Source organism: Salmo trutta, chromosome 16 (genome assembly GCF_901001165.1).
Source record: "Salmo trutta chromosome 16, fSalTru1.1, whole genome shotgun sequence".
Lineage (NCBI taxonomy): Eukaryota > Metazoa > Chordata > Actinopteri > Salmoniformes > Salmonidae > Salmo > Salmo trutta.
In genome coordinates, this window is record NC_042972.1 from 13,035,787 (window position 1) to 13,179,965 (window position 144,179).

The 144,179-nt window shown below is 41.2% G+C and overlaps 1 protein-coding gene and 1 pseudogene across 1 annotated transcript; one reads left to right on the forward strand and one right to left on the reverse strand.

The window, feature by feature from the left end:
• The first annotated feature begins 299 nt into the window (after positions 1 to 299).
• LOC115150114 (alpha-1-syntrophin) lies at positions 300 to 63,932 on the forward strand. Its single transcript, XM_029693055.1, has 8 exons — positions 300 to 685; positions 19,273 to 19,458; positions 52,228 to 52,420; positions 56,181 to 56,370; positions 59,014 to 59,144; positions 60,672 to 60,868; positions 62,091 to 62,278; positions 62,996 to 63,932. Exons 1-8 carry the CDS (start codon positions 403 to 405, stop codon positions 63,086 to 63,088), a joined length of 1,461 nt encoding a protein of 486 aa, XP_029548915.1. The 5' UTR covers positions 300 to 402; the 3' UTR covers positions 63,089 to 63,932.
• A 43,540-nt stretch (positions 63,933 to 107,472) lies between these two features.
• Positions 107,473 to 144,179, reverse strand: part of LOC115150115 (thymocyte selection-associated high mobility group box protein TOX-like) — a 163,543-nt pseudogene continuing 126,836 nt past the window's right edge.

Below are 144,179 nucleotides of genomic sequence, written 5' to 3' on the forward strand. Positions count from 1 at the left end.
GTCAATAATATTAAAACATAAGATAACATTTTTTAACCCATCAAAAACATCGTTAGGAGTAGTTTGATTTGGTAGGCTACTGCAGCCTTTGATTCATGTTAAATCGGGATGTCTGTCAGTAGAAGGATTTCTAACACTTTATTGTGGTTTTTATGAAGAAATATGAAAGTCCAGCACAATTAACTATTTTCATCGACAAAAAACATGTTGACCACACTGCATCAAATTTGTTCATTAATGAAAAGAATTGTGCTCACTTAACTTTCGAGTATGATATTGCAAAACATCTTGGAATAGGAGAGAGAGAGGGAGTTGGAGGCGGGGGCTGGGTCTCCTGCCTTACCCCTATCTCTTTACACGACTGCCACCCGTCTATAGAGTTATTCCAGGAATGTGTTGAACATGGCTGCCACGATGAAGGCACAGAAAACTGGACTGTTGGAACTTCGAGTTACCGTGGACCGTTGGATCCGGGTATTAGCCACACTTACGGAGGAGACTTTAACCGTGAGCCCCGGAGAGGTCGCCGAAGAACCAGTGAAACCCAACCCAACTCCCGCCGGTGACATTAATGGAGACCCAGCCAACCTCAGCTCCTTTCCCGTCCCAGAAACGATCACCAACGTTAAGCGCACGGTGAGAGTTACAAAGCAAGATGTGGGAGGACTTGGAATTAGTATTAAAGGTAAGTCCAACATGGTGCGCTATTAAACAACACTCTAAAACATGTATTTGGTCCCTTTCCTAAATGTAACTATGTAAACTACCCGACACTTGGATTAGAATTACCTAAAAGTAAATGCTGAAAGTAGCCTACTAAAATTATCCCTCACCGAACCTTCAACTCTTCAAAGGTCAGTCATTGGGTTGAAGGTTTTCTTGCTGTATGTATTGCACTAGATAGACTCCGCCTATTGATCTAAATTTTAACAGCGGAAAACCTATTGAAAGAACACATCACAAACTATTCTCACCAAGACCAGCCATATCAGTTCATCATGAAAGTATCCCAATAACCCGTGCAACGTTGCAAGCAACTGTATTTATTTAGACATTTTATTTTGATGCCCTGACTCTCTCTCTAAACACGTTATATGACAGGGTAAAGATAGTCTACCAGGAAAGTTCGAAGTTGGTAAGGCTGCATGGTAACTTTTAGTGAAAGCTGCCATGCAATAATGGCATGCAGTAAACTCTTCATATAGAAATAAAAGCTGATGTTATTCAAGCACCACTGTGAAATAGTTACATGATGTCATGGGAGTGAAATGTTGTCTAATGTAGTCCCATGGGGATTTGGAGCCAGAGTCTGAAATCCATACCAAAAGCTGACATTTAAGATGATATGGCAGTCTACTACATCAAACAAGTAGGCTAAGGTCCATATGTCGTATTGAATTAGAAAATCTATTTATTACATGATTTTTCTTTCAAATACTGTGTTTACAAATTATTATTCCCAACATCAAAATGTCTCCGATTTGTCCATGGACTTTTTGGAGTATTCCTCAATCAAAGTTATGGCTCAAACTTGTGATTGGGAAGCAATGATCTATCTGCTTATTGCGTCATCGAAATCGAAAGCAAGTCAACAAAACCCCTTTGAGACACACCCTTTTCATCTAGGCTACTGGATTATCTAATGTACACCACTCAGGGCACCATTGAAAATGAGACCCTGGTCTCAATTGGGCTCCCCTGATGAAATAAAAGTTAATAAAACATTTGTTTGTATATATAAATACTCATATATATATATATATATATATATATATATAACTGTAGCGTGCACATGCAATCAGACACAGTGATGAAACATGCTTGTAGGAAGAGCAAGACTTTTGAGGTCTCAAGCAGAAAATACAGTATTTCTGAGAATACTATCCTACTCCTGTTTGAGCTTGAGAAGGTGTGTGTGTGTGTGTGTGTGTGTGTGTGAGTGAGAGCAGGGGGTGAGGGGAGTTCAACCCCTTCAAAATCACTTCTAGAGAATAACATTCCTGTGCTCAGTAATGTTTAGTAGCTCCCAGGCTGATAAAAAAACTATTTTCCTCCACAAGCTTCTGCCCACCTGCAAGAACAGGCAGCTGCCACTCAGATCTCCCAACATGGTGTCTCAGATCTCCCAACATGGTGTCGCAGATCTCCCAACATGGTGTCGCAGATCTCCCAACATGGTGTCGCAGATCTCTCAACATGGTGTCTCAGATCTCCCAACATGGTGTCGCAGATCTCCCAACATGGTGTCTCAGATCTCCCAACATGGTGTCTCAGATCTCCCAACATGGTGTCTCAGATCTCCCAACATGGTGTCTCAGATCTCCCAACATGGTGTCTCAGATCTCCCAACATGGTGCAGTGGGCTATAGTCTCAGCAGGTCACTCAGATCTCTCAACATGGTGTAGTGGCCTATAGCCTCGCGTTCCTTTTGATGTTTAAAACAGCAGCAGAGCTGGTTAGGAAAATACCTCTCAGTATAGTCAATAACACACACACACAATAACATATGCACTATACACACACATACACATGGATTTAGTACTGTAGATATGTGGTAGTGGTGGAGTAGGGGCCTGAGGGCACACAGTGTGTTGTGAAATCTGCGAATGTATTGTAATGTTTTTAAAATTGTATAAACTGCCTTAATGTTGCTGGAGCCCAGGAAGAGTAGCTGCTGCCTTGCCTTGGCCTCAGATAATGTGGATCCATAATAAATACAAATAGAATCCAGTCAGAACTTCTATCATATAAAAGAAGGCACCATCATCAAACATCAATGGCTGTGTTTATCATGGCTGTTGTGAATAATGCTTATCATGGAGAGACTAAAGGGCTATGGCAGGGAGCTAGGCGATATGCGCAAAAATCCATATTGCGATAAATTACCTGAATTGATGCGATAACTATAAATAGAAGGATAAGTTTATAACATTAATTTGCACCACAGTTTATTTTATATATTTTTTTATTATTCTTTAAACTACTACTGCCATCCAGGACCTCTATCAGGTGGTGTAATTTGTAAGTCACTCTGGATAAGAGCGTCTGCTAAATGACTTAAATGTAAATGTGTCAGAGGAAGAGACAAAAAATTGCCAAAGACTGCAGCCATCCAATCCATAGACTGTTCGCTCTGCTACCGTCTCGCAAACGGTACCAGAGCATTGGCTCTTGGACCAGCAGGCTCCGAGACAGCTTCTACCCCTAAGCCATAAGACAGCTAAATAACCAGACTGCTAAGTAGTCAATTAATGGTACTGGAACGATCTGCACTGACTCTGTCTTGCACTGACCCTTACACACACTCACTAGACTATATATAGACACTAAATTGACACTATCCAAAATACTTTAAAATGGCTTTCTAACAATGATCAACAACCAACTTGACAGAGCTTGAAGAATCTTTTTAAAGAATAATGGGAAAATATTGTACAATCCAGGTGTGGAAGGCTCTTAGAGATTTACCCAGAAAGAGTCACAGCTGTAATCGCTGCCGAAGGTGATTTTAACATGTATTGATTCAGGGGGTTGAATACTTCTCTAATCAAGATACTGTGTATTAGTGGGGGTTTTTCCATTAATAAATAAAACATGTTAGAATTTTACTTACACTTTGACAGAGTATTTTGTGTAGATCATTGACAAAAAACCCAACAATTAAATCAGTTTTAATCCCACTTAGTAACACAACAAAATGTGGAAAAAGTAAAGCGGTGTGAATACTTTCTGAAGGCACGGTACATACAGTTGAAGTTTACATACACGTTAGCCAAATACATTTAAATTCAATTTTTCACAATTCCTGACATTTAATCCGAGTAGAAATTCCCTGTTTTAGGTCAGTTAGGATCACCACTTTATTTTAAGAATGTGAAATGTCAGAATTATCACATTCCCAGTGTTTCAGAAGTTTACATACAATCAAATAGTATTTGGTAGCATTGCCTTTAAATTGTTTAACTTGGATCAAACGTTTCGGGTAGCCTTCCACAAGCTTCCCACAATACTTTGGGTGAGAGGACATTTGTCCAAAAAGTATAATCTTTGTCACCATTTGCAGTTGCAAACCGTAGTCTGGCTTTTTTATGGCGGTTTTGGAGCAGTGGCTTCTTCCTTGCTGAGCAGCCTTTCAGGTTATGTCGATATAGGACTCATTTTACTGTGGATATAGATACTTTTGTACCTGCTTCCTCCAGCATCTTCACAAGGTCCCTTGCTGATGTTCTGGGATTGATTTGCACTTTTCGCACCAAAGTACGTTCATCTCTAGGAGACAGAACGCTTCTCCTTCCTGAGCGGTATGATAGCTGCGTGGTCACATGGTGTTTATACTTGCATACTATTGTTTGTATAGATGAACGTGGTACCTTTAATTGCTCCCAAGGATGAACCAGACTTGTGGAGATCTACAATTTTTTTTCTGAGGTCTTAGCTGATTTCATTTGATTTTCCCATGATGCCAAGCAAAGAGGCACTGAGTTTGAAGGTAGGCCTTGAAATGCATCCACAGGTACACCTCCAATTGACTCAAATGATGTCAATTGACTCAAATGATGTCAATTAGCCTATCAGAAGCTTTTAAAGCCATGACATCATTTTCTGGAATTTTCCAAGCTGTTTAAAGGCACAGTCAACTTAGTGTATGTAAACTTCTGCCCCACTGGAATTGTGATACAGTGAATTATAAGTGAAATAATGTGTCTGTCGACAATTGTTGGAAAATTTACTTGTGTCATGCACAAAGTAGATGTCCTAACCGACTTGCCAAAACTATAGTTTGTTAACAAGAAATTTGTGGAGTGGTTGAAAAATGAGTTTTAATGACTCTAACCTAAGTGTATGCAAACTTCCGACTTCAACTGTATCTACCTCAAATACTTTGTACTTCTGCACATTTATCTGGTACTAGTACTCCCTATACAGTGTATTCGCAAGGTTTTCAGACCCCTTGACTTTTCCACATTTTGTTATGTTACAGCCTTATTCTAAACTGGATTAAATCGTTTTTTTCCCCCTCATCAATCTACATACAATACCCAATAATGACAAAGCAAAACCCGGTCTTAGAAATGTTTGCAAATGTGTTAAAAAAACAACTGAAATGTCACAATTCCATAGGTTTTCAGACCCTTTACTCAGTACTTTGTTGAAGCACCTTTGGCAGTGATTACAGCCTCAAATCTTCTTGGGTATGACACTACAAGATTGGCACACCTGTATTTGGGGAGTTTCTCCCATTCTTCTCTGCAGATCCTCTCAAGCTCTGTCAGGTTGGATGGGGAGTGTCGCTGCACAGCTATTTTCAGGTCTCTCCAGAGATGTTCGATCGGGTTAAGTCCAGGCTCTTCCTGGGCCACTCAAGGACATTGAGACTTGTCCCGAAGCCTCTTCTGCGTTGTCTTGGCTGTGCTTAGGGTCATTGTCCTGTTGAAAGGTGAACCTTCACCCCCAGTCTGAGGTCCTGAGCACTCTGGAGCAGGTTTTCATCAAGGCTCTCTCTATACTTTGCTCCGTTAATCTTTCCCTGGATTCTGACTAGTCTCCCAGTCCCTGCCGCTGAAAAACATTCCCACAGCATGACGCTGCCACCACCATGCTTCACCGTAGGGATGGTGCCAGGTTTCCTCCAGATGTGACGCTTGGCATTCAGGCCAAAGAGTTTAATCTTGGTTTCATCAGACCAGAGAATCTTTTGGCAAACACCAAGCGAGCTGTCATGTGCCTTTTGCTGAGGAGTGGATTCCTGTCTGGCCACTCTACCGTAAAGACCTGATTGGTGGAGTGCTGCAGAGATGGTGATCCTTCTGAAGGTTCTCCCATCTCCACAGAGGAACTTTGGAGCTCTGTCACAGTGACCATTGGGTTCTTGGTCACCTACCTGACCAAGGCCCTTCTCCCCCGATTGCTCAGTTTGGCCGGGTGGCCAGCTCTAGGAAGAGTCTTGGTGGTGTGTGTAAAGATAGGTAGAGGGCACCAGAGAGGGAGAGCGGGAGCAGGCGTGATACAAAGAGCACTCTCGGCGGCTCTCGCAAAGCTACATTTAAGGCCGGCTAGGCTTGAGCTCTAAAGTTTGAGTTGACACCATATGCTGTGGGTAGAAGTAGACCAGTGTGTAGAAATTTGTGCACAACTCAGATGTTCAGCTCATGCAAAAATTAATATGTTAAATAGTCAATAAGCTTTAATAAGGGGTGGCAGGTAGCCTAGTGGTTAGAGCATTGGGCCAGTAACCGAAAGGTTGCTAGATTGAATCCCCGAGCTGACAAGGTAAAAATCCTTCGTTCTGCCCGTGAACAGGGCAGTTAACCCACTGTTCCTAGGCCGTCATTGTAACGAAGAATTTGTTCATAACTGACTTTCCTGGTTAAATATATATTTTTTAAATAAGCATTGGTTGTATCCCTCAGGGGAGACAGTGAATCATGTCAATTATAAATCTTCTTAGAGATTCTAGTCCTCATTGAATTGTTAGTCAAACCGTCTATTCACACTGTGGGAACAAAGGAGTCCTGAAAGGTTGTAGTTTGCCCAGATACAGGGACAAGACTCTGTAGCTGACTTAAGGGAAATTCTGAAGAGCACTCTTCTCGTGGTTTATACTGTACTATGCAGATGATATAGTATGTTAGCGCGTCCGTCCAGGGGTTTTGGCAGCCGACCCAGCCAGTTAAGCATTGTATGGGTGAAAGTGTACTGACCAGGTCCTGGGGTGATTATTGGCATCCAATGGCTTGTATTTGCACTGTCCTGGGGGCGGGGTAAGAGGTCCGGAGTGTTTTGTGTAATACAGTGAAAGAAGCTTACATGATAATTGGCTATAGTTTCTCTGGTACAAATGCTCAATGAAAAAGCTTAAGACACTATTTTAAGATTCACGGTGTGGGCCCTTGGACCTTTGAGGCTTATACGGTTAAGAGGTGGCTCAAGTCTGTGCATAAAATATTCAGAGACACTTATTGTCCTCTAGACTCTCACATGCAAGCTTTTCGAAAGATCTATGTTAATGTAGGCCTCAGCATTACAAAAGATCTGAGTTAATGTAGGCCTCAGGAGCCGAATTCCTAACAAAGGCTGAATTCCAAACATCAAACACATCAAGTCCTGCTCCAGGTGTTTGAAACAAGAATCAATAGTATATATGTGAGATGTAATTCAAAAAACATGTAAGACGTCCTTTTAAGTGTGATTCATTTCCCTTATAACTAATATGACGCATGGTGAAATAGCGTGGACATAATAATGTTAAAATCAGAAAAATAACATCTGATTATATTTCTTTGGTGAAAATCACATTCAATAAACTCATTGGGGTATGAATGCTTACTATTTAAATATTGCGCAATATTCAGTGTGATTTCTTTGTTTAGAATTTCACATTCCACTTGATTGCCAAGAATGTAGTCAATGAAATATTGCCCCAAAAGCATATTGCTTATGATTGGTTCATGATCTAATCTAAAAGTCTATTTGGAGTTTGTTCCTTGGTGATTTCGATTTGATCACCTGGTGATATTACAGTCTGGATACATTTTTTTCTGCAATTTCTGTTTTTATCAGTTGAATCACTGAGGATATTTTTTTCCTCTGTCTCTCGCCTCATATGCCTCTCACACAATTCATCAGAGCGCAGAATCTCAACTTGGTGGGCATTATTTCTGCACCTCAATCACCGAACAAACAAACATCAAATGTCACTCTAGCGTGCACCGCTAGACCTAGACAGACATAAAAGGCATAGATCATGTTGACAGCGGAGGGAGTCGCCGTCTGCGCCGATGCCACTGGGATTGAGATGCATGGGCGAGGTGTATCAACCCCAGCATTTTTTATTGAAGGCACCTGGCTCTAGTCTCAGAAAGACGATGCACGATGTAAATCTGTGCAATCGCCCGTATGAGCCAACCTGTGAAAGATATATTCTGAATTCATTTGATTTAATCCTCTTTCTGGACATTTCTCAGCCGCTTTAAGGCCGAGACCGAACTGGCAGTTGACATTATTGACAATATTTACCAAGAATGGGCCCTGTGGAAGTAGCAGATTCATCAGTCTATGAACTGAGCTTCATTATCCTGTTAGAGAGAAGAGACTGCAGCAGGGCAATGTAGATGACTGGTGTCCTCGTATGTTCTACAACTGCAGTTTTAATGGGAAACTTATCCCTTGCTCAGCTTTTCGGAAAAACTGCTTGAGCACTGCTTTGCCTTCAAAGTATTCAAACCCCTTGACTTAAGCCACATTTTGTTATGTTACAGCCTGAATTCAAAATGGATTAAATATACTTTTTGCCCACCCATCTACACACAATACCCCATAATGACAAAGTGAAAACATGTTTTAAAAATGTTTGCAAATGTATTATCTCATTTACATAAGTATTCCCACCCCTGAGTCAATACTTTGTAGAAGCACCTTCAGCAGCGATTACAGCTGTGAGTTTTTCTGGATATGTCTCTAAGAGCTTTCCACACCTGGATTGTGCAACATTTTCCCATTATTCTTTTCAAAACTCTTCAATCTCTGTCAAATTGGTTGTTGATCATTGCTAGCCTCTCTAGGGTAGGTGGGACGAATTCGTCCCACCTACGTAACAGCCAGTTGAATCCTGTGGCGCGATATTCAAATACCTTAGAAATGCTATTACTTCAATTTCTCAAACATATGACTATTTTACACCATTTTAAAGACAAGACTCTCGTTAATCTAACCACACTGTCCGATTTCAAAAAGGCTTTACAACGAAAGCAAAACATTAGATTATGTCAGCAGAGTACCCAGCCAGAAATAATCAGACACCCATTTTTCAAGCTAGCATATAATGTCACATAAACCCAAACCACAGCTAAATGCAGCACTAACCTTTGATGATCTTCATCAGATGACAATCCTAGGACATTATGTTATACAATACATGCATGTTTTGTTCAATCAAGTTCATATTTATATCAAAAAACAGCTTTTTACATTAGCATGTGACGTTCAGAACTAGCATACCCACCGCAAACTTCCGGTGAATTTACTAAATTACTCACGATAAACGTTCACAAAAAACATAACAATTATTTTAAGAATAATAGATACAGAACTCCTTTATGCACTCGCTATGTCCGATTTTAAAATAGCTTTTCGGTGAAAGCACATTTTGCAATATTCTGAGTAGATAGCCCGGCATCACAGGGCTAGCTATTTAGACACCCACCAAGTTTAGCCCTCACCAAAGTCAGATTTACTATAAGAAAAATGTTATTACCTTTGCTGTTCTTCGTCAGAATGCACTCCCAGGACTTCTACTTCAATAACAAATGTTGGTTTGGTTCAAAATAATCCATAGTTATGTTCAAATATCCTCTGTTTTGTTCGTGCGTTCAAGACACTATCCGAAGTGTAAAGAAGGGTGACGCGCCCGACGCGTTTCGTGACAAAAAATGTCTAAATATTCCATTACCGTACTTCGAAGCATGTCAACCGCTGTTTAAAATCAATTTTTATGCCATTTTTCTCGTAAAAAAGCGATAATATTCCGACCGGGAAACCGTGTTTTAGTTCAAAGACAGAGAAAATAAAAACATGGGGTCGCCTCGTGCACGCGCCTCAGTCTCATTGTACTCTGATAGACCACTTACCAAAGGCGCTAATGTTTTTCAGCCAGCGGCTGGAATTACATCATTCAGCTTTTTCCCGGGTTCTGAGAGCCTATGGGAGCCGTAGGAAGTGTCACGTTACAGCAAAGATCCAAAGTTTTCGATAAAGAGAGTCAAGAAACCCAAGGAATGGTCAGAGAGGGTACTTCCTGTACAGAATCTTCTCAGGTTTTTGCCTGCCATATGAGTTCTGTTATACTCACAGACACCATTCAATCTGTTTTAGAAACTTTAGGGTATTTTCTATCCAAAGCCAATAATTATATGCATATTCTAGTTTCTGGGCAGTAGTAATAACCAGATTAAATCGGGTACGTTTTTTATCCGGCCGTGTAAATACTGCCCCCTATCCCTAACAGGCTAGACAACCATTTTCATATCTTGCCATAGATTTTCAAGCAGTCAATGAGCAAAAGCGCCCTCTTTGGCCTTGTGGGTGGAATGTTATTCATATTTTTCCGAATTTAATCATTAATAAAGATTATTTAGAAAACCTGACGAAATTGTGGTATTTCTATGTCAAACAGTTTTGTTATATTTTAGTCTTCTGTGATGTATATAAAGTGTAATATTGGGAAGACAAACTCAAAATTGAATAAATTTCAACTCAATATGTTTGTTCCTCTCTGGCAACTGAGTTAGGAAGGACGCCTGTATCTTTGTAGTGACTTGGGTGTATTGATACACCATCCAAAGTGTCATTAATAACTTCACAATGCTCAAAGGGATATTCAATGTCTGTTAATTAAAATTTTTACCCATCTACCCATCTACCCATCTACCCTTTAGGTGCCCTTCTTTGCGAGGCATTGGAAAACCACCCTGGTCTTTGTGGTTGGATCTGTGTTTGAAATTCACTGCTCCATTGAGGGACCTTACAATTATCTATATGTGTGAGGTACAGAGATGAGGTAGTCATTCAAAAATCATGTTAAACACTATTATTGTACACAGAGTGAGTCAATGCAACTTATGTGACTTGTTAAGCACATTATTTTCTCCTGAACTTATTTAGGCTTGCTATAACAAAGGGGTTGAATACTTGACTCAAGACATTTCAGCTTTTCATTTTTAATTAATTTGTGAGGATTTAGAAAAACATAATTCCCCTTTGACATTATGGGGTATTGGGTATAGGCCAGTAACACAACATCTCTATTTAATCCATTTTAAATTCAGGCTGTAACACAACAAACTGTGGAATAAGTCAAAGGGTGTGAATAGTTTCTGAAGTGCCCACCTGAATTATTGGCACCCTAGGTAAATATTAACAAAAAAGGCTGTGAAAAATGTCATTGTTGTTTCTCAGCTTGATCTGACTCTCCAAATATAACATGACTTTAACATTTTAAGTTAAAATTGTTAAAATAAAATACAATTGTCATCAATAAATAATTATTTAGTTCAAAAACATGCATGTCACAATTATTGGCACCCCTGCATTTAGTACTCTGTGCCCCCCCCCCCCCCCCCCCCCCCCCCCTTGGCCAAGATAACAGCTCTGAGTCGTCTCATATAATGTTTGATGAGGTGGGAGAACACACCCTCCCTTTTCCAAGATAACAGCTCTGAGTCGTCTCCTATAATGCTTGATGAGGTGGGAGAACACACCCTCCCTTTTCCAAGATAACAGCTCTGAGTCGTCTCCTATAATTTTTGATGAGGTGGGAGAACACATAGAAAGAGATTTGAGACCATCCTCCATACAGAAACTCTAGATCCTTCAGAGTCCTTGGTACTCCTTGGTACCGCCGAAATTGTTGCAACCCCTATTACTAGCCTGTTCAATCTCTCTTTCGTGTCATCTGAGATCCCCAAAGATTGGAAAGCTGCCACGGTCATCCCCCTCTTCAAAGGGGGAGACACTCTAGACCCAAACTGCTACAGACCTACAGTTGAAGTCGGAAGTTTAAATACACCTCAGCCAAATATATTTAAACTCAGTTTTTCACAATTCCTGACATTTAATCCTAGTAAAAATTCCCTGTTTTAGGTCAGTTAGGATCACCACTTTATTTTAAGAATGTGAAATGTCAGAATAATAGTAGAGAGAATGATTTATTTCAGCTTTTATTTCTTTCATCACATTCCCAGTGGGTCAGAAGTTTACATACACTCAATTAGTATTTGGTAGCATTGCCTTTAAATTGTTTAACTTGGGTCAAATGTTTCGGGAAGCCTTCCACAAGCTCCCACAATAAGTTGGGTGAATTTTGGCCCATTCCTCCTGACAGAGCTTGTATAACTGAGTCAGGTTTGTAGACCTCCTTGCTCGCAGACACTTTTTCAGTTCTACCCACACATTTTCTATGGGATTGAGGTCAGGGCTTTGTGACGGCCACTCCAATACCTTGACTTTGTTGTCCTTAAGACATTTTGCCACAGCTTTGGAAATATGCTTGGGGTCATTGTCCATTTGGAAGACCCATTTGCGACCAAGCTTTAACTTCCTGACTGATGTCTTGAGATGTTGCTTCAATATATCCACATAATATTCCTCCTCATGATGTCATCTATTTTGGGAAATGCATCAGTCCCTCCTGCAGCAAAGCATCCCCACAACATGATGCTGCCACCCCCGTGCTTTATGGTTGGGATAGTGTTTTTCGGCTTGCAAGCCTCCCCCTTTTTCCTCCAAACATAACGATGGTCATTATGGCCAAACAGATCTATTTTTGTTTCATCAGACCAGAGGACATTTCTCCAAAAAGTACGATCTTTGTCCCCATGTGCAGTTGCAAACCGTAGTCTGGCTTTTTTATGGCGCTTTTGGAGCAGTGGCTTCTTCCTTGCTGAGCGGCCTTTCAGGTTATGTCGATATAGGACTTGTTTTACTGTGGATATAGATACTTTTGTACCTGCTTCCTCCAGCAACTTCACAAGGTCCATTGCTGATGTTCTGGGATTGATTTGCACTTTTCGCACCAAAGTACATTAATCTCTAGGAGACAGAACGCCTCTCCTTCCTGAGCGGTATGATGGCTGCGTGGTCCCATGGTGTTTATACTTGCATACTATTGTTTGTACAGATGAACGTGGTACCTTCAGGCATTTGGAAATTGCTCCCAAGAATGAACCAGACTTGTGGAGGTCTACAATGTTTTTCTGAGGTTGGCTGATTTCTTTTGATTTTCCCATGATGTCAAGCAAAGAGGCACTGAGTTTGAAGGTAGGCCTTGAAATACATCCACAGGTACACCTCCAATGTCAATTAGCCTCTTAGAAGCTTCTAAAGCCATGACATAATTTTCCGGAATTTTCCAAGCTGTTTAAAGGCACAGTCAACTTAGTGTATGTAAACTTCTGACCTCCTGGAATTGTTATAAAGTGAATTATAAGTGAAATAATCTGTCTGTAAACAATTGTTGGAAAAATTACTTGTGTCATGCACAAAGTAGATGTCCTAACCGACTTGCCAAAACTCTAGTTTGTTAACATGAAATTTGTGGAGTGGTTGAAAAACGAGTTTTAATGACTCCAACCTAAGTGTATGTTAACTTCCGACTTCAACTGTATATCTATCCTACCCTGCATTTATAAGGTTTTCGAAAGCCAAGTTAACAAACAGATCACCGACCATTTCGAATCCCACCGTACCTTCTCCGCTATGCAATCTGGTTTTTGAGCTGGTCATTGGTGCACCTCAGCCACGCTCAAGGTCCTAAACGATATCATAACTTCCATCGAAAAGAGACAATACTGTGCAGCTGTATTCATCGACCTGGCCAAGGCTTTCGACTCTATCAATCACCACATTCTTATCAGCAGACTCAACAGCCTTGCTTTCTCAAATGACTGCCTCTCCTGGTTCACCAAATACTTCTCTGATAGAGTTCAGTGTGTCAAATCGGAGGGCCTGTTGTCCGGACCTCTGGCAGTCTCTATGGGGGTGCCACAGGGTTCAATTCTCGGGCCGACTCTCTTCTCTGTATACATCAATGATGTCGCTCTTGCTGCTGGTGATTCTCTGATCCACCTCTACCCAGATGACACCATTCTGTATACTTCTGTCCCTTCTTTGGACACTGTGTTAACTAACCTCCAGACGAGCTTCAATACCATACAACTCTCCTTCCGTGGCCTCCAACTGCTCTTAAATGCAAGTAAAACTAAATGCATGCTCTTCAACCGATCGCTGCCCACTCCTGCCTGGCCGTCCAGCATCACTACTCTGGACAGTTCTGACTTAGAATATGTGGACAACTACAAATACCTAGGTGTCTGGTTAGACTGTAAACTCTCCTTCCAGAGTCACATTAAGCAGCTCCAATCCAAAATTAAATCTAGAATCGGCTTCCTATTTCGCAACAAAGCATCGTTCATTCATGCTGCCAAACATACCCTCGTAAAACTGACTATCCTACCGGTCCTTGACTTCGGCGATGTAATTCACAAAATAGCCTCCAACACTCTACTCAGCAAATTGGATGCAGTCTATCACAGTGCCACCTGTTTTGTCACCAAAGCCCCATATACTACCCACTACTGCGACCCGAATGCTCTCGTTGAGTGGCCCTCGCTTCATATTCGTCGCCAAACCCACTGGCTCCAGGTCATCTATAAGTCTTTTCTAGGTAAAGCCCCGCCTTATCTTAGCTCACTGGTCACCATAGCAGCACCCACCCGTAGCACGAACTCCAGCAGGTATATCTCATTGGTCACCCCCAAAGCCAATTCCTCTTTTGGCTGCCTTTCCTTCCAGTTCTCTGCTGCCAATGACTGGAACAAACTACAAAAATCACTGAAGCTGGAGTCTTATATCTCCCTCACTAACTTTAAGCACCAGCTGTCAGAGCAGCTCACAGATCACTGCACCTGTACATAGCTCATCTGTAAACAGCCCATTCAACTACCTCATCCCCATACTGTTATTTATTTTGCTCCTTTGCACCCCAGTATCTCTGCTTGCACATTCATCTTCTGCACATCTATCACTCTATTGTTTAATTGCTATATTGTAATTATTCCGCCACTATGGCCTATTTATTGTCTTACCTCCCTTATCCTACCTCATTTGCACACACTGTATATAGACTTTTTCTATTGTGTTATTGGCTGTATGTTTGTTTATTCCATGTGTAACTCTGTGTTGTTGTTTGTGACGCATTACTTTGCTTTATCTTTGCCAGGTCGCAGTTGTAAATGAGAACTTGTTCTCAACTAACCTACCTGGTTAAATAAAGGTGAAAAAAAAAATATACTCACTTGTGGACTCTCCTCTTAATAAGCTTACCCCACACATTTTCAATGGGGTTTAGGTCAGGGGACTGGGATGGCCATTGCAAAAGCTAGATTATAGGGTCAGTAGTAGAGGTTGACCGATTATGATTTTTTTCAACGCCGATTATTGGAGGGCCCCCCCCAAAAAAAGCCGATACCGATTAATCGGCCAATTTTTATTTTATTTATTTATTTGTAATAATGACAATTACAGGAATACTGAATGAACACTTATTTTAACTTAATATAATACATCAATAAAATCAATTTAGCCTCAAAAAAATTATGAAACATGTTCAATCTGGTTTAAATAATGCAAAAACAAAGTGTTGGAGAAGAAAGTAAAAGTGCAATATGTGCCATGTAAGAAAGCTAACGTTTAAGTTCCTTGCTCAGAACATGAGAACATATGAAAGCCGGTGGTTCCTTTTAACATGAGTCTTCAATATTCCCAGGTAAGAAGTTTTAGGTTCTAGTTATAATAGGAATTATAGGACTATTTCTCTCTATACGATTTGTATTTCATATACCTTTTGACTATTTGATGTTCTTATAGGCACTTTAGTATTGCCAGTGTAACAATATGGCTTCCGTCCCTCTCCTCGCTCCTACCTGGGCTCGAACCAGGAACACATCGACAACAGCCACCCTCGAAGCGGCGTTCCCCATGCAGAGCAAGGGATGTTTGTAACTCTATTAGCGCGCACCCCGCTAACTAGCTAGCCATTTCACATGGGTTACACCAGCCTAATCTCGGGAGTTGATAGGCTTGAAGTCATAAACAGCGCAATGCTTGAAGCATTGCTAAGAGCTGCTGGCAAAACACACAAGTGCTGTTTGAATGAATGCTTACGAGCCTGCTGGTGCCTACCATCGCTCAGTCAGACTGCTCTATCAAATCATAGACTTAATTATAACATAATAACACACAGAAATACGAGCCTTAGGTCATTAATATGGTCGAATCCGGAAACTATCATTTCGAAAACAAAAATTTATTATTTCAGTGAAATACAGAACAGTTCTGTATTTTATCTAACGGGTGGCATCCATAAGTCTAAATATTCCTGTTACATTGCACAACCTTCAATGTTATGTCATAATTACGTAAAATTGTGGCAAATTAGTTCGCAACGAGCCAGGCGGCCCAAACTGTTGCATATACCCTGACTCTGCGTGCAATGAACGCAAGAGAAGTGACACAATTTCAGCTGGTTAATATTGCCTGCTAACCTGGATTTTTTTTAGCTTTATATGCAGGCTTAAAAATATATACTTCTGTGTATTGATTTTAAGAAAGGCATTGATGTTTATGGTTAGGTACATTCGTGCAACGATTGTGGTTTTTCGCAAATGCCCGTTTGTTAAATCATCCCCCGTTTGGCGAAGTCGGCTGTCTTTGTTAGGAAGAATTAGTCTTCACACAGTTCGCAACGAGCCAGGCGGCCCAAACTGCTTCATATACCCTGACTCTGTTGCAAGAGAAGTGACACATTTTCCCTAGTTAAAAGAAATTCATGTTAGCGGGCAATATTAACTAAATATGCAGGTTTAAAATATATACTTGTGTATTGATTTTAAGAAAGGCATTGATGTTTATGGTTAGGTACACGTTGGAGCAACGTGTACCTAAGCGATTATATGGAACGCAGGACAGGCTAGATAAACTAGTAATATCATCAACCATGTGTAGTTAACTAGTGATTATGATTGATTGATTGTTTTTTATAAGATAAGTTTAATGCTAGCTAGCAACTTACCTTGGCTTCTTACTGCATTCGCGTAACAAGCAGGCTCCTCGTGGAGTGCAATGTAAAGCAGGTGGTTAGAGCATTGGACTAGTTAACCGTAAGGTTGCAAGATTGAATCCCCAAGCTGACAAGGTCAAAATCTGTCGTTCTGCCCCTGAACAAGGCAGTTAACCCACCGTTCCTAGGCCGTCATTGATAATAAGAATGTGTTCTTAACTGACTTGCCTAGTTAAATAAAGGTATAAAAAAAAATACAAAATTTGGCCAAATTGGTGTCCAAAAATACCGATTTCCGATTGTTATGAAAACTTGAAATCGGCCCTAATTAATCGGCCATTCCGATTATTCGGTCGACCTCTAGTCAGTAGTTTTGGAGACTTGGTGACCCCAAGATGTAATCAACTTATGCAATTCTCCAACTGTGATCCTTGAAGAATTATTTTTGCCACTTGAACCATCCTTCTCATTGTGCGTGGAGGCAAAATACACTCGCTTCATCACAGCCCCAGTTGTTTTAAATATCTTAATTATTGCCCTAATAGTGGAGATGGGTATTTTCAGGCGTGTTGCTATCTCTATATAGCCATTGCCTGATTTGTGAAGGTCAACAACATTTTGTCTCATTTCACTTGTGTGTTCTCAGGCCTTTCCCATGTTGATGGATTACTAAGGGAGTTTAGTGTGTCACCTCATATTTATACCCCAGTGAATAAGGAAGTCATGGATTACCACTTAAGAGTTCCTAAAGACTCAGATGAACTTTAAAAAGTAAAATATTAATCAGAATATACATCAATTAGATTTTGTTCATAAGAATTTCTAGGGTGCCAATAATTTATTTTAACAATTTGGAAGATTACATTTTGTTCACAGCCTTTTTTGTTCATACTGTATTTACCTATGGTGCCAAAAATTCAGGAGGGCACAGTATATATTGTTAGTATGTATGTGTTGGGCTTTATAAATAGTTTTATTTGTATGTGTTGGGCTTTATAAATAGTTTTATTTGTATGTGTTGGGCTTCATAAATAGTTTTAATTGTATGTGTTGGGCTTTATAAATAGTTTTATTTGTATGTGTTGGGCTTCATAAATAGTTTTAATTGTATGTGTTGGGCTTTATAAATAGTTTTATTTGTATGTGTTGGGCTTCATAAATTGTTTATTTGTATGTGTTGGGCTTTATAAATAGTTTTATTTGTATGTGTTGGGCTTCATAAATAGTTTTATTTGTATGTGTTGGGCTTCATAAATAGTTTTATTTGTATGTGTTGGGCTTTATAAATAGTTTTATTTGTATGTGTTGGGCTTTAGCTGAGATTATTCTTTACACAGTCAAGTGTATTTGTCCAGGCTTTAATTGTTCCTAGACTAGCACCATTTATTCTCACTGTGGATAATTCTAATGGTATAACTTCTAACAGGAACTGGATCCACTGGAGTATTGGGAGAGAGTGAGGTGACCCAATTTTTTTTTTTGCACGGTGCTGCCAGTAATAATCATCATTAAATAACATAGTAGATGCAAAGCATTGAATATTTACTTCCATGCACGTTGAAATTAATTTTGAACACTTTGTCCTAGAAACATTTAACTGCAGGGCATCCCACATCATATGAAGGAATGTGCCTACCTAATTTAGGAGACACAGTCAACAGTTGGGAGTTGGGGCCAATTTAATTGTAAAACGTTTTCTTGCTGTTAAATACAGTCTGTGAACAAACTTAAAACGCATAGGTTGATGGTTCGAATTACAGGATGCCAAGGTCATATTTTTCCATATTCTGTTCCATAACTTAGATCTGTGGACCATCCTTTTTTTAATGGCTAGCTTGTTTTTATATATATATATATATATATAGATCAGTCCTTTTTGGGAGCCCAGATAATTTATTTATAAATCCCATCATTGGATGGTTCGGTACATATGAAAAGCATTTTCTCAATCACAAATATTCATACCACTTTGAACATTCCATAAATAAAGATCCCTGTAAACAGTAGTGTTGTTTCAAGCAATTTATTATAGTTAGGAGAACAGCGTCTTATCTTCTCATTCTGCAGCATAAATCCGACTGACCACCGACTGTCACAGTGCAGCACAAGTGAAAAATGAAAACTACTTTGAAATCCTGGCACTGGGTTTTTTTCCTGACTGGAATAGCTGGATCAAATATAAAATGGGAAATAGAGTTCTTATTGTTGTCCACTGTACAATATCGAGCATGTGAGCTCAGAGATGTGAAATTGTGCACTAAAATCAAATTATGGAATTTTCACAATGCCCTCAAATGGCATAATTTCCAAGCATTCCAAAGGAGCGTGTTGACTGGTTTCCTCCTTTAGTGTTATATCAAGGATACAAAATCTAACCTTACCAAAATATTATTGCAGATCATTTGATGATGTATTTAGCTGTTGTATAATGAAAGGTTTGGAAAAACAGGAAAAAACCTTTGCATGTCACCTTTAAGCCCTAGGAAAAAGCGTATGTACGGTGTTCCTGTAGACCACCATATTTCATATTCACATCCCTTCTCCATTAAGAGAGGGGCACACACTTAGACCGGTAACCGTCTGGTTTATACTTTGTATGCGAAGCGAACCGTGTTCCTTTAAGATGAACTGAACCGATGCCATATGCTTTACTTTGCAGGTGGGAAAGAGAATAAAATGCCTATTCTCATCTCGAAGATCTTCAAAGGGTTGGCTGCTGACCAGACGGAGGCCCTGTACGTGGGCGACGCCATCCTTTCGGTCAATGGCTCTGACCTCCGGGAGGCCACACACGATGACGCCGTGCAGGCTCTGAAGAAGACGGGCAAGGAGGTCATCCTAGAGGGTGAGCACCACCAGGAAGTTTGCCAGGCCGGGGTTCCAAGAAATGTTCTAGCATGACCAAGTCGATTATCGACCGAAAGGTCGCTGGTGTAGAGGTTCAAACCCAGCATTGCATGCCATGAGGTAGATTGCTTCTCCTTCAGTGGATTAGCAGCAAGATGAACTGTGAGTAAGTGAACAGTAAGTAACTTTGGATAGAAGTTGCGAACAACTTCCAAGAAATAGAAATGTCTCACCTCGAGGAAAAGCCTCTTAGCACACTGAGATAGAGCCGGGCTGTAGAGGGGGGGTTACGGATGTAGGATCTTCATTTGATCACTCTGTTTGTTGCAGGATAACTTGTAGTGTTACATTTTGTAGTGTATTTGAGGTTTAAAAAGGCTTCTGAAGTTTGTAAATGTCATATTTATCAACCCCTAGAAAAATGTCCATTAATTATAATCCACATAATAATTCACATTTTCTGTTGCTGCAGGATTAATTTCCTGCTGCAGCAAAATGGCTCAAATTAAAATCCTACATTTGTATCAGAGTCGATCCTATTGAACCAAAAATAATGGCTGCTGCAAATCCCATCAGAACCCATCAAATGCCCCATTGAAACTAGCTAAAATGAGAACTTCTGGGCTGCCGGTCGGCACTGCAAGGGATCAATGTGCAGAAAGTCCTGGAGGTGGTCATGTAGGTGGTCACTGCTCTCTGTCTGTCAGCCAGGCCAGGCAGCTCCAGCAGCAGGCGAAGGGAAACGGACAGTGTTGAATTGGAGATAAGGTCTTTAACTGAGATCAATAGAAGGCTTGCATGTTGTCCATTGATTGCATCACAGGTGTTCTGTGACTCCCAATATTTTATGTGCGTAATGAATGTGCACATCATTGGACAGGTCTGTTATTCTACCCTCTACAAAAGGGACTTATGCTGTGCTCTAGAAGGAAGCACAATATCAACAGTGAATTTCTGTAGTGTTAAGTTAGGCTGTTGACCACCAACTTCTCCAGTACTGTCCAGATGGCCCTCTGAGACACGCATACAGTAGACGGATACACCAGTTTATTAATGTGAGGCGGGTTAGCTTGCTGGCACACAACTCCACAGCGCTCCACAGCCAGCTAGGCAGGGGAAATCCCTCTAAATCCCTCTGCCCTGTCAACACCGGAGCAGAAAAGGATCAGGCAGCTCATCCAACAGACCTGTGATCCATAATGTCAGAAATCATTTCATGGGTTACTCACCCTGAGGAGCGGATTTGGCAGGAAACAAGTCGAGAGGCTTTGGGACTTTGCTGAGGGTGAGGTTATTGAGAGGCTTCTGTTGTGTCTAGGAGTGCCCCGGCATTCTCCAACAGTTTCTAAACAACAGCGCTAAGCCTGAGGTAGTTTGGTTGTCTGATCTCAAGGCAACATGGCATTGTATTGACTACTTTGTCCATAGTTACACCTGTGATAACCTTATGACTTCCAGAACATGGACAAGAGAAGTACTCTCACACTGTCTCTGTTCTCCTGTCTTAACAACTTAGTTGAAGATGTGTGAGTATTTCTTTATTTTCTATTGAAAATTGATTGCATTTTGAAACTTGATATGTGTTGACTTCCATTACGCCCCTTCGTCGGTGATTGGCCAACAGTAGGGGTGGGAAATATGGACGGGATACTTCAATGAAGTGTTTGCTGTCATTCAACGAGAAAGACGAGAGTGCAGCCAATGATTTATATAAAGACGAGAGTGCAGCTAATGATGTATATAAACCCTGGATTGTTGATGTTATGTATTGAGACGCTTTGAAGCCACCAGTCAGCCATATTGGCACTCCTCAGAAAAGCAGTCTTCCATAGGAATTAATGGAATTCTACAGTATTTTATTGAAATGTTTGAAGGACAAAATGACATGTAATTAAGTATTTTTTGATTGTAGTGGGCACAGTAACATTAGTACTTTCTAATATAAATATAAATATATATATACAGTTGAAGTCGGAAGTTTACATACACCTTAGCCAAATACATTTAAACTCAGTTTTTCACAATTCATGACATTTAATTCTAGTAAAAATTCCCTATCTTTGGTCAGTTAGGATCACCACTTTATTTTAAGAATGTGAAATGTCAGAATAATAGTAGAGAGAATGATTTATTTCAGCTTTTATTTCTTTCATCACATTCCCAGTGGGTCAGAAGTTTACATACACTTAATTTGTATTTGGTAGCATTGCCTTTAAATTGTTTAACTTGGGTCAAACGATTCAGGTAGCCTTCCACAAGCTTCCCACAATAAGTTGGGTGAATTTTGGCCCATTCCTCCTGACAGAGCTGGTGTAACTGAGTCAGGTTTGTAGACCTTGCTCGCAGACACTTTTTCAGTTCTACCCACACATTTTCTATAGGATTGAGGTCAGGGCTTTGTGATAGCCACTCCAATACCTTGACTTTGTTGTCCTTAAGCCATTTTGCAACAACTTTGGAAGTATGCTTGGGGTCATTGTCCATTTGGAAGACCCATTTGCGACCAAGCTTTAACTTCCTGACTGATGTCTTGAGATGTTGCTTCAATATATCCACATCATTTTCCTCCTCATGATGACATCTATTTTGTGAAGTGCACCAGTCCCTCCTGGGGCAAAGCACCCCCACAACATGATGCTGCCATCCCCGTGCTTCACGGATGGGATGGTGTTTTTCGGCTTGCAAGCCTCCCTTTTTTTCCTCCAAACATGACGATGGTCATTATGGCCAAACAGTTCTATTTTTGTTTCATCAGACCAGAGGACATTTCTCCAAAAAGTACCATCTTTGTCCCCATGTGCAGTTGCAAACCGTAGTCTGGCTTCTTTATGGTGGTTTTGGAGCAGTGGCTTCTTCCTTGCTGAGCGGCCTTTCAGGTTATGTTGATATAGGACTTGTTTTACTGTGGATAAAGATACTTTTGTACCTGTTTCCTCCAGCATCTTCACAAGGTCCTTTGCTGTTGTTCTGGGATTGAGTTGCACTTTTCGCACCAAAGTACGTTCATCTCTAGGAGACAGAACGCGTCTCCTTCCTGAGTGGTATGACAGCTGCTTGGTCCCATGGGGTTTATACTTGTGTACTAATGTTTGTACAGATGAACGTGGTACCTTCAGGCGTTTGGAAATTGCTCCCAAGGATGAACCAGACTTGTGGAGGTCTACAATTGTTTTTCTGAGGTCTGGCTGATTTCTTTTGATTTTACCATGATGCCAAGCAAAGAGGCACTGAGTTTGAAGGTAGGCCTTGAAATACATCCACAGGTACACCTCAAATTGACTCAAATGATGCTGTTAAGAAGCTTCTAAAGCCATGACATAATTTTCTGGAATTTTCCAAGCTGTTTAAAGGCACAGTCAACTTAGTGTATGTAAACTTCTGCCCACTGGAAGTATATGTAAACTTCTGCCCACTGGAATTGTAATACAGTCAATTCTCAGTGAAATAATATGTCTGTAAACAATTGTTTGAAAAATTACTTGTGTCATGCACAAAGTAGATGACCTAACCGACTTGCCAAAACTTTAGTTTGTTAACATGATATTTGTGAAGTGGTTGAAAAACGAGTTTTAATGACTCTAACCTAAGTGTATGTAAGCTTCCGACTTCAACTGTATGTACACACACAGTGCATTCGGGAAATTATTCAGACCCCTTGACTTTTTCCACAGTTTGTTATGTTACAGCCTTATTCTAAAAATGATTTAAAAAAATGTTTTGCTCTATTCATCTATCCCTCGGTCCTGACTAGTCTCCCAGTCCCTGCCGCTGATAAACATCCCCACAACATCATGCTGCCACCACCATGCTTCACCGTCCTCCAGTTGTGATGCTTGGCATTCAGGTCAAAGATGGTCTGAGAGACTTTAGGTGCCTTTTGGCAAACTCCAAGCGGGCTGTCACGTGCCTTTTACTGAGGAGTGGCTTCCGTCTGGCCACTACCATAAAGACCTGAATGGTGGAGTGCTGCAGAGATGGTTGTCCGTCTGGAAGGTTCTCCCATCTCCAAAGAGGAACTCTGGAGCTCTGTCAGAGTAACCATTGGGCTCTTGGTCACCTCCCTGACCAAGGACCTTCTCCCCCGATTGCTCAGTTTGGCCGGGAGACCAGCTCTAGGAAGAGTCTTGGTGGTTCCAAACTTCTTCCATTTAAAAATGGTGGAGGCCACTGTGTTCTTCGGGACCTTCAATTCTGCAGAAATGTTTTGGTACCCTTCCCCAGATCTGTGCCTCAACACAATCCTGTGTCTGAGCTCTACGGACAATTCCTTCGACCTCATGGCTTGGTTTTTGCACTGTCAATTGTGTGACCTTATATAGACAGGTGTGTGTGCCTTTCCAAATCATGTCCAATCAATTGAATTTACCACAGGTGGACTCCAATCAAGTTGTAGAACCATCTGAAGGATGATCAATGGAAATAAGATGCACCTTAGCTCATTTTTCGAGTCTCAATGCAAAGGGGCTGAATACTTATATAAATAAGGTATTTCTGTTTTTTATTTAAAAAATGAAACATTATGGGGTATTGTGTGTAGATTGAGTTTTATTTTTTAAATTCAATTTTAGAATTGGGCAGTAACGTAACAAAATGTGGAAAAAGTCAAGGGTTCTGAATACTTTCCGAATGCTATGTATGTATGCATGCATGTATGTATGCATGCATGCATGCATGCATGTATGTATGTATGTATGTATGTATGTATGTGTGTGTGTGTGTGTGTGTGTGTGTGTGTGTATGTATGTATGTGTGTTTTAATACAATTTACAATTATGCATTAAGGTGTCTGTAATAGAATAAATGTGGGGAAAACAAATGTAGACGTTTAGAAATGCTTCTCTATAGCTTCCAAAGTATTTTTACATTGTTGGAGGAGTGCCAAGATGGAGGCGTGTGGTTTCAAAACAGCGCCCCCTGTCAGTCATCAAATGTACGTTGTATATACAAAAGTATGTGGACACCCCTTCAAATTAGTCATAGTCTTTTAAGGGAGTGTGCGAGAGCACTCATTGGTTTGCCTAGCCGAGTTCGGCTAGGGGCCAGCTGAACTGAAGCATGCTGACGGCTTAAAGAGAGAGAGACATTCGGACATTGCAGCAGCAGGCAGGCCTATAAAATATAATGGTGATTAGGCAAATAACTAGGTAGCCAATTCAAGACATACTTTTGGCCATGGCCATGTAGTGTATGTGAATGGCTAGGAGCAACAAAGGCTCAACAAAACAGAAATGTTTTGTTGAGATTTGTATGGAAGAACTTGACTGGCCTGCACAAAGCCCTGACCTCAACCCCATCGAACGCCTTTGGGATGAATTGTAACGCCAACTGCGAACCAGGCCTAATTCGCCCAAAATGACTTGAATGGGATTTTTGCCACAAATAAAAAAATCTTAGCATTAGGAAACAGTGCCAGGGAACTAAACCAAAGCATGTCATATCTTGTCCATTGACTGCTTTCAGGGTAAGGAAACCAGTAAGTTATTTTGTAATTTGGGTGAACTATCCCTTTAAGTTACAACCTATTTTGAGCCTGTGGTATGTTACTTTAGATTTTTGCACTTTATGTTCATAATAATATTGAATGATTGTGCAGGGCATAATGGACATGAACATATTTAAGGAGTGTAGGGGTAAAGGCTCTTCAATATTCCTGGCATCCCTCCAATGGAATAATCAATCTCCAACTGGGTGACACAAACACCTGAGAAGGTCAGATACATATAACAGCAAAACATCACCGCTTAAATCGTAAAACTGCAGCAGGCTTTCATTTCTTATCTGAGCTTACTGTGCGTGTGTGTGTGTGACAGAGAGAGAGTGAACAAGATAGAAGGCAGGCAGCACCTGATATGGTCATACTTTACATAATGTGTCTGTAGGAGTTGAAAGTTTGGACACACCTACTCATTCAAGGCTTTTTCTTTATGTTTTACTATTTTCTACATTGTAGAATAATGGTGAAAAACATCAAATGAAATAAATAACACATATGGAATCATGTAGTAACCAAAAAAGTGTTAAAGAACTCAAAAAATATTTTAGATTCTTCAAATTAGCCACCCTTTGCCTTGATGACAGCTTTGCACACACTTGGCATTCTCTCAACCAGCTTTTCCAACTGTCTTGAAGGAGTTCCCACATATGCTGAGCACTTGTTGGCTGCTTTTCCTTCACTCTGCAGTCCAACTCATCCCAAACCATTTTAATTGGGTTTAGGTCGGGTGATTGTGGAGGCCAGGTCATCTGATGCAACACTCCATCACTCTCCTTCTTGGTCAAATAGCCATTACACCGCCTGGAGGTGTGTTTAGGGTCATTGTCCTGTTGAAAAACAAATGTTAGTCCCACTAAGCGCAAACCAGATGGGATGGCGTATCGCTACAGAATGCTGTGGTAGCCATGCTGGTTAATTGAGCCTTGAATTCTAAATAAATCACTGACAGTGTTACCAGCAAAGCACCATCACACCACCTCCTCCATGCTTCACGGTGGGAACCACACATGCGGAGATCATCCGTTCACCTACTCTGCGTCTCACAAAGACACGGCGGTTGGAACCAAAAATCTCAAATTTGGACTCATCAGACCAAAGGACAAATTTCCACCAATCTAATGTCCATTGCTCGTGTTTCTTGGCTCTTCTTCTCATTGGTGTCCTTTAGTAGGGGTTTCTTTGCAACTGCACTTGAGGAAAATTTCCAAGTTCTTGGAATTTTCCCAGATTGGCTGACCTTCATGTCTTAAAGTAATGATGGCGTGTTGTTTCTCTTTGCTTATTTGAGCTGTTCTTTATATAATATGGACTTGGTCTTTTACCAAATAGGGCTATCTTCTGTATACCACCCCTACCTTGTCACAACACAACTGATTGGCACAAACACATTAAGAAGTAAAGAAATTCCACAATTTAACTTTTAACAAGGCACACTTGTTAATTGAAATGCATTCCAGGTGACTACCTCATGAAGCTGGTTGAGAGAATACCAAGAGTGTGCAAAGCTGTCATCAAGGCAAAGTGTTACTACTTTGAATAATCTCTTTGGTTACTAAATGATTCCATATGTGTTATTTCATAGTTTTGATGTCTTCACTATTATTCTACAATGTAGAAAACAGTAAAAATAAAGAAAAACCATTGAATGAATAGGTGTGTGTAAACTTTTGACTGGTAGTGTATATTGGATGTATATATTATAACATAATACAATATAGAGAATAATTCATACTATTATATAGTATACTTAACTTTAATACTGTATAATAGCAGTTTGTCCTGTTCATTCCTCTAACCTCTGGCTTGGAGGAGAGGTGCTCTAACAAAAAGCACTGAACCAACTTCGACCTGGTTAAGGCAACACTGCCGCTGACACATATCTCAGCCTGGACTTCATTTGGATTCTGCCCTGAGACTGCACTCATCACTGCCCCTGGCCAACCATGCAGCATTCCCACACAGTGAGAGGGAACCAGGTGGGGAGGATGGCAGCATGCTCCCCAGGTCAACCAAGCCTAACAGGGTGTCACAGAGGGTGGCTGGGTGGTGGAGAGGTGACACCGTGACATGGACAGGAGAGAGAAACTGTGTGTGTGTGCCTGTGCGAGTGTGTGTGCAAGCATGTTTTTGTGTGCATGCATACATTCTGCTTACAGCGTACATACAGCTTGCATGCACACTGTGTGTACGTATGGTATGTGCAGTGTTTGATGTGTCTTGGGGGGGGGGGTAAGAGTACCGGCAGTGCACCATGTGCTGTGGCGTGGGGCAGAATGGGAGGTCTCTAGGGAAAGGTGATGAGCAGGAAGTAGCTCTTCCTAAACCCCACCAGACAAGGAATCATTTGCTCCGCATACTGTGTGTGGTATATACATGGTCTACCTTCTGAAAAGGACACTCTACTGTATGTGGTATCTACATGGTCTACCTTCTGAAAAGGACACTACTGTATGTGGTATCTACATGGTCTACCGTCTGAAAAGGACACTACTGTATGTGGTATCTACATGGTCTACCGTCTGAAAAGGACACTACTGTATGTGGTATCTACATGGTCTACCGTCTGAAAAGGACACTACTGTATGTGGTATCTACATGGTCTACCGTCTGAAAAGGACACTCTACTGTATGTGGTATCTACATGGTCTACCGTCTGAAAAGGACACTACTGTATGTGGTATCTACATGGTCTACCTTCTGAAAAGGACACTACTGTATGTGGTATCTACATGGTCTACCGTCTGAAAAGGACACTACTGTATGTGGTATCTACATGGTCTACCGTCTGAAAAGGACACTCTACTGTATGTGGTATCTACATGGTCTACCGTCTGAAAAGGACACTACTGTATGTGGTATCTACATGGTCTACCGTCTGAAAAGGACACTCTACTGTATGTGGTATCTACATGGTCTACCGTCTGAAAAGGACACTACTGTATGTGGTATCTACATGGTCTACCGTCTGAAAAGGACACTACTGTATGTGGTATCTACATGGTCTACCTTCTGAAAAGGACACTACTGTATGTGGTATCTACATGGTCTACCGTCTGAAAAGGACACTACTGTATGTGGTATCTACATGGTCTACCGTCTGAAAAGGACACTACTGTATGTGGTATCTACATGGTCTACCGTCTGAAAAGGACACTACTGTATTTGCTAATGAGAGAATAGGGCTGCCTCCTTAATTGTACCCTATTCTGGTCAAACGTTGTGCCTTATGTAGGCAATAGAATGCCATGTGGGACACAGTCTTACATGTATTAAGTAGAGACCAACAGATGGGGAAGGTTACATTGTAGCGAGAGAAAGTGTGTGAAAGTGCTGCAATCGCAGCACCGTTCCTCAACTATAAGCAAGGGTATTTTCTTAATGTCAGGCTAACTTTTGGTTGAATTTCACTGGACCAGTCTCTGGCCAACGGCAGTAAATCCGTGGCTGAAATGTGCTGGTGCCCATTGCCAAGACATTTAACGAGGAACACTGGTCACGACTGACAGAGCGGCCCAGCCTGCCTGCCTGCACACAGAGCTAAGGGCCCTATAGTGCACTGATGCAGCAGGGTTTAGAGTAGTTACATGGTAGCCTGGTTGCCAGACTCTTATTGCCTGAGACAACTTTTCATGGTCTTATGATGGATCGTTGTTGAATACACACTACCGAGACAATCAGGGCAATGTTCAGTAGCGAACACTGTAGCCAATCGTTTTGAAACGGACAACGAAAATAAGCATTACTAATTGGACTAGCCTTTTACAGGTTCCTCCATGTTTTAAAGCATTTTCTGGTTGTGGTGCATGAAAAAGCATGTCAATCTCTTGTTGCTTGTTAATATTACGACTATTGATGAACATCAAATTGAAGTGCATCGTTCCAAGATCAAACTTACAACTGCATTTCTCTTCTTTGTGAGCTAAGCACCCTCTTTACGTTTAGGGTGTTTCTACAGGAGATCAGTTCCTGACTTGAACTGTTTCAGTGCCATAAAAAGTCTATACAATTGAATATATACACAAAGTGCCTTCGGAAAGTATTCATACCCTTTACTTATTTATTACACATTTTGTTGTCGTACAGCCTGAATTCAAAATGGATAACATTTATGTTTTATTTCACCCATCTACACACAATAGCCCATAAGTGAAAACATGTTTTTAGAAATGTTTGCAAATTATATAAAAAATGTAATACAGAAATATCTTATTTACTTAAGTATTCACACCCCTGAGTCAATACTTTGTAGAAGCATCTTTGGCAGCGATTACAGCTGGAGCTTTCCACACCTGGATTGTGCAACTTTTGCCGATCATTCTTTTAAAATTCTTCAAGCTCTGTCAAATGGGTTATTGATCATTGCTAGACAACCATTTTCAAGTCTTGCCATAGATTTTCAATTATGGCAAGAACAGCTCAAATAAGCAAAGAGAAACGACAGTCCATCATTACTTTAAGGCATGAAGGTCAGTCAATACGGAAAATGTGCAGTGGCAAAAACCATCAAGCGGTATGATTAAACTGTCTCTCATGAGGACCGCCACTGGAAAGGAAGACCCAGAGTTTCCTCTGCTGCAGAGGATAAATTCATTAGAGTTACCAGCCTCAGAAATTGCGGCCCAAATAAATTCTTCAGAGTTCAAGTAACAGACACATCTCAACATCAACTGTTCAGAAGAGACTGTGTGAATCAGGCCTTCATGGTTGAATTGCTGCAAAGAAACCACTACTAAAGGACACCAATAACAAGAAACACGAGCAATGGACATTACACCGGTGTAAATTTGCCCTTTGGTCTGGAGTCCAAATTGGAGATTTTTGGTTCCAACCGCCGTGTCTTTGTGAGACGCGGTGTGGGTGAAAGGATGATCTCCGTATGTGTATTCTCCACCGTAAAGCATGGAGGAGGAGGTGCTATGGTGTGGGGGTGCTTTGCTGGTGACACTGTCTGTGATTTATTTAGAATTCAAGTAACACTTAACCAGCATGGCTACCACAGCATTCTGCAGCGATACGCCATCCCATCTGGTTTGAGCTTAGTGGGACTATCATTTGTTTTTCAACAGGACAATGACCCAACACACCTCCAGGTTGTGTAAGGGGTATTTTACCAAGAAGGAGAGTGATGGAGTGCTGTATCAGATGACCTGGCCTCCACAATCCCCTGACCTCAACTAAGTTTAGATGGTTTGGGATGAGTCGGACCGTAGAGTGAAGGAAAAGCAGCCAACAAGTGCTCAGCATATGTGGGAACTCCTTCAAGACAGTTGGAAAAGCATTCCAGGTGAAGCTGGTTGAGCGAATGCCAAGAGTGTGCAAAGCTGTGATCAAGGCAATGGGTGGCTACTTTGAAGAATCTAAAATATATTTTGATTTGTTTAACACTTTTTTGGTTACTACATGATTCCATATGTGCTATTTCATAGTTTTGATGTCTTCACTATTATTCTACAATGTAGAAAATAGTAAAAATAAAGAAAAACCCTTGAATGACTAGGCGTTCTAAAACGTTTGACCGGTAGTGTTAGTCAAAACTGTAACTCGGCCACTCAGGAACATTCACTTTCTTCTTGGTAAGCAACTCCAGTGTAGATTTGGCCTTGTGTTTTAGGTTATTGTCCTACTGCAAGGTGAATTCATCTCCCAGTGTCTTGTGGAAAGCAGACTAAACCAGGTTTTCCTCTAGGATTTTGCCTGTGCTTAGCTCCATTCTGTTTATTTTTAATCGTGAAAAACTCCCCAGACCTTAACGATTACAAGCATACCCATAACATGATGCAGCCACCACTATGCTTGAAAATATTGAGAGTGGTACTCAGTAATATGTTGTATTGGATTTTCCACAAACATACCACTTTGTATTCTGGACATACAGTTCATTTATTTGCCACATTTTTTTGCAGTATTACTTTAGTGCCGTGTTGCAAACAGGATACATGTTTTGTAATATTTGTATTCTGTACAGGCTTCCTTCTTTTCACTCTGTCAATTAGGCTAGTATTATGGAGTAATTACAGTGTTCTTGGTCCATCCTCAGTTTTCTCCTATCACGGCCATTAAACTGTTTTAAAGTCACCATTGGCCTCACGGTGAAATCCCTGAGCGGATTCGTTTTATTTTTACCCATCTATCAATAGGTGCCCTTCTTTGCGAGGCATTGGAAAATCTCCCTGGTCTTTGTGGTTGAATCTGTATTTCAAATTCACTGCTCAACTGAGGGACCTTACAGATATTTGTATGTGTGGGGTGCAGAGATGAGGTAGTCATTACAAAATCATGTTAAACACTATTATTGCACACAGAGTGAGTCCATAAAACTTACTATGTGATTTGTTAAGCACATTTTTACTCCTAAACTTGTTTAGGCTTGTCATAACAAAGGGGTTGAATACTTATTGACTCAAAACATTTCAGCTCTTCATTTGTAAACAAAAATCTAAAAGCATAATTCCACTTTGACATTATGGGGTATTGTGTGTAGGCCAGTGACAAACAAATCCAAATGTAATCAAGTTTAAATTCAGGCTGTAACACAATAAAATGTGGACTAAGTCAAGGGGTGGGAATACTTTCTGAATGTACTGTCATGAAAATGTGTCAGTACTCAGGAATGTCTGAGCCGGAATTGGATATTAAAGGCGTTCATTTCTGCCTGTGATAAGTATTGCTTCCAGGGTTTCTTGTCAGCATTTCAAGTAAGAGCTAATGCCCCTTAGCTAATAGGGCTCTGAGGACAGGGTAGGCCAGGCAGTGAAATGTAGACCATTTCAGTGTTACACTGACAAAGCAATGACAAATAGCTCTGGAGGTATTACAACCACAACTCTGCGCTCCTCGAACTAATCAGGTACTTGAAAAGTCCCTCTGTGTATATTTGTGTGTGTCTGTGCATGTATTTCTCAGTCTACATGACAATGATGCTAATATGTCCTGGCCGAGTATGTTTGGTTCAATGAATAATGTGCCAATAGAATCCCCCCTGGTTCTCCATGTTCTTCCCAGAGTTCTGCAGCCGCAGCCACACTTCCCAGAGTTCTCCAGCTGGAGCCACAGACAGATTTCCGTCACTGAAGCAACAGGTGATGGCGAGCAACTATGTCCACATCTCCCTTCCCTGCATATCCCAATCCCAGCCTTCCCTGCTGATCTGGAGATCAGCCAAACAAAAGAGTGCAAAGCCTTGGAATTGGGAAAGGCTAGGAAACCGGGAAGTACTGTTGGATCCGTGGTAATTCCTGTTCTTTCCCATGGCCGAAGTAAGAAAAGACGTAACTCCCCAGAACTTATGACATGAGCTACAGACGATTACAGGCTTGTTATTTATTTTTTTCCTAAAGTAATTGAGTCTCCGTGTCTTGGCACAAGCAGCAGTACTACTTCTTTTTCTCCCTTTTTAGGTTGCCAGTGAGGCAGCGCATTTTGATTAATTGGCAGTTGGGTGCCAGTTTTGTGCCCACGCAGCCTTGTCCCAGTCAGCAATGTGTGAGGTAGCAGCCGGAGCTAACCTGACCCTAAAGCTCTCGTGCGGCAGGGCTAGCCTTGGTAACATGTTAGCCTAGCAACTTAGCAAGGCTTGTAGCTTTACTGTAAGCTTAGTAACTGGCTGGTCCAACAGCAAGAATACATAGACATGAATTCGGTTGAGAGTTGCTAAAACCATCTTCAGAACTGTTTCTAAAAGGGTTAAAAATATCAAATGTAATGTTAACCAGGGAATCATCTACCTCCCTGGTAAGCAATGCCAAAGATGTTATTATATTATATTGGCAAGACAGTTGAGTGACTGCTCTACCAATGGAAACAAATATCCTTAAAGATGGAAGGCAGGCCGGAGGAGGCGATCAGGTGGGACCATTCTAGCCAATGAGAGGGACAGACACGTGTGTGAAATGCCATGTGTGTCCACTTATATCAGTGCATTCATGACAATCTAAACATTACGAGACGTATGTTCGATCAAATAAGCCTCACTTAACAAATTAGCAATTTAAATAAAAACATTTGTTGACCAAATTCAGCACTCATTGACCTAGATTCAAAAATTCCTGACATCATGGTCTTGTTTTTGTGGACATAAACCCTCTAGTTTCACCTCTTCCTCTCTGGCAACACCACACTGATTGCTACAGGCCAACAAACATACAGTTATGAATATAACTACCGTTCCCTGAAGAAGGGACTGAGGTATAACATACTATCAGGAGTCAACAACCAATCCTATTCACCTACGAACCCAAGACATTGAATCTGGGAAACCAGTGTGGAGCTCTACTTATTGTCTTGACTCTGAATGACCAGCCTGTTTCTTGACAGGCGCTAGGACCCTGGGTAGGGAGGAGGAGGACGCACAGCGAACTGCAGACCGTATCCCCTCACCTCCGTCTTGGTCAACTGCGCATGCCCGTACGCTGCCAGTCTCCCATACAGTACATTATCTCCTGAACGGGTAGAGCACAACCATTTTTGTTGTCCTACTTGTTTTCATATCCACCAATCTTGACAACCATGTGTCTGAACGTGGGGAAGGAACTGCTCGTTCTGATACCCGGCCCACACCGGGTTCGGGGACCTTGGCAACCAGTTACTTACCACCATTGACCGAGCCACTTGGGAGCACTAGTATGTTATACCAAGTGACCGACTGAAAGGAAACGTAGTTATGACATAACTACTGTTCCTTGCCACAGTAGCTAAGTAACTCGCCACATCGGCAACATGTTTAAACAGGGGTAAGTGACGCTTCACCGCTGCAGGGACAGGAGGTAAATATCTTCCCAGAAACCTGGAGGAACTCTGCTGTGGGGGAAGAAAACTAACTCAAAGACACATTTCACCAGCAATGTTTCAGTCTCCCCTGCCGAATCCAAAGCAGGGGCTTCAGGCTGCCCCTGCCTGATGTCATCCGATTCACACTCTGAAATCTCTTAAGAGGGGATTGTATATCATCCCCGGAATCCGGACTTTGAACACTGCCAGAGAAACTGGAATGAGTCTCACTTGTCTGGGATGATACCCCTATCAACTCCCACCACCACTCATCCTCACAAAGTCAGACAATGGTCACACTAACTGGTCTGAGCCAAGGCCTCCTGAGTGTGTTTCCACCCCAAGGCAACAGGACAGCACTCGTGAGTATCTTTAATTTTCAATGTGAAACCACATGCCCTAGTGCATGGTCGGAGGTTCAAACTCGGCTGGGCTGCCTTTTTTTAACGTACTATTACCACTGGCCAGCTTACTCAAGCAAGGAAGGGCTGGCTACACAAGCAGAGTAGAAAGTAGCTTTTAGCAAACACAAAAACCGTACTCTCTCCCCACTAAGAGATATCTAAATTGGAGCTGAATCTCGCAGCCTTCACGTGCTTGAAAAGTTTGGAAATTGCATGGTACGTTCTTTCAGGTGAGCTGAAAAGTGAAGAATTTAGGAAATGGATGCAAGGGTATTATAGCCAGGAAGGCGGGGCTTCCCGAGGGCGGGCTCAGCATCCGTTGGCTTGTTGTGCATGATTTCAGTTTGCTTAAGGTGAATAGGATTGGTCGTTGACTCCCCATAGTACGTTATAGAGTGTCCGACTGAAAGGGAATGGAGGTTGTTATGTTAGAGGTTTTCTGGTTAGCCTGTCAATCGAAATAAATTGGCTTGTGAAACTCAGTGACACTATTGCAATGGTCCACATCAAAGTAACAAAACATTGTGCCAACAAAATAGCGGATGAGCGAGTTACAGTATTACCCCACACGAATTCATTGGAGCTAACCTTTGAGGCATCATCATGCTTTTTTCGCTGAACTAGCCCTATGATGGTGCCCTATAGATCTGACGGTCCAGACCACCAATGCTTAGTCGCACCCAAGCTGTTAATTCTTCAATGTCCAACTGTCTTTCAACAGCGTACACATAAAACAACCTATGACAACAGCGTACACATAAAACAACCTATGACAACAGCGTACACATAAAACAACCTATGACAACAGCGTACACATAAAACAACCTATGACAACAGCGTACACATAAAACAACCTATGACAACAGCGTACACATAAAACAACCTATGACAACAGCGTACACATAAAACAACCTATGACAACAGCGTACACATAAAACAACCTATGACAACACAAACCACGTTTCCATCCAACCATTTCTTGAGGATGAATTACCTGATGCATGAAAAAAGTCACGACCGGGCTGATGGAGACACGAAATGCTGGTACAAAGTCGACAGACAAATTGTTTGTTCGACATCTTTTTGTGTCTGTAAAATGTATTATGCGAGACATGGCGATGGAAACGCCTTCATGTGCAAATATTGATATAATAACCATCATATGGAAGTAGCCTAAACTCTGAGTCACGCGATGATATGTTGTGTGGTCCTCCTCACTACGGAAAGCATGGAGTTAATTAAGGCTACAGATGAAATAAATGATGATGAATTTCATAGGGTGGTGAATGTGCAAGGTGATGAGCTTGATGCTCCTTTCAAATAAATATTGAGGGTCTTATTCTGGTGACATGATCGATGCTTGCCTGCCATTTGACAAATACAAATAATATCACTCTTATCCATAATAATCTCAAATCTATTAGGGTAGCCTACCCAAATAATCTCAATGTTGGTAGACTACCCGCACTGTATCTGCGAGCTTTTGGCTAGAGCGCATGTGCCAAGACCAGAGTGGGTACATTCGCTATATAACATAACAGTTGTTTTGAGACAAAACCATCAGTAGAGTTGAAAATGCAATGGAAACCCATTTAACTTGTATTTTTCATTCAGTACATGGGAATTTAAAGGAAGAAGTTATTTTATGTACACGACATCATCACGTATAGTTTTTCATCTGCAAAAAGTCAGTTTGATGGAAAAACATCTCTGGTGGGAAAATGTGCATATTGTTTTATGCCGATTTTTAGAATATTCACATGGAAATCTATCACAAATTGGATGGAAACCTACCTACAAAGGTCCCGTGTGGCTCAGTTGGTAGAGCATGGCGTTTGCAACGCCAGGGTTGTGGGTTCGATTCCCACGGGGGACCAGTACAGAAGAAAAAAATGTATGAAATGTATGCATTCACTACTGTAAGTCGCTCTGGATAAGAGCGTCTGCTAAATGACTAAGATGTCTTTTGATTCAAACTTGGTGAACTTTTGCTGAACTTAAAAGGCCAGTGGACAATGCCAGTTCACCTAACAGGCCTGCTACAATAGACGTGTAATTTTTGCAGACCGTGAGATGCTCCTATTCATTTCTTACACTGCTCTGGTTCAATTTTCAAGATTTCGACACGCAGCTCTTGATAAGATTTCGACACTTGACAATGTGGCTCGCGCTCTCTCGCTAGCCAAACGTTACGCTTCCAGTGTATTGTATTTTTAGTGTTTAATAAGGATCCCCATTCCAGCTACTCTTCCTGGGGTCCAGCAACATTAAGGCAGTTATATCAAATAAAACATATTACATGACATTACATTACATTTCATAACACTTTTTACAACTATGACAAGACATGTTATGATCAATATTAACCTTCTGGGGAACCATTCAGCGTCTATGTATTTTTCTACACCACCGTATTTCAAATGAATATTAAGTTACTCAACACAATCCTCAGCATAGAAACATATAATGGCTACAACAATGAACAAAGTTCCAAAGCGCATATCTATCGCCTTATTAAAACATCCATGACAATATAATGATCACTTTCAATATTAACAAACCTCTACCTTATAGCTGGCTCTTTATTTGCACCACATTCCATTTAGCGCCAACTTCAAGGGTTCTATTAGCAGGTCTCGAGTCTCAACTCGTCTCTTGATAATGTATTTGCTCCACATGACTTACTTTGCTGTAAAGTGATAAAGACTTTTCTCTTAGCCACCTTTTAGTCTGATGTTTGGTTGGTTGCTTGCTATTTGCAAGGTGAGGGTCAATGCCATTTCAACTCAGTCCATAATTGAAAATGGAATTTGCCTATTTTCGCTGAGACTCTTACACAAAGTATAAGCTGTCTTCGGCAACAGGGCTTTGGTCCACTTAGAGTATACACCAGAATGTACTTTTGTAATGAGCATCTATTCATATAGGCCATATGTAACAGAGGCTTAGTTTGGAGTCTGTTTTGGCTATAGTCACACTATTGTGTTGTTACAACACGGCCAAGTTGAAACTTTAAAGTCAATGGTGAATGACACACACACACACACACACACACACACACACACACACAGATTTACTCAGCGTTTGCGCTTTGCACCACCTTTTCCCCCGGAATAAAACACCAAAAACAAAGCTAAAACATGAAACTGTGTTCTTTCTCATAACCTTAACCTGCTTCAGAGAGTTAAAGTAATTCTTATGAAAATAATTAGTAGAAATGCATTGCATAATTCTGCTAATGTTGTGCCACTGACAAAAATAACTATCTCCAAAACCTTATTGGGGTTGGGATGGCTCGGGCTTTCAACTACAGTTTGTGTTTTCCATTGACTGAACCACCGGTCCGGAGGAAAATATGTGCGTCCTTTTCCCAAAGACATTCTGGCCTGTGTTCTGGTCAGGCTCATGGGTGGATTAGTACCACAAAAGAGAATGTTTCAATTAAATCACAACTCCTCCCTGACCCTTTCTCTTCCAGGGCCCCATAACCCCCACACCCCCCTCTGACTAGGCAAAGCCCCCTCAAGATCAGTGCCCCTACCCTACCTCCTAAAGCCTTCCGCATGCTTCGGTTCGGCACTATACTTTCGCTTGAAAAAAACGAGAAAGAATTGGCAATAGTACTGTTTATCCATTTTGAGATGCCGTAGCCAGTATACGCTTCCACAAAATAGTCAGAATTAAAGAGATCTGTCATTAATTTTGATGTTTTTGCTGAGGAGATCTTAGTCGTGCAATTTTGCATCTAACTAAGAAAAAATATGCACGAAAGCAATTTCACTCTAGTTGAATGACAACGACGAAGAAGCGTAGACTTCGGCTTCCGAACATCAGCTTGCTGTAGAAAAAATGTTGTTCACAAACAGACGAAAAAAACCTTGCCGAAGACCAAAACGAGCAAAAACATCACAAAATTTTGTCATAATATATGCACAAACTGTTTCAGATGGGAAGCATGCGGACATCTTAAGAGGCCAAGTTCCCCACAATAACTCCTTAACTCTTGAGACGGGAAAACATGAAGTTGAATGGGAAAACATGAAGTTTGTTATAAAGTTGAACATGTGCTCTTTGACAATGTAAAAATGTTGTGAAATAAGTAGTTATTTATAAATATACCATGTACAGTGCCTTCAGAAAGTATTCATACCCCTTGGCTTATTCAACATTCTGTTGTGTTACAACATTAATTCAAAATGGATTAAATAGATGTTTTTTCTCACCCATCTACATTTTGCTAATTTATTGAGAATGAAATGCATAAGTACTGTATTTAATTTACATAAGTATTCACACTTCTGAGTCAATACTTTGTAGATGCATCTTTGGCAGTGATTACAGCTGTAAGTCTTTCTGAGTAAGTCTAAGAGCTTTCCACACCTGGATTGTGCAACATTTGCCCTTTTTATTATTTTCTAAATTGTTCAAGCTCTGTCAAATTGATTGTTGATCATTGCTAGACAACCATTTTCAGGTCAAGTAGATTTAAGTAAAAACTGTAAATCGGCCACTCAGGAACATTCACTATATTATTGGTAAGCAACTCCAGTGTAGATTTGGCCTTGTGGTTTAGGTTATTGTCCTGCTGAAAGGTGAATTAATCTCCCAGTTTCTGGTGGGAAACAGACTAAACCAGGTTTTTGCTCTACGATTTTGCTTGTGCTTAGGTCCATATTTTTTATCCTGAAAAACTCCCCAGTCCTTAACATGATGCAGCCACCACTATGCTGGAAAATATGGAGAGTGGTACTCAGTAATGTGTTGTATTGGATTTGCCACAAACATAGCACTTGCTTTGCCAAATTTTTTGCAGTATTACTTTGGTGCCTTTTTGCAGGATGCATGTTTTGGAATATTTTTTATTCTGCACAGGCTTCCTTCTTTTCATTCTGTCAATTATGTTATTATAGTGGCATAACTACAAATATGTTGATCCAACCTCCATTTTCTCCTGTTAAAGTCATTAAACTCTATAACTGTTTAAAGTCACCATTGGCCTCATGATGAAATCCCTTAGCGGTTTCCTACCTCTCCGGCAACTGAGTTAGGAAGGACACCTGTATCTTTGTAGTGACTGGGTGTATTGGCACACCATCCAAAGTGTAATGAATAACTTCACCATGCTCAAAGGGATATTCAATATGTGCTCTTTTTTTACCCATCTACCAATAGGTGCCCTTCTTTGGAAAACCTCTCTGGTCTTTGTGGTTGAATCTGTGTTTGAAATTCACTGCTCGACTGAGGGTCCTTACAGATAATTATATGTGTGGGGTACAGAGATGAGAGTCTTTCAAAATTCATATTATTGCAACATATTATATGACTTGTTATGCAAACCTTTACTCCTGAACGTGTTTAGGCTTGCCATAACAAAGGGGTTGAATACTTATTGACTCAAGATATTTCAGCTTTTCATTTCTAATTAATAAAATACATTTAAAAAAGTAAAACATAATTCCACTTTCACCTTATGTGGTATTGTGTGTAGGACAGTGACAAAACATCTCAATTTAAACCATTTTAAATTCAGGCTGAGACAATAACATTTGGAAAAAGTCAAGGGGGTGTGAATACTTTCTGAAGGCAATGTACATGGCTCTTTATTGACCTTGTTCCTTTTGGAATTTCTTCACATTATCCATGAAATGCTTTTGATTTGTGCTTTGAAAGTTTCCCATAGGTACAGATCAGCTTCCCGTCCCCCAATGCTAACCTTTAGCATTAGTGGGGGAAATGCTGAACTGACCCCAGGTCAGTATATATAGAGTATACAGTATATATAGAAACTGTAGCTGGATTTACATTAGTAAAATATGTCTAGTGAGATCGCTCTCTCTTCAACATCAGATTTGCAACTTTTCTGTTTACAGTAGTGTTAAAGTTGCGACAGTTCGTTTCTGGTATCAGAACAAAATAGTCAGCACATAGTAACTTCTGATTTATTTGTACTTTAATTAATGCAAACACGTGCGTGGTAAATGGGTGGTTCGTATATATACGGTCTCGCTGTTTTACCTCGCAGGGCAAACAGAGAAGAGAGCGTCACATTCTATTGTTCTCTCTTTTATACTATGACAGAGATGGTTCCCGCTCAATGCTGGCCTGTCAGAGGGAGGAGGAGCGTGGTTTAAACTTGCTCCTCCTATCGTCGGCGCGCAGGCTGGTCCCAGCCTCGTGACGCACTTCCTGTCGCCGGGTGTCGTTCTTCCTGTCTTCAGCAGTTGATTTATCCGCAGTTCATATACTTAATATTGTAGCATAGCTTCCCCAGTATATTATATAAGTTATGCAAACAAATAGCCAGTTCAACCCTAACAATAGCCTTGGATGTGGTGTGGCCAAAGCCAAATTCCTGCTTCAGGTGTGAGTTCAGCTATTAGCATACTGTAAATACCTATAGATTATAGACAAACAGGTTTATAGACAAAGGTTAGCAATTCAAACTTTACAGGAGCTTCTCATCTTAAACATATTGCACATAGTGTTGCACACTTGATTAATGCAATGATTCACAAATGTGTGGATATTTTAAAAGCCTTTAATCTTCAATGCTGTCTACTGGTATTAAGGTAATTAAAGGGATACTGCGAGATTTTGAGATTTATTTTTTTATTTTTTATTTACCCAGAGTCAGATTAACTCATGGATACCATTTTTATTTCTCTGCATGCAGTTTGGAGATAATTGAAGTTAGCATATTGTTAGCTTAGAGCAATTGCTGGAAGTCTCCAGATACAGTAGCCAGCTCCTCTCAAACACAGGGAAATAAACTCTCTAACTACTTCAAAGCTGGGTGGTTGGTCATTTATAGTCTTTCAAAGTTATACGTAGAAACAAATATTTTATTAATGTATTAATTTGACTGATAATCATAAAAAAAACGACATATCAACTTTCTTATGCTGTCACATTGTCGCAGCTGGCCACTGTGTTGACTTGAGGTCATGCACAGCGGATTAATGGAATGAGAAAATTGTAAAAAAGAAATGACTGCATTTAAAACAAAACAAATATAATCTAAATATTGTAGTTACATATACAGTACCAGTCAAAAGTTTCGACACACCTTCTCATTCCATACACCTTCTCATTCCATGATTTTTCATTATTTTTACTGTTTTCTGCATTGTATAATAATAGTGAAGACATACAGAATCATGTAGTAACCAAAGAAGTGTTCAAATCAAAATTGATTGGCTCAAACGCATGAAGAAGGAAAGAAATTCCACAAATTAACTTTTATCAAGGCACACCTGTAAATTGAAACGCATTCCAGGTGACTATATCATGAAGCTGGTTGAGAGAATGCCAAGAGTGTGCAAAGCTGTCATCAAAATCTAAAATATATTTTGGTTTGTTTAACACTTTTTTTTGGTTACTACATGATTCCATATGTGTTTCATAGTTTTGATGTCTTCACTAGTATTCAACAATGTAGAAAATAGTAAAAGTAAAGAAAAACCCTTGAATGAGTAGGCGTTGTAAAACTTTTGACTGTTACTGTACTTGTAGACAATAAAAAGAGTACGAAGTGCTAACCACCCAGCTTTGGAGTACTTAGAATGTCTATTTCCCTGCATTTGAGAGGAGCTGGCTACTGTACCTGGAGACTACCAGAAATTACGCTAAGCTAACGAACGGCACACAGAGACATAAAAATGGTATACATGAGTTCATCTGACTCTGGGTAAGTAGAAAAATGTAATACATCTCAAAATCTTGCACTATCCCTTTGAGGTAATTATTTCAGGGACAATTCTTTCAGCCATTGTCTTTAACCCCCTCTGAGTAGTACAGTGTATGTGGTGTTTTTTATTTTATTTAACTAGGCAAGTCTGTTAAGAACAAATTCTTATTTACAATGACGGCCTAGGAACTGTGGGTTAACTGCCTTGTTCAGGGGCAGAACGACAGATTTTTACCTTGTCAGCTCAGGGATTTGATCTAGCAACCTTTCGGTTGCTCTATGCTCTAACCACTAGGCTACCTGCCACCCCAATGCTAGATGCTAGATTCTTAGTGTCCAACAAGCTTTCTCTACCCTTAACCTCCAAAACAATGTCTCTGTAATCTAGCATGGGTAGGATGGTCATCTGAATCAGGGTTAGTTTGGCAGCTGGGGTGAAAGAGGAGCGATTACGATAGAGGAAACCAAGTCTAGATTTAACTTTAGCCTACAGCTTTGATATGTGCTGAGAGAAGGACAGTGTACCGTCTAGCCATACTCCCAAGTACTTGTATGAGGTGACTACCTCAAGCTCTACTACCTCTGAGGGTTTAATCACACCTGTGGGGAGAGGGACATTCTTCTTACCAAACCACATAACCTTGTTCTGAACACCTCCAAAACAAAGGTAAAGAAAGCTTGTTGGACACTAAGAAAGCTTTGTTGTAGAGCATTTAACACAAAATCCGGAGAGGGGCCAGCTGAGTATAAGACTGTATCATCTGCATGTAAATGGAGAGAGCTTCCTACTGCCTGAGCTATGTTGTTTTTGTAAATTGAGAAGAGTGTGGGGCCTAGGATTGAGGCTTGGGGTACTCCCTTGGTGACAGGCAGTGGCTGAGACAGCAGATTTTCTGACTTTATGCACTGCACTCTTTGAGAGGTAGTTAGCAAACCAGGCCAAAGACCCCTCAGAGACACCAACACTCCATAGCCGGCCCACAAGAATGGAATGGTCTACCGTATCAAAAGCTTTGGGCAAGTCAATAAAAATAGCAGCACAACATTGCTTAGAATCAAGGGCAATGGTGACATCATTGAGGACCTTTAAGGTTGCAATGACACATCCATAACCTGAGCGGAAACCAGATTGCATACCAGAGAGAATATTATAGACATCAAGAAAGCAAAGTTTTTCCAACACTTTTTTGATTAACAGGGCAAAATAGATGTCTCCCAAACTACCCCCGGATCACTACTGGCTGTAAGCGAACGAGTGACGCTCGTTTGGAGCAATACTGGCTGTATCCAAGGCTCAGCCAATCGTCCACATAACAGCAGAATGCAGCGCTGCACGCGACTGAAGAAAGAAGAGACAACCAATTTACTAGTTACAGCGTCAGCGCGCGCTCTGGAAAGGCAGCTTGCCTGAACGATAAGAGGTAACGTTAGGTGAGGAGCCTGACCACAGAGACTGGGCTGAGAAGGTGATGAAGTGTACTTCATGAGCTGAAACTGAAAAACTACTGGCTTTGGAAAGTTTGAGGTGAGGGAGAAAGTGTGGTGGAACAAGTATTAGCGTTAAGCTGTATCGAATTCTCTGTTAGCTAGCCAGAGAAATGGTTAGCCAATTTATCTGATCAAATAATTGAGTTCATGGTGTGAAAATTAGCTTGCTAATAAAGTGACAGCTAACGTGAGCTTGCTAACGTTACAACATCAGATGAGCTAACGTTAGTAACCTAACCAATTCGCTATAGTATTAACTGGTATATGACTCCTTGCCGTTACACGGAACCCAAACCGGCTGTGCGTGTGCGCTATCATGCGCTATCGTCCATAGCAAATTTGCCCTATTTAGCTAGCTTGCTGTTGCTTGCTAATTTGTCCTGGGATATAAACATTGAGTTGTTATTTTACCTGAAATGCACAAGGTCCTCTACTCCGACAGTTAATCCACACATAAAACGGTCAACCGAATCGTTTCGTGTCATCTCTCCTCCTTCCAGGCTTTTTCATCTTTGAACTTATATGGTGATTGGCATCTACACTTTCATAGTATTACCATGACAACTGGCAAAACATTTTGTCTTTCAATCACCCACGTGGGTATAACCAATGAGGAGATGGCACGTGGGTACCTGCTACTATAAACCAATGAGGGGGCAGGACTTGCAGCGCGATCTGCGTCAGAAATAGGAATGATTTCTATTTTAGCCCTTGGCAACGCAGACGCTGGTTGGCGAGCGCGAGCAGTGTGGGTGCAATAATTGAATAACATAGATTTCTACATTTATTTTGCGACGCCCGCGACGTGTCCGGTCTGATCAGCATGTTACTCAAGTTATAATGAGTTAGTTGCTTACTGGACCCTGGCAATCTGTGTGTAATGTTAACTAGCTAACGAACTAGCCACTATCTGTTAACAAATGTTTTCCTCTTAATTTTCAGAATGAGAGAATTAGGTGAAAATGAGGCGTTGCTTGTTAAACAAGTGGATTCAGGGATCAAGTGTAGCTGGGCCTGGCTTAAATAGAGGTGAAAGGAACACCACACACTTTCCCTCTTTCTCACTTTTGCTGGAACATTGTAGAAAAGATATCCACAGGCAGAAAGTGTACAATGTAATAATGTGCACTGTAGCCCAAAGATATTGTTTTTGTTGTGTTGAATTTGACAGTAACACGTGTGTGTGTGTGTGTGTGTGAGTGAGGGGAATTATACATTTTTTTACTCAGTGAATGTTATTTTTGCACACATGCAGCCTTGTGCATTTGATCGATGTCTATAGTGGCCACTATAATAGAGCAAACATAGAATGCCTGTTTATTTCATTCTATTTCTACATTAAGAAGTTTTTTTTCCCAAGTGCAATATTTAGATCTGTGTGGTCACAAGCATTCTATTATAAAGGCTGTCATGGCTAACCGCAATATTAGTGTATTGTTTTCCCTCAAGACTTGTGTCATTTGCAGTAAAGTCGAGGCAACAAATAACATTGGATTGCTTTCCTTACATTTTTTAGCTGTGAGTCAGGTTCACATTAACCTCTATTTATTTTACACACAGAGACTGATCATGTAGATCATATTCTTTGTTGTTTAATTGGTTAAAACCTGCATTTCCCTCTAGCAGGGACTTTTTGCATGGTTCAGTGCAACAAAAACGTCTCACCTTTTTGGGCCCTCAGCAGTTTGCATCCCTGCTCCTTACACTACACAAGTACTGTATCTCTCCTGGACCTAGTTTGTCCTCAAAGTAGTGTAGTATGAAGAGGCCCATTGCTGTAGCCATGTCGCCACAGCAACCTGCTCTGGGTGCAACAAGAACCACCTCTGGCACCAGGGGGGTTTACATAGATTGATAGTATTTACATTGCCTTTGACATCACCTTTGACTGCAAAGAGCAGTGTCTAGTTCTGAATAACAACATAGAGTATAACTAACAATTTAATTCCTTTGCCGGGAAGTTACACCTTGCAATGGCCACTTGCAATAGGCAAATATTGATATGGTTATCTGTGTTCATTTATTTTTTTAAGAATAATAAATAACTGCTACAGTGGAAAGCTGACTGAATCGCCAGATTCTTAGCGAAAAGTGGAAGATTAAGTGGAACCCGGTCCAGTTCTTCATTTTGTCCTCTGCTGCTGAATTCAGTTAACTTTCCTTACTTTGGTGAAAATGTATACAATTACCTCTCTTGACATTTTATGCAAGCAATCAAGTTTTTAAGTTATGTCGTATATCTGAATTAGTTATGAAGAATGATTCACTCCCTATTTGCATTCCAAATGGCACCCTATTCCCTGCTATCTACCTCTGAGTCCTGGTCAAAAGTAGTGCACTACATAAGGAATCGGATGCCATTTGGGACAAAGCCTCTTGCCCATGATTGTAATGAGATGGACTGTGTGGATGATCAACCTATCCCACTTCAATCTAAATCATTTCCGGCGGTGGGAATACCTAACTTCCTTACCCACTCTAGCCAAGTGAGTCAGTCCACATAGTCTGACCCACATTACAGGCCTGCCTCTTATCAATCTTACCCCATTAAGTTCAGGAATACACACTCACTCCACATCACATGTGGCTTTGACTTCATTGCACATGTTAATAAGGAGAATAAATACTCTTTAGCTTGAACAATGGAAGTCTAGGTGATAATAACCCAACATAGTGTCTTGACTTCAACTATGACACATTGTTTACACACACACAACCACATAGAAAATAGAACAAATGATAGTAGTGCTGTGTGTCTGGTGTAGCGCTGTGTGTCTGGTGTAGCGCTGTGTGTCTGGTATAGTGCTGTGTGTCTGGTATAGTGCTGGGTGTCTGGTATAGTGCTGGGTGTCTGGTATAGTGCTGGGTGTCTGTATGCTGGTGTCTGGCGTATTGCTGTGTGTCTGGCGTAGTGCTGTGTGTCTGGCATAGCGCTGTGTGTCTGGTATAGCGCTGTGTGTCTGGTATAGCGCTGTGTGTCTGGTATAGCGCTGTGTGTCTGGTGTAGCGCTGTGTGTCTGGTGTAGCGCTGTGTGTCTGGTGTAGCGCTGTGTGTCTGGTGTAGCGCTGTGTGTCTGGTGTAGCGCTGTGTGTCTGGTGTAGCGCTGTGTGTCTGGTGTAGCGCTGTGTGTCTGGTGTAGCGCTGTGTGTCTGGTGTAGCGCTGTGTGTCTGGCGTAGCGCTGTGTGTCTGGCGTAGCGCTGTGTGTCAGGCGTAGTGCTGTGTGTCTGGCGTAGTGCTGTGTGTCTGGCGTAGTGCTGTGTGTCTGGCGTAGTGCTGTGTGTCTGGCGTAGTGCTGTGTGTCTGGCGTAGCGCTGTGTGTCTGGTATAGCGCTGTGTGTCTGGTATAGCGCTGTGTGTCTGGTATAGTGCTGTGTGTCTGGTATAGTGCTGTGTGTCTGGTATAGTGCTGTGTGTCTGGTATAGTGCTGTGTGTCTGGTATAGTGCTGTCTCTGTTAAATTACTGGTCTGTATTAGGGACTGTGTTATGTTTTGTCTGCCAGGAACATTTTGCGAGGGAGGTAAAGGGACATTCCAGTGGCTAATGGGGCATATAGCATGCTTCAAATGTCCCAATGTAGCTAATGAAACAGAATTCCAGTCGCTCCCACGGCAACAAGGAAGCAGGGGGGCTCAGCCACAGAGGATTTTTGTCTTTGACTTGGCAACGGAGAGTTGTGTTTGCCAAGTTAAGACGTGAAACTAATGACCACCACTGTGCTGACTGACTATGCCAGTCTACACCCCCCAGTCGCCAGTGGACACACATTGTGACATGGACACATAAAGTGTGCGTGACATGGTTTACCGCTATAGTATCTCCCCCTATGATAATAGCATCTTCCCCATTAATAACGCCAAAAGGGGATTTGGATTTTTTTTATATATATTTTTTTTTATTTCACCTTTATTTAACCAGGTAGGCTAGTTGAGAACAAGTTCTCATTTGCAACTGCGACCTGGCCAAGATAAAGCACAGCAGTTCGACACATACAACACATGGAATGAACAAAACATACAGTCAATAATACAGTAGAAAAAAGAAAACAAAAAGTCTATATACAGTGAGTGCAAATTAGTAAAATAAGGGAATTAAGGCAATAAATAGGCCATGGTGGCGAAGTAATTACAATATGGCAATTAACCACTGGAATGGTAGATGTGCAAAAGATGGATGTGCAAGTAGAGATACTGGGGTGCAAAAGGAGCAAAATAAATAAATAAAAACAGTATGGGTATGAGGTAGATAGATGGGCTGTATACAGATGGGCTATGAACAGGTGCAGTGATCTGTGAGCTGCTCTGAAAGCCGGTGCTTAAAGCTAGTGAGGGAGATGGGAATCTCCCGCTTCAGAGATTTTTGCAGTTTGTTCCAGTCAGTGGCAGCAGAGAACTGGAAGGAAAGGCGGCCAAAGGAGGAATTGGCTTTGGGGGTGACCAGTGAGATATACCTGCTGGAGCGCGTGCTACGAGTGGGTGCTGCTATGGTGACCAGCGAGCTGAGATAAGGCGGGGCTTTACCTAGCAGAGACTTGTAGATAACCTGTAGCCAGTGGGTTTGGCGACGAGTATGAAGCGAGGGCCAGCCAACGAGAGCGTATAGGTCGCAGTGGTGGGTAGTGTATGGGGCTTTGGTGACAAAACGGATGGCACTGTGATAGACTGCATCCAGTTTGTTGAGTAGAGTGTTGGAGGCTATTTTATAGATGACATCGCCGAAGTCGAGGATCGGTAGGATGGTCAGTTTTACGAGGGTATGTTTGGCAGCATGAGTGAAGGATGCTTTGTTGCGAAATAGGAAGCCGATTCTAGATTTAATTTTGGATTGGAGATGCTTAATGTGAGTCTGGAAGGAGAGTTTACAGTCTAGCCAGACACCTAGGTATTTGTAGTTATGCACATATTCTAAGTCAGAGCCGTCCAGAGTAGTGATGCTGGATGGGCGGGCAGGTGCGGGCAGTGATCGGTTGAATAGCATGCATTTAGTTTTATTTGCGTTCAAGAGCAGTTGGAGGCCACGGAAGGAGAGTTGTATGGCATTGAAGCTCGTCTGGAGGTTAGTTAACCTGTTTAGGATAGGGGGCAGTATTTTCACTGCCGGATAAAAAACGTACCTGATTTAATCTGTTTATTACTCCTGCCCAGAAACTATAATATGCATATAATTGTTTGATTTGGATAGGAAACACCCTAAAGTTTCTAAAACTGTTTGAATGGTGTCTGTGAGTATAACAGAACTCATATAGCAGGCCAAAACCTGAGAAGATTCCAAACAGGAAGTGCCCTCTCTGACCATTTCATGGCCTTCTTTAGCCTCTTTATTGAAAACAGAGGATCTCTGCTGTAACGTGACACTTTCTAAGAAGCTAGCCTTAACTTTCCTAACTGTCTGTGTATATTGGTTCTTAACTTCCCTGAAAAGTTGCATGTCACGGGGGCTATTCGATGCTAATGCAGAACGCCACAGGATGTTTTTGTGCTGGTCAAGAGCAGACAGGTCTGGAGTGAACCAAGGGCTATATCTATTCCTGGTTCTACATTTTTTGAATGGGGCATGCTTATTTAAGATGGTGAGGAAGTCACTTTTAAAGAATAACCAGGCATCCTCTACTATCGGGATGAGGTCAATGTCATTCCAGGATACCCCGGCCAGGTCGATTAGAAAGGCCTGCTCGCAGACGTGTTTTAGGGAGCGTTTGACAGTGATGAGGGGTGGTCGTTTGACCGCAGACCCATTACGGATGCAGGCAATGAGGCAGTGATCACTGAGATCTTGGTTGAAAACAGCAGAGGTGTATTTGGAGGGCGAGTTAGTTAGGATGATATCTATGAGGGTGCCCGTGTTTATGGATTTGGGGTTATATCTGGTAGGTTCATTGATAAATTGTGTGAGATTGAGGGCATCAAGCTTAGATTGTAGGATGGCCGGGGTGTTAAGCATGTCCCAGTTTAGGTCACCTAGCAGCACGAGCTCAGAAGATAGATGGGGGGCAATCAATTCACATATGGTGTCGAGGGCACAGCTGGGGGCAGAGGGTGGTCTATAGCAAGCGGCAACAGTGAGAGACTTGTTTCTGGAAAGGTTCATTTTTAGAAGTAGAAGCTCAAATTGTTTGGCTACAGACCTGGATAGTAAGACAGAACTCTACAGGTTATCTTTGCAGTAGATTGCAACACCGCGCCCTTTGGCAGGTCTATCTTGTTGGAAAATGTTATAGTTAGGGATAGAAATGTCAAGGTTTTTGGTGGTCTTCCTAAGCCAGGATTCAGACACGGCTAGGACATCCGGATTGGTGGAGTGTGCTAGGGCAGTGAATAAAGAAACTTAGGGAGGAGGCTTCTAATGTTAACATGCATAAAACAAAGGCTTTTACGGTTGCAGAAGTCAACAAATGAGAGCCTGGGGGATGGGAGGCTCTACAGTGAAATAAAACAGTAGTTACAAACCAAAACAGCAATGGACAAGATGTGGTTTCGTTTACCCCATCTTTTTCAGTTTTTCGGCAATTTAAGTGGCGACTGCTGGGCTGTGTTTCTTGGCCCATTAGGTGATTTAGCGTGCCTTTTAAAAAACGCCTCCTGTTAAGTGAACAGTGTTGAACTGAATTGGGTAGGAAATGCATAGTCTGGATTTACGGGTAGAATGTGAAGAGTCCCAAAGAAAAGCTTAGCGGGGGATTCTGCAATTGGAGCAAAGAAACTACACACACACACACACACACACACACACACACACACACACACACACACACACACAAAACTACTTGTTTGGCCTGCCAGATAAGCTAAAGTAATAACAGTACAGTCTCAGCTAATTTTAGCTCTGCTATGAATGTGCCCGCCACTGGTATTCATGGAAACTTTTGGATTCTGTTAAACATCTTTTGCCTCTGGTTGAATCGAGCTTAGTCATATTTTCTACCCCAGGATGCTTTCACTCTCTACAGCGCCAACCTATTCAGTGATGGCCTCCTCCCTTCCCTTTCCATTTGTCCTGCTCGGTTTAAATGATATATTTGTCATTAGTGATGTGGGGAAATAGAAAATACCTCATATTATTAATCTAGAAAATGCTCCTAGTTTTTGGATAATGGGAAATCATCCAAACTTATGTAAATCTACATACCTTTTCATTTATCATCCAAGTCCATTCACTCAGTACCCACAATGCACAAGTCCATTCACTCAGTACCCACAATGCACCTAGGGGTAATACTGTATATAATAGGGCCGTGACAATACCAGTATCGCAATACTCATTAGTATCGTGGCAAGGAAACAAAACACAAAGCGGATTTAATTTCTTTAGGAAAACAGCTCTGTTGGACACAAACGTCAATACGTTGTCATCGAGTTACATGTATTTATTTTCCAAGCTATAGCACACAATATTTACATACAGCAGGGTTTTGAAGGTTTTTAAGTCTGCTTCATGTTTTCCCATTTGAAGGCCCTCGGATCAATTTTCAACTCAGTTCGGGTCTCAACTCACTGTTAAGAGTTAGAATAGTAGAATACACAAGGTGCAATCTCAAAATGTGGTAGTGCATCAGCAGTTTTTCTCTTGTCATGTCAGTCACTGATAGTCACTCAATTAGCCCATGTCAGCTAAAATGTGTCTTGGCTGTCAAGAGGGGGGCTGCAAAAATGTTTTGCTCCCAATGTGTTGGGGAGTGGGGGATACACAGACCCATGAGCAACTGCGGCCCCTCATGATGAAGTCAGATTTTTTCTGTGGCCCCCACACCCATCCAAGTTACCCATACCTGGACTAGGGGGTCTATTTTGGGACAACTTCACCCCCCCAGTGATACCCGAGTGGTGCTTCTCTGGTCTTTCCGTAGCATCCTCTGGTCTAAACCAGAATGGAGCTCCTCTGTTTCCTCCGTAGCATCCTCTGGTCTAAACCAGAATCTAAACCATCCTCTGGTCTAAACCAGAATCCAGAGTCCAGAGTCCAAAAGGCTCCTTAACAGCTTCTACCCTCAAGCCATGCTGAACAATTAATCAAATGCCCCCCCCACCCTTGATTTTGTTTTTACACTGTTACTATTCGCTGTTTATTATCTATCTGTTCTTCAGCTTGCAAGCCTCCCCCTTTTTCCTCCAAACATAACGATGGTCATTATGGCCAAACAGTTCTATTTTTGTTTCATCAGACCAGAGGACATTTCTCCAAAAAGTACGATCTTTGTCCCCATTTACAGTTGCAAACCGTAGTCTGGCTTTTTTATGGTGGTTTTGGAGCAGTGGCTTCTTCCTTGCTGAATGGCCTTTCAGGTTATGTCGATATAGGACTCGTTTTACTGTGGATATAGATACTTTTGTACCTGTTTGATGCTGATGCTGTCCAGCATCTTCACAAGGCCCTTTGCTGTTGTTCTGGGATTGATTTGCACTTTTCACACCAAAGTACGTTCATCTCATGTGTAGGAATAGGAGACCATGTGTAGGAATAGGAGGCCATGTGTAGGAATAGGCCATGTGAGAGAGAAGGGATGCGTGGTGTGCAGGGTAAGCAGAGGATCAGGATTTGACTCAGTGACTTCATAAGTCACAGCAGTGAAAGAGAATACTTATGAAGTTCACAACATTGATAAGATCCCAGGCTATAATTCCAAACTCCAAGTTCATTTGAATAATTAACCTTCTAATGCACACTCCATTAGCTAAACATTGAGGGGTGGTTTGCCGGACACGGATCAGGCGTAGTTCTGAATTAAAAAGGATTCTCAATGGAGATTTTTAGTCTTGGTCTACAGGCTTAATCTGTGTCTGGGAAACCGACCCTTATAGTATCAAAGTCTGAATAGTTCTTACTCTCACTGCTTCCAATTCACCTGATATGATACCTTATATACCTTCCTTCTCCCTCTCAATATGAATCCTCCTTAATACAACTCCACCCCATCTCTTTTCCTCTCTCAGTGAAATACATCAAGGAGATGTCAGCCTTCTTTAAGAACACCTTGCCCGGTGCACCCCTACCCTGGGACTCCCCCCATGCCACGCCACAGAAGGGCGCAGATGCCCCCCCTGCCGAGCTGAAGGAGGCCAGGACCATCCCCCTGAATATGTCCCAGGTGACCAGGAAGCAGTGCCCCCCGGATACAGAGAACAGGTACTGTGGGTGGAACCCAGTTCAATGGGGAACTGAGTTACATGATCAGAAAGAGAAAAAAGAGAGAGAGAAAAAAGAGAGAGAGAAAAAAGAGAGAGAGAAAAGAGAGGGAGAGAAAAAAGAGAGAAAAAAGAGAGAGAGAGAGCGAGGGGGACGGACGGAGAGACGGGGACGGACGGAGGGACGGACAGACGGAGAGACGGATGGACGGAGAGACAGAGACAGGGAGACGGACGGAGAGACAGAGACAGGGAGACGGACGGAGAGACGGAGAAACAGAGACAGGGAGACGGACAGAGAGACGGAGAAACAGAGAGACAGAGAGTGAGAAAGAAATGGAGAGAGAGAGAAACTGGGTACGATAGCTTGTATCTTGAATTCAGTAAGATGTTCATGAAGTCGGAAGACTCACAAGGTACTCCTTTTGGAATCTAAATCAAGGCTCCTTGAATATAATGAGCACTCTACATTTTAATATTTACCTGATGCAAAGTAGCACTCCTTTTTCTCGCCAAGGTTTGGGCGTGTACCCACAAAGGTTTGGGCGTGTACCCACAAAGGTTTGGGCGTGTACCCACAAAGGTTTGGGCGTGTACCCACAAAGGTTTGGGCGTGTACCCACAAAGGTTTGGGCCTGTACCCACAAAGGTTTGGGCCTGTACCCACAAAGGTTTGGCCCTGTACCCACAAAGCTTAGGTCTGGACCTGTACCCACAAAGCTTAGGTCTGGACCTGTACCCACAAAGCTTAGGTCTGGACCTGTATCCACAAAGCTTAGCTCTGGACCTGTATCCACAAAGCATCTCCAAGTAGGATAACTGATCTAGGATCTGTCCATGTAATCTTAATCAACATGATCTAAAATACAAAACTGATCCTAAATCAGCACTCCTACTCAGAGGCTCTTTGAGCTCCAGCTGTCCCCTCTGGTTAGACTTTTCGTAGCCTATGGCCAGACCTAGTCCTCTCTTGGATCCAAACGTTGTTATGCTAAGCCTAATTAAAGGCATGTAGTGGAGCAATAGTGTGTATGGGTCCTGCTTCATCTCTCTTCATAGCTCACACGTTATGGCTTGTTCCAGGTGAAAACGAGAATCTGCAGCACACTGGTATTGGGTTACCTAGTACGCTCCACAATGAGCTTTAATAGCTCTCGATGTGAACAAACCCAACGCAATGGTAAATCTAAGCTCTGGCGGTAGTGCTATAGGTCTGGGGGTGTGTCAAATATTTTAGCTATTTTCACTGCCGTTATTATGAGAGCAATCTCTGGCGGTGGCGTGAAATGACTGGGTTTTGATGAATAGACAAGTTGTAGGAGTGATACTGCATGCGTTTGTCAAGTTCTGTAGGTTATTGACTAGTGATGGGGGGCAAAAATTGATACAGTTACATATCGGGATATTATTTTGGACTAATATATCGTATCATTTGACAATATAACAATATTATTTTTGCGCTAGTTGGCTGTACTTGCAATACATATTGTATCGGTTAAGAGCGTTGGGCCAGTAACCGAAATGTCGCTGGTTCGAATCAAAATCAAATCTAATTTTATTGGTTGCATACCCATATATAGCAGATGTTATTGCCGGTGTAGTGAAATGCTTGTGTTCCTAGCTCCCCCCAAAAAATATGTTGATGTGCCCTTGAGCAAGGCACTTAACCCTCATTGCTTCTGTAAGTCGCTCTGGATAAGAACGTCTGCTAAATGATTAAAATGGCAATTTAATACATATCGTATCGGCACCAAAGTATTGTGATAATATCATATCGCGAGGTCCCTGGCAATTCCCAGCCCTATAATTGACAGTCTTTGCGTTGTCATCAATTCCATTTTGTCTGGGAGCATGGAATATTCTCGTCCTAGTCCATTGTGGATCCATACGACAGTCCATTGTGGATCCATACGACAGTCCATTGTGGATCCATACGACAGTCCATTGTGGATCCATACGACAGTCCATTGTGGATCCATACGACAGTCCATTGTGGATCCATACGACAGTCCATTGTGGATCCATACGACAGTCCATTGTGGATCCATACGACAGTCCATTGTGGATCCATACGACAGTCCATTGTGGATTCATACGACAGTCCATTGTGGATCCATACGACAGTCCATTGTGGATCCATACGACAGTCCATTGTGGATCCATACGACAGTCCATTGTGGATTCATACGACAGTTTACTAAATAGCATAGGTACGAGTAATAAGTGATAGCAACATTTGTTTTTAAATCCAGAGTTTTCTGTAATTGCCTTATGTAAGTATAGGCCTTTACGCATCGCAGTTCTCCTCAAATAAAAAATACTAAGCTCCTGTAAATTGTATCGTATGTGTGAGGCACGTTCTCAACAAGCAAGATATAGCTTAGGCCTACCGTTGATATGGCGTTATAGGACTGAACATTTTGAAAAATCTATGTTTGGAGGAGTGTGTCTTTGGCGCTCTTTTGGAAATGGAGAGGGATAGAAGCCAAATGTAGTAATGCACTGCAGGTAGGCCTATGTGAATAATGTAGTAATGCACTGTAGGTAGGCCTATGTGAATAATGTAGTAATGCACTGCAGGTAGGCCTATGTGAATTGTGAATAATGCAGTAATGCACTGCAGGTAGGCCTATGTGAATAATGTAGTAATGCACTGTAGGTAGGCCTATGTGAATAATGTAGTAATGCACTGCAGGTAGACCTATGTGAATAATGTAGTAATGCACTGTAGGTAGTCCTATGTGAATAATGCAGTAATGCACTACAGGTAGGCCTATGTGAATTGTGAATAATGCAGTAATGCACTGCAGGTAGGCCTATGTGAATAATGTAGTAATGTACTGCAGGTAGGCCTATGTGAATAATGTAGTAATGTACTGCAGGTAGGCCTATGTGAATTGTGAATAATGTAGTAATGCACTGCAGGTAGGCCTATGTGAATTGTGAATAATGTAGTAATGCACTGCAGGTAGGCCTATGTGAATTGTGAATAATGTAGTAATGCACTGTAGGTAGGCCTATCTGAATTGTGAATAATGCAGTAATGCACTGCAGGTAGGCCTATGTGAATTGTGAATAATGTAGTAATGCTCTGCAGGTAGACCTATGTGAATTGTGAATAATGCAAAAGCTTCACCAGCAGATCACTTAGAAACCTTCTATGGACGGGCTACTTGGCTAATGCATGGCCAGGATAAAAAAGACACCCAACACATTGCTGTTGAACCAGCCTTCATTATAGTAGGGTAAGGGTAGTCTACTGAAAGCTTGTTTTTTAATCAAATGAAACCGAGAAGAAAAATTGTTACAGGAAAATAACTTAAGTGTTTCTAAATATGAGAGTCACTGGATTATCTTATCTCTTGTTCCATGATGGACATATAGCCTACATGGAGTTTTGTTTTACATACATCTACAATAACAACAGAAGCGTCGCAGCTGGATAGGCTGCGCTTCCATTGTCAAAATCCATGCCATAACCAACTGGGTTACTGCTAAAACCAGCTTTGTCCAGAGGTAAAGGAGAGGAGAATTTTAATAGTATGGAAGTTCATTTGTCACAGGAGGCAAGCTAATTGACCCTCCTCAACTTCAAGGGTCATCAAAATGGATTTTAGTGCATTCTCCAGGGACCTGTGTTTGTCTCTACCCTTTCTCTCCTTATCTCTTTTCTTTCTCCATGTCTCTCACTTCACCCCCCTCTCTCTCTTTCTGTCCCCTCTCTCTCCCCCTTTCCCGCTCCCTCTCTCCCCTCCACACAGGTACTTTGAGGTGATCTCGTCCAGCAGAAAGAGCTCAGTGTTCCTGAGGGCCAAGGACCCTGCCATGGCCCAGTCCTGGTATAACGCCATCCAAGCCGGGGTTTCGGCCCTGGTGCCCCGAGTCAGGGATGAGCTGAGGGCCATGCAAGCGGGCCTGGAGGTCAAACACATGGGATGGATCACTGAACAGGTACAAAGAGTCAAAGGTCAAATGTGAGTTTGTGTTAGGCTTTATGTATATCTATTTATGGCAGCCTGCCCTGGGTTCAAATAATAACTTTGAGCATTTGCTTTAGACTTCCTGGAGTCCCAGGTGGGCGGGTCTTTGTACTTTCGGGACTTTTCGCAACAGACAAGCTCAGTCAAGCACATATAAAGTATTTGAAATTATTTGAAATAGTATTTGATCCCAGGTCTTGGCGCAATTATTTCTTTACTTGTTAGTTTTGACAAATGGTAAAAACAGAACTAAGACAGGCCTCTCTATTGGCTAGTCAGCTAATGTGTCTCTTGAGTGCATTCCAATAAACATTGTCTAACATCAGCTGTTGTGACTGAAAATGTAATCTGGTTTATATCTTGGCATTTTAGTGATGCGAAGGCCAGATTAGCAATGTCTAACTCAAAAGAATGTCTGACTCAAACACTGTGCTCTGTTTAAGTGCATTATCGAATAGTCTAGTGTCTGTTAAGGGACTTTCTGAGAATAGTGTTTGCGCTAGCCTTGTGCTGAGGAGCTGACAATTAGTAAGTCGTATGTGCCTTGAAAAGGGGAAAGAACGAAACATGTACAGTTGAAGTCCCAGTGGGTCAGAAGTGTACATGCACTCAATTAGTATTTGGTAGCATTGCCTTTAAATTGTTTAACTTGGGTCAAACATTTCAGGTAGCCTTCCACAAGCTTCCCACAATGAGTTGGGAGAATTTTGGCCCATTCCTCCTGACAGAGCTGGTGTAACTGAGTCAGGTTTGTAGGCCTCCTTGCTCGCATACGCTTTTTCAGTTCTGCCCACACATTTTCTATGGGATTGAGGTCAGGGCTTTGTGATGGCCACTCCAATACCTTGACTTTGTTGTCCTTAAGCCATTTTGCCACAACTTTGGAAGTATGCTTGGGGCCATTGTCCATTTGGAAGACCCATTTGCGACCAACCTTTAACTTCCTGACTGATGTCTTGAGATGTTGCTTCAATATATCCACATCATTTTCCTCCCTCATGATGACATCTATTTTGTGAAGTGCACCAGTCCCTCCTGCAGCAAAGCACCCCCACAACTTGATGCTGCCACCCCGTGCTTCACGGTTGGGAGGGTGTTTTTTGGCTTGCAAGCCTCCCTCTTTTTCCTCCAAACATAACGATGGTCATTATGGCCAAACAGATCTATTTTTGTTTCATCAGACCAGAGGACATTTCTCCAAAAAGTACGATCTTTTTCCCCATGTGCAGTTGCAAACCGTAGTCTGGCTTTTTTATGGTGGCTTTGGAGCAGTGGCTTTTTCCTTGCTGAGCGGCCTTTCAGGTTATGTCGATATAGGACTCGTTTTACTGTGGATATAGATACTGTTTCCTCCAGCATCTTCACAAGGTCCTTTGCTGTTGTTCTGGGATTGATTTCCACTTTTCGGGCACCAAAGTATGTTAATCTCTAGGAGACAGAACGCGTCTCCTTCCTGAGAGGTATGACGGCTGCGTGGTCCCATGGTGTTTATACTTGCATACTATTGTTTGTACAGATGAGCGTGGTACCTTCAGGCATCTGGATATTGCTCCCAAGGATGAACCAGACTTGTGGGGGTCTACAATTTTCTTTCTGAGGTCTTGGCTGATTTCTTTTGATTTTCCCATGATGTCAAGCAAAGAGGCACTGAGTTTGAAGGTAGGCCTTGAAATACATCCACAGGTATACCTCCAATTGACTCAAATGATGCCAATTAGTCTATCAGAAGCTTTTAAAGCCATGACATCATTTTCTGGAATTTTCCAAGCTGTTTAAAGGCACAGTCAACTTAGTGTATGTAAACTTCTGACCCACTGGAATTGTGATACAATGGAATATAAGTGAAATAATCTGACTGTAAACAATTGTTGGATAAATTACTTGTGTCATGCACAAAGTAGATGTCCTAACCGACTTACCAAAACTCTAGTTTGCGAACTCGAAATTTGTGGAGTGGTTGAAAAAGGACTTTTAATGACTCCAACCTAAGTGTATGTAAAGTTCCGACTTCAACTGTACAACGCATATTGTTGAAAACCCAACAACAAAGACGACAATGTCTAAAACCTGTTGATGGACAGAACAGGATCATTAAACACCTACAAGACATAGAATTTTCCAAGAAAATATTTCTGTCAATGTTTTTAATTGTCCTTGCCCACTGTGAATTCTGACAAATAGACGTTCTTTGGAATGAAAAGAGCCAAATTTGAACCTTCTGATCAAATAGTCACTAACAAGACACTCATTGGTATGCTTCAGGATAAATTTTGTTACACATTTTCCCCGCTTGTACTTCAGTATGGAATTGAAATTAATATTTGATGTTAACCTTTTGTCAAGGAGGTATTTAAATATGTGACAGTGTGTGCATTACACTCATAGAGATGTGTAAATATGTTGTGATATGAGTCATGAAAAGTGTTTGTCGTGTGTGTATGTTTGTGTGTGTGTGTGTATGTTTGTGTGTGCGTGTGTCTGTCTGTCTGTCTCTGTGTGTGTGTGTGTGTCTGTCTGTCTGTCTGTCTGTCTGTCTGTCTGTCTGTCTGTCTGTCTGTCTGTCTGTCTGTCTGTCTGTCTGTCTGTCTGTCTGTTTGTCCTCCTCTCCCTCAAGGCGACCCAGGGTCCAGAGAGACCAGTGCTGGCTCTGCTGACTGAGAGAGACCTGCTGCTGTACCCCACCCTACCTGACAGTAAAGACAGCATCAACAGCCCAGCCAAGAGCCACCCGCTCATCACAACTAGGTAGGATCTACACAATAAAACTGATGCACTGCACTTAGACCAGGGGGTTGAATATCGTTCAAAAGCAGCTAGTCAAATAGCCATTTTCACAGTCTCCATCGATGGCTGAGTTTAGTCCATGGAAAGGAGCAGTATATCTAAAATGGTATATTTCTAGGCTGCAACCTCACCCCCAGCCCCCCAAGAGCAGCCTTTTCTTAAAGTTCTTAGGCCTTGTTCACACTGCAGGCCTTAATGCTCAAATCAGTTTGGTTTTTCAAATCCGTTTTGGAATACTGACTGTCCAAACAGCAAGTTACAAGTGACCGAATAGGATGTGTGTGTTCAGACAGCAGTCATTTGCTGACATGGCTACGCTAGTTGTCATAGTAACAACGGGTGTGTGCAGTGGTGTAGGCTGATTGGTGGTGGTGGTCCTGCTTCCTATCACTCAGAAGTTATGTGGCATGCAAAGGTTACAACAACGCCTGTCATGGATGTTTCTCAGTTGCTTTGAATGTTCAAAATCATAGTGTAGGAAAACTTTTAAAGCCTCAAAGGATAAGATAATCCAACTTTTATAAACAAGTCATTTTTGGCTAGCCAAGGCAGTCAACCAGCTAGCTAGGTAACTGTTCAGCTTTCTAGCACTGTTCATACACAAGTCACATGGCCAGGAATCATATTTGTTTCTAACTTCAAACCATCTACGAAGATGGTTTGAAATGTGACTTCAAATATCAGATTCCATGTGCTTTTTGGCTGTTCAGACTGCAGGAAAAAGAACAGATTCGAATCAGATTTGAGTCACTTCAAACTTCCAATGTGAACACTGCTTTAATGGTCTCTTAAAGGGATGAGCAATGGAAATGTCTATGGCCATATTTGATTTGCCAGTGCAAATAATGCAGTCAGAACTTGCAGATACATCATACAAATAGTAACGAAAAGACACGTAGAATGGTTTAACCCTATAAGGTTTTATAACTTTAAGTCTAAGCCCTTGGGGAGGTGGGGTTCTAAGCTGATATATGGAATTGTTTTAAGATGGTCATACTATGGATCATTTAGCTATTTGATTTAGAATTTTAGGACCTCTTTAGGTATAAAATATTGAATTTGGCCTTTACTTACTAGCCCAGAGAAACGCATTGAATAACATGAATAAATGGCAAAAAAAGACAGTCAAAAAATAAATAATAAGAAACAAGGTTTTGCAGTGATGGTCCTATTTCTTGGTAATATATCTAGGAGATATATTTAGGAGATATGAGAAAGCTCAGGAAATATACAGTACCAGTCAAAAGTTTGGACACACCTACTCATTCCAGGGTTTTTCTTTATTTTTACTATTTTCTACATTGTAGAATAATAGTGAAGACATCAAAACTATGAAATAACACATATGGAATCATGTTTTAACCAATAAAGTGTTAAAACAAAATCTATTTTATATTTGAGATTCTTGCCTTGATGACAGCTTGGCACACTCTTCTCTCTTCCAGCCTCTTACCACCTTTACCCTCTGTTCCTTCCCGTCTCCTCCAGACTGGTCCACTCAGGACCAGGGAAAAGCTCTCCCCTGCTGGACTCTGAGCTCTCCTTTGGGCTGCGCACCGGCACCAAGCAGGGCGTGGAGACCCACTTGTTCCGGGTGGACTCGGCCAAGGAGCTTTCAGCCTGGACCCACATGCTGGTGGACGGCTGCCACAACGCTGCCGAGCTCATCCAGGAGGTCACCACAGGTATAGATACAGGAGTAGCAGATTAAGATTGCCCACTGGGGGAGTTAACACGAGTTTTCAGATCTCAGACAAGGTTCCAGTTTGGGAATGAGGAGTCTCTGCCAAGTTAGCCCACTGAGCTAATGCATGAGCTCGGGAAGATAACACAGAACCATGCTTGCGTGATGAGGGGTCTGAGACTTGCGTTAGGTCTACGTGGACTTTTCCTTTAATTCAATGAATGTTAATTCCCTTCCTGAAAAGGAATTGAACCCATCTCTAATGTCAAATAATATGCCAGGTCCCACTTAATCAAAACAAACAGCTACAAAATACTACATACAGGGCATTCAAAAGTCAACCTGTACTTTCAAAAACATTGTTAATGTTGATTGATAATCAAGTTAGTGCATGGTGTCACCTACAAGAGTTTGTCACTTTAGCGATGAATCGTTGCTGCAGCACAGGTACCTTTTGGTGCGGCAGGTAGCCTAGTGGTTAGAGCGTTGGGCCAGTAACCAAACGGTTGCTGGATCGAATCCCTGAGCTGACAAGGTAAAAATCTGTCGTTCTGCCCTTGAACAAAGGCAATTAACCCACTGTTCCCCGGTAGGCCGTCATTGTAAATAAGAATTTGTTCTTAACTGACTTGCTTAGTTAAAAAAAAAAAAAATACAATTTTTTTGTTGTTGAAAAGTTACATTTTACTGCTCCAACTGCAATAAATCATCATGAATGGCTGCAAGACAGCAGCAGATGGTCTAGCAAAGACCTACAGCAAGTATGCAGGTCTGGCTGTTTTATATAGGGTAGTACTGCCCTCTGCTGGCGTTATGGTGTTGCAACATTATAACAATAAAAAGTCACTCATTGCATTCATTGGAAGCAGCCACATCTAAACTGCCTGAACCTACAAAATCTATTAAATCCAACTGACTGCATTCATATATTCACTGTGATAGAACAGATCAGTCAATCAACCTTTAGTATTCAGCCTTTAGTATTCAACCTTTAGTATTCAGTTTTTTAAATGGAGTGTTAGAGAAACACAGAGCAACCTATAATCAGAACCTTTAGGGGCAGTTTCCTGGACACAGATTAAACGTACTCCTGGTCCTGGACTAAAAAGCAAGAGAATCTCCATTGAGAATGCTTTTTAGTCGAGCACTAGGCCTAGTCTGTGTCTGGAAAAACCGGCCCTTAGTGACCAACCTTCCTAATGCCTATCTGTGGTCCCTGGCAGCCTGCAGCTGGAATGGGAAGGAGTGCAACCTGGGAGTGCACATCGACGAGGGCTTTAGCCTGTTCACTGAGGAGATGGGCATCAGAAAGACGGTGCTCCTCCAGCAGCCCTTCGAGCGTCTGCGCATGTCCTCCGATGACGGTGTACACATGATCTTCCTCGACTTTGGAGGGCCAGAGGCAGAGATTGTGAGTTGGATTGTGTTGGTTGGTTTGTCTCTCTCTCTCTCTTTCTCTTGCTTCTTCTCTCTCTCTCTCTCCCTCTCTCTTTTTCTCTTGCTTCTACTCTCTCTTTCTCTCGCTCTCTCTTTCTCTTGCTTCTACTCTCTCTTTCTCACTCTCTCTCTCGCTTTCTCTCTCTTTTCTCTTGCTTCTACTCTCTCTTTCTCACTCTCTCTCTTTCTCTTGCTTCTATACTCTTTCTCACTCTCTTTCTCTTGCTTCTATACTCTTTCTCACTCTCTTTCTCTTGCTTCTATACTCTTTCTCACTCTCTTTCTCTCGCTCTCTCTTTCTCTTGCTTCTACTCTCTCTTTCTCTTGCTTCTACTCTCTCTTTCTCTCTCTCTTCTCTCTCTCTCTCTTCTACTCACTCACTCTCACTCTTTCTTTCTTTCTTCCTAGCTCTATCTCCTTCTTCCTTTGCTGTTGGGTTCCTTCTCTTGATCACATGACCAACCTCATGTTTTGGTTCCTTCTCTTGATCACATGACCAACATCATTTTCAACCCCCCCCCAAAAAGTTTCAATACAGAGTAAAGGTTTTAACAGAGTAGTCATTGTTTGCTATGCTAACATACTCAACTATAACAACGTCAAAGGTGATGATGAACTTCTCTCTCTCTTCCCTCTGCCTCCCCCTTCCTCTCTCCCTCTCTCTCCCTCCTTTCCTCTTCCTCCCTTGCAGCAACTGGACCTGCACTCTTGCCCCAAGACCATGGTGTTCATCATCCACTCCTTCCTCTCTGCTAAGGTCAAGCGGCTAGGCCTGTTAGCATGATAACAGATTGACCTGCAACCCCTCTGCCCACCCTGAAAAACCACCAAACCACCGAAGCATATTTACACAAAGCCATGACTCTAACGTTAGGAGGATGCGATGTCACTGCAGAGGACATGATGTCACCGCTCTATTTCAAACCGCCACCAAGCGGTTACAACAGACAGCATTGATATTACAAAAATCATGACGGCTTTGAAATTTGTTACAGAATTTTCAAATGTTACCTGCATTGTTTACTGATTGAATTATTCAGAGAGGTTAGTGTTTTATCATCCTAAATGTACGTTATTTTTATGTTTGGCCGCCATTTTGAGAAACATTATTTTATGTCTGCTATTAAGGATGTTTTCCAAGTGTTGATTCAGAGACATTTTGAGTGCAGCGAAAAGCCTTTTGAATCTCCCTGCATTTCTTTAGTAGATTCATAAATGTTTCCCATAGCCAATATCAACATGAAGATGAACTATATGTCATAAAGCTGATTTAAAGTTAACCCCTAAATCCAAGTGTTTAGAAACGGATTATTGCCACTGTTTAGTAATTTCACTTAACAAAAGCCCCACTCTCCAACTAACTTGAATGACCTTATGCATAAGAGTACTATGCCTTTGTATCGATACAATATATACATATTTTGACACTAACTTCAGACACGAAGTTCACCCTCTAGATCATTTTGATGAAAGATCGATGGAATAGTTCTAACATTGGTATTATCAGAGCCTTATAGCTGTAGGTGTTTGGACCTAGAAACCTACAGTGCCTTCAGAAAGTATCTTTTTTTTAAACTTGTTCCACATTGTGTTGCGTTACAGCCTACATTAAAAATGGATTAAATATATATTTGTTCTCACCCATCTACACACAATACCCCATAATGACAAAGTGAAAACATGTTATTAGAAATGTTTGCAAATGTATTGAAATACAAAAATATCTCATTTACATAAGTTTTCACACCAATGAGTCACTATATGTTAGAATCACCTTTGGCAGTGATTACAGCTGTGAGTCTTTCTGGGTAAGTCTCTAAGAGCTGTGCACACCTGGGCTGTACAATATTTGCACATTATTATTTTTTAAATTCTACAAGCTCTGTCAAGTTGGTTGTTGATCATTGCTACACAGCCAGCCATTTTCAAGTCTTGAGGTAACTGTAACTAGGCCACTCAGGATCATTCCATGTCATCTTGGTAAGCAACTCCAGTTTATATTTGGCCTTTTAGGTTATTGTCCTGCTGAAAGATGAATTTGTCTCCCAGTGTCTGTTGGAAAGCAGACTGAACCAGGATTTCCTTTCGGATTTTGCCTGTGCTTAGAGGCTCCATTGCAGAGGACAAGCATACCCATAATATGATTCAGCCACCACCACGCTTGAAGATATGAAAAGTGGTACTCAGTGAGGTGTTGCGTTGTATTTGCCCCCAACATAACGCTTTGTATATAGAACATAACATTAATTTCTTTCCAGGTGTTTTGCCGTATTACTTTAGTGCCTTATTGCGAACAGGATGCATGTTTTGGAATATCTTTATTCTGTACAGGCTTTCTTCTTTTCACTCTGTCATTTAGGTTAGTATTGTGGAGTAACTACAATGTTGTTGATCCATCATCAGTTTTCTCCTATCAAAGCCATTAAACTCTAACTGTTTTAAAGTCACCATTGGCCTCATGATGAAATCCCTGAGCGGTTTCCTTCCTCTCCTGCAACTGAGTTAGGAAGGATGACTATCTTTGTAGTGACTGGGTGTATTGGCACACCATCCAAAGTGTAATGAATAACTTAACCATGTTCAAAGGGATGTAAAATGTCAGCTTTTTTATTTTTACCCATCTACCAATAGGTGCCCTTCTTTGCGAGGCATTGGAAAACCTCCCTGGTCTTTGTGGTTGAATATGTTTTTGAAATGCACTGCTCAACTGGGGGATCTTACAGATAATTGTATGTGTGGGGTACAGAGATTAGGTAGTCATTCATAAATCATGTTAAACACTATTATTGCACACAGAGTGAGTCCATACAACTTATGTGACATTTCAGCTTTTCATTTTCAACAAATTTGTGAACACTTCTAAAAACAATTCCACTTTGACATTATGGGGTGTTATGTGTAGGTCAGTGACACAAAATCTAAATTTAATCAATTTTAAATTCAGGCTGTAACATAACAAAATGTGGAAAAAGTCAAGGGGTGTGAATACTTTCTGAAGGAACTGTATGTATATATTTAGGTCTGGGTATAACATTATCAATTAATACATTGATAGTGTTTAATATTGAAACAGCAATGAGTTCTCAGAATATATGCAACAGGTACTGAGATGATATATTGTAACCGTCCTTACAAAGCTAGTTGAATTTGTCTTAACGACTACATCCAAAATCACAAATGCATTTGAAAGATATCAGCTTGTTGTGGAGTAATGGTGCGGTTTTCATACAGCTTTAGTCTTTTTGTTAGTGTGTGCATTTACAGAAATCATCGCGAACCAACTGAAAATGAACAAAAATGGCATCTATATTTTACATGACAATGTGTTCAATTGCCCCCATTTCTTTTGTGTCAATGGGATATCCACAATTTGTGGCCTTCTCTCTACAATGCTAAACAAACTTATATTAATATATTTCAAAACTAAAACTTTTTTGCTTTCAAGAATACAAATGTATGGTATATTCTTATTTAAACAAAAGGTGTGCCTTGCAGGATTGTTTGTATATAAAAGTGTAATAAACTTTGTTAACTTTTACTGTTCTTTATTGGTAGATCTTGACATTTTATTATTTTATTTAACCTTTATTTTAACAGGGAAGACAAATTGAGTACTAGGTCTCTTCAAATGCGCACTGTTTAATAAAACCTATATATATATATATATATATATATATACACACACACACACACACACACACACATATATATATATATAGACACAGTGCATCCGGAACATATGCAGACCCCTTCGATTTATCCACATCTTGTTACGTTACAGCCTTGTTCTAAAATGCATTAAATAAAACAATTTCCACATCAATCTATACACAATACCCCATAATGACAACGTGAAAACCGGTTCTAACATTTTTGCAAAAAAACACATAAAAAAATGAAATACCTTATTAACAGAAGTATTCAGACCCTTTGATATGAGACTCGAAATTGACTTCAGGTGCATCTTGTTTCCCTTGATCATCCTTGAGATGTTTCTACAACTTGATTGGGGCCTGCCTGTGGTAAATTTAAATTGATGGGGCATGATTTGGAAAGGCACACACTGTCTATATAAGGTCCCACAGTTGACAGTGCATGTCAGAGCAAAAATCAAGCCATAAGGCCAAAGGAATTGTCCGTAGAGCTCTGAGACAGGATTCAAGGTCCCCAGGAACACAGTGGCCTCCATCATTCTTAAATGGAAGAAGTTTGGAACCACTAAGACTCTTCCTAGAGCTGGTCGCCTGGCCAAACTGAGCAACTGAGGGAGAAGGGCCTTGGTCAAGGAGGTGACCAAGAAACCGATGGTCACTCTGACAGAGCTCCAGAGTTCCTCTGTGGAGATGGGAGAACCTTCCAGAAGGACAACCATCTCTGCAGCACTGCACCAAACAGGCCTTTATGGTAGAGTGGCCAGACAGGAAGCCACTCCTCAGTAAAAGGCACATAAAGGACTCAGACCATGAGAAACAAGATTCTCTAGTCTGATGAAACCAAGATTGAACACTTTGTCCTGAATGCCAACTGTCATGTCTGGAGGAATCCTGACACCATCCCTATGGTGAAGCATGGTGGTGGCAGCATCATGCTGTAGGGATGTTTTTCAGTGGCAGGGACTGGGAGACTAGTCAGGATCAAGGGGAAAGATGAACGGAGCAAAGTACAGAGAGATCCTTGATGAAAACCTGCTCCAGACCACTTAGGACCTCAGACTGGGACGGTTCACCTTCCAACAGGTAAACGAGACTGCAGAGTTTCAAACTAGAACCAAGTTCCTACATTTTAATATAAAAAAGGATTTTATCAAACAAAACTATGCAACCTTTTATCTCTGGGACCCTCAGGATGATTCAGATCAAGATTTTTGAATGTAAGTAAACATCAAAAAAGACCCTGTCTTTCAAAGATAATTTGTAAATATCCAAATAACTTCACAGATCTTCATTGTAAAGGGTTTTAATACTGTTTCCCATGCTTGTTCAATGAACAATAAACAATTAATCAACATGCACTTGTGGATCGGTCATTAAGACACTAACAGCTTACAGACGGTAGGCAATTAAGGTCACAGTTATGAAAACTTAGGACACTAAAGAGGCCTTTCTACTGACTGAAAAACACACAAAAAAAGATGTCCAGGGTCCCTGCTCATCTGTGTGAACATGCTTTAGGCATGCTGCAAGAAGGCATGAGGACTTCAGATGTGGCCAGGGAAATAAATTGCAATGCCCGTACTGTGAGACGCCTAAGACAGCGCTACAGGGAGACAGGATGGACAGCTGATTTTCCTCGCAGTGGCAGACCACGTGTAACAACACCTGCACAGGATCAGTACATCCGAACATCACACCTGCGGGACAGGTACATGATGGCAACAACAACTGCCCGAGTTACACCAGGAATGCACAATCCCTCCAACTGTCCTCAATAGGCTGAGAGAGTCTGAACTGAGGGTTTGTTGGCCTGTTGTAAGGCAGGTCCTCACCAGACATCACTGGCAACAACGTCGCCTATGGGCACAAACCCACCGTCGCTGGACCAGACAGGACTGGCAGAAAGTGCTCTTCACTGACGAGTCACGGTTTTGTCTCACCAGGGGTGATGGTCGGATTCACGTTTATCATTGAGGGAATGAGCGTTACACCGAGGCCTGTACTCTGGATCGAGGTGGAGCGTCCGTCATGGTCTGGGGCGGTGTGTCACAGCATCATCGGACTGAGCTTGTTGTCATTTTAGGCAATAACATCGCTGTGCGTTACAGGGAAGACATCCTCCTCCCTCGTGTGGTACCCTTCCTGCAGGCTCATCCTGACATGACCCTCCAGCATAACAATGCCACCAGCCATACTGCTCGTTCTGTGCGTGATTTCCTGCAATACAGGAATATCAGTGTTCTGCCATGGCCAGCGAAGAGCCCGGATCTCAATCCCGTTGAGCACGTCTGGGACCTGTTGGATTGGAGGGTGAGTGCTAGGGCCATTCCCCCCAGAAATGTCCGGGAACTTGCAGGTGCCTTGGCGGAAGAGTGAGGTAACATCTCACAGCAAGAACTGGCAAATCTGGTGCAGTCCATGAGGAGGAGATGCACTGCAGTACTTCATGCAGCTGGTGGCCACACCAGATACTGACTGTTACTTTTAATTTTAACCCCCCCCCCTTTGTTCAGGGACACATTATTCCATTTCTGTTAGTCACATGTCTGTGGAACTTGTTCAGTTTATGTCTTAGTTGTTGAATCCTGTTATGTTCATACAAATATTTACACATTAAGTTTGCTGAAAATAAACGGTGTTGACAGTGAGAGGACGTTTCTTTTTTTGCTGAGTTTACATTGATACATTCACCTCTGAAGGTAAATAAACCAGTTGCTGTGATAAAAGCGTTTTGTTGTTGTACAGTCTCCTCAAACAGTAGCATGGTATTTTCACACTGTAATAGCTACTGTAAATTGGACAGAGCAGTTAGATTAACAATAATTAAAGTTTTCTGCCCATATTAGACATGTCTATGTCCTGGAAAGTTTGCTGTTACGTACAACGTAATTTTAGTCACATTAGCGTACGTTAGCAACAACCGTCCCGGTTTAGGGACACCGATCCCATAGAGGTTAACCCCATCAACCATGATGGCCCGAGTTCTGTCACTAAGATAATCATGAAACCAAGTAGGAGTCAGAGCTCAGGCGTATCGAGGACAACTTATTCAATAAAATAGCATGATCAACAGTATCAAAAGCTTTTGACAGGTCCACAAACAAAGCAGAACATTTCATTGTAGTGTCGAAACCTTTGACAAGATCATTAACAACTAAAGTGGCCACTGTAATAGTACTGTACTATGCCCAGGACTAAACCCTGATTGATTTGCATTCAAAATACTTTAGAAATCTGAGATTTCTCAGATAAAACAGCTGTAGATTTACCAAGGATTCAAAGATCTTAGCTAGATAATGAAATGGGGCGATAATGATTAAAATCACTACTATCCCCGTCCTTATGGAGTGGCAGCACAAGAGCTGATTTCCATACTTTTGGAATATTTCCTGATAAATGTTAAATAACAAAATGTGGGTTAATTAGCCAACAATGATGGGCGCAGCACACTTAAGCAGACCAGGATTCCTGAAGATTTCTTGTTGTCTATTGCTTAGCAAAGCATCCAAGACTAAAAGAAAAGCTTTGAATATAATTTCTCTGATCATTCATCAAGTTTCCCCTATCAGCATCCAGCCCAATATCATTGTGAATAGGCTTAGAAGTTCTTTCAAAGAGAGAACCCGCTGAAATCAAATGGTGATTCAATGATGGCACTTTTTATTCGTAATATGTCTGAATTAATTTGATGTGGCAGAGAGGAGGAAGTAGAACATTTTTTACATTTACATTTTAGTCATTTAGCAGACGCTCTTATCCAGAGCGACTTACAGTAGAACCCTTCAGGGATTTGACAGTTTTCCAGAATTTAGCGGGTTCCCATTACAATCCGAAAGAGCGGTTACATAATAATCAGATTTAGCCTTTCTGATTTGTCTTACACAATTATTCCTCAGTTGCTTAAACGTTTGTTAGTCCGTGCCTAATCCTGTGTTCCTGGCCTTGACCAAAGCATCATCACTTTTATGAATGACTTCTGATATTTCCAGAGTCTACCTTTAACCCTTAATTCTGCAAAAAAAGCTCTGTTAAATCAGGTTCAAGGATAGCTGAAATAAAATCACAAAAAAAACGAACGTTTTTAAAGTTCCTCTTTGTGATGACACGAAGCTTAGAAGTGTGTATTCTCACATCTCTAACACAAAACAACTTGGCAATGGTCACTAATGTCTTGGGCAAAGACAAGTTGAAACATGTTTCTCTGGTGTAATCTTTAAAATAATATCAATCAGAGACAAAAGGCTTGAAGATGGGTGGCTCAAATCTTTGGGCAAGGGAAATGGATTTCAGTAAAGCGACAGATAATTGTTTTTTGTATAGGAATGGCCACTCCACCCCCTCTACCCTTTCTGTCAGCTCTGAACACATTTTAACCCTCCATATTAATATCAGAGTACAGAATGTCCCCAGAGATCCACATTTCAGTCAATACCAAAATGTCCGGATTCATCTGCATAGCCCAGATGTGGATGTAATCCAGTTTAGGAAGCAAGCTGAACCCAAGTCTTTTACGATTTTTTAAAGTCATATGGAGTCTCCAACTCAAACAAGCTACGTTCAATAGACGGTTGCAGGGCCTTTCTGATGGTTGATATTGATGTAGTTGGTATGGCTATAAGATTGTATAAAACTGCACCATTTGGTCGATCCCTATTAGTAATAGAAGGAGTAGAAATGTGAATGACTTTTCCACCGTTAGCACCATAGGGCCTGAGGCTGCAGCCAATGTCAATAGGAACTCTGAGTAACCAATGATGGGATGTTATAAACGGACTTCTATACATGGCCTTTGGCTGCTATCGAGCAACAGCCCAAGCCTTCTATGTGATTTGAAAACCGAGGGGGTATTCAAGTTTATGGAATTCACATTTGAACTTAAAGCACTGGGTGAGCAGACCACAGTGGGCTTTTCTTTTGAGCTTACAACAGCAGATCTAAGAGTGGAGTTCAAAAGAATGGGAACAAGATTACAACTGACAACACCAGTGGCAATATAGACAACAGTATGACGATAACGCTTAGAAAGGATGGGAAGTATTACCTGAGAGGGGCTTGGTCTGTCTCTGAGTCAACATCTTAATTAACGTGGCCTTGAAATCATATGAGTATGATTGACAAGCTACATATGTAATGAAGTTCCCGCTCCCAAAAGTGCAGTAATTGCAACGCACTGTTTTTTTGGACGCAGTACTTGCCACAATAACTGCAGTATAAGTTACACTGCACTGTAACTGCAATCTTTTTTCCTAAGAGAAGTGCGGGATGCGAACCGCTGTCCACATCAACACTATATCAAATCTAATTTTATTGGTCACATACACATGGTTAGCAGATGTTAATGCGAGTGTAGCAAAATGCTTGTGCTTCTAGTTCCGACAATGCAGTAATATCTAACAAGTAATCTAACAAATTCACAACAACTACCTTATACGCATAAATGTAAAGGGATGAATAAGAATGTACATATAAATATATGTATGAGCGAGGGCCGTGCGGCATAGGCAAGATGCAGTAAATGGTATAGAATACAGTATAAACTTACATATGAGATGAGAAATGTAAGATATGTAAACACTATTAAAGTGCCGTTATTTAAAGTGACTAGTGATGCCTTTATTAAGCCCATTTATTAAAGTGGCCAGAGATTTCAGTTTGTATGTTGGCAGCAGCCTCTCTAGGTTAGTGATGGCTATTTAACAGTCTGATGGCCTTGAGGTAGAAGCTGTAGGTGCTGTAGGTGTCCTGGAGGGCAGGTAGTTTGCCCCCGGGGATGCGTTGTGCAGACCGCACTACCCTCTGGAGAGCCTTGCAGTTGAGGGCGGTGCAGTTGCCGTACCAGGCGGTGATACAGCCCGACAGGATGCTCTCGATTGTGTATCTGTAAAAGTTTGTGAGTGTTTTAGGTGTCAAGCCCCAAAAAATGTCAGCCTCCTGAGGTTGAAGAGGCGCTGTTGCACCATCTTCACCACGCTGTCTGTGTGGGTGGACCATTTCAGTTTGTCCGTGATGTGTATGCCGAGGAACTTAAAACTTTCCACCTTCTCCACTACTGTCCCGTTGATGTGGATGGGGGGTGCTCCCTCTGCTGTTTCCTGAAGTCCACGATCATCCCCTTTGTTTTGTTGACATTGAGTGAGAGGTTATTTTCCTGACACCACACTCTGAGGGCCCTCACCTCCTCCCTGTAGGCCATCTTGTCGTTGTTGGTAATCAAGCCTACCACTGTAGTGTCATCTGCAAACTTGATGATTGAGTTGGAAGCGTGCATGGCCACGCAGTCGTGGGTGAACAGGGAGTACAGGGAGTACAGGAGAGGGCTGAACGCACCCTTGTGGGGCCCCAGTGTTGAGGATTAGCGGGGCGGGGATGTTGTTTCCTACCTTCACCACCTGGGGGCGGCCCTTCAGAAGTCCAGGGCCCAGTTGCACAGGGCGGCGTTGAGACCCAGGGTCTCAAGCTTAATGACTAGTTTGGAGGGTACAATGGTGTTAAATGCTGAGCTGTAGTCAATGAACAGCATTCTTACATAGGTATTCCCCTTGTCCAGATGGGATAGGGTAGTGTGATGGCAATTGCATCGTCTGTGGACCTATTGGGGCGGTAAGCAAATTGGAGTGGGTCTAGGGTATCAGGTAGGGTGGAGGTGATATGATCCTTGACTAGTGTGACGACCCTCCCACTCTGTCTGCCGTATTCTCTCTTTGTCCTTGTTTCCTTATTAGGATGCCCGTGGGCGGAGTTGGAAGGGTCGTCAGCTAGATGGGAAACACCTGGGCTTGGGTGTGTCCCAGGATAAAGGCACCTCTCCACAGTCATTGGGAAGACTCTCTCCATGCAGACACCTTGTTGTTTTTGGTTGTGCTAGTTATGGTATCTAATAAATATATATTTTTGATACTCCTTGTCTCCACGTTGTCTCCCTTTTGTTTGCGGAACTCTGAGCCGGTTCGTAACACTAGTCTCTCAATGCACTTCATGATGACAGAAGTGAGTGCAATGGGGCGATAGTCATTTCATTCAGTTACCTTAGCTTTCTTGGGAACAGGAACAATGGTGGCCATCTTGAAGTATGTGGGGACAGCAGACTGGGATAGGGATTGATTGAATATGTCCGTAAACACACCAGCCAGCTGGTTTGCGCATGCTCTGAGGACGCGACTATGGATGCTGTCTGGGCTGGCAGCCTTTCGAGGGTTAATACGTTTAAATGTTTTACTCACGTTGGTCACGGACAAGGAGACCCCACAGGCTTTGGCCTTGTCAGTGGCACTGTATTGTCCTCAAAGCGAGCAAAGAAGTTGATTCATTTGTCTGGGAGCAAGATGACGATGTGCGCGACGGGGCTGCAGACCCTGCCACATAGGTCTCATGTTTGAGCTGTTTAATTGCGACTCTACTTTGTCTCTATACTGACACTTTGCTTGTTTGATTGCCTTGCGGAGGGAATAGCTGCACTGTTTGTATTCAGTCATGGTTCCAGTCGCCTTGCCATGATTAAAAGTGGTGGTTCGCACTTTCAGTTTTGTGCGAATGCTGCCATCAATCCACGGTTTCTGGTTAGAAAAGGTTTTAATAGCCACAGTGGGTATGAGATCTCCGATGCACTTGAAAATAAACTCGCTCACCGAGTCCGCGTATACATCAATGTTATTGTCAGGATATCCAGAACATATCCCAGATCACGTGATCGAAGCAATCTTAAAGCGTGGAATCTGATTGGTCAGACCAGCGTTGGATAGACCTGACCATGGGCGTTTCCTGTTTTAGTTTCTGTCTATAGGCTGGGAGCAACAAAATGGAGTCATGGTCAGATTTGCCGAAGGCAGGGCGGGGGAGGACTTTGTCTGCATTGTGGAAGTTGGAGTAGCAATGATCCAGAATGCTACCAGCTCGTGTCGCGCTTTCGATATGCTGATAGAATTTAGGAAGTCTCATTCTCAGGTTAGCTTTGTTAAAATCCCCAGCAACAATAAATGCAGCCTCAGGATGTATGGTTTCCAGTTTACATAGAGGCCAGTGAAGTTCTTTCAGGGCTGACAAGCTATCTGCTTGGGTGGGGGGGTATACACGGCTGTGACTGTAATTGAAGAGAATTCTCTTGGAAGATAATGCGGTCGGCATTTGTAAGGAATTCTAGGCCAAGTGAACAAAAGGACTTGAGTTTCTGTATGTTGTTATGATTACACCATGAGTCGTTAATCATAAGGCATACACCCCCGCCCTTCTTCTTACCAGAGAGGTGTTTGTTTCTGTCGGTGCAATGCGTAAAGAAACCGGGTGGCTGTACCGACTCTGACAACATATCCCGAGTGAGCCATGTTTCCATGAAACAGAGAATGTTACAATCTCTGATGTCTCTCTGGAAGGCAACTCGTGCCCTAATTTCGTTGACCTTGTTATCTAGAGATTGGACATTGGCGAGTAATATGCTCGGAAGCGGTGGATGGTGTGCTCGCCTTCTGAGTCTGACCAGTAGGCCGCTCCGTCTGCTTCTCCTGCGGCGACCGCGTTGTTTTGGGTCGGCCTCTGGGATAAGATCCTATGTCCAGGGTGGAGGTCAGAATAAAGGATCCGCTTTGGGAAAGACGTATTCCTGGTCGTAATGTTGGTAAGTTGACATCGCTTTTATATCCAATAGTTATTCCAGGCTGTATGTAATAACACTTGAGATTTTCTAGGCTAACAATGTAAGAAATAAAAAAAACTAATAACTGCATAGTTTCCTAAGGACCAGAAGCGAGGTGACCATCTCTGTCGGCGCCATCTCACGTTTATGATCAAATCCACAAACCAGTGTGTTTACCCAAACGAACAGCGAAAATGCTGATTTAAAATCACCAAAACTGAGAGCTTTTTACTGTATTGGATAATCCTCTTAAAATCATAGGCAAAATTTGACGTGGCGTCACACAAAGTAACGATCGACTGAGTCCTCATTGGATGGACAAGGCTCCTTTATTCCTTTCCTCACCAGTAATTTAGTCTTCTTCCAGTTCAATACTGTGCTTCACGGTCAAAGACATTCACAAAATTGCTTTGCTTATACAACAGACATGTGCAGTCTCAGAACCAGTGGGTAGTCTGACAGTTTATTAACTCAAATCAAATTGCCCCCAGCCAAACAGCTAAGGTGGTGGTTACATTCTAAATGGCACCCTATTCCCTATGTAGTGCACTATGTAAGGATATGTAGTGTCCACTATAGGCCTGTGGTCAAAAGTAGTCCACGATGTAAGGATATGTAGTGCACTATAGGCCTGTGGTGAAAAGTAGTCCATTTGTAAAGATATGGATAGCCATTTAGGACGAACATGATGGCTTTACAGTCTACTGCTGAGGGAACAGTAGCATATCCATGAAGTTTAATAACCCTTGCCATTGTAAATCAGTATTGCAAATAACACCTCATTTTAGATTTTTACAGTAATGGCACAATATCAGTGAAGTACAGGTTGCGCATGCCAGTAAATCTAGTCTCAGTGGCTTCACCAGCTCCACGGCACAACAAAGAGAGGGAATAATAATACTGTAAATAAGACTAAATCAGGATGGAGAATCCATATTAGCCCCTCCCCCCTGCTAGCTGTGGTTGAGGGGTTGCCATGGCAACTGGGAGTCTAGGAGATTGGCAGCGGCCTCAGTGTTCTATCAGTTAGCTGGAAAAATTGCCAATCATCCCGTTAGATCCGCCATCTAAAAGGAAGGCCGCGGAAGATTGTGTAAATATATTTTTATTAAAAAATGGGAGGCCACTTACAAGAGAGTGAGAAGAAGAGGAAAATTGGTGGCAGCAGTGGAATCCACATCAGTATTCAGCAAAGGTCACATCAGGCTTTTTACAATTATAGCTAGACGTTGTCTGGAGCACTTGAAAAAAATACAGTCAGACAAAGGATTAGGATATTGATATATTGATATTAATATATTTCCATGTCTATAGAGATTCTCCCAATGTATTTGTCACTTAATTTGCAGATATTATTAGCTACTCTTCATGCAATGAATATAGAAACTTATTGGAATAAATACCTTAAACTGAATAAGGGAGGATAACGTACAGAATTTAATCTGTTGCCGCTACAGAGAGCTGGCAAAATATCTCATGGACTCTCCTTGTCAGGCTAATTGGTGTACAGCCATGTCCACCACCAGCCAAACACTGCTAGGCTTCAAAGGCCCCAGCAGAAGCTATACGAACCTCTCTACCTGTCCATACTAATCTCTCTACCTGTCTATACTAACCTCTCTAGCTGTCAATACTAACTTCTCTACCTATCCATACTAATCTCTCTACCTGTCTACAGTAACCTCTCTACCTGTCCATACTATTCTCCCAACCTATCTATACTAACCTCTCTACCTGTCGATACTAACCTCTCTACCTTTCTATTCTAACTTCTCTACCTGTCAATACTAACCTCTCTACCTGTCTATACTAAATACTAACCTCTCTACCTGTCTACACTAACTTCTCCACCTGTCTACACCAACTTCTCTACCTGTCAATACTAAAAACTAACCTCTCTACCTGTCAATAGTAACCTCTCTACCTGTCGATACTAACCTCTCTACCTTTCTATTCTAACTTCTCTAGCTGTCAATACTAACCTCTCTACCTGTCGATACTAACCTCTCTACCTGTCTACAGTAACCTCTCTACCTGTCCATACTATTCTCCCTACCTATCTATACTAACCTCTCTACCTGTCGATACTAACCTCTCTACCTTTCTATTCTAACTTCTCTACCTGTCAATACTACATACTAACCTCTCTACCTGTCAATACTAACCTCTCAACCTGTCTATACTAACCTCACTACCTGTCAACACGAACCTCTCTACCTTTCAATACTAACATCTCTACCTGTCAATACTAACCTCTCTACCTGTCAATACTAAATACTAACCTCTCAACCTGTCTATACTAACCTCTCTACCTGCCTATACTAACATCTCTACCTGTCAATACTAACCTCTCTACCTGTCAATACTAAATACTAACCTCTCTACCTGTCCATAGTAACCTTTTTTTTGTTTTTTTGTTAAACTTTGTCTGTAAACACGCTGGATGATTCAGAATCCATTGAAGAGCTTGAACGATTCATTGACGAGAGATACTTACGAACTCTTAGAAACATGTCGCTAGCTTCGGAGGACTCAAGCATTGTTAAGGACAACCAACCCAATCAACAAAACAAACCAAAATCAGGTTGGACAATTGGTATCAACGATGGAACCAAACCATCCCCTAGTAAGAGGGCGCGTGTGGCGAGTGGGGAGAGGTTTACTGATATGGATGTTGACTTGTTAAAATCCATCAATGAAAGGCTTGCCAAACTTGATATCTTGGATATATTACGAGAGGACATCAATGCATTATGTGCCAGTCTAGAATTCAGCCAACAACAGATTGATGATCTAAGGAAAGAGAACACGGCGCTGAAAGGTACTGTAGACTCTATTTATAGCAAGGTGGAGGTGGTACAAAGGGAGAACAAACAACTTAAAGAAACCTTGCTTGATGTACAGTGTCGATCAATGCGGGACAATCTCATATTTTCAGGGATACCGGAGAATGACAACAGCAGAGGCTGTGAGGACACAGTCCGAGACTTTATGTCAACTCAACTAAAACTGCCCACTGATGTTGTGCGTGATGTAACTTTCTCCAGAGTCCATAGAATAGGGAAGGCCTCTGGAAATAGGCCACGGGCTATTATTGCATGTTTTGACAAAATTAAGCAAAAGGAAATGACGAAGAACATGGGCAGAGAACTCAGAAACACTGATTTTGGAATGAATGATCACTTCCCCACCGAGATCAATGAAAGGAGAAAAAAACTATATCCCATCATGAAGGAAAAACGTTGCCTGAATCAACGAGTCTCCATGGTGATGGATAAACTTTATATCAACGGGCAATTGTATCGGGACTCTAGAGTAACTCCCTGGCTATTTTAATTTAATGTTCAAATTGGAGTTTGTATGTTGTAGTGTATCATGACAACTTCAACTATAACGAATACATTCTCTATTGATCTTCACTTGACAAGGAAAGGGTTGCATATAGCTCAGGTTAATGTATGTAGCCTTCCTAACAAAATACATGAGGTTTTTAACTTGGTCAAGATAAATAATATTCATATTTTGGCCTTGACCGAAACGCATTTAGATGCATCTGTAAATGATGGGCAAATTAACATTCATGGATATAGTCTACTTAGAAGGGACAGGAATAGGAATGGTGGGGGTGTAGCACTGTATATTCAGAATCAGATACCTTTTAAGAGGAGGGATGACCTTAATGTATGTCAAGTAGAGGCACTATGGGCTCAAGTACATCTGCCTCACCAGGCAGCCATATTGGTGGGATGTGTGTACAGACCTCCTAGCTCTAAGGTGTCCTATTTGGATGACTTATGCACTGGGTTTGACAAGGCCACAGATAGCAACAGAGATGTATTTATTTTGGGTGATTTTAATATAAATTGGAAGGATCACAATAATTTGAATAGAACAAAATTGATGAGATATGCGGAGAACTGTGGTTTGAAACAAATGGTTAATGATACTACTAGATCATCAATTAAGTTGGGTCATCGTTCAGACACATGCATTGATCTGATTTTCTGTAATATACCATCGCAATGCTTAAAAGCCAGATCAATGCCAGTGGGCTGGACAGACCATAATATTGTGACCATAACCATGAACACCAAGGTTCCAAAGAAACCCCCTAGGATTGTGGTCAAGAGAAATTTTAAAACATTTAATTATGAGCTATTTCTAAATGATTTGGCTGCTGTACCCTGGGAGCTGATTTATCTAGAGGATGATTTAAATCACGCTACAGAATGTTTTATTGATTTGCTCACTGAGGTTATGGACCATCATGCCCCTATAAGAAAGAGTACAGTTGGTGCACGTCCATCTCCATGGATTGATGATGAACTGGGTGAGGCTTTTTCTCAAAGAAATATGTTAAAAGTCTTAGCAGCCAAGTCAAAACTAGAAATTGATGAACAGAATTATAGAACATTTCGTAATTATGCAGTTAAATTGAATCGAAGGAAAAAAAAGTTATTTTTCAACAATGCTTTTATTGATTGTAAAAATGATTCTAAAAAGGTATGGAATACAGTTAAGGGTTTACTTGGTACATCTATCTCATCATGCCCATCTAGTGTGGAGGTTGACGGGAGAATAATAACAAAACCAGTTGATATTGCCAATCATTTTGCATATTTTTTCACAAAGAAAATTAATTTACTGAGCAACAATGTAAACATACATTCTTCCAAACAAGCTATTGTCCAATGGATTGATGATCATATTATGAGCAACAAGATCTGCTCTTTTAGTCTGCAAACGGTGTCAGTGGAGGAGGTGTTAAACCTTTTGAAGTCATTACCTGATGGGAAATCTACAGGTTATGATCTTATGGACAATTTTTTGCTTCGCTGTGCTGCTCCCCAGATTGCAGTTCCACTGAGATACATATTTAATTGGTCACTGGAAAAGGGGATGTTTGCAAATGTATGGAAGCATGCTAAACTTTGTCCTATTCCAAAAGACTGCAAAGAACCCGCTACTCCTGCCAATAGTCGACCAATTAGTCTACTCCCTACACTCAGTAAGATATTGGAGGGTATTGTGAGTAGACAAATATGGGAGTACATGGAAAATAATGATCTGATTACAGCCAATCAGCATGCTTATCGCAAAAATCATTCCACTACCACTGCATTGGTTGACATGACTGACCAGTGGCTCAATGCTATGGATAATGGCAAGTTTGTGGGGGTACTATTTTTAGATTTCAGTGCAGCATTTGATTTAGTGGATCATGAGATAATTTTGACAAAATTAATGCATTATGGTTTTAAGGAGGTAGCATTGAATTGGGTACAGTCATATCTAACTGACAGGAAACAGTCCACCTATATCAATGGTTCATTTTCTTCCCCTCATGCTTTAAACTGTGGAATACCGCAGGGCAGCTGCCTTGGGCCACTTCTTTATTTAATATATACCAACGACCTTTCCTATGCCCTAGCTGAAACTCAAGCTACTATATTTGCAGATGATACTACAATTTATGCAGCAGGACAATCGGTTCAACAGGTACAGCAAGCTTTACAAGGAGATTTGGAGAATATTAGGGAGTGGGTTTGCCAGAATAAACTTGTTTTAAACACCAAGAAAACCAAAGTTATGTTGGTCTGTTCCACTAGGAAAAGGCCAAAACAGCATGGGATACAATTAAGTATGGGAGGAGTACAAATTGAAGAAGTGGCAGAAACCAAACTATTAGGAGTGCAGCTAGACAACTGCTTATCATGGTCATCTCAAATAACTAATCTATGTAAAAAAAAATATTAAAACAGCATGCATAATCAGAAGGATAGCTAAATATTTACCAGGAAAAATTCTTAAGCAAATAACACAAGCTTTAATTGAAAGTCAAGTGAACTACTGTTCTGTGGTCTGGGGAAATGCATCATCAAGTGAAGTTAGGAGGCTGCAGATTGCACAGAACAAAGCAGCAAGGATTGTTTTACGGTGGAGATATGGTTTTTCTGTTGCAGTCATACGCAATGTTCTTGGTTGGTCATCAATCGACAAGATAATTGAAAAAAACATGCTTATTTTATTTCATAATATACATCATTTAAAACGGCCAAGTACAATTCACAACGGCAATCAGTTGGTAAGAGACAGACATTCCGTAAATACTAGGAATAGATTGTCCACCATCTATGCGTTATCCAGACAGAAAAGAGAAATAGGCAAAAGAACATTTCGATTTAGAGCAATAAAGAAATGGAATAAATTAACTGAGCAAACCAGAAACCTTTCAATATATACATTTAAACATTATTTTAAAACAATTTAAATATAATACACAGAAATGTTGTGGGATTACAGTAGATGAAGAATTCATATTTTTTAGATTGATTATTTATTTTTATTACGTTAGTATATTATGTATGTTTGTAATAGTGTGTTATATGTGAAAATGTGTTCGTATATAAATTGTATTTTAATATTTAAGGACTCTTGGAAGATTAGTCCAAATGGGGACTAAAAGAGATCCAAATAAAACCAAATCAAATCTCTACCTGTCAATACTAAACTCTCTACCTGTCTATACTAACCTCTCTACCTGTCTATTCTAACCTCCCTACCTGTCTATGCTAACCTCTCTACCTGTCTATGCTAACCTCTCTACCTGTCAAAACTAACATCTCTACCTGTCTATACTAACCTCTCTACCTGTCTATTCTAACCTCCCTACCTGTCTATACTAACCTCTCTACCTGTCTATTCTAACCTCTTGACCTGTCAATACTAACTTGTTGACCTGTCAAAACTATCCTCTCTACCTGTCCATACTAACTTCTCTACCTGTCAATACTAACCTCTCAACCTGTCTATACTAACTAACCTACCTGTCAAAAATAAACTCTCTACCTATCAATACTAACCTCTCTACCTGTCAATACTAACTTCTCTACCTGTCTATACTAACCTCTCTAGCTATCAATACTAAATACTAACCTCTCTAGCCAATCAACACTAAATACTAACCTCTCTACCTGTCAATACTAAACTCTCTACCTATCAATACTAACCTCTCTACCTTTCAATACTAACCTCTCTACCTGTCAATACTAACTTCTCTACCTTTCAATGCTAACCTCTCTACCTGTCAATACTAAACTCTCTACCTATCAATACTAACCTCTCTACCTGTCAATACTAACCTCTCTACCTGTCAATACTAAATACTAACTTCTCTACCTGTCTACACTAACTTCTCTACCTGTCTACACGAACCTCTCTACCTTTCAATACTAACATCTCTAGCTGAAAATACTAACTTCTCTACCTGTCCATACTTACCTCTCCACCTGTTTATACCAAACTCTCTAGCTATCAATACTAAATACTAACCTCTCTACCTGTCTATATTAACCTCTCTACCTGTCAATACAAACTTCTCTACCTGTTTATACTAACCTCTCTAGCTATCAATACTAAATGCTAACCTCTCTACCTGTCAATACTAACCTCTTTACCTGTCTACACTATCCTCTCTACCTGTTTGTACTCACCTTTCGACCTGTCTATTCTAAACTCTCTACCTGTCAAAACTAACCTCTCTACCTGTCTATACTAACCTCTCTACATGTCAAAACTAACCTCTCTACCTGTCTATACTAACCTCTCTACATGTCAAAACTAACCTCTCTACCTGTCTATACTAAACTCTCTACCTGTCAAAACTAACCTCTCTACCTATCAATTCTAACCTCTCTACCTGTCTATACTAATCTCTCTACCTGTCAATACTAACCTCTCTACCTATCAATTCTAACCTCTCTACCTGTCAATATGAAATACTAAACTCTCTACCTATCAATTCTAACCTCTCTACCTGTCTATACTAATCTCTCTACCTGTCAATACTAACCTCTCTACCTATCAATTCTAACCTCTCTACCTGTCAATATGAAATACTAATCTCTCTACCTGTCTATACTAACCTCTCCACCTGTCAATACTAACCTCTCTACCTGTCAATACTACATACTAACCTCTCTACCTGTCTATACTAAACTCTCTCCCTGTCTCTACTAACCTCTCTACCTGTCAATACTAACCTCTCGACATGTCAATACTAACTTCTCTACCTGTCAATACTAACCTCTCTTACTGTCTCTACTAACCTCTCTACCTGTCAATACGAAATTCTAACCTCTCGACATGTCAATACTAACTTCTCTACCTGTCAATACTAACCTCTCTACCTGTCTATATTAACCTCTCCACCTGCCTATACTTACATCTCTACCTGTCTATGCTAATCTCTCTACCTGTCTAGACTATATACTAATGTCTTTACCTGTCTATTCTAGCCTCTCTAACTGTCTATAATAACCTCTGTGCCTGTCCATACTAACCTCTCTATTTGTCTATACTAACATCTCTACCTGTCTATTCTAACCTCTCTACCTGTCTCTACTAACCTCTCTATCTGTCTATACTAACCTCTCTACCTGTCTCTACTAACCTCTCTATCTGTCTCTACTAACCTCTCTATCTGTCTATACTAACCTCTCTATCTGTCTATACTAACATCTCTACCTGTCTATTCTAACCTCTCTATCTGTCTATACTAACCTCTCTATCTGTCTATACTAACCTCTCTACCTGTCTATACTAACCTCTCTATCTGTCTATACTAACCTCTCCATCAATCTATAATAGCCTGTCTATAGAGTGGTCCATCCAGAAATGGTTTGTTGAGATTGGGGTGGAAGATCTTGACTCGCCTGTACAGAGCCCTAACCTCCACCCCATCGAACACCTTTAGGATGTTGGAGGCTATTATACTCTAGCAGCAAAGGGGGACCAACTCTTTATAAATGCCCATGATTTTGGAAAGAGATGTTCACCGAGTAGGTGTCCACATACTTTTGATCATTTTATTGTATGTTGTTCTAATAGAGTATTGCTAACCTTAGACAGAACTGGGTCAGTCTGAAGCCCAGGAAGCAGAGTCAGTGGCAGTTTTCTCACGCTCTCTCTTTGTTTACGTTTAGCCACTTTGTTGACCTTCTGAAGGTGTCATGATTCAGTAACGTTGGTTCAATGGTGAATGTGCTCTGAGGTTAATCATTTTGGGATTCAAGTGGAAAATGGAGAGTAGATGGAATATTGGCAATGTTTACCAAGGGACAAGTGATACCGACAGTGGAATCTATTTTGGGAATCTTTACGACTGTAGTGCTGACCAGCTGCAACAGGTGCATTAGAGATACAATGACCTCTATGGACACATTTGTTCATGATTGGATAGATACAGCATGATCACGTACGACACTATATAAAGTGAGAAAACTTCAATGCTAGTAATGACCCCTTTTGGTTTATGAAATGTACCGCTGTGGGTCTCTGTGTCTCTACTGATCAGAACCACTATGGCAGGAATCATCAACTAGATTCAGCTGCGTACACTGCAAATTGACAGCAAGAAACAAAAACAGATACATTGTTTGATTAAAACATAATCATCTCAAACCTTGCTTACATTTGTATACGATCACATGTGTCTCTCTACTATGTGTAGAAATAGTTGGGAACCGATTTCTTAAATAAAAATAACTTTTACAGTCGTTTATGTCTAACAATGAAGAAATGTATAAATATATATGGTTTTTTTTGTTGCTCAGAATACTTGGGGGGGAGGCTGCGGGTCAAATTCAGACCGGGCAGCCAGTTGGGGAGCCCTGCACTAGGCATCTCTGTGTCTCTACTGATCAGAACCACTAGGGGTCTCTGTGTCTCTACTGATCAGAACCACTAAGGGTCTCTGTGTCTCTGCTGATCAGAACCACTAGGGGTCTCTGTCTCTATTCATGTTGCCTCACAAAGAGGGTATTAGCGTTTGATGAGAGAGAGAGAGAACTTCAATGCTAGTAATGCCCCCTTTTGGTTTATGAAATGTACCACTATGGGTCTCTGTGTATCAACTAGATTCAGCTGCGTAGACTGCAAATTGACCGCAAGAAGCCCTCTGCAAAAATATCCTCTGTGTACAACACAAAACACCAAATAATGCATGCTGAGCAGAATTAGAACGATACCTGCTAATGATCAAAATCCAGAAAAGAGCAGTTAAATTCTACAACCACCTTAAAGGAAGCGATTCCCAAACCTTTCGTAACAAAGCCCTCACCTACAGAGAAACAAACCCAGAGAAAAGCCCCCTATGCAAGCTGGTCCTGGGGCTCTGTTCACAAACAGACCACACAGGACAGCAATGCTATTAGACCCAACCAAATCATGAGAAAACAAAAAGATAATTATTTGACACATTGGAAAGAATTTACCAAAAAAACGGAGCAAAATAGAATGCTTTTTGGCCCTAAACAGAGAGTACACAGTGGCAGAATACTTGACCACTGTGACTGACCCAAACTTAAGGAAAGCTTTGACTATGTACAGACTCAGTGAGCATAGCCTTGCTATTGAGAAAGGCCGCCATAGGCAGACCTGGCTCTCAAGAGAAGACAGGCTATGTGCACACTGCCCACAAAATGAGGTGGAAACTGAGCTGGACATCCGAACCTCCTGCCAAATGTATGACCATATTACTATTGTAGCTGGAAACGGCATATTTTTAATGGAATATCTACATAGGCGTACATTGACCCATTATCAGCAACCATCACTCCTGTGTTCCAATGGCACGTTGTGTTAGCTAATCCAAGTTTATCATTTAAAAGGATAATTGATCATTTGAAAACCCTTTTGCAATTATGTTAGCACAGCTGAAAACTGTAGTTCTGATTAAAGAAGCAATAAAACTGGCCTTCTTTAGACTAGTTGAGTATCTGGAGCATCAGCATTTGTGGGTTCGATTACAGGCTCAACATGGCCAGAAACAAAGGCCTTTCTTCTGAAACTCATCAGTCTATACTTGTTCTGAGAAATGAAGGCTATTCCATGCGGGAAATTACCCGCAAAACACCAGTCTCAACGTCAACAGTGAAGAGGCGACTCCGGGTTGCTGGCCTTCTAGGCAGAGTTCGTCTGTCCAGTGTCTGTGTTCTTTTGCCCATCTTAATCTTTATTTTTATTGGCCAGTCTGAGATATGGCTTTTTCTTTGCAACTCTGCCTAGAAGGCCAGCATCCCGGAGTCGCCTCTTCACTGTTGACGTTGAGACTGGTGTTTTGCGGGTACTATTTAATGAAGCTGCCAGTTGAGGACCTGTGAGGTGTCTGTTTCTCAAACTAGACACTGTAATGTACTTGTCCTCTTGTTCAGTTGTGCACCAGGGCCTCCCACTCCTCTTTCTATTCTGGTTAGAGCCAGTTTGCGCTGTTCTGTGAAGGGAGTAGTACACAGAGTTGTACAAGATCTTCAGTTTCTTGGCAATTTCTCACATGGAATAGCCTTAATTTCTCAGAACAAGAATAGACTGATGAGTTTCAGAAGAAAGTTATTTGTTTCTGCCCATTTTGAGCCTGTAATTGAACCAACAAACGCTGATGCTGCAGATACTCAACTAAAGAAGGCTAAGAAAGCCAGTTTTATTTATTTATAGGACAACAGTTTTCAGCTGTGCTAACATAATTGCAAAAGGGTTTTCTAATGATCAATTAGCCTTTTAAAATGATAAACTTGGATTAGCTAACACAACGTGTCATTGGAACACAGGAGTGATGGTTGCTGATAATGGGCCTCTGTACGCCTATGTAGATAGTCCATTAAAAATAAGCTGTTTCCAGCTACAATAGTAATTTACAACATTAACAATGTCTACAATGTCTTTCTGATCAATTTGATGGTATTTTAATGGACGAAAAAATTTGCTTTTCTTTCAAAAACAAGGACATTTCTAAGTGACCCTAAACTTTTGAACGGTAGTGTACATGAGAGAGAGCAACTAACACAATAGGAGAAAGGAAAGGCCGAGGGTGTGAGATTAATACTGGCAGTTTCCTACTGGAAAGCATGTTATCTTTTTTCCCCCACACTCTGTTATTGTGCTGTTGTTCCTCAGAGCTGTTGTCAAATCCAAACAGGACTTTTGAGAACCAAATAGAAGATGGCAGTTCGGTAAATATTCAAAAACAGGATTCTAGTACCACACAATGCATTACATTATCCCGGCATAAAGGACTCACTATCAAATCAACACCACTTTCAATAACAACGTCAAACATTTACATAGTGAAGAGCGACTAAAACAGCAACCCTTGTCCGTGCAGCGCAACTCAGCCAAGCTTAATCAACCATGTTTGTTTGATCTCATTCAAACTGGCTCCCGGCAAATGAAAAAGGAGGACAGAGCGAATCACAGAGAGCGAGCTGACTCGGCTAACTTTAACAAGACTTCTTTCACTCACCCCCCTTTTCCCAGAGGCAGGAATTATGGCTAGTCATTTCATGCTAAGGCATGGCTGGGAGTTTTTTTCTTCGATTTTATTATTGTTATTATTACAGTATGTACTAAAGAGCCAGGTTAGGGTTATTAAATATGCCAGATCGAATTGTATTTTTGCTCAAGTAAGCTTCTTGGAAATATTTCATCAAAGTCCTTTTATTCTTCAGAATATAGTTATGAATTTTAAAGTAGACCCGTACTACTGGAGGAGAGAGGGTTATGCTCTGAATTCTGAGTAATGCCGAGATTGGAAATTCTTGTTACACAGGCTCTAAAAAAGGAGAATATGACTGTCAACCATAGAGTGTAAAAAAAGGGGAAGGGGGGATGGTCTGAGGGCATATGAAAACCAGGGGTGTTTGATAACACCGACATCAGATAGACATTCAGGATTTTAAAACATCATTATTTTGTTGGAATTCATGAGCATATGTTCATTTGTAAAGTCCCAATAAATATCATATGCATAGTCCTTAATTGTTCCTTCATAATTAGGCTACAGTTCTGGGGGTTTTGGCTCAGGTCTACGAACAACCGCTTGTTATTTATTTTCTTGTTTTGGAGCCTCTAATGATTTCCATGACAATTAAGGGAGAGAGAGAAGGTGAGAAATGCTGGTGGATGAGAAGACAAAAAAAATGCATGAAAAAACGAAGGCCCAATCAGAATCTGGTGTATTAACAGTCCAAGCAAACAGATGGTGACTGCTAAACACAAACACAGAAATGACAAAAAAAAGAAAAAAAAGAAAAGAAACAGTAATTCAATTAGGAAGATTCCTGGATTGCACGCCACTGCACATCGTTTGAGCCGTTTCAATTAATTTGATAATCCACTAGAAAACGTTCTGCCTTTGCAGTTTTCTATTATCTGGGGCTCCCATAGAGGCAAATTGAGTTGGTTGTGTGGGAGTTTAGTTTTTATTTATTATATATATATATATATTTTTTTTTTTTTTTTTTTTTTTTTATTAACCCATCCACCACCACCCCTCTTCGGACGACAAATGTGTTTTTTGTTTTATTACAGCTTTTCTGCTACATACATTTTACATATACATTTGACATACATGGTACTTTTATATGAAGCAGTCACATAACAATAATACATTACCAAACAGAAGCTCTTTAATCCCATCCCACAGCCACTCTCAGCCCAGCCCACCTGTCAACATAGACCACCCTCATTTGGTTTCCATGTGGCATATATTTTTCAATTGTGCTGTGATGTTTTACATACATGCTGAACCTTTCTAATAGTACAGAATCCACAGATTGTGAGCTGAAGATGAAAACCTTTCCTACGACTATTATTATATTATTTATTGACTGACTATGGCTTTCCATATCACCCAACACTGCTATTTGTAAAGTAAATTTTAAGTGAATGTTTAGATTTTTTAACCATTCCTGAACCTGTGATCAGAAACAAGCTACATAGGGGCAATACTAGAATACATGATCTAGTGATTCGGTCTATTCGCAGCAAAATCTACAGAGCTGTATGCCCCATACAGCACTCTGTTGGTGGCATTAATTTTGTATAATAATTTAAATTGAAAAACTCAAACTGTTGAATCAAGTGTTGTTTTTTATACCAGTTCATTAACCATGTGCCATGGAATCGTTACATCGAAAATCTCTTCCCATTTATTTTGCAACCTGTATGGGGCTGCTGTCAACATTTTTGTCCTCAAATGAAACTGGTATATTTTTCTATTTATGCCAATTTCTTTCAGCCAATTTGTATCTTCAATATATGGCAGGCAAACAAGTCCCCTACCTTCTTCCTTTTCCACTCGCCTCCTCCATTTTTGTGGTAGTGCTGCAATCAGTTGGTTGTAAGTTTGGATTGAGCAGACATTCCCATATATTTACGATAGCTGCATATGTGACATAACTCCTCCATTTCTATTCACAATATAATTCATAAATATAGTACCATTTTAAAAAAATCCATAAGGAATGTCTTTTTTATCAATCAGTGCATTTGAGTTTAACCATAACATTTTTTCTATCTTTTCTGGAGGATAAAACGGAAATTGTAACCAGCTTTGTATGGCTTGTTTAAGAAAGGGAAATAGTTTAAATAAAATAAATGTTTCAATTAGTCTGAAATGAGAAGTTGTAATCTGTATAAAGGCAAAAACGAAACTTTTTAACAAAGGATGAACATTTCTTAATAATCTACTGGAGAACCATTTTGGGTTTTAAGTATAACTTATGTATGAGTAAAGCTTTTAGTGAGAGTTTTAAAGCTTTAATATTTAATCATTTTAGCCCCCCAAACTTATAATCATTATATAAATAGGCACATTTAATTTTGTCTGGCTTAGCATTCCAAATAAAATGAAATAATTTTGCTCATAGGATTTAAAAATGAGTCGTCTGGAGTAGGCAATGCCATTAGTAAGTAAATAAACTGTGATAGGACCAAAGAGTTAATCAATGTGATTTTACCACAAGTAGACATGTATTTACCTCTCCATGGTTGCAGAATCTTATCTATTTTTGCAATCTTTCTATTGAAATTGATTGTGGTAAGCTAATTTATATTTTTTGAGATGTGAATACTAAGTATGTCTTCTTCACCATCCGCCCATTTTATTGGTAAACTACAAGGTAATGTAAACACGGTGTCTTTTAACGATCCAATACGTAGTATGGTATACTTGTCATAATTAAGTTTGTCCAGAGAGGCTAGAAAAGTTATCAAGATCTTCAATGAGACTGTGCAGGGATCCAGATTACGGACTTAATAAAAAACTTGAGTCATCGGCATACATTGACACTTTTGTTTTTATCCCCTGGATTTCTAACCCTTTGATGTTCTTGTTTGATCTAATTTTAATAGCTAGCATCTCAATGGCCATAATAAATAAATATGGAGACAACGGACAGCCTTGTTTTACTCCACTTAAAAGCTCGTTACTTTTAGAGAAGTAACCATGATTTACTATTTTATATCTGGGGGTGCTGTACATAACTTTAACCCATTGTATAAGAGATTCACCGAAACTAAAGTAATCCAGGCATTTACGTTTGACCCAAGTTAAACAATTTAAAGGCAATGCTACCAAATACTGATTGAGTGTATGTAAACTTCTGACCCACTGGGAATGTGATGAAAGAAGTAAAAGCTGAAATAAATCTATTATTATTCTGACATTTCACATTCTTAAAATAAAGTGGTGATCCTAACTGACTGGGACTTTTTACTAGGATTTAATGTCATGAATTGTGAAAAACTGAGTTTAAATGTATTTGGCTAAGGTGTATGTGAACTTCCAACTTCAACTGTATAAGTGAAATAATCTGTCTGTAAACAATTGTCGGATAAATTACTTGTGTCATGCACAAAGTAGATGTCCTAACCGACTTGCCAAAACTATAGTTTGCTCAGAAGAAATTTGTGGAGTGGTTGAAAAATGAGTTTTAATGACTCCAACCTAAGTGTATGTAAACTTCTGACTTCAACTGTATTATCTCCACTATATTGTCCATGTAAAAATCCCATCTGATCAGGATGAACAATGTCCGGTAAAACCTTTTCTATTCTATGTGCTATGCCTTTCACCAAGATTTTTGGATCACAACATTGAAGTGTAACAGGCCTCCTGTTTCTTAAATGGACATTATACTTACCACCTGGGTCCAGTTTTAGTAGTAATGAAATCAGACCTTCTTGTTGCGTACCTGAAAGTCAACAATTGTCATAGGAGTAATTAAAACATGCTAATAATGGATCTTTGAGTTTATCGAAAAAGGTCTGATATACCTCTACTGGCATACCATCAAGCCCTGGTGTTTCTCCAGACGGAAAATATTTTAATTTGCTCAAAAGGTTCCTCCTCTATAAGTTGGCCTTCACACAGGTCTTTCTGTAAATGTGTTAATTTTAAATTATTTTTATTAGGAAAGAAATCCTTACAGTTAACATCATTCAGCTGAAATGGATGACACTGAAAAGAAAACACATGCTTAAAATGTTTAGCATCCTCCTTCAAAATATAATTTGGTGAATCATGGATGAGTACATTATTTGTAATGAGTTTCTGTAAATTATTTTTGGTAGCATTTCCATGTTGAAGATTCAAGAACATTTTTGTGAATTTTTCGAGATTTTCCATCCAATTCGCTTTATTTTTGTAATACATTACACTTGTTCCTTCTTGATTAAGTTCCTCCAATTCTTTTTGTTTTTCCTCTAACCTATGTTGTGCCTCTACAGTTCAGTTTCCATTACCATCTACCTACACTGTTACTTCCTCTATTTCTTTTATTAGTCTAATCTCTTTCGACCTAAACTGCTTTTGTTTTAATGATGAGTATTGTATTGAATGGCCTCTAAAAATACATTTAGGGGTGTACCTATGTTGTGCAGAGAAAAGTAAATTATGAATGATTTTGTCTTACTTAAAAACAAATTTCCATCCAATAGGCTTTGATTACATTTCCAAAATCCCCGTCCACGTGCAAATTCTGTAAGAGTTATATGGAGGCCAATTAGATGGTGGTCCAATTGCATTCGGTCTCCTATTAATACTTTTTTTACTTTTGATGCCAGCAGGAATGAGACCAGGAAGTAATCAAGGCGGCTAGCTTGATTAAGCCTCCTCCATGTACATATTACTAGGTCAGGGTTTTTCTGTCACATCTGCTCCTGCTACGCCCTCTGGTGTTCATCTGGTGTCTTCTTGACCTGCAGTTACTCCCCCTGTACACTCTTTCTCTTTCCCTCTCCCTCTCTGTGTGATTGTGTGGTTGGAGACAGGTGTGGTGGAGTCAGAGCAGGTCCCTACCAGCTGCAATTCGTTCCATAATCAAGACCTCTACAAATACTCAACCCTGCCACTTCCACTCTGCCAGATCATAATCTCTGCTCAGTCAGTTCATGATTCTAACCATTTATGATTATTCAAGATCCTGTTACTCTGCTGTGCCTGTTTCCCTGCCTGACACCATTTATCCTCTCATTGCAGTTACCTCGCTGGCTCCTGTCTCCTGTTCCACATCTCACCACCCAACTACCTTGCTCTGGATTTTACTCACTACCTTGGATTCCCCTCAGGACTTGTTTACCCTGTTCTACTCAGCTAACTCCAACCGTAGTCTCCACATCTGTTTTTTCTGCAACTCATCCGAGCTTCCCCGGATCTGCACTCCATATCTCCCTGTGTAACAATACATATGTTGGTTCATTTATCCCTGTTTCCTCATCTGAGTCTGCTCTTGGGTTCCACTGTGTCGCTCCGCTTAACATTTTCAGCCTCCATATATCCACTAGTTCTAATGTATCCATGATATTCATGATCTCCTTAAATGCTTGAGGGTGATAGTTTGTAGTGTGATTTCCTTTACGATCCATTGAGATACTTAAAACCGTATTATAATCTCCCACCATAATAATAGATTCATTCGTTGCTTGTGAGCGCAATAGATTATCATATATCTATTACTTTAACAAAAATGTTATACTTTACCCCTTTTTCTCCCCAATTGGTAGTTACAGTCTTGTCTCATCGCTGAAACTCCTGTACGGACTCAGGAGAGGTGAAGGTCGAGAGCCATGCATCCTCTGAAACACGACCCAACCAAGCCACACTGCTTCTTGACACAATTACCCGCTTAACTTGGAAGCCAGCCGCACCAATGTGTCAGAGGAAACACTGTACCCAACTAACTCTCAAAGTTCTCCTGACTCCAGAGTGGAATGGCTCTTTGATGTTGTCCGCACACTGCGTCGATAATGAAGGGGGATGTGCTTTTACTGGCTGGCTCTCCTCTGTGTCCTTCTCACTCAAACACCCACAGCCACATACAGCCCCCGAGCACCGCCCCCTTCTATTACAACGGTTGGATTTTTAAATCCAAACAATGAGGTTCCAACCCCAAGGAAAAAAATACATTTGAGAGAGCCAATCAAACCCGTCGCACAATTTCTGAGCGAATATTGCATTTGACAAACAGCCTCCTTTCCAGACAAGTGTGTTCACAGCTCCCCCTGCGCTGTGAGTCACATGGGTCAGCCAGGTTACAACCATAAGGCTAAGGTTGAAGGTAATTATTAGTGCATGGGTTGGTTTGGCACCAGGAACCAATAGAACTGCAAATCTCAACACAGAGCCCACCAGTAGAACATATACTGTGTCTACATTATCATTTGGAGGGGTAAAGATCAATAGTTGGTGCCTCAACTTTACGACAACATCTCCTCTCACTTGTGTGCATGTGTTTAGTCAGTCAAGCAAGCCTTATCCCCATCAATATTTGCTGATTAAGCTATATTTACTATTCCCTACGCCCCTGTTTTGGCATTCCCATTCAGGCGCAAGATCCTTGAATAATATTGAAGTTTCAACAAAACCCCCAGACGGTCGGGATTATCATATCCTGTCAATCACCAATTCTCATTTCTACAATGAGAGCTCTCAGTTCCCCATATCGAGAATTCTATTGGACTAAATCGGTCTACATACTATTGGTAGAACACCCATTTTGGGATTAGAAAATTGGATTCCTGCTATGAATCTCAACAATGTAGCTCCCCTAAAAGCTTTTAAGTGACTAAGGGGAAACCCCATATAGCCAAAGTATAAGCTTTGAGTAGAGATGATTATTGGCCCTCTATGTGGATCAGAGGAGTCTGGTGGGAGGAGCTATAGGAGGACAGGCTAATTGTAATGGCTGGAATGGAATCAAACATATGGAAACTACGTTTGACTCCGTTCCAATCATTTCATTCCAGCCATTCTGATGAGCCCGTCCTCCTATAGCTCCTCCCACCAGCCTCCACTGTGGATATAGCTGTCTGAGTGAAGTCCTCCTGCAGCGTAAACTGTTCATCCTCTATTTGCAGATACAGTACAGTGCACCAGACTTGGCCCAAGAGCCTGCCAACAGCCCCTCACTTTAGACTCCAAGTCCATTCTCAGCAGTACAGACCTGGGCCGTAAAGTGTCTAGCTCTGGAGTTCATACAGTGCCATCATCAACCGTTCACTGAGACATTTCATCTTTGTGATATTCCAGCCTGATGCTTTACAAGACTGAGTGACTAACTATAGGCCTATCTCATCGGTAAACGTAGACGTGAAATCTTTTAGATTTTTGTCAATCATAAAATTACAGTAGATGAGATTATAATGAAGTGGTATGTTTTAGAATGCAGCTTTGTGGTGCTGCTATGATGTGTTGGTGCTTGGAATTTGCAGGAAGGTTCACAGGACACATACCCACAAATGTCAGAAAGGAGCATGCACACAAAGGTAGAAGGTAAAAAGTACACTGTCAGTTTGAGCAAACTGTAAGAAGAGGCATTTTCACTCTTCTACCCTCTCATAGTGCATGCATAGACTCAAAAAGGGCTGTCATCACTAGCAATTCCCAAGTTATGGCCGTAAGATCGTGTACCCTCTGTAAGCATGGTATTACTTCTGGTATAATTAACGTGTAACATTTCAAACATGGTATTACCTCTGCTTTACTTTGATTGGCAATAATGACATTATCTTTCTCTTCTTGGGTTGATTCTCAATCCCACCCTCTTTCACCACATTATCTTTTAAAACACACAACCTCTGGCTTGTTTTGATATAATAGTGAATTAAGAAACTTTTGAGTGGACCATCATCTTGAAGCATTCTTAAACATGTTATAAGTGAGTGCAGTGATTTGATTAATTAGGCAAACGATGGGCTAATTATTTTAAAAATGGCATAACACGTCATGTTTTTAACTCAAAAAAAACACAACTTTGAACCAAAGCCCTGTTCACAAACATACAGTGCCTTCAGAAAGTATTCATACCGTACCCCATGACTTAATTCAAATTTTTTGGTGTTACAGCCTGAATTAAAAATGTATTAAATATTTTTTTTCTCACCCATCTAATCACAATACCCCATAATGACAAAGTGAAAACATGTTGGTTGTTGATTATTGCTAGACAGCTATTTTCAAGTCTTAACCATAGATTTTCTAGCCAATTTAAGTCAAAACTGTAACTAGGCCATTCAGGAACATTCCATGTCGTCTTGGTAGGATTTTGCTTTAACTTAGCTCTATTCCATTTATTTTTATCAAAAAAACTATATAGTCCTTGTCAATGACAAGCATACTCATAACATCATGCAGCCACCAGCATGCTTAAAAATATGGAGTGTGATGTGTTGTTGGATTTGCCCCAAACATAACGCTTTGTATTCAGGACATATAGCTAATTTCTATGACACATTTTTTTCAGTATTACTTTAGTGCCTTATTGCAAACAAGATGCATGTTTTGGAATAGTTTTATTCTTTACAAGCTTCCTTCTTTTCAGTCTGTCATTTAGGTTAGTATTGTGGAGTAACTACAATGTTGTTGAGCCATCCTCAGTTTTCACCTATCACAGCCATTAAACTCTGTAACTGTTTTAAAGTCACCATTGGGCTCATGGTGAAATCCCTAAGCGGTTTCCTTCCTCTCCGGCAACTAAGTTAGGAAGGAAGCCTGTATCTTTGTAGTGACTGGGTGTATTGATACACTATCCAAAGTTTTATTAATTACTTCACAATGCTCAAACGGATATTCAATGTCTGCTTTTCAAAAATTGTACCCATCTACCAATAGATGCCCTTCTTTGCGAGGCATTGGAAAACCTCCCTGGTCTTTGTGGCTGAATCTTTGTTTGAAATTCACTGCTCAATTGAGGGACCTTATAGATAATTGTATGTGTGGGGTACAGAGATGAGGTAGTCATTCAAAAATCATGTTAAACACTATCATTGCCCACAGAGTGAGTCCATAAAACCTATTATGTGACTTGTTAAGATTTTTTTTTTTTTACTCCTGAACTTATTTAGGCTTGTCATAACAAAGGGGTTGAATACTTATTGACTGAAGACTTTTCATCTTTTTATTATTAATTCATTTGTAAAATTATCTAAACACATAATTCCACTTTGACATTATGGGGTATTGTGTGTAGACCAGTGACACAAAATCTAAATTTTATCCATTTAAAATTCAGGCTGTTACAAATAGTGAAACGTAATGCTTATTAAGTGTTTGAAATGACTACTAAACATCTGTTCCATCTTGACTTGTTGTAATTTGGGTTTATCTATGGCCATATCTGTGGTGAACATAAAAAATGATCTCAGAGAAATAACATAATCTTACTTTCACAGTACACAATGTGACAAGAAAATACTTATGTCTGCGGTTCTCCATTTGAGTCATCCTCAAGGGGAGAGTTAGCAACAACTGAGACTGAAAGAGAACAGAGGTGTTCTTCTTTTTCTCCTCAGAGTAAGTAAGCACGGTGGTTTCTCTGCTTGGATGTGGGCTTGTGCAGCCCGCAGCTAAATGAAACAGAGTTAATAAACGAACGAGGACTTCTTGTCAGTCAAGCCTTTTCCGGCCATCAATAGTTCAATGTTCTCAACCACCATAACCATTTCCAAATAGAATGAAAGCGCCAATTCAGCTTTTCACACTGTTTTTATGTGAAGATTGAAAATTCTCCCATAGCGATCAGTCAAAAATATTGACACTTTACAAAAGTACTTCAACCTAACAAAATAAGTTTGATCACATCACTAATTGCTCTTTTTGATGGCCAGATTTCGTTTAGGTTTGTTCTAACATTCCATACTACTAAGGATGCCCACATACACATTACATGAGATAATTCATGAACCTAACTAAGTTGACAGCGAGCTGAATAACATACAGAAACTTCCTCTGGCCATCTGTATAAACAATCATTGATGAACAATGCTGTTGATTTCCTGAAGTTGAAAAATGGCAGCTATTTTTATGTAATATGGCTGGTATCCCCACTCAATGTGAAGAGTCTAAAGAACTTTAAGAGTGATACCGTATATGAGAAACAGACTATATGTAGTTCATTCATACAGTCATTGATCCTGAATTAATTCAATATACAGTACGTTGTGTTCATGTATTATTTTGTTAAGGCCATAAGTACAGTGCATTTGCAAAGCTGAGAAAGGCATTCAGCTGTCAGGAAAACAAGAATGGAGAAAAAGCAATAAACCAGGCAAGAGGCTAAAAGACACTTAACCCTTAAAAGTCTAAGACCTGTCTAAGCCGGGGGAGGGGGGTTTTACTAAGCTATATGGAATTGTTTTAAGAAGGTCATACCAATTATCATTTTGTGATTTGATTTTGAATTTTAAAACCCCTTCAAGTATAAAAATATAAAAACATTCATTGATTAAAATGTATTTTTGGTCTTACTGCTATTAGCCCATACAAACACATTGAATAACAGATAGTCCCCCAAAAACTAATCAAAAGGAAGTTTGTTCTGAAGTGTCTGTCTATATCTGAAAGACATAAGAAAGATCAGGAAACATTTTATATTTATATATATAAAAAAATGTATTTAACCCCTTATTTTTGGCACTAAACAGTTTCCATATACTGCGTACTTCCATACATTTTTTTCAACTGGTACAGGGGGAACCTTCAGACGAGGCCTGTGAGGCCTGTGGGCGTCCTAGAGCATAACAACCAACATGTACAGTATCAGTCAAAAGTTTTCACACCTACTCATTACAGGGTTTTTCTTTATTTTTACTATTTTCTACATTGTAGAATAAAAGTGAAGACATCAAAACTATGAAATAACACATATAAAATCATGTAGTAACCAAAAAAGTGTTAAACAAATCAAAATATATTTTATATTTGAGATTCTTCAAAATAGCCACCCTTTGCCTTGATGACAGCTTTGCACATTCTTGGCATTCTCTCAAACAGCTTCATGAGGTAGTCACCTGGAATGCATTTCAATTAACAGGTGTGCCTTGCTAAAAGTTAATTTGTGGAATTTCTTTCCTTCATGAATTTGAGCCAATCAGTTGTGTTGTGACAAGGTAAGGGTGGTGTACAGAAGATAGCCATATTATTTCAAGAACAGCTCAAGTAAGCAAAGAGAAACGACAGTCCATCATTACTTTAAGACATGAAGGTTAGTCAATCCGGAAAATTTTAGGAACTTTGAAAGTTTCTTCAGGTGCAGTCGCAAAAACCATCAAGCGCTATGATGTAACTGGCTCTCATGAGGACCGCCACAGGAAAGGAAGACCTAGAGTTACCTCTGCTGCAGAGGATAAGTTCATTAGAGTTAACTGCACCTCAGATTGCATACCAAATAAATGCTTCACAGAGTTCAAGTAACAGATACATCTCAACATGAATTGTTTAGAGGAGACTGCGTGAATCAGGCCTTCAAGGTCAAAGAAACAACTACTAAAGGACACCAATGAGAAGAAGAGACTTGCTTGGGCCAAAAAACACGAGCAATGGACATTAGACCGGTGGAAATCTGTCCGTTGGTCTGATGAGTCCAAATTTGAGATTTTTGGTTGCAACCGCTGTGTCTTTGTGAGACACAGAGAAGCATGGAGGAGGAGGTGTGATGGTGTGGGGGTGCTTTGCTGGTGATACTGTCAGGGATTTATTTGGAATTTAAGGCACATTTCACTAGCATGGCTACCACAGCCTTCTGCAGCAATACGCCATCCCATCTGGTTTGCGCTTAGTGGGACTTTCATTTGTTTTCAACAGGACATTGACCCAAAACACACCTCCAGGCTGTGTAAGGGCTATTTGACCAAGAAGGAGAGTGATGGAGTGCTGCATCAGATGACCTGGCCTCCAAAATCACCCGACTTCAACCCAATTGAGATGGTTTGGGATGAGTTGGACCGCAGAGTGAAGGAAAAGCAGCCAACAAGTGCTCAGGCTATATGGGAACTCCTTCAAGACAGTTGGAAAATCATTCCTCATGAAGCTGGTTGAGAGAATGCCTAGCGTGTGCAAAGCTGTCATCAAGGCAAAGAGTAGCTACTTTGAAGAATCTAAAATCTAAAATATATTTTGATTTGTTTAACACTTTTTTGGATACTACATGATTCCATATGTGTTATTTCATAGTTTTGATGTCTTCACTATTATTCTACAATGTAGAAAATAGCAAAAATAATGAAAAACCCTTGAATGAGTAGGTGTGTCCAAACTTTTGGTTGGTATTGTATGTGTTTGTGAGAGTCTCACCTTTCCACAGAGGAAAGTGTAGCCCAAACTGTTCGAACAATACAGACAGAAGTTGGCAGATCCGCTGAACACCAACGTGTTCGTGAGAGTCTCATCTTTCAATAGAGAGGTCATAATAGTTTTTAGGCCAAACCGTTCGGACAATACATTACATACGATTTTGTGAAAAGACCGATTTGCGGGATGTCTCATGGTCTGATAAACAGCGCTCTTTCACCTCAGATGCAAAAGTGTGACATCGGCGGATGTGGTGGATTGAGATGCAACAAAAAAACAGATCGACCTTAGGGGGTTCGAGAGCAAGCTGCAATTCTTTCTCTCCGAATGTACATTGTAGGAGGTATCATTATCTACAGCATATCTTAAAGAGATTCTGAAGGGGTGGTGATATGGTAATTCAAAAGCAACGGTAATATTCAAGCACATTGCTCTGGTGAGTGACCAGTCATAGAGAGAAGTTCAGTCTCACTTGAAGTTTCAGAATCTCTCTTAGGGGGATTTTGCATTTTAAACATGGCACCTTCTTAGAGAATTCTGTCACAATACTTGTCACGTCCTGACCCGTATAAGGGGTTATTTGTTATTGTAGTTTGGTCAGGACGTGGCAGGGGTGTGTTTGTTTTGTGTTGTAGGGGTTTTTGGGTTGTGTTCTATGTTTTGTTTTTCTATGTTCTATTTTCTAGTTTCTCTATTTCTATGTCTAGTTTATTGTTTTGACCTTCAATTGGAGGCAGCTGTTCCTCGTTGCCTCTAATTGAAGGTCCTATTTAGTAGGGGTGTTTTTTTCATGGGTTTTTGTGGGTAGTTGTTCTTTGTATAGCCTAGTAGCCTTACAGGACTGTTTCGTCGTTGTTTTTGTATACGTGTTTATTTTTGTTTTCCTTCTTCAATAAAGAAAGAAGATGAGTATACACGTTCCCGCTGCGTTTTGGTCCAATCCCTACGACAACTGTGACAATACTGTACATATTCACTTATTTACAGTGAACTTGACAGCAGGTTGGAAAAATAAGCTGTATGGTAAAACTGATTAGATATTTACCATTATTGTTATGATGGAATAAAATAAATACACATCAAAGTGCCATGTCTGATATTGTGCATGTTATAATACATATAACATTTGCTCTATGATAACTACACATATTTTTTGCAGCCTGGTCATTTTACTGTAATAGCTGCATTCCTACAAAAATATTAGCTTCATGACAACTACATCCTGACATAGAACATTTACATGATTCTCTCTCGCTGGATTACTCTGTAGAAATGCAAGTAGCTCTTTTTGGAAACATTTTCTACTGTTGAATCTCCAAACCCCAAACAGAAGAAGTGAACACAAAGTGAAACCCTGTTCTTGTCAAAACTGCATACATTTCCTGTTCTTGCTCTGCCACAGAACCAAAGTTGCAACTTTTTTAGTCAGGTGGCCTTGTGACTTTGAAGGCCACACCTAACACTGACCATCTACTCTCTAACTCTCTACTGTGGCTCACTAGCTAGGCACCCTCTCATGTGGTCGGTTGAGCTAAAAATGTTGATTTGTAAACCAGAGTCGGTACATTACACAACCACAACAGAGGAGGTAAAAAATGAATTAAAAACATGTTTGTGAGAAAAAAGTGGGTTAAAGTTGTGCACGTTGCATCACAATGAGAAAGGCCTCCATCGTGGTGGAAAAAGTTTCCGTTCTGATCAAACAGTTTCCGTTCTTGTCTCCATGTTGACATCTCAAAACCAAGGCCAGAAAGGCCAGCACACTGTGTCCACCTCAAATGTCACACCCCTGTACCTGCTTTAACAACGCATGTATGTCCTAATATGGACACCATACAGCTCAACACTACCAATCTCAACAGACAAACAGAGAAACTAACTCACCTATTGTATCTATGAATCAAAAAAAAATAATCAAATACAATTTTATTTGTCACATACACATGTTTAGCAGATGTTAATGTGGGTGTTGCGAAATGCTTGTGTTTCTAGCTCCAACAGGGCAGTAATATCTTACAAGTAATATCTAACAATACACACAATCTAAAGTAAAGGAATTAAGAATATATAAATATTTGGGCGCGCAATGTCAGAGCGGCATAGACTAAAATACAGTTGAATAGAATAGAATACAGTATATACATATGAGATGAGTAATGCAAAATATGTAAACATTATTAAAGTGACTAGTGTTTAATTTATTAAAGTGGCCAGTGATTTGAAGTCTATGTGTATAAGGCAGCAGCCTCTAATGTGCTAGAGATGGCTATTTAACAATATTCATAAAGCGTCTCAAAGTAGGAGTGCTGATCTAGGATCAGATCTCCCTCTTATTCAATATGATTTAAAAGGCAAATCTTATCCTAGATGAGCACTCCTATTGATTCTCTTTGGGCTGGTTTCCCCGACACAGATTTAGGTTCCCTGTGAATACAGGCCCAGGTCCATGTGTACTTGATATGGAAAACTGTAGCTCTTTTAATTGTATGAATACAAGTGTTTTGAGTCTTTACAATGACTTATTTTACCACAAACGGAAGGTTTAATTTGACTTTTCCCTTGCTAGTTTGACTTTGTGAAGGAGGATTGGATAACAGGACCTGACAAAATTATCAAATTAAGGCTAGAAGCTCAGTATTTGCTGTTTGGTTTAAACAATGACTGTCAGAATGTCCATGGAGAATAGTGAGCATCAAGGTTGAGAAACTGTCACATAAAAGAAGGGCATTGTGATTGCAAAGAAAGGGACAATAATGTATATTTCAGCATTCAACACAGAGGAGCAATCACCCCCACCTTCCAACACATTTGTGTTCACGCACGCACACATGGACACACTCACACAGACACAAAGAAACAGTCCAACGTGGCTGTCTGCACGAAAAGAAAACTCCATAACCTGGCAATTCATTTAGAATGTACGACTGTGATTTTCATATAATGTGTGTCATATCATGAAGTGGCAGTTCACATTTTACAATTGTTCAATACTGATCTAGAGGGAGAGAGAGAAAGAGGGAGAGAGAGAAAGAGGGAGAGAGAGGGAGAGAGAGGCAGGGAGGGAGAGGCAGGGAGAGAGAGGCAGGGAGAGAGAAAGGGAGAGAGAGTCAGGGAGAGAGAGCGAGAGGCAGGGAGAGAGAGAGAGGCAGGGAGAGAGGGAGAGAGAGGCAGGGGAGAGAGAGAGAGAGAGAGAGAGAGAGGCAGGGAGAGAGAGAGAGAGGGGGCAGGGAGAGAGGGAGGGAGAGAGGAGGCTAGGGAGAGAGAGAGAGGCAGAGAGAGAGAGCGGGTAGGGGGAGAGAGGGTGAGAGAGAGGCAGGGGTAGGGTAGAGAGAGAGGAGGCAGGGAGACGAGAGAGAGGCGGGAGAGAGAGGGCAGGGAGGAGGAGAGAGGAGAGAGAGAGCAGGGAGAGAGAGAGAGATGGCAGGGAGAGGGGGGGAGAGAGGGCGGGAGAGGAGAGATGAGGAAGGGAGGGAGAAGGAGAGAGAGAGAAGGAGAGAGGAGGAGAGAGCAAGAGAGGCAGGGAGAGAGAGAGGAGGAGGCAGGGAGGAGAGGGAGGGAGAGAGAGGCAGGAGAGAGAGAGAGGCAGAGAGAGAGAGAGGTAGGGAGAGAGGGAGAGAGAGGCAGGGAGAGAGAGAGAGAGAGAGGCAGGGAGAGAGAGAGAGGCGGGGAGAGAGGGAGAGAGAGGCAGGGAGAGAGAGAGAGAGAGGCAGGGAGAGAGAGAGAGGCAGGGAGAGAGGGAGAGAGAGGCAGGGAGAGAGAGAGAGAGAGAGAGGGAGGGAGGAGAGAGAGAGAGAGGCAGGGAGAGAGGGAGAGAGGCAGGGAGAGAGAGAGAGAGGCAGGGAGAGAGGGAGAGAGAGGCAGGGAGAGAGAGAGGCAGGGAGAGAGAGAGAGGCAGGGAGAGAGGGAGAGAGGCAGGGAGAGAGAGAGAGAGAGAGAGAGAGGCAGGGAGAGAGAGAGAGGCAGGGAGAGAGGGAGAGAGAGAGAGGGAGAGAGATTCCAGCCACAAATTCATAAAACATCAAATGGAGCGGTAGTGACATGTCCCTCTCTTCTCTCCATATGAAAAAAAAATACATAAAAAAATACATTTTCAGATACATTTTTTAGGATATTTTTGAAATATTTAAAACTGGCCAAATAATGTGTTTAAAAAATATATATTTCACATTTTAAATACAGTACATTATACAGTACATATATTACGGAATGTATTTAGAGTGTATATGCAAATGTAGGTCAAATGTACAGTATATCACAAAAAAAACAATAAACTTCACCCAGCCTGATACCACAAACGGATCGGTCAAAAGGCATGGACCCACTTTCTCCACGAGTCATACTCCCACTTGGCCAGAGTCACTTCTGGCATTTTCCTGATCATTGGTGAGGCTCAGAAGCCTTCCCCTCACTTAATGGCACAGGTTCTTCTTCTTCAGATTACATTTCATTATCCGTCACCTGCTCAGGGTTTTCAGGAGCGTAACATGTAATTATCTCTCCCACACTTGACTCAAAGGAGAAAGTACCCAGCATCTACAGTATTTCGCAGATGCCGGTTTGGGCATGATTCTTGATTCCTTCACATCTGGCATCACCCTTTCGCCAGTGGGTGGCCCAAAGAGAGCTAACCCAAGGCCACGCCTCCAACAAACCACTCCTCCAAACTCTCTAACGGGAGGCTGCAGCCACAATATATTTTGTCAAAATCTATTTTATTGTACTTGACACATACCAAAAGCACTAAAATGCATTTAAATACATTTAAATGTCTACAAAAATGACTAACCAACATGTTACACTATCGCTCATGTGATGACTCCATCTACATCCATCATGAGTGACACAGTGGTCTTAGGCACTGCATCTCAGCGTTAGAGGTATCGCTACAGACACCCTGGTTTGAATCCAGGATGTATCGTGATTGGGAGTCCCATAGTGCGGCACACAATTGGCCCAGCGTCGTGCCGGTGTCATTGTAAATAAGAATTTGTTCTTCATTGACTTGCCTAGTTAAATAAAGGTAACATTTAAAAATGCACTACATTTTTTCATTATTATTTAAGCTGAAGAGAGGCACTAACTTTAGTAATTAATAAAATATTTTGAGATGGGAAAACATGTTTTTTATGATGTTGAACATGTGCTCTTTAAAAAAAACTCAGCAAAAAAAGAAACGTCCTCTCACTGTCAACTGCGTTTCTTTTCAGCAAACTTAACATGTGTAAATATTTGTATGAACACAACAAGATTCAACAACTGAGACATAAACTGAACAAGTTCCACAGACATGTGACTAACAGAAATGGAATATTGTGTCCCTGAACAAAGGGGGTGTCAAAATCAAAAGTAACAGTCAGTATCTGGTGTGGCCACCAGCTGCATGAAGTACTGCAGTGCATCTCCTCCTCATGTACTGCACCAGATTTGCCAGTTCTTGCTGTGAGATGTTACCCCACTCTTCCACCAAGGCACCTGCAAGTTCCCGGACATTTCTGGGGGGAATGGCCCTAGCCCTCACCCTCTGATCCACCAAGTCCCAGATGTGCTCAATGGGATTGAGATCCGGGCTCTTCGCTGGCCATGGCAGATCACTGACATTCCTGTCTTGGAGGAAATCATATACAGAACGAGCAGTGTGGCTGGTGGCATTGTCATGCTGGAGGGTCATGTCAGGATGAGCCTGCAGGAAGGGTACCACATGAGGGAGGAGGATGTCTTCCCTGTAACGCACAGCGTTGAGATTGCCTGCAATGACAACAAGCTCATTCTGATGATGCTGTGACACATCGCCCCAGACCATGACGGACCCTCCACCTCCAAATCGATCCCGCTCCAGAGTACAGGCCTCGGTGTAACGCTCATTCCTTTGACGATAAAAGCGAATCCGACCATCACCCTTGGTGAGACAAAACCGCAACTCGTCAGTGAAGGGCACTTTTTGCCAGTCCTGTCTGGTCCAGCGACGATGGGTTTGTGCCCATAGCCGACGTTGTTGCCGGTCATGTCTGGTGAGGACCTGCCTTACAACAGGCCTACAAGCCTTCAGTCCAGCCTCTCTCAGCCTAGAAGATCTAAGAATCTTCTGAAGTGCCAAACTATGTGGAATTAGGAACCACTTTGTCCACCCTGTAGACTAGATGTCATAGCCATGCATTTCTGGAATTGTCAGGCATTACATGCATTTGAGCAAAATGCAAGTTTATGTACATGTATTTGAAATACATTTTCTGTGAAGTTAAATATATCGAAATTTATATATTTTTCTGTATGGGTCTATCTGGAAGACTTGTGTGCAATTGGGGGTAAAATTTGTATTTAGGATGGATGCCCGAGTTTGTGTACCTTAAGCCATGTATTTCTCTGTTCTCTTTATCTCTGCCGCCCACCACCCCACCACTTTCACATAGCAGCAAAGCAAATTCACTCCTGCATCTGTTCATGGTTGTGGAGATACATTGAGGACAACGTTCAGATTGGGATGGTGTTAGCTTTAGTGATAAAAGCTAATTAGTAAGCCATAGTATTTGATTTGAGTCCAGCCATGAGACTACATTTAAGTATAGGGTTGGAATAAAAGGAAGTGAGTGATATTATGTTTTAGGATATTTTCCAAGTGTTAAGTGGCTGATGTTTTAGATTTGGATACTTGACTGAAGGGAAGAAAATAACATGTTCTGTGTTGGAAAAAAAGAGTCGGTAGCAGCCTACTTCACTTTTCACTTTTTTTTTTATTATGGAGACTTAAAATTAAAGAAGCATTGTGACACAAAATGATGTCACTGGCAAGGAAAGAAAAAACCAGCAGAATAAAGAGGAAGAAACCAAAGCAATCCTCATCATCATCAAACCTAAAAGTTAAACAATACAATTTGAATAAAAATGCACATCCATTGTAAGAAGCAAAAAATGTACTCTTGTTCTTTCATAAATAGCAAACCTGTCAAATAGCTGATGGGCAACTTAAAAAAAAAGATGTTGATAACAATTACAAAATAAAAATAACGGCTTTACAAATAAAATAACTACAATTGTCAGGCTTATATATAACTTGAATGTTATTATATTTCCATTACAACAACAACAAAAAATGATGCTACAGTGAAAATAAGAACATCTTTCTCATCAAATGCATTCATATTTATCACAGAACTTAAAGATGAGATCAACACAACAAAACACCTAAGAAGATAGTGGAAACCTTGAAACCCATTACTATGTTTCTGTCAAGTATTCATTCACATATAGTTCGTTTTTTACATCCCTCTTCATGTTGAGTGGGTGAATATTGACAATTTACATGACCAGGTGAATTAAAAAAATTGAATCAACAAAGACTGTAGCCAATGATTTTTGAGGCAACACGAGTGTTCACTATGTCTGTCTCGCTTTTCCTCATTCCCATTTTCTCTCTCTCTCTCTCTCTCTCTCTCTCTCTTTCTCTTGCTTCTACTCTCTTCTCTCTCACTCTCTATCTCTCTCTCTCTCTCTTTCCATTTAATGATCTGCAGGACACAGATTCTGTATTGTGTTTTTGATGTAACTTTATTGGAAAAATCATACCAGTGAGCACAGATTTAATGCAAGATCGAGTGTGTGAAGTACTCCTTTGAAATCCACCTGCACAGCCTGTTAAAATTCACAAAACACACACACACACAAACACACACACGCATACACACTCACATGCACACAGACACACCCAAATGCACACGCGTACACATACGCACAGTAGCACACGCATACACTCCCACACACATGCAGGCAGGCAACCGCACACACGAGATACACTTTGAAATACAAACCAATGACTTACAGGTAATACTAAAGAAGAAGAAGAAAAGCTATCTGGATTTCGAATTCCCAATTTGATCAAAGTGATATTTACAATCACACTGTGACAGCTTGGAAAACCTCCACAGGTCTTTCATTAAAAAAGGTTGAATAATGTAATTATCCTTTCCCACCCCGTCACTTTGTATTATTATAAGTCACAGACCCTAAAGCAAAGCAACAGTAACATCAAGGCCTGTGTGCTGAAACCTACCAGAAAAGTATTTTCCCTACAGTACAGGGACTGTCATTGGCAAAAGAAAATGTAGCAAGGGAGAAAGAAATAAAAACAACAACAAACAAGAAAAGAAAACAAAAGAAATAAAAAAATGATTCAATGAGAAGAAGAAGAAGGAAAAGAAGAAGAATGCTTTTTGCTCATTTTATTCCAATTAAAGCTCAGTTTAGTCCCTGAGGGGGACTATTTTTCTTTACTCTGAGACAAAGATGAGAGCTCTAGAATCAGGCAGGAGAAGAAATACGTTGAGAGAAAAAAAAGAAAATCGCTAGTAGTCATCGGAACTTTGCACAAATCTTTCTAAAAACCGAAAGATTACATTGACAAAAAAAGGGTGGTGGTTGGTGGTGGTAGGAGTGGGTTGGGGGGTTGGGGAGGTGGTGTATGTGGGGATGTTGAGGGCTGACTCCCTGGTGTCTTTTCTTGTCGACGGCGACCTCCCGTTTCAAGTGAGGTAGAGTGGCTTGTCCCTGGCTATCATGCTGCCACTGAAAACAAGAAGAGAGGGAGATGGTGAGAAGAGAAGGAGGAATCGGAAAACAAGAAGAGAGAGAGCGGGTGTGAAGAGAAGGAATAAATAAAACACAGACTTCCCCTTCCCATTTGAAGTACAGTAGGGACAATTATAAAACTAATATTGAAGGAATAAAGCATGCCATGTGTTTGTTGGAGTACATTCCAAACAGATGTGCCTAACAGAACTATTCAGGTAACACTAGAACCGCTAAAGCAGTCATTTTGACTGCACATTATTTATTTATTTTTATACCATTTTTTAAGTCATGCCCCCTCTGTCCTTGACTTTTCCTAAATAAATCTATATAACAAATTGTTGTTGTTAGAATGTCATGTTTTTGAACGGTTTCGCTCCATTGCCCCTCCTTCTCCCAACAGTAGGGTCTGTGCCCCTCCTTCACCCAACAGTAGGGTCTGTGCCCCTCCTTCTCCCAACAGTAGTGTCTGTGCCCCTCCTTCACCCAACAGTAGGGTCTGTGCCCCTCCTTCTCCCAACAGTAGGGTCTGTGCCCCTCCTCCTCCCAACAGTAGGGTCTGTGCCCCTCCTCCTCCCAACAGTAGTGTCTGTGCCCCTCCTTCACCCAACAGTAGAGTCTGTGCCCCTCCCTCTCCCAACAGTAGGGTCTGTGCCCCTCCTTCACCCAACAGTAGAGTCTGTGCCCCTCCTTCTCCCAACAGTAGGGTCTGTGCCCCTCCTTCACCCAACAGTAGGGTCTGTGCCCCTCCTTCACCCAACAGTAGGGTCTGTGCCCCCTCCTTCTCCCAACAGTAGGGTCTGTGCCCCTCCTTCTCCCAACAGTAGGGTCTGTGCCCCTCCTGCTCCCAACAGTAGAGTATGTGCCCCTCCTTCTCCCAACAGTAGGGTCTGTGCCCCTCCTTCACCCAACAGTAGGGTCTGTGCCCCTCCTCCTTCCAACAGTTGAAAGTGCAGTACCCAGCTGGTAATAACCCCGATAATTTCCTCGAAACTGAACCTAAACTCTACCGAAATTAATTTCACACATATAACAACAGGTGAATAAATTAGGTAAATTATGATTGGGAGGAAAAGAGGAGAATGAGGATGAGTTGATGAGCAAGGGGAAGCAAATGCATAATTCTGTAATCACCAATTGTGAATGAAGAACAGGGCGGGCCAGTCTATTGTACCGATCCATTTTAATGTGCCCCCTTCACATGTGCCCCCTTCACATGATGAGACATCTGGTGGCATGTCTTGTGGGGTATGCATGAGGGTCCGAGCTGTGTGCTAGTAGTTTAAACAGACAGCTCAGCGCATTCAGTATGTCAATACTTACAAAAACAATTAGTGATGAAGTTATTAATGTTAGTGATACGTGTATATTTAAGGGCCAGCCGTGCTGCCCTGTTCTGAGCCAATTGTAGTTTTTGAAAGTCCCTCTTTGTGGCACAGGCTTTACTCAGAGCCAGTGGCAGAGTGGCAGGTCATTAATAAAGATTGAAAAAAGTAAGGGGCCTAGACAGCTGCCCTGGGGAATTCCTGATTCTACCTGGATTATGTTGGAGAGGCTTCCATTAAAGAACACCCTCTGTGTTCTGTTAGACAGGTAACTGTTTATCCACAATATAGCAGGGGCCTAAAGCCATAACACATAAGTTCCAGCAGCAGACTATGATTGACAATGTCAGACAAATCAGTCATTTGTGTAAGTGCCGTGCATGTTGAATGTCCTTCCCTATAAGCGTGCTGAAAGTCTGTTTTCAATTTGTTTACTGTGAAATAGCATCGTCTGGTCAAACACCATTTTTTCCAAAAGTTTACTAACAGTTGGTAACAGGCTGATTGGTCAGCTATTTGAGCCAGTAAAGGGGGCTTTACTATTCTTGGGTGGCGGAATGACTTTTGCTTCCGTCCAGGTCTGAGGGCACACATTTTCTTGTAGGCTTAGATTGAAGATATGGCAAACAAGAATGGCAATATCATCCGCTATTATCCTCAGTAATTTTCCATCCAAGTTGTCAGACCCATGTGGCTTGTCATTGTTGATAGACAACAACAAAAAAATGTACCTCTTCCACACTCACTTTTCGTAAATCAAAATTACAATGCTTTTCTTTCATAATTTGGTCAGTTATACTTGGATGCGTAGGGTCGGCATTTGTTGCTGGTATGTCATGCCTAAATTTGCTAATCTTGCAGATTAAAATAATTAAAGTAGTTGGCAATATCAGTGGGTTTTGTGATGAGTAAGCCATCTGATTCAATGAATGATGGAGCTGAGTTTGCCTTTTTGCCCAAAATGTCATTTAATGTGCTCCAAATCTTTTTACTATCATTCTTAATATCATTTATCTTTGTTTCATAGTATAGTTTCTTATTCTTTTTATTTAGTTTAGTCACATGAATTCTCAATTTACAGTATGTTTTCCAATTGGTTGTGCAGCCAGACTTATTTGCCATTTATTTTGCCTCATCCCTCTCAACCATAACATGTTTAAATCCCTTATCAATCCACGGGGATATAGCAGTTGTATAGTCATTTTCTTAATGTGTCAAGTGCAGCATCTGGTTGCTCCTCATTACACACCACAGACCAGCAAATATTATTTTCATCATTAACTTAGGAATCTTTACAAAAATTCTTATATGACCTCTTATACACTATATTAGGCCCAGCCTTTGGTTTACTTAGATATGGCTACTATATTGTGATCACTACATCCAATGGATTTGGATACAGGTTTAAAGCAGATTTCTGCAACATTAGTAAAGATGTGATCAATACATGTTGATGATTTCACTCCTATGCAGTTTGGAAATACCCTGGTAGGTTGACTGACAACCTGAACCAGGATTCAGGCACTGGTTACAGTTTGAAGCTTTTTCTTGAGTGGGCAGCTTGATAAAAGCCAGTCAATATTAAGGTCACCCAGGAAATATATCTCTCTGTTGATATCACATACTGTACATTATCAAGCATTTCACACATATTATCAAGATACTGACTGTTAGCACTTGGTGGTCTATAGCAGCTTCCCACAAGAATGGGCTTTAGGTGAGGTAGGTAGCCATATTACTTAAACAGTATTTAACATGAGATTCTCTCTAACCTTCTGACATTTCTGTAGAAAATATAGCCATGTATTGCTACCGCTGTATCATCAAAGGTATTATCTAAGTGAGTTTCAGAGATTGATTTCATGAAATTTGTTTCATAGGCTACATATGTTAATGTGGGCTATTTTGAGCACTTTTTTGCGATGCTTGATTTATTTAATTGCTTTACTGGGAAGCTTGTCAGAAGTAGACATGAACATTTTATTTCTGTTTGAGCTGATAGTGCAGAGGGTGCTGCACACAGTGGACTTTCTACTAGGACACACTGCCTCAGTGCTAACAGTATGACTCTTGTTCATAGGCACATGATTACTGTGTACAATAGCTGTAAGATCGACAGAGGCATTCAGGACAGTTACAGGAACATAATGAAGTTACTTACATTGTGACTGCCAACGCCCCACGTCGATAATGTACATTTGCTGCAGCATTACTACAACTCAGCGACACAATGGTAGGGATTATCTGAGCTGGGCTTGGGTCATTGATAAGTCATTGTCTCAACACAGCCTTTACATTTACATTTAAGTCATTTAGCAGACGCTCTTATCCAGAGCGACTTACAAATTGAAGGGTGTGGACAGAGTCCAGGAGCCAAGATGATTTGGATGTAAGCATGAGCTGACAATAATTGACTATTTTTGACTGCTGTCATATTGACACTTACTGTAGCTGAGCCAAAATTGAGGACTGAAATGGTACAAAGTCAATTCAAGGACACAAACAGTAGTATCAAAGGTCTTTTTGAATAAACATTTGAGACAGCATTAAATAATACAATTGTGTACTCAAAGGCATTCACTTGAACTGTTAAAATAGCATTGAATAATACTATCTCTGCCAGTTTATCGGACACAGATTAAGTATTGGACTAAATAATCATTCTGAATGGAAAATCTCCATTGAAATAGTTTCTTAGTCCCAAGCTAGCCTTACTCTGGGTCTAGAAAACTGTCCCCATTCTAAGGTATAAACAGTATAGAATTACAAATAGTTTCCTATACAAAGCCGATACTGGTCTAGGCTGTCTCACCCTGCAGTGGTTGCCACCACACTCCCCGATCGACAGTATTCACTGTCCCACTCGTGGTTCTGTCTCCCTCCAGGGGTAGGGGCCCCTGGGACTGGGAACCCACACTTTTCTGGTACTCTGACTGTAGGTGGGAAAATCCCTATAGGAGAGAGAGAGAGCGATGGCCATGGCATTAGTTTAAGTCTCTGACAATGTATACTGGCCATATGGAGAGGGGAGAGAACAAGAGAGAGATGCAGGGGGAGGGGATGGAGAGGGAGTGGAGGAGAGAGGAGAGAGGAGAGACAGAGAGAAAGGGAGAGAGAAAGGGAGATATTCCAGCCACAAATGAATTAAAACATAGGGGCCATGGTGTTAGCTTTGCACAGCTTTTAGTTGATGTGTTATTCCAACCTGGCCTCAGAGCAAAACGTATTATATATTACTAAAATATGTGCCACTCCGTTTAGTATTATATGTAACTTTATGTTAGGTTGGATTACCAATGTAATAGTGGTCGTACAAAATAATATGAATTGTAGCATGAACAGTGCATTCGGAAAGTATTCAGACGAGTGACGCAGCGGTCTAAGGCATCTCAGGTCAAAGGCATCACTGCAAGTCCCTGGTTTGAATCCAGGCTGCATCACATCCAGATGTGATTGGGAGCCCCATAGGGCAGTGCACAACTGGCCTAGCATTGTCCAGGTTTTTATTTTACCTTTATTTAACTAGGCAAGTCAGTTAAGAACAAATTCTTATTTTCAATGATGACCTAGGAACAGTGGGTAACTGCTTTGTTCAGAGGTTAGAATGACAGATTTTTACCTTTGTCAGCTTGGGGATTCAATCTTGCAACCTTTCGGTTACTAGTCCAACACTCTAACCACTAGGCTACCTGCCACCCCACCCCAGTTTGGCCGGGGTAAGGCGTCATTGTAAATAACAATTTGTTCTTAACTGACTTGCCTATTTAAATTATGTAGACAGGTGTGTGCCTTTCCAAATCATGTCCAATCAATTGAATTTACCACAGAGTAGACTAAACAATTTTTGCTCTGACCAGGCTGGTTGTTCTTAGTTCTCTGACAACTTATACTGGCATATGGAGAGAGTAGAGAGAGACAGAAGGAAGAGGGGAAGGGATTGACATAGGAAGAGAGGGAAAGAGATAGGAAGAGAGAGAGAGAAAGAAACAGGAGGAGGAGAGACTTGCTCTTTACTTAAGGCCTGAATGCCAAATTCTGCTACATTTCTATTTTAGATGAGTTTAAATGCTAATTGGTTTGGCAGCATAGTACCTCAAGCGAGCCAATAACATGTACATTTTAAGTTGAGATAGAGACTAATAGGAGAGAGAGAGCAAGAGAGTGTAACGAGGGGAAGGGAAAGATAGTTACTGAGTATAATGTATACATGCTTGTGATGCAAAGCTGAGGAACGGGAATGTGAATAGAGCTGCTTACATCTAAAGCAGATATCATGCTATTGTATTGTAGCTACAGTGGCAAGAACAAGTATGTGAACCCTTTGGAATTACCTGGATTTCTGCATAAATTGGTCATAAAATTTGATCTGATCTTCATCTAAGTCACAACAATAGACAAACACAGTCTGCTTAAACTAATAACACACAAACAATTAAATGTTTTCCTGTCTTTATTGAACACATCATATAAACATTCACAGTGCAGGGTGGAAAAAGTATGTGAATCCCTGGATTTAATAGCTGGTTGACCCTCCTTTGGCAGCAATAACCTCAACCAAATGTTTTCTGTAGTTGTGGATCAGACCTGTACAACAGTCAGGAGGAATTTTGGATCATTCCTCTTTACAAAACTGTTGTCAGTTCAACAATATTCTTGGGATGTCTGGTGTGAACCGCTCTCTTGAGGTCATGCCACAACATCTCAATCGGGTTGAGGTCACGACTCTGACTGGACCACTGCAGAAGGTGTATTTTCTTCTGTTGAAGCCATTCTGTTGTTGATTTACTTCTGTGTTTTGGATCGTTGTCCTGTTGCATCACCCAACGTCTGTTGCGCTTCAATTGGCAGACAGATAGCCTTACATTCTCCTGCAAAATGTGTTGATAAACTTAGGAATTAATTTTTCTGTCGATGATAGCAAGCTGTACAGGCCTTGCAGCAGCAAAGCAGTCCCAAACCATGATGCTCCCTCCACCATACTTTACAGTTGCATGAGGTTTTGATGTTGGTGTGCTGTGCCTTTTTTTCTCCACACATAGTGTTGTGTGTAACTTCCAAACAACTCAATTTTAGTTTAATCTGTCCACAGAATATTTTGCCAGTAGCGCTGTGGAACATCCAGGTGCTCTTTTGCAAACTTCAGACGTGCAGCAATGTTTTTTTTGGACAGCAATGGGTTCTTCCGTGGTATCCTCCCATGAATACCATTCTTGTTAAGTGTTATACGTATCGTAGACTCGTCAACAGAGATGTTAGCATGTTCAAGAGATTTCTGTAAGTCTTTAGCTGACACTAGGATTCTTCTTAACCTCATTTAACTTTCTGCACTGTGCTCTTGCAGTCATCTTTGCAGGACGGCCACTCCTAGGGAGAGTAGCAACAGTGCTGAACTTTCCTCATTTATAGACAATTTGTCTTACCGTGGACTGATGAACATCACATTTTCAGAGATACTTTTGTAACCCTTTCCAGCTTTAAGCAAGTCAACAATTCATAATCTTAGGTCTTCTGAGATCAAATTTGTTCGAGGCATGGTTCACATCAGGCAATGCTTCTTGTGAATAGCAAACTCAAATTTTGTGAGTGTTTTTTATAGGGCAGGGCAACCAACATCTTCAATCTCATCTCATTGATTGGACTCCAGGTTATCTGATTCCTGACCTCCAATAGCTTTTGGAGAAGTCATTAGCCAAGGGGTTCACATAATTTTCCCAACCTACACTGTGAATATTTAAATAATGCATTCAATATAGACAAGAAAAATACAATAAGTTGTGTGTTATTAGTTTAAGCAGACTGTGCTTGTACATTGATGTGAATTATGACAAATATATGCAGAAATCCAGGTAATTCCAAAGGGTTCACATAATTTTTCTTGCCAGTGTATATCAGTTGAAGTCGGAAGTTTAACATACACTTAGGTTGGAGTCATTAAATAGTTTTTCAACCATTCCATCAAATTTGTTGTTTAACAAACTACGTTTTGGCAAGTCGGTTAGGACATCTACTTTGGTCCCAAAATTATTTCAGAAGTTTACATACACTAAATTTACTGTGCCTTTAAACAGCTTGGAAAATTCCAGAAAATGATGTCATGGCTTTAGAAGCTTCTGAATAGGCTAATTGACATAATTTCAGTCAATAGTAGGTGACCTGTGGATGTATTTCAAGGCATACCTTCAAACTCAGTGCCTCTTTGCTTGACATCATGGGTAAATCAAAAGAAAATTGTAGACCTCCACAAGTCTGGTTCATCCTTGGGAGCAATTTCCAAATGCCTGAAGGTACCACGTTCATCTGTACAAACAATAGTACGCAAGTATAAAACACCATGGGATGACGCAGCCGTCATACCACTCAGGAAGGAGACGCGTTCTGTCTCCTAGAGATGAATGTACTTTGGTGCGAAAGGTGCAAATCAATCCCAGAACAACAGCAAAAGTCCTTATGAAACAGGTACAAATTATATCCACAGTAAAACGAGTCCTATATCGACATAACTGAAAGGCCGCTCCGCAAGGAAGAAGCCAGTGCTCCAAAACCACCATAAAAAGCCAGACTACGGTTTGCAACCTGCACATGGGGACAAAGATCGTACTTTTTGGAGAAATGTTCTCCAGTCTGATGAAACAAAAATAGAACTGTTTGGCCATAATTACCATCCTTATGTTTGGAGGAAAAAGGGGGAGGCTTGCAAGCCAAAGAACACCATCCCAACCATGAAGCACGGTGGGTGGCAGCATCATGTTGTGGTGGTGCTTTGCTGCAAGAGGACCTAGTGCACTTCACCAAAATAGATTGCATCATGAGGAAGGAATATTATGTGGATATATTGAAGCAACATCTCAATAATCAGTAAGGAAGTTAAAGCTTGGCCGCAATGGGTCTTCCAAAAGGACAATGACCCCAAGCATACTTCCAAAGTTTGTGGGCAAAATGGCTTAAGGACAACAAAGGCAAGGTATTGGAGTGGCCATCACAAAGCCCTGACCTCAATCCTATAAAGCATTTGTGGGCAGAACAGAAAAAGCGTGTTGCGAGCAAGGAGGAATACAAACCTGTACTCTGTTACACCAGCTCTGTCAGGAGGAATGGGGCCAAAATTCACCCAACTTATTGTGGGAAGCTTGTGGAAGGCTACCCGAAAAATTTGACCCCAAGTTAAACAATTTAAAGGCAATGCTACCAAATACTAATTGAGTGTATGTACACTTCTGACCCACTGGGAATTGTGATACAGTGAAATATATGTGAAATAATCTGTCTGTAAACAATTGTTGGAAAAATTACTTGTGTCATGCACAAAGTAGATGTCCTTACCGACTTGCCAAAACTATAGTTTGTTAACAAGAAAATGTTATCAAATCAAGCTTAGCATTCATTTTACAGGCAGTCGATACATATCAAAACTATCGCCCCTGAGGAGCACGGAGCTAACAATATTTTTTCGAAAAGAAGCAGATGCTATTTTTGTGGTAACAATTGTGTTTGCTGAACTAAACCGTATCCCCATCCAACCCTGCACACGTCATTGTTTCACTACTCTTTTTACTCAACGTTCTACACTTAAAACTGATTCTGGACCATTAGCTAATAATGGAATTGGTAATGGAATGCTGATCCAAACTAGTTGCTAAGGTTACAGAGAACCAAACGGTTCTAAGTTGTTTTGAATTAGGAATGAGTAATTTAATAGGATCTCTATGGTTCATACTCTCCACACTAGCCTACTGAAAAGTGAGCATGTCCACTATTCCTTCATATAATTTGGTGATATGATATATGCTGGTGATATCGGCATTCCCAGAGTCACACTAACCTGCTGGCCAGGAGGAGGTGAGTGAAGGGAAGCCTGGAGTCCCATCTGGTGGGAGATGATTGGCTGGGACTGGCCGTGCTGCATGCGGATTGGCTGGTTGAGGAGGGAGTTCTGGTGCATGGAGAGCTGTTGGTGCAAGGGCGGGCTGATCTGGAACGAGGAAGGGGGAGAGGCACTAATGCTGGGCAGCATCTGAGACTGGCTGAGGGTCCGGGAGAGGGCGTGACGCGGTGCCCCCCGCGTAGCTCTGCAGGTCCGACAGGGGAAGCCCCCTGGCCCCAGACTGTAGGGGGAGGAGGGCTGGGGTGGCACGCTGTACAGGGGTGGATTGGGGGGCATCATGTGGGAGGAAGGCTGGCTCGTCTGGACACTTTTCGTCTCCACAGGGTCATTGTAGGTCTGAGGACAGAGGGGAAGACAAGAGGGACAAAAAGGACAGTTAAAATAGGTATTACCCAATATATTACACAGCTAATTTATATTGGTGAGATACAGGTATGTCAATGCAAATATATTACCCAATAAATTACACAACTAATACACTAAATTGGTAGAACATATGAATACAGTCAGGGAAAAAAGTATTTGATACCCTGCTGATTTTGTACGTTTGCCCACTGACAAAGAAAGGATCAGTCTATAATTTTAATGGTAGGTTTATTTCAACAGTGAGAGACAGAATAACAACAAAAATATCCAGAAAAACGCATGTCAAAAATGTTATAAATTGATTTGCATTTTAATGGGGGAAATAAGTATCTAAATCAGAAAGATTTCTGGCTCCCAGGTGTCTTTTATACACGTAACGAGCAGAGATTAGGAGCACACTCTTAAAGGGAGTGCTCCTAACCGCAGCTCGTTACCTGTAAAAAAGACACCTGTCCACAGAAGCAATCAATCAATCAGATTCCAAACTCTCCACCATGGCCAAGACCAAAGAGCTCTCCAAGGATGTCAGGGACAAGATTGTAAACCTACACAAGGCTGGAATGGGCTACAAGACCATCGCCAAGCAGCTTGGTGAGAAGGTGACAACAGTTGGTGCGATTTTTCGCAAATGTGTTTGCGATTTTTCGCAAACACAAAATAACTGTCAATATCCCTCGGCCTGCACCATGCAAGATCTCACCTCGTGGAGTTGCAATGATCATGAGAACGGTGAGGAATCAGCCCAGAACTACACGGGAGGATCTTGTCAATGATCTCAAGGCAGCTGGGACCATAGTCACCAAGAAAACAATTGGTAACACACTACGCCGTGAAGGACTGAAATCCTGCAGCACCCGCAAGGTCCCCCTGCTCAAGAATAAATATACAGGCCCGTCTGAAGTCTGTCAATGAACATCTGAATGACTCAGAGGACAACTGGTGAAAGTGTTGTGGTCAGATGAGACCAAAATGGAGCTCTTTGACATCAACTCAACTCGCCGTGTTTGGAGGAGGAGGAATGCTGCCTATGACCCCAAGAACACCATCTCCACCGTAAAACATGGAGGTGGAAACATTATGCTTTGGGGGTGTTTTTCTGCTAAGGGAACAGGACAACTTCACCACATCAAAGGGACGATGGACGGGGCCATGTAGCGTCAAATCTTAGGTGATAACCTCCTTCCCTCAGCCAGAGCATTGAAAATGGGTCATGGATGGGTATTCCAGCATGACAATGACCCAAAACACACGGCCAAGGCAACAAAGGAGTGGTTCAAGAAGAAGCACATTAAGGTCCTGGAGTGGCCTAGCCAGTCTCCAGACCTTAATCCCATAGAAAGTCTGTGGAGGGAGCTGAAGGTTTGAGTTGCCAAACGTCAGCCTTGAAACCTTAATGACTTGGAGAAGATCTGCAAAGAGGAGTGGGACAAAATCCCTCCCGAGATGTGTGCAAACCTGGTGGCCAACTACAAGAAACGTCTGACCTCTGTGATTGCCAACAAGGGTTTTGCCACCAAGTACTAAGTCATGTTTTGCAGAGGGGTCAAATACTTATTTCCCTCATTAAATGCAAATCATTTTATAACATTTTTGACATGCATTTTTCTGGATTTTTTGTTGTTGTTATTCTGTCTCTCACTGTTCAAATAAACCTACTATTAAAATTATAGACTGATTATTTCTTTGTAAGTGGGCAAACGTACAAAATCAGCAGGGGATCAAATACTTTTTTCCCCCACTGTACATCATCCACTCAGGTCCCTCTATGTGAAAATCATGATGTTTAGTTCATTTCAGCATGGAAGTCACATCCCCTGAGCTGCTTAATTTCATTAGACATTCCATCCTTTCATAGACTTTAAATGGCAAACGTATATGTATACGTTGCTGCGGTATGAAATATGTTCAGGCCCTCTCATTAGCTGTCACAGTTGTTGACGTGAGCTATCGCTGTCTGCTATTTGGTAATGGCATACATACTGTCTATTGAACAGAGCCAGATAAATAATCAATGGAAAGATGGATAGAAGACTAAAGACGAGGGAGATACATTTGCAGGTCAAGTGGAAAATGAAATGGTAAAGAATGGTGAGAGATGGGTGGGAGTGAAGTGTGTGTGTGCTCCCTTCCAAGCACTGAACAACCACAACTGAAAGCAGTACTATTTTATACTATACTATACTACTAAGCCTATTCTATGAACAACAGGTGAGTATTATTTGTGGAGATTTAGAAACGTGAAACTTCCCGTTTAAAGGGACAGGCAGTAACAAGGTAAGGAAACCAATAATTTATCATTTGGGTTAACTATCCCATTGTGTCCCTTGGTGGGTTGAAAAGCACTAAACTCCACTTTGACTTTCTGAATGAATGAACCTCGTTAACGTGGGGTTTTTAAACGAGACATTTACTGTAGTCATCAAGCTCCATTTGTTTGTGTTCTTTTCCCCCCAACATAGATTATCAGTGTGCGTCACAAACAAAATGGTAACAGGTGCATGCCGAACACACCGGGCACGTGACTCGTCCAAAATATCACTCTGCCGATTTCTAATTACATTCAATTCCTCTGTCCTTGATTCCCACTTCTCTTCAGCAATTTAAACACACTATTTAAAGAGGACTGCTTTTGAATGGCTACATGTACTATGTGTGTTGTTGTGAGTGGTGGTGAATGAATGGTAGATTTGCAGTTTTTTTCTGCCTGTTTTAATTTCTTTTAAAGGCCTGCCAATCTGCACACACATCAATCAAGCCCTTGAATACGAGATGTGTCAGAAAGCAATATTTAATTACGCAAACGAGTGGTGAGAATGGGCTTTATTAAAGGGGAAAAACCTGCAACTGGTAAAGAGAGAGGTTGATGAATAAACTGTTCATGCCTTAATCAAGGCATTTGTTTTGGGCTTGTAAGCCTTGGAGGAAGTGTGAGGCCATGGGGACCGGTGGGAGGCTGTTTAACATGGTAATGCAATTTGGGTTTATGTGAAGGGAAAACAATGGAGTGAAGACATGGAAATGGAAGAAATAGGTGCTTGCCACTAAGACTGGCACATGAAAAATGTTAGTAGAATCTATGATGCAATCCTACTGTATATTATGCATCTAATCCGGTTCTGAATTTGTACTTTAAGACTCAAAGTTGAGAAACATTAATTGATTATCTTGTCTGAAGTCTAAATATATATATAAGTATATATGATAAGTTAAATACAGTATGTCTAAATATCTAGGGGAAAGAGGAAAGGTTTGAACAATGAGTGGATGAAGCAATGTTACACATGTGAAGGCATCTCCATGTATTATTAAATACATTCAAGTACATTACAGTACTGTATATCAAATCCATGAAATCCAATTCAGATCGGGATTCAACTCAACTCAGATTTTCTTTTCAGACCTCCTACAACCACTTGTTTTCTACTCTGTACTGGAAATGTTTGGCGTCAATATTGCCAGAGCAGCTATCAAATCTCATCTCCAACAACCCAGAATACAACTGATGTGAGCAAGCCTCAGGCAGCCCCAGGCAGATCCTCAGACAGTTCCTCGGTCAGTTCCTCAGACACTTCCTCAGTCAGTTCCTCGTGCAGTTCCTCGGGCAGTTCCTCGGTCAGTTCCTCGGTCAGTTCCTCGGTCAGTTCCTCAGACACTTCCTCAGTCAGTTCCTCAGTCAGTTCCTCAGGCAGTTCCTCAGACACTTCCTCAATCAGATCCTCTGGCAGTTCCTCAGACACTTCCTCAGTCAGTTCCTCGGGCAGTTCCTCGGTCAGTTCCTCGGGCAGTTCCTCGGTCAGTTCCTCGGTTAGTTCCTCGGGCAGTTCCTCGGTCAGTTCCTCGGTCAGTTCCTCAGGCAGTTCCTCAGACACTTCCTCAGTCAGTTCCTCAGGCAGTTCCTCAGAGACTTCCTCAGTCAGTTCCTCAGTCAGTTCCTCGGTCAGTTCCTCGGTCAGTTCCTCGGTCAGTTCCTCGGTCAGTTCCTTAGGCAGTTCCTCGGGCAGTTCCTCGGGCAGTTCCTCAGACACTTCCTCAGTCAGTTCCTCGGGCGGTTCCTCGGGCAGTTCCTCGGTCAGTTCCTCGGTCAGTTCCTCAGGCAGTTCCTCAGTCAGTTCCTCAGTCAGTTCCTCAGGCAGATCCTCAGGCAGATCCTCAGTCAGTTCCTCAGTCAGTTACTCAATCAGTTCCTCAGTCAGTTCCTCAGGCAGTTCCTCAGTCAGCTCCTCAGTCAGTGGTCCCGTGGGGCTCAGTTGGTAGAGCATGGTGTTTGCAACGCCAGGGTTGTGGGTTCGATTCCCACGGGGGACCAGTACGGGGAAAAAAATGTATGAAATGTGTGCATTCACTACTGTAAGTCGCTCTGGATAAGAGCATCTGCTAAATGACTAAAATGTAAAAATGTCAGTTCCTCAGGTGGCAGAACCAGGAGCCACCATACTAAGCAATGCTCACTCATGCTTCTACAGACACACACACACACAGAGACACATACACATGTACACACATACGTAAGAACATACATAGACACGCACAAAGACATGCACAGAGACACACACACACAGCCACACACACACAGTCCCCACACACACCTTTCGTCCATCCCTTCCTCTTGCCATGTTGCAAATAACACAGACGAATAAAGGTGTGTGTGTTTGGGCCCTAATTTTCACCGTTCTCTTCAAAGCATACACAAATAAACCTTCTCCAGTAGGGCCGCACGGAGCCCCTACCCCAGGATGAGAGAAGAACTCTCCATCTAATTTATTATCCCTTATATCACCACTGACCCATGTATATCAGAGACGTGACCCCCCCCCCCCCCCACCATTACCTTGGTAACCAGAGTGGCTCGGTATGTGGCCAGGGCTTTCAGGTACTCTTTCTTCGCCGCCTCTGTTTTCCTCTTGTAGCCCTGCGAGAGAGAGACAAACAGCAACAAAGCAGTGGTAAGTGACAAGGTGCTAAGCTAGGCTAAGCATTTTAAATGACATTTTGGTCATTTAGCAGACACACATGAACAAATACTCTAGTATATACTGATATAAATACTATAGTATTCCCTGTAGTGTTTTTGCGGACTTTCCTGTAGTATTCACTCTAGTATTTACTGTAGTATACTGTAATATTTACAGTTAACTATAGTATAAATACTGTAGTAAAATAAAACTGTAGTATATACTATATTATACAACGGGTAGGTCTAATCCTAAATGCTGATTGGTTAAAAGATCATTCCAGCCGGTGTCTATTCCACAAGTTACCACCGGCTAAATCTATGATGTTAAAATGCCTATTTACTCTGTTCCATCTGACTGCGCAATCCACTGTCTCATCATCCAGCCAGGCACTTTATAAACTTCATCTCCACTATAAAAAGCATCTGGAAATTATCCCACATTTCTTTTAGACTAACATTTAGTTTTCAACAGCGATTTGTATTGGCTAGCTAGCAAGCAAGGGATACGAACGTTGCCAGCCAGTATGGCAATGGAACATTTAGAACAAATGACTGGGTCGCGTCCATAGTTACAGAACAAAAAGACTGAACGACTCGGTCGCTTCTCTAGCAACTGAACCGATAGAACGAACGACCAGCTGGCTTGGGTAGCAACCCTAGAAATTTAATGAATAAATTCATCAAAATAACGTTTTTAATGAAAATTTGTCAATCATTATTTGAATAGGTTGGTAACCCGTTCTACAAAAGTGATAATGCCCTCAAAGACAGTGTTTGGAGGATATATTGGCATGGTTTGGCGTCCCTCGGCTTCTTCTTGGGCCTAACAACACCCGTGCCAATATATCCTCCATACACATTTGAACACACTGTACACACATCTTTCTATTGTGTTATTGACTGTACGTTTGTTTATCCCATGTGTAACTCTCTGTTGTTGTTTTTGTCACACTGCTTTGCTTTATCTTGGCCAGGCCGCAGTTGTAAATGGGAACTTGTTCTCAACTGGCCTACCTAGTTAAATAAAGGTGAAATATATATATATTTTTAACATTTTTAAATGGCTTCTTGGGCATTATCACTTAAGTAATTACTGTAGTGTTTTTGCAGATTAATGTAGTATTTACTATAGTGTTTTTCAGATTAATGTAGTATTTACTGTAGTGTTTTTGCAGATTAATGTAGTATTTACTATAGTGTTTTTGCAGATGAATGTAGTATTTACTATAGTGTTTTTGCAGATTAATGTAGTATTTACTATAGTGTTTTTGTTTTATTATCTTTGACACAGAGATTTTCTCTTTCAGGAAACCTACTGGAGAAACGCTAAAAGAGCAGATTTTCCATAACCTGTAGATAAGCAAGACTGCAGTCTGAAGAGATAGTTCAGAGCTTCTATACTTTTCTATAACCTGTAGGGAACACAATATATGGTCTATATTTGGCATATAGGTTTCTAACTTATAGGTGTCACAAATTGGGATATGGGGGAGGGGATGGAAAATGTATATGTAAATGATATGCTCTAGTATTTACTATAGTTAAAAGTGTTTTTGTGGACATTATTGTAGTGTTTACGACAGTTGTTACTATAGTTGTTTTTTTCCCCAGATAATACTGTAGCATTTTCTATACTATTCTAAAGAATACTACACCATTTTATAGTAAGTACTACACATGATTAAGGGATACTACAGTGTGTAGTATATAGTATTCTGCAGTATACTACGGTTTACTATAGAATTCTATAGTAAGCACTGTAGTATTGTATAGTAAAAAGTAGTCTTTTTTAAATGTGGTTAGACTAAAATCACTCTGTTTTCTTGTTGTAGCCCTACGAGAGACAAACAGAAACAAAGCAGTGGTCTGTTTTTTACATTACATTTTCATAATTTAGAAAATACTATTTTTGAGGCTAGGCTAGACATTTTAAATACATTTGTATCATTTAACAGACACTCTTTTTTAAGTACAGGGCTAAAAGCCCTGGGGTCCTGTTCAGGTGGGTGTTACAGAACTTTCAGATAGAAATGTATAATGTAGAACAGAAATGATTGTCTGTCAGGTTGAATGGAGGATTTTGTCTGCAACATTCTGAAGGTTTCACCACACTGCATTCAACTCTGGTCCCTATTCCTTCACAACCTAGAAGACACAATATTTGACTGAATGATGCATATAGTACCAATACCATGTGAACCACTGGAAAAAGAAACATCCCATTCAGTTTTGTGTTGGTTTTCCCACAGTGATCGAATATGTCTGAAGAGGATGTGCAGTTGAGGAAGAGAGGGAGGAGGAGAGGGATAACAGGGGGAGACGTGGCGTTTAGAGAGAGAGAGAGGGGTGTGATGAAATAAAGGTAGAAAACACTATTTGCCACTCTGCATTTCGCTACACTGTTTTTGCCTCCATTAAAGCAACACATCACTAAATTAGAGTTGATGTCCCATCAAAGCAGACAAAAATTCCAAACAGCATTAGGCAATGGACATCCGCCGAACAAACCTCAAATGATACACGTTCAGAAGGGAAATTCAAGTTAATATAATAGCGTGTCAGTCATGTGGGGTTGCCAGCATTTGCCAAGGCTGAGACTGAGGCCCCCGTTCCTTTTTGATGGTAAGAAAACAAGAGTCCATCCTTAAAATGGATGAAAAATCCCTTGCCTACGTCCCAAACGGCACCATATTTACTAAATAGTACATTACTTTTAAGTACAGTAGTGCACTGTGTAGGGAATAAGTTGGCATTTGGGATGCACATTCCCGCTCTTGGATTCTCTAGGGAGTCCTTCTACAAAATAGACTGCATGAGCAGAGAGAGGATAATTAAAGTTCTCTTCATAGAGTTCTTATAGACAGGTCGTTCTCTGATAGAGATGGGTCAGAATTACCATTAGGCATTCATACGTTGCAAATGCACACAGACAAGCTAGCAACGCACACATGGGTGCGCTCACATCTGAAAGACACAGACACACACGGTGGATAAGGCACGCGCATGCACGCACGCACGCACGCACACACACACACACACACACAAATACACACACACACACACACACACACACACACAAATGCACACTTGCACTGCAGCCTTCTATAGGGGGAGTAAAAAGAGGCTTTTGCCGCAAGAACTGATGTTTATCCTCCCATCTACATCATATATCTGCATGAATCTATTCTCTCCCTCTAATGGCATGAACGTCAAAATAGAGCGAGTGGAGGGAGGAGGGGAGTGACCATATATGGTGATGTGTCATCCTTGTCTGCTTTGTTTCCACATTACATATATTCATATCGAAATCTGTTAATATACACAAAAACATCTGGACATATATCTTAATCCTAGAACAAAAAAATGGAACAGACTGTGATGATATTTCTGGGTTGGAAGTTGCAACCTTAGCTCCTCAGTCCTTAAATAATGATAGAGCCGGCACTGCCTATTTAACGAACCCCTAAGTACTCCCAGCAGCTTTCATTTCAAATTCATTTAACACAGCTAATGATTCGTCCGACGACGGATACTTTTAAATAAATTACCATGCCTAAGGATTCTCTAATTATTCCAAAGTGAGTGGATTCATTAGCGATTGAAGCCGTCAGAGGCTGCAGGTCGGGATGAATTAGAAATAACAAAGCTTCAAGGGAGCATATGCCACGGTCGTAATCCTGACACGGGGGGGGTGTCCCGCAAGAATTAGCCGGTAATTGTACCTTAATGAAATCTTCTTGTTTGATAACCAGTTAATTATAGGAGACAATAACTCCTGAACCCTTGCTGACACCAACTGAGTGATTACCCCCACAATCTCCCCCATCTTCCCCATGAAGAAGATGGAGAGAGAGACAGAGAAGGGATAGAAGGAGGGAGAGACAGAGAAGAGATAGACGGAGGGAGAGACAGAGAAGAGATAGACAGAGGGAGAGACAGAGAAGAGATAGACAGAGGGAGAGACAGAGAAGAGATAGACGGAGGGAGAGATAGGGAGAGACAGAGAAGAGATAGACAGAGGGAGAGACAGAGAAGAGATAGACGGAGGGAGAGACAGAGAAGAGATAGACAGAGGGAGAGACAGAGAAGGGATAGACGAAGGGAGAGACAGAGAAGGGATAGATGGAGGGAGAGATAGGAAGAGACAGAGAAGGGATAGACAGAGGGAGAGACATAGAAGGGATAGACGAAGGGAGAGACAGAGAAGGGATAGACGAAGGGAGAGACAGAGAAGGGATAGATGGAGGGAGCGATAGGGAGAGACAGAGAAGGGATAGACAGAGGGAGAGACAGAGAAGGGATAGACGGAGGGAGAGATAGGGAGAGACAGAGAAGGGATAGATGGAGGGAGAGAGAGAGAGAGAGAGACAGAGAAGGGATAGACGGAGGGAGAGAGGGAGAGACAGAGAAGGGATAGACTGAGGGAGAGACAGAGAAGAGATAGACTGAGGGAGAGAGACAGAGAAGGGATAGACGGAGGGAGAGAGGGAGAGACAGAGAAGGGATAGACAGAGGGAGGAGATAGGGAGAGACAGAGAAGGGATAGCCGAGGCAGAGGACGAGAGAAGGGATAGACGGAGGGAGAGATAGGGAGAGACAGAGAAGGGAATAGATGGAGGAGAGAGAGAGAGAGAGACAGAGAACGGGATAGACCGGAGGGGGAGAGAGGAGAGACAGAGAAGGGATAGGACTGAGGGAGAGACAGAGGAAGAGATAGACTGAGGGAGAGAGACAGAAGAAGGGATAGACGGAGGGAGAGAGGGAGAGGACAGAGAAGGGGATAGACTGAGGGAGAGAGAGGGAGAGACAGAGAAGGGATAGCCGAAGGCAAGAGACAGAGAAGGGATAGACGGAGGAGAGATAGGGAGAAGCAGAGAACGGAGATAGATGGAGGAGCAGAGAGAGAGAGACAGAGAAGGGATAGACGGAGGGAGAGAGGGGAGAGACAGACGACGGGATAGATGGAGGGAGATAGAGAGAGACAGAGAAGGATAGACTGAGGGAGACGAGGGAGAGACAGAGAAGGGATAGGATGGAAGGGAGAGGAGAGGGACGAGAGACAGAGAAGGGATAGACTGAGGGAGAGAGAGAGGGAGAGACAGAGGGGCGAGAACCGAGAGGACGGAGGGAGAGATAGGGAGAGGAGAGAAGGGATAGATGGAGGGAGAGAGCGAGGGAGAGAGAGAGGGAGAGAGGGGGAGAGGGAGGGAGAGGGGAGAGAGGGAGGGAGAGAGAGGGGAGAGGGAGAGGGGGAGAGGAGAGGGACGAGAGGGAGAGCGAGAGAGAGAGAGGGGAGTAGAGAGAGAGAGGGAGAGAGAGAGAGGGAGAGACAGAGAAGGGATAGCCGAAGGCAGAGACAGAGAAGGGATAGACGGAGGGAGAGATAGGGAGAGACAGAGAAGGGATAGATGGAGGGAGAGAGAGAGAGACAGAGAAGGGATAGACGAAGGGAGAGAGGGAGAGACAGAGAAGGGATAGATGGACGGAGAGAGAGGGAGAGACAGAGAAGGGATAGACGAAGGGAGGGACAGAGAAAGGATAGACTGAGGGAGAGAGAGGTTGGGGAGGAGGGAGAAGGAGAGGGAGAGGGAGAGAAGGGATAAATGGAGGGAGAGAGGGAGAGAGGGAGAGACAGAGAAGGGATAGACAGAGGGAGAGATAGGGAGAGACAGAGAAGGGATAGACAGAGGGAGAGAGGGAGAGGTTGGGGAGGAGGGAAAAGGAGAGGGAGAGACAGAGAAGGGATAGACGGAGGGAGAGATAGGGAGAGACAGAGAAGGGATAGACAGAGGGAGAGATAGGGAGAGGTTGGGGGAGGAGGGAGAAAGAGAGGGAGAGACAGAGAAGGGATAGACGGAGGGAGAGATAGGGAGAGGATGGGGGAGGAGGGAGAAAGAGAGGGAGAGGGGAAAAGAGAGGAGAAATTGAAGGAGGTAGGGTGAGGGAGAGGGGAAAGGGAAAGAGAGGGGAAATTGAAGGAGGTAGGGCGAGGGAGAGGAGAATAGGATGGAAAAAGAGAGGAAGAGGGGGATTGAAGGAGGTAGAGCAATTAAGAAATAGTTAGAAAGAGAGAGACGGAGAAAAAAAAGAGATAGATGCAGAAAGGGGAGTAAGAGATATAGAGAGGGTTTGGTTCAAAAGCCTGTCTTTTGCCAGAACGACTGTGTTTCTCTCTCTCTTCTGACCTTTCACGGAAGCACACCTACAACACAACAGACTCAATTAAATAAAGCTAAGCACTTCTTTCCCCTTTCTAACTGTTTTTCCTTTATAGCCGTAAAACTGGGGATTGATCTGAATCTGAACAACAAAAACAAGAACATTTTTTTTCTTATTTTGGGAGGGGGCTGGAACACATAGTCACCTTGAGGAATAACAAAGACAAATTGACTGATTGATCTTAGACCACAAAGCAGAGACCTCGGGGGATGAAATACTCTATAGGAGAAAATAAAGTTTCTGATGAGGCTACGAACATAAAATACATTAAAAAAGATGCCTCTAATATGCTCAAGCACAACTTGGCCAACAATAAGTCATGCAGTACAAAATAACTAAACGTGAACCGAGCTCACAGAATAACATAGTTTATGATGTTAATAAATCTGATACTCAGTAAGATTCAGTGCTGCTATCTTATCATTTCAATTGGGAATTGCTTGTTTTCTAACACAGGTAATTGGAAACAGAGGACATTCATTTGTTATTACAAATATGTCTGCGGCAAGGGAATGTGTTTACATTCTAGTTATGCTGGCTCCAGAGGGTCTGTGACATAAAAGTACACCTCATCAGTACTGTAGAACTGACAACAGACAAACTCTACAAGAAACAGCAATCATCAGTTTGAAAGGGGAGATTTATTTTATTTATTCAGGAAATACTGAAAACGTCTGTATAGAAATAGGCAGTCTATAGCTCCATTTCTAAGGCCCTTCCAATATGGCGGCCAATTTGATTTGATATATTGTTGCTGATGAAAAAGTGTTTTTAATAGAATTTAAGGTGTCACTCAGAGGAAGAAGCTCCTCCCTTTTGCATAATCTTTGCATGTGTAATCATCAACTTTGTATCATGATGATCTGTATCATCATCTCAAGTTGATTTGGCCGTTGTGGGCTAAAGAACCTGATTTAACACATGACAGCACAACCCAATTGAGTACAATTAAGTATAGGACAACATATCAAATTATTATTTCAACGAAAGAGTTTCCCTTTAACAGTCTTTTAAATGTTTATTTTTTTTACAGATAATCCTCCTGTGAAGGACAAATCCCATTCAATGTAATCTTTGTTTGGAGAATAAAATTACATCAGAAAAATAATACAGAGTGTTGAAAGAGCCAGGACACCAGAGGGTTAAGAACCCAGCAAACAAGAACATTTCAGGAACAGATGTCCTTGAGGCGGATTCAAGGACGAGGCAATTGCTAATCTAGTATTCTCAGCATGATCAAATCACCAGGGCAACAGATATAAATAAAAGTGCAGGAAATGAAGAATTCGCATTCAAGGGTGTCAGGAGCAAAATGAAGATTCATGCTGAAGAGGGCCTGGTGAAGGAGGCAAGAATTAACTGCAAATAAAAGGACACCCAGCCTCCCAATGTCCAGCTGTATAAAGTAGGTTTGGGGAAAAACACACTTACGCTGTGCGATGGCGATGCACTTTGTCATAGAGACAGGTGCTTTTATTTGACACGCAATAGGTCCCTGCCCGAGTGGATATTCTAAAAATAACAGTCTTGTTTTGGACCGACATCATCAGACTATCTCATTTGTTGCTATGGGGCCCAAGTTTCTTAAACTTGACATTGCTGTAACTCTATGGGAAAGAGTATCCACAGTAATTACACTACGCTTTCAATGCCATTGTAATTGATGTGTAATAATGAGATCTACATTGAGTATATACTTCATGAATAACATCTCGTTCCTTCATACACGACATGCATCACATAAACCAGGCATCACATAAGCCAGGCATCACATAAGCCAGGCATCGCATAAGCCAGGCATCACATAAACCAGGCATCACATAAGCCAGGCATCACATAAGCCATGTATCACATAAGCCAGGCATCACATAAGCCAGGCATCACATAAGCCAGGCATCACATAAACCAGGCATCACATAAGCCAGGCATCACATAAGCCAGGCATCGCATAAGCCAGGCATCACATTAGCCAGGCATCACATAAACCAGGCATCACATAAGCCAGGCATCACATAAGCAAGGCATCGCATAAGCCAGGCATCACATAAACCAGGCATCACATAAGCCAGGCATCACATAAGCCATGTATCACATAAGCCAGGCATCACATAAGCCAGGCATCGCATAAGCCAGGCATCACATAAACCAGGCATCACATAAGCCAGGCATCACATAAGCCATGTATCACATAAGCCAGGCATCACATAAGCCAGGCATCACATAAGCCAGGCATCACATAAACCAGGCATCACATAAGCCAGGCATCACATAAGCCAGGCATCGCATAAGCCAGGCATCACATTAGCCAGGCATCACATAAACCAGGCATCACATAAGCCAGGCATCACATAAGCAAGGCATCGCATAAGCCAGGCATCACATAAACCAGGCATCACATAAGCCAGGCATCACATAAGCCATGTATCACATAAGCCAGGCATCACATAAGCCAGGCATCACATAAGCCAGGCATCACATAAGCCAGGCACCACATAAACCAGGCATCACATAAGCCAGGCATCACATAAGCCAGGCATCACATAAGCCAGGCATCACATAAGCCATGTATCACATAAGCCAGGCATCACATAAGCCAGGCACCACATAAACCAGGCATCACATTAGCCAGGCATCACATAAGCCAGGCATCACATAAGCCAGGCATCACATAAGCCAGGCATCACATTAGCCAGGCATCACATAAGCCAGGCATCACATAAGCCAGGCATCACATAAGCCATGTATCACATAAGCCAGGCATCACATAAGCCAGGCACCACATAAACCAGGCATCACATTAGCCAGGCATCACATAAGCCAGGCATCACATAAGCCAGGCATCACATAAGCCAGGCATCACATTAGCCAGGCATCACATAAGCCAGGAATAACATTAGCATATTGAGAGCTTGGGACTATAAGGTCCTATCTGTATTTTTGTCTAAATGTAGTTATTGACATTAGCCTTGTTCTATTTCAATGTTCTCTACCTTCAGAAAGTATTCAGACCCATTGACTTTTTCCACATTTTGCTACGTTACAGCCTTATTCTAAAATGGATTAAATTAAATGTTTTCTTCAGCAATCTACACAAAATACCCCATAATGACAAAGCAAAAACCTTTTTTTTGTTTGCAAATGTATTAAAAATAAAAATCAGAAATACCTTATATACATAAGTATTCAGACCCTTTGGTATGAGACTCGAAATTGAGCTCAGGTGCATCCTGTTTACATTGATCATCCTTGAGATGAATCCACCTGTGGTAAATTCAATTGATTGGACATGATTTGGAAAGGCACACACCTGTCTATATACTGTAGCAGAAATGTTTTGGTACCCTTCCCCGGATCTGTGCCTCGACACAATCCTGTCTTGGGGCTCTACGGACAATTCCTTCGACCTTATGGCTTGGTTTTTGCTCTGACATGCACTGTCAACTGTGGGACCTGCAGCATTTAAGGTACCCAAGAACACAGTGGCCTCCATCATTCTTAACCTGTCTGGGCTAGGGGGCAGTATTTTCATGGCCGGATAAAAAATGTACCCGATTTAAACTGGTTACTACTCTTGCCCAGAAACGAGAATATGCATATAATTAGTAGACTTGGATAGAAAACACTCTAAAGTTTCTAAAACTGTTTGAATGGTGTCTGTGAGTATAACAGAACTCATATGGCAGGCCAAAACCTGAGAAGATTCCATACAGGAAGTGCCCTGTCTGACAATTTGTTCTCCTTCTGCGGCATCTCTATCGAAAATACACCATCTCTGCTGTAACGTGACAATTTGTAAGTCTGCTAAATGACGTAAATGTAAATGTAACATTTTCCAAGGCTTCCATTGGCTCTCAGAAGGCGCCAGAAAGTGGAATGAGATGTCTGCAGTCTCTGGGCAAAGTACAGCAGCTCTGTTTGTTACTGGTCAGCCTGGGAACAATGAGACTGAGAGGCGCGTGAACATGAATTCTCCATTTTTTTCCTTTCAGCATTTGAATGAATACAACGTCACCCGGTTGGAATATTATCACTATTTTACGAGAAAAATTGCATAAAAATTGATTTTCAACAGCGTTTGACATGCTTCGAAGTACGGTAATGGAATATTTTGATTTTTTTTGTCACGAAATGCGAAACTTGGTGGGTGTCAAATTAGCTAGCCTGTGATGGCCGAGCTATCTACTCAGAATATTAGCTATTTTAAAATCTGACACCGTGATTGCATAAAGGAGTTCTGTATCTATAATTCTTAAAATAATTGTTATGTATTTTGTCAAAGTTTATCATGAGTAATTTAGTAAATTCACCGGAAGTTTGCGGTGGGTATGCTAGTTCTGAACATCACGTGCTAATGTAAAAAGTTTTTGATATAAATATGAACTTGATTGAACAAAACATGCATGTATTGTATAACATAATGTCCTAGGAGTGTCATCTGATGAAGATCATCAAAGGTTAGTGCTGCATTTAGCTGTGGTTTTGGTTTTTGTGACATATATGCTTGCTTTGAAAATGGCTGTGTGATTATTTTTGGCAGGGTACTCTCCTGACATAATCTAATGTTTTGCTTTCGCTGTAAAGCCTTTTTGAAATCGGACAATGTGGTTAGATTAATGAGAGTCTTGTCTTTAAAATGGTGTAAAATAGTCATATGTTTGAGAAATTGAAGTTATATCATTTTTGAGGTATTCGTATTTCGCGCCATGCGATTCCACTGGCTGTTGACTAGGTGGGACGCTGACGTCCCGCTTAGCCCAGACAGGTTAAATGGCAGAAGTTTGGAACCACCAAGACTCTTCCTAGAGCTGGCTCCCGGCCAAACTGAGCAGTCGGGGGAGAAGGGCCTTGGTCAGGGAGCTGACCAATTACCCGATGGTCAATCTGACAGAGCTCTAGAGTTTCTCTGTGGAGATGGGAGAACCTTCCAGAAGGACAACCATCTCTGCAGCATTCCACCAATCAGGCCTTTATGGTAGAGTGGCCAGATGGAAGCCACTCCTTTGTAAAAGGCACATTACAACAGGCTTAGAGTTTGCTAAAAGGCACCTAAATACTCTCAGACCATGAGAAACAAGATTCTCTGGTCTGATGAAACTAAGATTGAATGCAAAGCGTCACGTCTGGAGGAAACCTGACACCATCAACACGGTGAAGCATAGTGGTGGCAGCATCATGCTGTGGGGATGTTTTTCAGCGGCAGGGACTGGGAGACTAGTACTGTGAGATCCTTTATGGAAACCTGCTCCAGAGCGCTCAGGACCTCAGACTGGGGCGAAGGTTCACCTTCCAACAGGACAACGACCCTAGGCACACAGCCAAAACAAAGCAGGAGTGGCTTCGGGACAAGTCTCTGAATGTCCTTGAGTGGCCCAGCCAGAGCTCAGACTTGAACCCAATCGAACATCTCTGCAACGCTCCTCATCCAACCTGACAGAGCTTGAGAGGATCTGTAGAGAAGAATGGGAGAAACTCCCCAAATACAGGTGCGCCAAGCTTGTAGCCTCATACCAAAGAAGACTCGAGCCTGTAATCGCTGCCAAAGGTGCTTCAACAAAGTACTGAGTAAAGGGTCTAAATACTTATGTAAATGTGATATTTCAGTTTTGTATTTTTAATAAATTAGCAACAAAACCAATTTAATACATTTTAGAATAAGGCTGTAACGTAACAAAATGTGGAAAAAGTCAAATGGTCTGAATACTTTCCGAATGCACTGTATTACTTTAAATACCGCAATGCATGTTGTTAAGTTCAAAATAATACAAGATAAACATTGCTGACACCATTCAAACCAATGAGGGTTCAGAACTTTAAAGCCAATTATCTCAGAATAATATTTTTGCAGATAGAGCTCTCCATATGGTATCTAATCTTTGGTTGTTTTGTTTCCAACCCTTTTAATCTATGGTGCAATTCGTATGGTGCAATGTTTCACAGTATTCACCATTTATTGGTAAATAAAGGTGCTAAATATTAAAATGAAATGCATGGAAATTATACTGTTGCTGTACCTGTACGTGTTCCACAGTTCAAAGTTCAAGTCAAGGCAAATAAGGACATTTTCATGCCATTAAAAACAGACTGCATTGAAACAATCTGAGAGCATTCATTTCTCCTACAAACCGCTCCCATGGGCTGAAATGGACAGATCCTAATAAATTCGATATTAAGTTGACAGTTCAGCCCGAAATCAAAGTTCATCAGATGTATCAGGCTTAAACATTGATCTATTAATGAGATCAGTCCATATCCACACCCTCAGTAGCATAGATGCAGCTATATGGACGAGGTCTGGAAACATCTGACACATTTTGATTTTGAAGTGAACCATCACTTTAAGGTTGATGGATGTGCTACTATTTGTGACTACAAATGAGATATTGATTTTCTTTGACATGAGCCTTTATTCTGCCTCCCCATCTATGGCTAGAACAAAGATGATTGTCTAAGGTTTGTTGTTGGTTTAACTATTGTTTTCAGTGACTACCGTGTGGATATAACATTTCTTCTCATTGACAGGAGATTCTATGGAGCTCGTGTTCTGACTGACGTGTGAGGTGTTGGCTAGAGATGACTGTGTTTACTGACATTAAGCTACATTGGGATTATTGTAAATACACTGTTTCTTCAATATACTGTAGGCCTCCATGGTTCTGGCTGGAAGAAACACCTGAAGAGAAGGTTGGCCATGTTGTGTACCTTTATGTTGTGTACCTTTATGTTGTGTACCTTCATGTTGTGTACCTTTATGTTGTGTACCTTCATGTTGTGTACCTTTATGTTGTGTACCTTTATGTTGTGTACCTTCATGTTGTGTTTGACTGATCATATATATATATAGTCATGGCCAAAAGTTTTGAGAATGACACAAATATTAATTTGCTCCTTCAGTGTCTTTAGATATTTTTGTCAGATGTTACTATGGAATACTGAAGTATAATTACAAGCATTTCATGTGTCAAAGGCTTTTATTGACAATTACATGAAGTTGATGCAAAGAGTCAATATTTGCAGTGTTGACCCTTCTTTTTCAAGACCTCTGCAATCCGCCCTGGCATGCTGTCAATTAACTTCTGGGCCACATCCTGACTGATGGCAGCCCATTCTTGCATAATCAATGCTTGGAGTTTGTCAGAATTTGTGGGTTTTTGTTTGTCCACCCGGCTCTTGTGGATTGACCACAAGCTCTCAATGGGATTAAGGTTTGGGGAGTTTCCTGGCCATGGACCTAAAATATTGATGTTTTGTTCCCCGAGCCACTTAGTTATCACTTTTGCCTTATGGCAAGGTGGTCCATCATGCTGGAAAAGGCATTGTTCGTCACCAAACTGTTCCTGGATGGTTGGGAGAAGATTCTCTCGGAGGATGTGTTGGTACCATTCTTTATTCATGGCTGTGTTCTTAGGCAAAATTGTGAGTGAGTCCACTCCCTTGGCTGAGAAGCAACCCCACACATGAATGTTCTCAGGATGCTTTACTGTCGGCATGACACAGGACTGATGGTAGCACTCACCTTGTCTTCTCCGGACAAGCTTTTTTCTGGATGCCCCAAACAATCGGAAAGGGGATTCATCAGAGAAAATGACTTTACCCCAGTCCTCAGCAGTCCAATCCCTGTACCTTTTGCAGAATATCAGTTTGTCCCTGATGTTTTCCTGGAGAGAAGTGGCTTCTTTGCTGCCCTTCTTGACACCAGGCCATCCTCCAAAGGTCTTTGCCTCACTGTGCGTGCAGATGCACTCACACCTGTCTGCTGCCATTCCTGAGGAAGCTCTGTACTGGTGGTGCCCTGATCCCGCAGCTGAATCAACTTTAGGAGATGGTCCTAGCACTTGCAGGACTTTCTTGGGTGCCCTGAAGCCTTCTTCATAACAATTGAACCGCTCTCCTTGAAGTTCTTGATGATCCGATAAATGGTTGATTTAGGTGCAATCTTACTGGCAGCAATATCCTTGCCTGTGAAGCCCTTTTTGTGCAACGTAATGATGACGGCACGTGCTTCCTTGCAGATAACCATGATTGACAGAGGAAGAACAATGATTCCAAGCACCACCCTCCTTTTGAAGCTTCCAGTCTGTTATTCAAACTCAATCAGCATGACAGAGTGATCTCCAGCCTTGTCCTCGTCAACACTCACACCTGTGTTAACGAGATAATCACTGACATGATGTCAGCTGGTCCTCTTGTGGCAGTGCTGAAATGCAGTGGAAATGTTTTTGGGGGATTCAGGTCATTTGCATGGCAAAGAGGGACTTTGCAATTAATTGCAATTCATCTGATCACTCTTCATAACATTCTGGAGTATATGCAAATTGCCATCATACAAACTGAGGCTGCAGACTTTGTGAAAATGAATGTGTCATTCTCAAAACTTTTGGCCACAACTGTATATATATATATATATATGTGTGTGTGTGTATATATATATATATATATATATATATATATATATATATATATATATATATATATGTATATGTTTGTCAAAGTGTTATGGCGTTAAAGTTAATGTTATTATATCAGGAATGCAATTATGTCATTAAGAGCTGCAAAACTTCATCCACTCATTTCGGAGTGTGTGGGTGTGTGTGTTCAGTGTGTGTGTGTATAAACGTGTATGTATTGGTGTGTGTGTGTGTGTGTACCTGTTTTGCCTCCTCCCCCAGGCTGTCCCACATGGAGGCCACGATCTTGGACACGTCCCCGAAGGTGGCGTTGGGGTTGGAGCTCTTGATGGCCGCCTGGGTGTCCCTGAAGAAGAGCGCATAGGCCGACACGGGCTTCGACGGCTCGTTGGGGTCCTTTTTCTTCTTCTTCTTCTGCGGTTTGGTCTTGGGCTTCATCATCTCTGAGGAAGGCCTCTTCTCGCCCGTCATCTGGAAGAAGATTTTTTTAAAATTATGCATTTGTCTCTCTTGTGTTTATGTTTGAAGACTGAACAAGAAGACAACTGCTCACTCACAGAGAATTATACTGTATGACACGGGTAAGAAATGCAGAAAACTTAAACTGTTCCCTTTCGACAGTGCTCTCCACAATGGTAGGCTATCATTATGTACATTCTCCTCTCTACTACCTGAGGAGAGCAACAGAGCACAGTGACAAGACGCTCCCCACTCCTCTTACTTCACACCTCAGTGCACAGCTCCTTCCATTGGTAACATTTCACTGGCTCACGTAGACAAATGAACATGGTCAGTGTGCCAACTCATCCGTGTCAATGCCCACCAGACAGCTCAAACAAGCTTACATCAAGAGATGAGTTGCCAGTCCAGTGTAAGCATAAGTATGTCTTACCTCTTATCTCCTTACTAAGTTAATAGACAATAATGTTTATGAACTTTTGCTGTGAAAAACTAAAGAAAACTAATTTAGACTCCATTTTCATCGTAATGACTGTTTGATTAAATCCATTGCAAGTAATTGAGACCACCACAGTGAAAAAATAAATTGCAAACAACTCCCCTCTTAAACTACGATTTACAGTAGTACTCGGTTTGATTTAGAATTCTCAGTAAAGAAACATTCAATGTAACAAGCTAAACCTGTTCACATCAAACACAGAACATTGTATTTACTTGTAGAACATGTATTTACAGTATGATACTATTAATACTCTCTTGGTTTGAATTTACATTTACATTTACGTCATTTAGCAGACGCTCTTATCCAGAGCGACTAACAGAACAGAAACTGAGATTCAATCTCTCAAATCTAATATAACACTTCCATTATCTATTCCAACTTAAACTGGGTTTTTTTTCTTCAGCAATACGTCGTTTACATTGTCAAAAATGATTTATCAAAACAACACAAACGCATTTTACTAGGTAAAACTGTACATTTCTCACCTAACATTCCCGACGACAGTCTTCTTAAAGAGTTTCATTAAGATAATAGATTCCAACTTTTGTGCAACGGAGCAAAATGTATTCAAAATCACCTCTGTTTCTGCTAGATTTGATGTGGATGTTGAATACATTGGAGGCTAATGGAATTATATACTGATGGTAATCGTTTTTTTTCATACATGGACAGTCAAGCACAGTGGGGAGCCTGTATCGTGGAGAAAATATTGTGTTGCAGAAAATGTGCTGGTCTAACGTTGCATCACTGTGTGCTTGTGTACAGAGGGGCTGATAAATATGCAACAACACTATAGAAACCCCCGGATTCAATTATACATTCATGTTCTTCTTTTCTAATCCCCCAGGTAAATGGAAACAAATCCAATGAGAGCCCTGATTGGTGAGTCATTTCTGTATGCTCTGTTGTATGGATTTACATAAATTAAATTAATGTCACTTATTGAGTATTTATTCCTGTGTCCTTGTTTCAAATGAAAGAGCTGTGAGTGATTGAGGCACACATATACTCCCTCAAGCTTTCCTGTCCTTTTCAACTTGTTTACCCCACAGCGGAGAAACACTCTATTGATAGGTGTGTAGAGGTCTAGAACACTAAAGTACACAGTATAGAAGACTGCTGCTTCAAGTCATTTGGTTTGGAACTATAGTATGTTGCCTCAAGTTCTATCTCCCATATCTAATAGAGACGTATTACAGACGAATACAGACAAAAACATCCAAATGCATCCCTGTTGCCATTGCTACAATATAAAGAATTGAACAGAGATTCTGTTAATCGCTATGGATAGGGCCTAGAGAACAGCAATAATACCAGTTATGTGAACATACATAAAGCAACAAGGGAATTCAAAAAAAATATCCACAACAAATCTGGAAAGGGAGTAAGAAGTTGTTTCTCCATGATCCTTTCTTGATGTGACAATTAACAATGTGCAATTAAGGAGGTGACATGGTGAGATAACAGGAACATTTCAAGTGAAATAATTTAGACAGCAAAACAATTATAACAAAAAGGAAAATAAAAAGCTGCATTACTTTCAGTTTGAACTAGGATTTGAAGCCAATATAAAAAACCACCAGATGGTCCTTTATTACCTTTGAGATTGGAGATACGCAGGCTCTCAGAAATACACTAGCTTGTTGAATAATTGCCATAAATTCACTGTCATTCTGCCATACATACACAAATTCAACAACGTGACAGCAAGTCACACAATCCTGTCTGTAAAAAAAATCTAGTTATAGATTAACCACTATTTGACAATTTCCTTCAGCCGTGCAACACCCAACACCAACGACAGCAACACCCTGACCTTCCCTAGGTTCAGCGAAATCAAAGAAGCATTGCCACATCAGTACCTTATGGTGGGAATCGGTTTCCTCTTCCTGTGTAGAGCTCGAGGGAGAGGGTGTGGCTGATTTACTTCCAGGAGGTGAGGGAGAACCATGGGTAAGTGCGCTCCGGCCAACCTGAGAGTTCAGTTGGGACAGTGCACTCATGGGCTGATGGGACAGTATCCTAGGTGACATGTTTATCAGATGGGGGTTGTGACGGCTGAGGTCATAATGTGAGCCGTCGTGGCGAGTCATCTCCTGGATCTGGGTGAGAGAAGAAGACCAGCTTTACTACTTTAACTTCATCAATTGTACAGTATATTCCCAATTTGCCTAAAAACTTGCCGCCTGCGTTAAGGAGGGAAAACGGTAGGTAGGAGATCAAAGAAAGTGAGTGTGTCGTTCCCGGGTTCACTGGTCCCACTGATCTCCTTAGGACTGGTCGGAAGCCAACTTATCTTGATTTTCCCACTCTCCTCAGTCACGATTGAAACATACACCATGAGGTCCTCCACTAAATTGCACTTTTCTGGCTATTTTTATCTTGATTTTGCTTTGAGGCAAGATTTGATGTGTTGAATGTGAAGTGTGAGGTGCAAATGACCTTGAACAACATACAGTATCATTAATCACACCAACAATCACACCAGCAATCAAAGACTATCTGTTCCAAACCCAACTGAATGAATCACATAACCACTTTCAAAGTGAGGTGGGAGGCGTCTTGCCACTGTACGACATCATTAGAATCATTTGGGACCCCCAGGTGACAACATGGTCAACGTTTACTCTGATTTTCCACTACGGGGATGGTTCAGAGCACAAGCTCTGCTCATAGAACATTAGCCTATAGACTAAAATTACTCTGGTTGGTCATTCAAGTAGAAAAAACACTGCACTTCCAAGTTCATTTTTGGAAGTTGACCCACTAAAGGAGGATACATGCTTCAACTGATTAAAGAGAGTCCTCATAAAGTAACACCCTGAGTAGTCTAACAGATCTAAAATAAAATACATTCAAAATCTATCAGGACATACACGAGCCAAAGCAGGCCTTAATGCAAGCATAACCGGGGAATGTTTGTCAATTTACAGATCAGAAAGGGATCAACTAGCATTCATAAGCCCTGTTAAACATTCATGAGTTAAATAATACATTACACATTAGCGCTGTGCTAAAAAGATCTAATTGCAGGGGCCCTAGCATATGAGACCTTGATAAACACAAGTAGAGCCTCTGAGATGAAGGGTCTGCAGCGCTGTAATCATAATTGGCCTCAGTAGGTTGCTGAGAATAAAATGTACTGGTAATGTAATGTTTAACAGACTTTGCTTTGAAAACCCCCAAAATATTTACAGGACGTAAGATTTTTTTTGTTTGCCTCGGCAGCAGCTTACAAAAAGCTGCCTGAACAAAGACATTCCTTTTGCATTTCAAATAACCACGCTTTAACCTCACTCCACACAAAACAGTATTTTCCAACCTTAAATCATAATTCAAAACACCATCACTCCACTTCTCAAACATGGTGAATAGCTTTAGCAAAAAAAGAGAAAGGGAGAAAAAAAAATCCATTAATTTTCCATTTTCGGTGGAGCTGCTCTTTAAGGGTCTTCACAAACCAAGAAGCGTTGAAAAAACAATTAATCAAACATGAATGGCCTATTATAACTACAGCAGACCTATTTCCATAGCAACAGCCTCTGGGTGAAATCATCACCCTTTAATCTGAGCACACTATGTTTCATATAAACAAACAAAAGAGACCTGTGGAACAGAAAAATAGTACAGCGGAAAGGGACAGAGGTCCTCTGTAGTTTCCTATTGGGCTTTATCTGTTTTAATAGAACTGTGGAGGGGTTCTTGGGACAAGAGGAATTACCCATCTAATTCTTATTGTTTGAGGAAGAAGAGGCCATAGCAGACTACTCAATCATTTCCCTTTCAATCAAACATGAATAATTCATGATATTTGTTTGGAATCCAGTATAGACACATTTTGCCACTATTCATATTCTAACTGGTTCTTCGTAGCATTTGCTTCAGTTCTAGTTCCTTTTTCATTAAAGCTGAGTGCTCAAATGTAAAATATGGGGCATAAAAGCCAGATAGTAATATTATACAAAATAAGACCTTCTAAACCTGATTTTGATTAGTCACTTGGAAAGCAGGATGTTGTAGTATTTCTACATGTCAGGAGCTTCAGACTGTGAATTTATTACAAATCTAAACTCTTAAAATAGCTCATTTCCAAAATATTTTCTCTTCTCTTCATATATTGCAAATAAACGGCGTCTCTTTGTGAGAAATGAGTTGAATGAATGCACTAAGGCTAGTACACCTTGCACTGGGTTCAAATAGTGTGTGCAAACACTATCGACTGTGTTCCCTTGTGCAATCACCAAAACCATGCCAACACAAGAAAATAGCAATTATGGGAGCAAAAGGTACATTGAGAAGTAAACAGCAGAAGCATCGTGTCAATTGAAACTAAGGGGATTCATCCATTTATAAGGTAAACATATACAACGTACACTGTAGTTTCTTTTGCATGTGATCAATTCAAAGAAATTGAATTTGGTCCTCTAAAGATTAAGGAGCCGTACAGGACGCGTCTTGTAAATACACTGAACAAAAATATAAACTCAACAATTGTTAAGATTTTACTGAGTTACAGTTCATATAAGGAAATTAGTAAATTGAAATATATGAATCAGGCCCTAATCTATGGATTTCACATGACTGGGAATACAGATACGCATCTGTTGTTCACAGATACCTTAGAAAAAAGGTAGAGGCGTGGATCAGAAAACCAGTCAGTATCTGGTGTGACCACCATTTGCCTCATGCAGCGCGACACATCTCCTTCGCATAGAGTTGATCAGGTTGTTGATTGTGGCCTGTGGAATGATGTCCCACTCCTCTTCAATGGCTGTGCAAAGTTGCTGGATATTGAACACGATGTCGTACACATCAATCCAGAACATCCCAAATATGATCAATGGGTGACGTCTGGTGAGTATCCAGGCCATGGAAGAACTGGGACATTTTCAGCTTCCAGGAATTGTGTACAGGGTGCCGTGCATTACCATGGTGAAACATGAGGTGATGGCGACGGATGAATGACACAACAATGGGCCTCAGGATCTCATCATAATATCTCTTTGCATTAAAATTACCATTGATAAAATGCAATTGTGTTCGTTGTCCATACCTATGCCTGCCCATACCATTACCCCACCACACTCTGTTCACAATGTTGACATCAGCAAACCGCTGGCCGACATGACGCCATCTGCCCAGTACAGTTGAAACCGGGATTCATCTGTGAAAAGAGCACACTTCTCCAGCGTGCCAGTAGCCATCGAAGGTGAGCATTTTCCCACTGAAGTCAGTTACGATGCCGAACTGCAGTCAGGTCAAAATGACGTTAGAGGCGGCTTATGGTAGAGAAATGAACATTTAATTATCTGGCAACAGCTCTGGTGGACATTCCTGCAGTCAGCATGCCAATTGCACGCCCCCTCAAAACTTGAGACATCTGTGGCATTGTGTTGTGTGACAAAACTGCACATTTTAGAGTGACCTTTTATTGTCCCCAGCACAAGGTACACCTGAGTAATGATCATGCTGTTTAATCAGCTTCTTGATATGCCACACCTGTCAGGTGGATGGATTATCTTGGCAAAGGAGAAATGCTCACTAACAGGGATGTAAATAAATTTGTGTACAACATTTTAGAGAAATATTTCATTGAATATTTCTGGTATCTTTTATTTCAGCTCATGAAACATGGGACAAACACTTTACATGTTGCGTTTTATATTTTTGTTCAGTATAGTATTACCTTTTACATTTCATGCCATTAAGATATGAACACCATAATGCAAGACCCTCTATACACTACATGTAGAAACCCTATTAGTGCAATGCATCATGATCACAAGTCTCATAATTACACTCCCAACAGATGTCTAACAAAATAGTTATCTTAAAGGCGCTTTTATTAAACGTTTTGGAGTGTTTTCTGTTCGCCCTTTCAGAGACTCAGAGAGAGAGAGAGAGAGAAAGCAGTCACCCTGAGCTAAATAAAGTAGGTGGGTGATGGCTGTACAAACATTATGAAGGAATCTCACAAAGGTTGCCTGTTGCCATAGGTACTGTATGCTAATTCGTAAACGGTATCATCGCTGTACGTGGGGGGGGGGGGGGGGGTGCTGTCTGGGTAACAGGCTTCATTTGACCATTACTGTCTGACTCGCATCCCCCCCAGGACAGACAGACAACATGTTCTCTTTATTCTAATAGGGCAATGATGATGCAACGGCCGATGATGTAATAAATTAGCCATCTCCATTGTCAAAGGCGAATTTCGCTTTATTCTTGATGTAGAAGTCACACAAACACATGTATGTATGCATACACACACACATTTCACACGCACACACACGTCTGGGAGACAGTTTGATATTGCATTTCCAACGTCCAGAATGAACAGCCAGCTGAGCCTAACTGTGATGCAAAGGCAAGTCGGACAAAACTTTGGGGCGAATCTGTTCCCCTTTCTCCGCTGTTGTTATGGTTGCCATGTTTTGTATTCACATCCTGTGCATCATAGTGAAATGGGAGTCAAATAACAAAAGCTTTCCAATTATGACGGGACATCAGAAAGCTTATGATCCT

Bases quoted from the DNA above. Each gene is read 5' to 3' on its own strand.
- LOC115150114 (XM_029693055.1), top strand. From the start codon at position 403: ATGGCTGCCACGATGAAGGCACAGAAAACTGGACTGTTGGAACTTCGA. The intron at 52,421-56,180 runs GTACTGTGGGTG...CCCTCCACACAG, and splicing joins CCCCCGGATACAGAGAACAG to GTACTTTGAGGTGATCTCGT. The intron at 56,371-59,013 runs GTACAAAGAGTC...CTCTCCCTCAAG, and splicing joins TGGGATGGATCACTGAACAG to GCGACCCAGGGTCCAGAGAG.